Source organism: Centrocercus urophasianus, unplaced genomic scaffold, assembly GCF_019232065.1.
Source record: "Centrocercus urophasianus isolate 14NV4802_14NV808 unplaced genomic scaffold, USGS_Curo_1.0 seq_14, whole genome shotgun sequence".
Lineage (NCBI taxonomy): Eukaryota > Metazoa > Chordata > Aves > Galliformes > Phasianidae > Centrocercus > Centrocercus urophasianus.
In genome coordinates, this window is record NW_024884586.1 from 42502614 (window position 1) to 42628759 (window position 126146).

General features: G+C 38.1%; 2 protein-coding genes across 4 annotated transcripts in view; both read left to right on the plus strand.

The window, feature by feature from the left end:
* Nucleotides 1-46483: 46483 nt before the first annotated feature.
* PPP2R5C (protein phosphatase 2 regulatory subunit B'gamma) lies at nt 46484-120364 on the plus strand. Of its 3 annotated transcripts, XM_042813337.1 has the most exons (16): nt 46484-46565; nt 47934-47999; nt 61044-61203; nt 91557-91756; nt 100104-100214; nt 100595-100687; nt 100787-100917; nt 103494-103553; nt 104419-104527; nt 106940-106993; nt 107726-107896; nt 108421-108548; nt 110072-110173; nt 112131-112203; nt 114442-114558; nt 117403-120364. In XM_042813337.1, the coding sequence occupies exons 1-16, from the start codon at nt 46539-46541 to the stop codon at nt 117532-117534; spliced, it is 1734 nt and encodes a 577-aa protein (XP_042669271.1). In that variant the 5' UTR covers nt 46484-46538; the 3' UTR covers nt 117535-120364. The 3 variants fall into 3 exon arrangements, with proteins under 3 accessions (XP_042669271.1, XP_042669273.1, XP_042669272.1); XM_042813339.1 differs by lacking the exons at nt 46484-46565; nt 47934-47999 and adding an exon at nt 73374-73497 and having other exon boundaries at nt 61121-61203; XM_042813338.1 differs by lacking the exons at nt 46484-46565; nt 47934-47999; nt 61044-61203 and adding an exon at nt 73283-73497.
* Nucleotides 120365-123951: 3587 nt separating this feature from the next.
* Nucleotides 123952-126146, plus strand: part of DYNC1H1 (dynein cytoplasmic 1 heavy chain 1) — a 42512-nt gene continuing 40317 nt past the window's right edge. Inside the window, exon 1 of the mRNA XM_042813440.1 lies at nt 123952-124243. Coding sequence (XP_042669374.1) covers nt 123952-124243 — 292 coding nt within the window. The remainder of the gene's footprint in view (nt 124244-126146) is intronic.

A 126146-nucleotide genomic window follows, 5' to 3' on the forward strand; every position in this document is an offset into this window, starting at 1 on the left:
TGAGATTTGCTTAAGAAAAGGTGAGAACAGTGGTAAGTGAAAGAGAAAAGAATCCAAATTAAACCGTAGCATTAGCACAGTAAGCCAGCAAGCTGCAAGTGATTAAGGATCTTTAGAGTCAAAGTTAGGTGAAGGGTTTCATATGCACACTCAAACACACACTTATTTGTCAATAAAAAAATGAAGCAGAATCATATTGAAACCGCTGATGTTACATCCAGCTCAAATAGGGCCTATTCATTTCATTGCCTCATATACAAAAATGTGGAAAAGCAGTAAACTCTTGGCCAATTTTTTTCACTTGATTGTCCTGATCCTAAACTTTTGGTGAATGCTGCAACTACAAGGTGAACACGTTTTAAATTACTTTACTCATTGTGATTTTTCAATATGAAACAGAAAAAGATTGATCATAGAAATCATAGAATCACCAAGATTGGAAAAGACCTCTAAGATCACCCAGTCCAACCATCCACCTACCACCAATATTTCCCACTAAACCACATCCCTCAGTGCAACATCTAAACATTTCTTGAACATCTCTGGGGTTGGTGACTCCACCACCTCCCTGGGCAGCCTGTTCCAGTGCCTGACCAACTGTGCTTCCTAACGTGCAACCTAAATCTCCTCTGGCACAACTTCAGGTCATTCCCTCTAGTCCTATTGCTAGTTACATTGGAGAAGAGGCCAACCCCCACCTTACCATGGCCTCCCTTCAGGTAGTTGTAGAGAGCAGTAAGGTCACCCTGAACCTACTCTTCTCCAAACTAACAATCCCAGTTCTCTCAAATGGTCTTCATAAGGCTTTTCTAAGAGACTGGCCAAGTCAGCTAGCATTAAGTTTCTTGATCCATATTTAGTCTCCCTGGTGCTAACTAAGCTGTTATACCTCAGTAACAGACACCCATACATCTTAATGAACATCTTTTGTGTACAACACAGCTAGAACTTAAACTTTTAAATATCTATAATTATCATTATAGGTTCAGGAGCATATTCAAAACAGGTATTCAGTTTGGGACATTTCTCTTAAGACTGTAGTGGTGATAGGCTGAGATCTTTGGTAACTGCTGATGTCGTTGATCTAGAGATTTCAATTCCTACTTCAGTTTCTAGGGATTTCACTTGTTCACTTAAGTTATCTTAACCAGAAGACCACTTCTTTTAGCTCCTTGTGTTTCCTTATTTTATACTACTTCTAAGAAAAAGAGTGTCTCCTCCTGATCTGAAAACCCATAACTGGAATTCAGTACCTTCATCAGCACAGGATGCAACAGGCACTACAGAGAACTTTTGGTGGTGGTGAGGTACTGGCACAGGTTGTACTGGCACAGGTTGCCTGGAGAGGTAGTAGATGTTCCATCCCCGCAGACAGCCAAGGTCAGACTGGATGGGGTCTCTGAGCACCTGATGGAGCTGTGGTCATCCCTGCTCATTGCAGGCAGTTGGACTGAATGGCCTGTGAGTTTCCCTTCCAACACAAACAATTCTATCAGTCTACGGAGAGGGCAGCAGACTTAGCAAAGAGAATGCCATCAGCCAAAAATCAATAGCAAAAAAAAGCTCAGATTACTCTGAATCATTCCCCTGACTGGCCTTTGTACTACCTCTTACTGGTTTTTCAGGAATAATTAAAAACAGGTGGCACTTGCACTATTTCTGTATGTATAAAGCAAGCCAAAATTCAGAACTGAGTTACTACATATTCAACTGCAGAAAATGGTAACTACACCAGCAATTTGCGTGAATTCACGCATACTTTTTCAAGGCTTCACTGGAAGAAAAGGCAATTGACACTACAAGGAAACCCAACAAATACAAGTATGAAGCTATGAAGATGAAGGCTGTTGTGAAATTTAGAAAAGCGACACTGATGTGAATTTGCATGCCTCTAAAGCAGACTCTTCTGTTGTAGATACCAGGATTGCCAGACTAAGCTGAATGAAAGCCAAAGCCTAGATTGATCCACTTTGCCTACATATACATGTGAAAAACAGAACGGAAAGCAATGTTTAAGAGCTCATAAGGAGAATAATATCTAATTAGTTAGCTATAAAGATGTGTGGGTTCAGGAACAGACTTACTTCAAAAGGTTTTCTGGGTGTTTTCTTTTTCTTTCTTGCACAAGATTCACCTCCAGAATTCAGTTTTCTTTCTAAGCATTCTTTAATGAACTCCCTAATGACAATGATTTTGCCATGAAATTATTATTTTGTTCACTCTTTCTCTTTTCTATAAAATGTCTCTTCAATATCATTTCTGAAAAAAAAAAAAAAAAAAAAAGAAAAATAGTATTTAGGGTAATCAAAGGGTAAGCATCCAAAAATTTAAAAGACAAAGACTGCATATTTAACAAGATTATCCATGCACTGCAACATGATGGGAGTTACAGCTGCGACAGAGATTTAACTGGGGGAGAACTGATGCAGATTTGCAGATGGAAGTCACGTCTCAAAAATGCATTAGGCATTTTTAGGAATGTGTGGATAAGATGAGCTGTTTGCTGCGGTGTTAGAATTCTCTACTTGGATGCTTGGGTACACCTGCTAGGATATGCATAGATCAGAGACCCTTAACAGAGTGAAGCTGTCATGGCTCAAGAGGAACAGTGTTCTTTCGCATTATTACCTTGTTCAAAGTTAGGAAAGAAAGGAAGGAGCTGATGATCAATGGTCCACAGGGAGGAGGTTACTGCAAGGTGGTTTCAGTTATCCTTTCTATCTTTTGTTTCATTAAATCATTAAGATACATTTCTTCTAATGAATTTATATCAGTGATTCAGACTATTCCTGATGGTGCTTTTTAATTTCATTCAAAGGTGGTGGCATTTAGACTCTCAAATTATTTTGGATAATTGCATTTGGAAATCAAGTTTTTCTGTCTTTACAGTGTTTTATAAATATAGATTAATTATTTTAACACACCCTGTGGTAAATAAACTGTATAACTCTCCTCTCACATAGAGAAGAGAACTGAGGTGAGTCAGTTAGATGATTAACATAAAGGGCCAAAACTGTCAAGCCATTATACTAGAAACCTGTCATTTGTACTGAACTCCTTCCTAAAAGAAATTACTTTTAATTTAGGCCTTTCTTGACCTAAAATGTGGAAAATACCACTAAAATAAAGATTTATTTCAGTCAGATATTTTTTGAAAGGAAATGTTCAAATTTTCATGTTGCAATATTTTATATTTTAAAAATTACTTTGAGCAGGACATCTCTACCTTAGCCAAACAGTACAATTTAAATAACCCCAAATAATAATAATTTGAAGTTTTTTTTTCCTGAAGATGTTCAAAAATTTGTCTGTTTTCACTTGGGCTGGATGATGTGCTTTTACAAACTTTTATTCATTCCATGACCAGAATGCTGTCACAGGTCAAGTGAGGTGATCCTTCCATTCTACTCAACACTGGTGAGGCTGTATCTGAAGTGCTGGGTCCAGTTCAGGACAAGAGTGAGAGTGCTACTGGAGAGACAACAAAAGGCCATTAAGATCATTAAGAGGCTGGACCATCACACATATGAGGACAGGCACAGAGCTAAGAATATTTAGCAAAAAGACATGGAGGCATATGGCGGTTTCCTTGAAGTTTGAAGTGAAGGCGTAAAGAAGAGAAAGCCAAGTTCTTCTTAGTGGTGTCCAGTGATAGGAAATAGGAAATGGGCACAAACTGAAACACAAGAGGTTACATCTGAAGATCAGAAGATTACAGTGAGGGTGTCCAAGCGCTGGTATGGGCTGTATGGGCTGCCTAGAGAGATTGTGGAGTCTCCATCTTGGAGATATTCAAAAGTCACCTGGACGCTGTCCTGGGCACCCTGCTCTGGGTATTCCTGTACAAGAAGGGGGCTTAGACCAAATGGACCCAGAGATCCTTTCCAGCCTCACCCATTCTGTGATTCTGTGAAATACAACTTACATTTTGACAAAAATTGAAAAAGAAAGTATCAAGAAATCATTTTTTAAAATCAGTCTTTAACAAGAAAGCTAAGGAAAAGATGCCTGAGCAGCTAAAGCAGCAGAATCTTGCTGGTGTTGTTATTTATAACAAGTGCTTAACAAAACAGCTATAAAAAAAATGTAAACCAGTAGGAGGACATATGCATCCTTAGATTGGAAAGGAATCAGTGAGTTAATTTATGATGGAGACAATTATGCTAGGAGAAGCAGATACTGCGAAATGGAAAAATTCAAGAGGGAGGAATACGGTTTAGCACTTTTCCTATGGAAGTCTAATGAATTCTAGCACTTACTTTCCTCCCTTTTACTCTCATAATTGTAATGGAATAGATGCTATCAAACAATATGTATGAACCCAAATATAGACCAAGAGTATACTGGAAAAATCAGCAATAGAATACATAAAAGCAATAAAGACATCATGGGACAAATTAGACTGGAATGTAAAACTGGAGGTAATCTAGTCCAACCTACTGTTCAAAACATTTTCAGCTATGAGATTTGACCAAATCACTCAAAGTTTGACCTTGAAAACCTCTAAAGACTATGCAACTCCTCTGAGCAATCTTCCAAAGGTAGCTTGCCATCCCTTTAGAAATGGTTTTCTTAAATCCAGTCTGAACTTCTCTTGTTTCAACTACTGTTAGTTCTTGTCCTCTCACCACACAATACCACAAAGTGCCTGGCTCTGTCTTCTTGGTCATCTCCAGCTACAAGGTCCCCCATAAGCCCTATGTTCTCCAGGCTGAAAAAGCCTCATAAGGCAAGTCCTTCAGCCCCCCAACCATCTTGGTGACCCTCCACAGGCTGCCATTGTTCAAGAACCCCTCCAATGTACAAGCTAGTACCACAGATCCCATCCTTCAGGAGCACACTACTCCAGCACTGTCTGCACAGGCAGTAGCTCCCTCAGCCTTCCCACCCCACCACAGGCTCCAGCTCCAGCCTGGGTCCTGCTCCTGTGGGGGCTCTCCATGAGCAGAGCCTCCTCCAGGCCACAATTCACTGCTGCACCATGGCTGCACTTGGAAATTTGCTCCACGTGGTGCCAATGGGCTGTGGGGAAACAACTTCCTCCACCATGGACAGCTTCTGTATTCAGAGAGGCCACCTTGATATCTCAGAACTAATTACTTGCCATTTTTGCCTATTTAAGATGCTTTCAGTTATAGTTCTGCTTGTAACTTCCAGATGTACTGCTGATCTATAATAAATATTCATGACCATGGGACTTCTGTAATAAGAGTAACATCCTAGAAGAAGGAGGGCAAGTCCAAAACAGTAACCGATCAGTACAGACTAGGTTGAGACCATGACTAAGCATCCTTGGAAAACCTCTGCCAAACATGTTACAAAGTAAATAGGGGGGCCACACACGCCCTCCCAAAGGATCATCAAAGACCACTAAAGACCTCCAGGCAAGCCCGGAAGACTCAGGTGTTTTTGTTTTTTTTTGTGTAACCTTGCACTGGAGTAATGCTATAAGCATGTAGTAGGTGGGTGCGACATGCATTAGATAAGCAGGTATTACAAATTTTCAAACAGAAATAGGAGATGTGAAGACTTGAGGTGCTTGATTTGTGGAGGTTACCCTCCTTGCAGCCTGCAGAGAAATAAAGAAATGTCTCCTCTCTAAATATTTTTCTTTTCAATGTGTTCTGGGAGGTTTTCAAATCAGAAATGCTTGACAAGTTCCTTGCTACCAAAACCTTGTCATGTAAGGCCAATATAACAGCCTACTTTGCAAAACAGTAGAACTTCATAGAACTTCATAGAACTTTGTAGAACAAAGATATAAGGTACAAAATTTGAAAATATTTCCTTATTTAGGAATAAATTTCTGCTTAGCTTTTACTGAGACCAAAATCCCACTTAGGCAAATACATTACTTGCTTTTCTTAATTGGAATAGACTCAAGCATATGTTAAAGTGCTTTTCTGTATCTGGGCAAAGATATTGTACGTAGCATAAAACCAGAACTGGACTTTGTATCTGATTACAGTGTCTTTCAAAACTTTACCCACAAATGATTCACAGTGGCTCAAACAAAACCTTATGAACTGCAACATAATTAAAATACTGAAACTAAAAGCAATGGAAGAACATATATTAAGTCTGGAAAGAAGCGGTGGCAGAACACAACAGAGTTCACTCAGTATTACTTCAGATTTCCATTAGCTATCCATGGTGACAGATAAACAGCACTTAGATTTGTAAATGATATCGGATCATTACGAATGCTAGTGAAAGGAGTGAAATACAATGCAAAGGAGTCAGAAAATACCAGACTGTGAAGCCCAAGGCTGCTTGCTTTGCTTGTGCACAATTCCTGTTAAAACTGTAAGGTGTGCAGAGTTTGGCTCCTGAAGAGAGAAAACAAAGGAACGAATCCAAAGCCCACTGAAGTCAATAAGAGACATTCTTCTGACCTCAATGGGCTTTGGCTATCACCCAAAATTTGATTCATTCTGGAAAAACGCAAGCTAAAGGGAATAATCATTCAAAAAGTATCTGGGAAAGAGATGTTGGGAAAACCTGGAAATCAAATACCCAGGAGACTTCGTATAACATATGCCACATTACAAGAGTTTATGAACAGTTGCAAGTTTATACCTTCTCTAAAAGCTTACTAATCTAGAAATGAAGATGGAATATACGATTGAGTGGAAGAACACCCATTTCTGCTGTTAGGAAGCAGAAGTCACAGGGATATCACATTACAACGCAGACAGGTTGTATTGTATGGAATTTATGATATGTCAAGCATCAAATATAAACACAACAATAAAGTATTTGTGAGAAACCACTGTTTTCTAAGCTATCCTACTAGATACAAGTCTGGTAGTATTTACAAAGATGAAATACACAAACAGTTTGCATGTAGGAATTTATGGTCAGACTTCAGTGAGATGTTTGTTAATAAGGACCCTTCTCATTTTGCTGATCAAGATCAACAGAACCTCTTATGATTCCATCTTTGCCATGATACATACGTACACTGTGCCAAACCAAGGATATTCTTCTTTCTATGTGGTGGAAGGACGCATGCTTTCATTCTGCTATGTATCTCATTGCTATCAAACGAAGAAAATACATAAGGAAAATTTCTATATGTGCTGATATATAATACCTCAGTAAAATGACCTTATTCTCAGGATCAAACATATTCAGCATGTTCCATAAACTATCAGCAATTCTTTTCCTACATTCTCCTTGCTGAGAGCTGGGTTTCAGGACGTCTGTAAGTACATCCTATGTAACAGAAAAATACCATACAGGCGATTTCTTTCCATTTAGTCTTCTGTCCACTGAAACACCTACCTTGTCACCAATTGTTCAAGTGAAAGAAGATAAAAACTGTTTGCATCGAGAATAACCTGGTTATACTGAAAAGCTATGGCAGCTGTTTGAGAAGCAGTTCAGAACGTCTTAGTCTTTTCTCCACTGTCACTGCCATTGAAGATGAGAAGAAAATTCTTCTCATACAAAGAAATAACAAGCCACATGTGGCCCAATAAACAGGATTCATAGATTCGTCAGTCTTCCTGCCAACAGCCATTTCCTGTTTCATCTGTTCAGGCGATCTCTACTCATTCTTTTGCTTGTAGAAAATATATAGAGAAAAGTAAAGACAATCCATTGTCACTGAAGAAGATATTGGAATATATCACTGTATGGTGATTATAGTAAAGATGATAAAGGTTTGGTTCATCCTAGAATATATTAAAGTTTGAAGGATGTAGGTTACGTGCTATTTAGCACCATTATTTCTGGTTTAAAATCTTTCTATTCTCAGACTTTAAAACAAGATTTTTAATTTTTTTTTCCAGAATTGTGTGTCTCATCCTTCATAGAAAATATTGGAGAACATTTTAATTTGAAATGTTCATGCTTGTGCTTCATATATTTCTGTACCACTTTAAATATAAAGCTTATCTGCTTTTGCTAGAAAACCATAGCTCAACACGACTAACTCAAAGAGGTCCAACGCTGTGAAAGCCAGAGCACTAACTTTATTGATTTATTCTCAGTTTTTCTCTGGATCTGATCATCAGATCACAAAATACTTTAATGGAATAGAGTCTAAATAAAGGATTGGTCCATATGGGTTTTAAAATACAAAACTTGTCTTCTAGAGGAAGACAAAAATTGTGAATAACATGAAACAAATTTTCATGTTATGGTTTCTGAGTAGACCACTTTTTGCAAAATCTTTTCATGATGTTTCACCAGGTTTGTTTAGAAAGTAGTCCTTCTCAATTTTCTAACACTGATACTGGAAAAAGTCAAATATGTTGCCTGAAAGCTCAAGTTTCAATTAATAAGGATGGGTAAGCATTTGGGGTTTTTTTTTCAGATATATGAAAAGAGTGACAGGATTATAGACCACCAAATTGTTGGTATTTTAAGAATCTGACGGGCTCAGCACCATGTGCCATTCTAGCCTCTCTGTGTATCCTTTGTGGTTAAAACTCTTAAGCACTTTAAATTCTTTTGGTCAGTATTTTTTTCCTTTTAGGGCAGACAACTAGAAACACATTCCAAGTAACCATTTATGGCGTGCAGAAAATTATAAGATACTAAAATCACCTCTTTGAAGGTGTTTCCAGGCTTTGCACAGTAAAAAAATATTTTATTTATAAAAAAAAAACAAAGTTGTTGTTTCTGATGTAGAATATAATTATCTATGTTCCAGTTCAAATGAAAGACATTAACAAGAAAGGCAGTTAAAAAACACGTCAAACCATAGAGCCTTTACTTGGACAAATCTCCCATCAAGCTTTGGTGACAGCTTTGTCTAATGAAATATGGCTGAGCCAGGCCTGCAACAGGCAAAAATTTAAGAAGCTGTGCCAGCACAATGAGCCATGAAACAATAAATGAATTTTTTTTGGTCTTTGAAAAATATTGAAAATTTAATGAATTTTCTGTATAAAACTAGACACAAATATATCTCAGAAGTCCATTAAAATGAGAGTTTTAAATCCATTTATCTAGACACGAGAGAGGACCAAAAAGATCTTTGAAGGAACAGATGACTTTCCAGAATATTTGATACAGCCTGAAAGGCATATGCAAACAAATTTTTCACATCATCACACTTCTGCAAACAAAATTGACTGTCTCTTTGCATAATTTAGCTTAGAAAAAGCTCAGTCTTCTCATGTTTCTTCTTTTGTAATGAATAAGACAGAATTGTGGACAGGTCCTGTGCAGGAGACATATCTGCTTGGGAAGAGACCAGCACTGGAAACGGTTTCAAACTAAGAGAGGGAAGATTTAGGTTGCAAAAAAAATGCTTCTTCCTTATATCCAGCTAAGTGGTGAAACACTGGCTCAGGTTGCCCAGAGAAGTGGTGGATTTCCCATCCCTGGAGACACTCAAGGTCAGGCTGGATGGGGCTCCTGAGCATCTGATGGAGCTGGGGGTGTCCCTGTGCATTATAGGGAGTAGGACTGGATGACCTGTAAGGGTCCCTTCCAACTCAAGTGATTCTATGATTGCCGTGCTGCAGCCAGGAAATATGACAGCAAGCCAGAGGTTGCTTGGAGCTCAACATCTCAGCAAGGACAGGTTGACATGTAGCCCAGCAGACTGTTCCATGCAACATACCAGTGCACTGGGAGACAGAAGGCACAAGGAGCTGCCAACCAACTGCAGCTGGTATATCAGGTCACGGAGTAGGAGAAAGATTCTGGCACAGTGCTAGGAAAGTATGTAAGGCATACCCCTGTTTGTGGGGGAGCGTTGATGCAGGAGCCAAATCTATGAGTCTCACACTCAGCGCATGAAACTTAACAGCTCAGATGGATGGGTAAAATCTGTATCTCTGTAGAAACTGCATGGGATGAAAGCTATGCAGTTCTGCGCAGGAATCTGGTTCTGCTCTGTACCATCTGTGCACCAATTGGGTAAATTTTCTGTTGAGATTTGTTTGTTTGCTTCTCATTTGAGAAAGATACAGAAACCAGTAAAAAGAATGCACTGGAGGTCACTTTAATTCTCGAGCTATTGTTTTTGCCCTCATTCAAGTTAATTATAGGTTTGAATTACTTAGAAAAAGTTACAAAGAGGATTCATACCTATTAGGTGACTTCCTCAATTTATTTAATCAAAAAAAAGAAGATCGTTATTGACACAACTTAAATACTAAGTAACCTGGAAATATGCAATAGATAGGATTTGAGATCTGATTTTCAATTTTAGATCCTTACAGTTGACAGCATATATCTATGTGCATAGAATACATGGACTGTCTGTCTGGAACTTAATGACAATGTGTTGGTAAATACCTGGTATTTCCAGACCTTAACGTGGATGCTCCCATCAGGTGCAATCTCCGTAGATTTGTGAGTGTGTATTCTTATGACATCCCTGCAGACTAAACTGAACAGTTCTTAGCAAGAGTAAATGCATTAATATAGTATTAGTATATAATGTATATACATACATTAAGTATTTATCTGGTCACAGACATTCTGCGCATTATCTAATAAACACATTTCAGAAAAAGATTTATAAACTTAATATCCACTGACCATCCTAACATGCTGTGGCACTCAGAGAGGGCATTCTGAGACTACCAAGAACAAATGAGAGTTTTGTTTAATCGGGGCTGTGCAGACTGGTGAAGCCCAGAGGGATACCCTCGAGAATCCTTTGATGAAAATTAGGATTATAATGACATCAAGGTGAAAAGAGGCATTGCTCCTCTCTGCTTCTCCAGAAGCTTCTCTTGACTTGCAGGAAACCCATCATCTTATGCTCCCAAACAACAAAAAGCAACAGTGGAAGAGATAGACTAAGAACTGCATAAACATTGGTAAATGCCTTACAGGAATGTTTCAGAAAATCTTGATGTTCTTTTTCGGTTCTGGGGTTTTGGCAAGAACTCCAGTCTCTAGGCCCATTTCTGTGTACACACTTTAATGATGGGCTTGATTATGAGACAGTAATTCTCTGGACTTTTAGCCAACTTATTTATTGGCACAGACACGAGTACAATGCCAAAATCAAATGGTTATGTCACAGACCAATGGAAAATTACAGACGCAAAAGCATGATGTTTTCTTTATTTCACAGGCTTCATGCATTTCTACAGTTTTCCACAATATTTAAGCTTCATAATGTAACCAATACTCAACCTGGTTTGTAACAGATAACCTTCCACCAAACAACAAGCAGCAGAATAAATGCCATCCTACATCTGCCCATAAGGGAATTACACTGAGGTCCAGTTATATTTGTCCCAGTAACTGCCTGCCAAGTGAGCTTGTTTTCCTCAAATGAGGAAGAACATAGATGTTGGCTCTGGAATGACCTAAGACAAGACTGCTAAGAAAAATTCTAGAAAATTAACTGTAATTCAATTAAATGTACAGTAGCTCAGGACTCAACCTCATACTGCAACACGGCAATAACATTACAAACGTGAACTTGCTGTTCTCTAACAGGATTCCAAATAAACAGATAAGTCAATAGGATACCCAGAGATATAACCTGACATTGTATTTGAAGATTACCCTATCTCAATGAAGTGCAACTTTTTCTGGGATGACATTGTATAACAGAGAAGGAACACAAATTGAAGCTAGACAGCAAAGCATAAAGGAAGCAAGGCAGTATGTTTACTGTTCAACTGTCAGGAATTGGTTTTGATCATAAATTATCTCCTTAAAATATTCAAAGACAAAACATATACCCAGGAGTAGAACCAATGCTCTACTTTTCATAACTGAAAGGCAACATGAAGAAACACATCATGCCACCCACTATATTAAACCAACCATAGAATCACAAAACAGCTTGAGTCAGAAGGGACCCAAAGATCTTTGGTTGGATAACCCCAAGATATCCAAACCCTGTGCCACAGGCAGGGCAATCAACCTACAAACCTGGTACTAGACCAGGTAGCCCAAAGCTCCATCAAACCTGGTCATGAACATCTCCAGGGATAGAGCATCCACAACCTCTCTGGACAGCCTGTTCCACCAACTTACCCCTCTCAAAGAACTCCCCCCTGACATCCAAACTAAACCTTCCCTCCTCAATCTTAAAACCATTCCCCCTTGTCCTATTCTATGATATAACTGAACTTCAGGCTAAATGATCACTTTCTCCTTTCTCCCTCTGACACACGTAAGGAAAATAATCCTCTCTTATGACTCAGATTCCTCAGAAAGCTCAGTCTTCTGAAGCCTTCTCTCTTGAAGGAGGAAGTAGAGATGCTTCACAGTTCCACCATACACATTCTTTTAGTGGAATAAGAAATCTTTCTAGATCAACAACTTAAGAAGACAATGGAGCACCTGTGCAACAACACTGAAGAAGCCTCTTCATCTGGGGGAGTTCCATGCTTTCTAAATGCCTTGTCTTCTTATAAGAAGGCCAAAATCTCACCCAAGAATCTGTTGCAGAAAACTACAAGTTTAGATTGATATTTCAGTTAGTTCTGCTTTTGAATACATCACAGACCCTACATGTACATTATTCTGTGTTTTCATTGTTGCTTTATTCTTTGGTTTGCTTTCCACCTGTTTTTCATTTTATTATAGAATGGTGAATATTTTAATTTTTATATTTAAAAGAAATTTTTGTTCTGATATCGGTATTTTAATGACTTGCCCTTTCACATCTCTTTAAAGGAGAGAAGCTGGTCTTGCAGTGCTTATGGAGGGGAGAGGCTGCTGACAATTTTTTATGTACATGCAATAAGAAAAAACTTCTTACCATCCACCCAGGTATGCAAAAGGCAACACTAGCTGATATTTCTATATACAGTGTTACACTTGATCCAGACAGTTTCTTGCAAAGTCTGTATTTGTTCTGAATTACGTATATATCTTCTGCATATCTACTTCTCACATAATATGCGAATGTAACAAGCATCTATGTACAACAGGGATATACTCCTGATACTACGAGTACATACATAACATTTTCCAATACTGCAGGCAGCACAATAAATTCTTAAATAAGATGGTACCTGCAAACATTCTTGCACAAACAGACTAAAATGTAGTTGCCAATCAGTGAAAAGCATTCATATGGAACATATTTGTGCTTTATTGGATTTTATACTTATTTTTAAAAGATTTCAGGGCTATGTAATAAAATACTTCATAAAGACATAACATTTTCATCAAAACTATCTGTATGATATGTGTTCTTTTGTTGCACTGATACCTAACACTGTGATAATCATAACGAATCAAATAATGATATGAAGCAGGGGCAGAAAGCCCTCAGATCAGTTTCAGTATCAGGGCAAAACACAAAACAGAAATATTAAATCTAAGAAATATAAATTCTGTGCCAGTCGGAACAAGTATAATGCAAAATTCACTGGTCCAGTTTGAAAAAGAGATGAATCTCAACGTATGCAGAAGGTTATCAAACTGAGCATTTAGTACAGCAGAGGAAAAAAGATGAACAAACTGTATTTACTGATGATCAGTGAATCATCAAACAGTATGTTCGATTTTTCTTGGAGACATGTTTGGCTGAAAGGGAAAAGTAGCAAAGACAGGTAATGAAAACGCAGTTAAAGGCACAGTGTGACTTTCTTATAAAAGAGACTGAAATGAATATGTGATAATATGACAGGCATCAGCTAATGAAATGTTGGCAGCTAAGTGCCAAGAACAATTTTGTCTGTAACATCGTTGGATAGGAATTCTTAACAAAGAAACACAAAGAAAGCCCCATGTTTCTGATCACTGCTGTAAAAGGTAATGATGGAAGAAAAGGTGGGGGGTGTTTGGTCAAATGCTTGGCATAATCTGCAGCTTCAGCAGAGTGCCAAATTAAACAGGGAGGAGTTTGGTCTTCAACCAATACAGATGAAATGTAAAATGAAAGTGGGAAAGCTCTGGACATAGCTTCTTCTGGTAGGAAAAGACAGATGCTTCCAATACTTTATTGCTTTAGAACAATACAAAAGCTTGGAGAAAATTGAAGTCATTTGCTTGGAGAAAACTGAAATCTTTCTGAAAAACATTACAAAGTGAGAAAGTGTTAGCTCTTTAGACATGTTTAAATAAGGTAGAGAGAACTTTGGAAAAAGGGAAATTCAAATAGTAAGGTGCTCTTTCTGTTTTCACTGCTGTTTCCTGCTGAAACTGAATTCAACATGGGATAAGCCTTCCAAAGACAGTACTTTTCAAGAAGAAGTTGCTGGAGGTCATTGCCACATTAAAAAGAGACAGAGATGAGAAAAATTTATAGAACTAACTCATTGTATTTCCTCTGCCAACAGCAGGATATAAAATAGCAAAGTAGTAAGTTTTACAAAATATTTTTTAACACATTTAATATGATCTTGCTTCATATTTGCCACAGATGTTTGACAACTGTATTTGCTCTTCCCACTACATCCATCTCAGAGTTTATTCCACTCAATTCTAACGTTAGTCCTCACTCTGTTCCTGCATATACATAAATGATCAGTGTTTCGTCCAGCTTTGGGAGTCTTATCATTACATGCAAATTATACTTCTCCTGGAAATGGAAGTTTGGGCAACCAGCAGTAATTTGATGATAGAAAGTTAGCTTTTCTAAAATAGTCCATCATTTTTTGTCCATTCAGAGGCAAAAGTCAACAGTGCCCTGCTCAACACCAGAGTACACTGTATAGAGTGAGACACACCACCATTTCTGGTTCATCTTGCTGCTGTCTGTGTCTCTCTCTTCCTCTTCTTTCTGCTTGACTTTCTCAAAATAAATATTTAATGATTTATTTATTTATTATTCCTTAATAAGCAAAAGGTGAGAAGGATGCTGTTGGTTCTCAGAAGTATTAAAGATAGCAGCAATCATTTGCCATTGTTTAAGAAAATAATAATGTCCATTGGTAACTGTCTTACTAAATGCTTGATAGTTTGACACTGTGATAGATCATAGATTGCAAATAGTTCCATATTTTTTGTTTCAGTCAAGAATGAAGCTAAGTATGTCAATATTGAAAGGTGGCAAACTAAAAGATGCAAGTGAATGGAAAACTATTGCAAGATTGTCTTACATTCTCCACAATGACTGGTATCACAGCACTTAGAATATGCTCATCGAGATATTTTCTTTGTCTTTTCTCAAACTAGATATATTCTTATGTCCTATGACATGGCCTGTTTTCTTACACTGGCTCATCACACTCAGTAACTGGAGGATTCATTTTCACTGCTTCCCCAGATTTCCTCAGCGTCTTTTCTCCCAGAGAATGGAACTATCTTCACGATTTTTAGTGACATCTGCAGTTCTCTAAGAAAAATGCAGTGAGGATTTTTCTTCCTGCGGTGTAACCCCAGCACAGTGCCCTCTATCTCATTTGTCCCCCACTAATAGGACAGTGGGCAAAATCAAAAGGGTGAGGCGTAAAATGAGTTTTTCCAGCAGCTGTTGAATCTGCCAACTCAGAGCATTCTTACTATCAGAGAACTTCAACAGAACATTCTTCCCTTTCCCTTAGGCAGCTCCACCATTCATCCTGGTTTCAGCTCAACATCTGCCTCTTCATTTACACAATGTTACCTAAGCTTCAGGATTTTTTCCAGTTTGTAATATCAGAGACAGGATCCTCACACTATTTAGCAACTCACTCACACACACATTGTACAACTTCTGACTTCACGTTGTACAGCTCCTTCTCATAGAACTTCATACCATGACACTCACAGACAAATTCTAGAGATTGCTAAACATTATCTAGAGAAGAATTGTGGATCCTTGCAGGAGAGATTGAATGCTTCTTTAAAAAAGGAAATCAACAGGTTTCAGTGGTTGTTGCTGCCTACCATAATTACTACTTTGTTTATTTAGAGGGCTTCTGAGAGACTGAGCAGGCTCATTGCCATTTATCCCAAAGCATGGATGCCAGCCTGCAGCTGGAATGCAAATATATAACATCAACAACAACAACAGCAAAAAAACAACTTCCAGCCAAATTTTAATTGACACTAGATAGCAAATAAGACTTTTTAATTTTTTTTTTTATTTTTTATTCTTTTTTTAAATTTTTTTTTACTCTGGGGAAAAGCTGACTCCAAATGCATAACAGCATTAGTGAATTTTGGATATACTTTTTTTTGTTGTTTTTATATCAAAACTCTAAACAGTAGAAATGATTGATTGAAAAGCATTTAGAAATATTGGGTGAACAAAGAGAAATCAAAACTATCTTCCAGAAAATGGTAGGGCAAATACTCACGTATTTCCCTGTGTGAAGATACTTCATGGTTAGCAATCCCATAAAAGCCTCTCGTGGAAGTGATCACAATAGCTCTTAAAACTGGTAAGTCCTCCCAGAATTTCCCATCCTCAGTCATCAAACATTCACCTTTCACTATCTACACTCTTTCCCTCTTGGAGCAGTGTTTATTTCTAACAGGCAGTGGTCTGATAATTACTCTGCAACTCACTAAACTCTTTATCACTAGGACTCATAGGCTTGTGCAGTGATGAACAGATGCTGCTATTAAGTAATTCGGTAAAAGAAAAATATAATGCATCCAAATACGGAATTGTCTTTTGTTTACAAGGCTCACGTACTACAGCTCCCCTGGAAAAGTAGTCTGGAATCTTTAACTCTTCTGAGGATTACTTATTTAGAAAAGATTTGTGTGGAATCTCCTTCTGTAATTCATATTGACACCTTACTAAACCCTAGCTAAATACTCTGGATCAAGACCACACTTGCAGTTTTTCATTAAAAAGTACTGTTTCAAAAAATAAACCGTTACAATGCTTACATCTCCAAAATAATGCAAAACTAGTTCATGTTTGCATAAATCCAGACATTGTCATCAAATCAAAATGTAATCAGTGGCTGTGCACTAAAGTTGTGGAGGTTTAGATGGGATATATACATGCATGTCTTAGTTAATTCACTACACAGAAATTCTATTATGCTTTAAATAGAAGAGCATCAGCACATGCCTTGCAGAACTGTTTCCAGTGAGCTCACAGTAACACCATCATATAGAATATTAACTTTAGGCACTACCATCTATCTTTTTCAGTAATTAAGTAGGGCTGGTAAGAGACAGTTCATTCTTTCTGAAATACTGGTACACTTCTTCTTGAGTGCTTGAATTGCTAGATATTTCTGAGCCAGAATGCCTAACTCCTCAGTTACTTCAATAATCTCTTTCAGGAGATACTCATCCTAGAAACTGAATGCACAATTTAAAAAAATAGGGACATCCCAGATCTACTGTGTATTTTCTAGCTAGAAGGAAACAAATCACTTAAAATGAATAACACACCAATACTTACACTCTTCAAAGACTATGGAGGACGGACCATCTAACCCTAGTAATAAGTAAAACGTTGCTCTTTTTGCTACAGAAGTCTCCCAGCAAATGGAACTAATGGTCTAAGAAAGGGGGATAGAGTATAATTTTGGAAATGAAATTGTAGGAATGATGAGACAGCTAATTCTCAAAGACTGCAGCATGTCGTGAAGGAGCACTCTGTGGTGGTGAAAAATACCACTGTTGAACAGACAGTGCAGTGCAAGAGAATGGGAAATTTTCTGCCATATTAAGAACAATCTGGAGTGATGTGATGTGTGAAAAACCATCTGGCCTCCATTAAAAGAGGAAAGAAATTCTTAGAAGTCAAGAACACAGAGGTGAAATCTGTCAAGCAGTTTGAATCTGCATTGAGAAAAAGCGAAACAGTTCAGCAGACAGTGCTGGAATGGTGCTGTGAAATAAGTATGTCTTCTCAGACTGATGAGAAAGGAGCCTGTTCTACCTTAGCGAGTTCAAGAAGCAAACACCCTTGGAGTGAAACAACTACCAAGTCATTTCTTGGCTACTGAAGTTTAGACTCATCAACATAAGCTATTTTTAATGATGAGATGAAGGTATATTTCATCACCATTCCTCCTAGCAGAGCACCAGAAAAACCAACGCTCCTGTTTCTAGGGATAGCTGATGTTAAACACCAAGGAGATTTCATGAAGTAGAACCACACAAGGAAAATAAGGTAAACACTGCTGACAGCTGTTACTGTAATCTTAACAATCTCAAGGATGCCTACCTACATGGGCCTATTTTGCAAATAAATAAATATTTAGGGCAAGTGCCAGGCTTAGAAGGGAGAACAGAAAATTGGAGACTCTTCTTCAAAGAGATTATTGGATAACAGGAAATAAGAGGAGAAAAGTCTAAGTAACCGCAGCTGATTCCTTCTCCCCATAAGGTAACTGCAAGTCTGCTCTTTCTATAAGCCCCAGTCAGTATTAAATTGTTCAAATGAATAATGATATGCCTTCATTTCTAGTTGCAAATAACACAATCTTTGAAAATGCACAACACGGATTAGGAATTCAGCACTTCAGCAAACAGCACTGAAAACATCAGGAGTGCTAGAGTTTGGGTTTCTCTGCTTAATCACACAAAAAAACACACCAAGTAATTTTCTGTATTGCACAGCATCCAGCTACCCAGTGGTGTGCTATGTTCTGCTACTGGTAAGCAAGGTCAAAACAGCAGCTTTCCTTAATTTCAATAATGTGGGTTCTAATCCTGTATTTAACTCTAGGCAGGAGACACACATTTTCAGGCAGTTCTTCAGTCAAAGATCATTTTCCTAAGGACAGTACTTCTGCAAAAATCCTACGTGAATATAATAAAGGATTAAGTAGAAAGGCTGAAAATTAAAGCACTTACCAGTTCTCCCCGCTTTTACCCCTATTCACATCTCAAAAAATCATGAATTACTTAAACTGTTGCAGCTGGGATAGAATGCATTTGGAATAACCATGAATTTCTGCAGCTTTGTCAGCAGCATGCTTTGGCTTAAAAAAGTTAAAGGACGGCTCAGATTTCATTCATCTCTTCCTCAAATAAAAGCTCAGTATCTTGCATGAAAAAATTATTGACATGTCAAAGGAGAAAATTAAACAGTTTTGGATTTTAAAAAACAACTGGAAAAAGCATAAACTGCATTTGATCTAACAAAAAAAAAAAAAAAAAAAAAAAAAAAAAAAAAAGGAGTGATCAATTAACTGAGTGCATACTTTAACTTAAGTGTTTGTGAATACTGACTGGCATAATTATTTTCAGTCAAGACCAACAGCATATGGATAAAATAGGAGAAAATATTATTCATGATAAAAATTAGTCAGGACACTCAAATCTAAAACTCTGCTAGCATTTGCAGAAGAATCATACCACGCTGAGCAACAGGAAATAAAATTCATTAACTACAAAGACAGTATCTCTAACTCTGGAATTTCCTGAGCTACAAAATGCTGGAGCTGGGGAGGATATTCTGACAAAGTAACAATACATGATTCCCCTGTTCTAGCGCTGCTGCTTTTCCCCTCAGTGCATTTCATCTTTGCCAGTGTTGTTTCAGGAAACTGGACAAAGAGTTGACCTTTGGTCTATCCAAGACCACCATTCCAGCACTTTCTAAGTGGATAATGGATGAATAAAATTAATTAAGGCTGTGCAGTATGCAAGAGCAGTGCATGTAAAAAGATGATCACTATTAGCATACTGGAAGATTGTCTTGGAGTCATTATAGGTGATATTTTGAAAACAGCAGTTAAAAGGGTTCAAAAATGTAAACAAGATAAACAATTAGCAAAATGATAGAAAATAATTCTGAGACATAGACCTACCATGTTCCCAAATCTACCAAGTATGCAATTCTAACATCCCAGCTCAGAAAGTATAAAAATAACCTTTCAATTTTAGTTTCTAAAATAAACTATGGAATCCTATATAAAAGGTGACAAAAATAAAAGTGTGGAGCAACTTCCACAAAAGAGAAACGAACACACTAAAATGCTTCACTGCAAAATAGATCAGATGGAAAATAAGAGATGATTGATGTCAGTGCTGCAATTACAAATATCACTAATGATTTTAAGAAGGTCAATAGAAAATGTCATCTGTTACCTTGCAAATAATAGGGTCACCAAACAAAACTCTCCCACGGGATGTGAGAAGCAGTAATAAGCTAGATAGAGCTTTGGTGTCATTTCGTGTGGCTGACCTTATACACCAAATGACGTGAAGTAAACGAGGTTCCAAACTTATATGCAAATATTCATATGGACAGTAAATACAGTGAATGCTCGCAATCATTATAAATTAGTTATATCCATAATGTGGAAAGAGCTAGTAAAACTTGAACCAGTCTAACAATTAGAGATCAGGAAAAGACCAAGGCCAGACCACAGCAGTTTCCTGAAAAATTCTTCACCTTCTTTTGAAGGCACAAAAATAGCAGCAATCTCCAGAATCAGGGTATGGGACCAGATGGAATTCTTACACTCACATGAATGTAAAGCGTGAAGCTTTGCAATTCCCAATTTCAGAATAATTTTCAGTGGATAGAGCCAGACATCATTTCCAGGCAATGGATTTATGAGATCTAGTTTACTGTACTATATTGACAATGTTTCTCAAGCCTTTCTCCCAGGAGTATTTCTTTAAGAATGCACTACTTGTCATATCCCAGTGCCCAAGCACATCCATGTGTTTTGTTGTTTTTAAATTCCAAAAAGACTTAGGCACACTGAGTAAACAGATTTAATAAGCTGAACTCAATCGTGACTTCTCCAGTTACATTTTCTGGCAGAAAATGCATTTCTGAGTTTCTATTTCAGCAAGATTCACTTAATACAACTAAAGCTGGGTATGCTTTGATCCACAATTACAAAGCTAAAATATATAGAGAAAGAATATGCTGGGAAAATGCTCTCTTGGCAAATAAAAGCTGAAGCAAATTAATCCTACCATTTCCCACCTTTAATGAGTTCAGATCTTGCCATTATTAATAATACTGAAATATTTAGTAAACTTTATATAAATATAATTAGGGCAGGTCTTTGGACCTGCTAGAAGGACTGTAAGCCACTGGAACTTTTATCACATGAGCAAGATCAAAACCAAAGCAGCTATATTCCTTTTTTTCTTCTGCGTTAAGCACCTTTCATACCCCAAAGCATCTGACTGTTGTCTTGACTTAAAGCACTTGGCTATTACCCAGAGATAGGTTAAATAAGGTTCTTTGATTCCACACACATGCACATACACACATTCTTTTAATTTACCCTGTTTGCATGCAGAGTAGGAGTCAACAGGAGTTAATGGCAGTAAACACCTCAAAACATGTTCAGCACTCTGCAGTACAGGGCCTTTATCCTCATTTGCCCCCTTGTCCTGCTTAGTTCTCTTTGCTAGTTCTACTATTAACGTTCTTCTGCAGCAAAAAAAGAAAAACACTGTAAAAAGGAAAGCACAATCAGCTCAGCATTAACACTGAACTCCTGAAAACATACACTCAGACTGGATTGAAAGAGATCTGAAGATGCTAAAGCTCAATGGATTACTTAAAAACTGCACAATATTCACCTGACAAGTATATGTTGTAGCCTACTGTCATCTTTCCTTGAAACACTTCACAATTTACATCCATACCTATCACTAGTCTCAAAATTCTAAATCATCAACCTGAAAAACAAAGATAATTCAAAAAAAAAAAAAAAAAAAAAAAAAAGCATTTTTAGTTATAAAATCTTCATCAGAATTTTCAAGTTTGGAAAATATATCAGTAAGTGTTACGTCTTTTTTTCCCGAGATATTAATCTGCCTTGATCTGTAGGGAGGTCTGTAGTTTAAAACTTGGAAGGACTGAATTGTCTTGGCTTGTGATGCAGAAAAGGGGGCTACAGTGTACCCTGCAATCCTACTCCCCGACAGCTCAGGTTGGAAAACAGTCTGAATTGAAAGCTTCCTGCTCGTGTACTGGAGCTTCCTTCCAATGCAAATGAGATGGGTGGGATACAGGGACGATATACGTATCCATCTGGTTCTATCTGTCACATACCATCCAGCAGCTCACTGATACCATAGCAGAATGCAATACTTGATGTAAGGAATTTCTATAAACTTATTGGAGGTGAGGACTTCAAGAATTTAAGAGCCACTTCTAGACTTCATTTACAGATGAAGTGAACTATTAAAACTCACTGCAGATCATCCGCAAGTGCCTGAAAGTTACATTTCTAATTACATTTTGAGATTCCAAAACAAAAGCAACTTGAATTTTTTTGGAAGATAGTCACCAATTTGATTTACAAACTTATAAATGAGTTAGGAAACACTGTTTAGCATCTAATATTCACTATCAGTTTAAATGTGTTGGCCGTCACTACTGGAAACTGCACTACATATAATTACATAAATATTTTGATATCATTTCTTAAAAATTCCTGTTAAGAAATTGTTAATGTATTTCCCACAGGATTTCACAGCAGTTCAGATGGAAGATTATCACAGAATCAGAGAATCATTAATGTTGGAAAAGAAAAGACCACTAAGATCATTTGGTTCAACCAGCAACCCATCAGATGTAACCTAATTGAATCTGAAACACTTAAATCTGGAACAAAAAATATGAAGTGTTAAACAAGTTATAGGTGCATATTTCTAGACCTTAAATATTGTTAGAAGAAATATGTATTTTAATGCTTTAAACATTTTAAATCTTTATAAATCTTTGATCTATAGTTTCCATCAGCCTTCCAGTACCTTAAAGTACCTTCCAGTCCACAGAAAAGCCAGAGAGGGACTTTCTGTAAGTGCATGTAGCAACAGAACAAAGAGGAAATGGCTTTAAACTGAAAAAGGTGAGACTTAGGAAGAAATTCTTTACTGTGAGAGTGGTGAGAGGCTGGAACACGTTGTCCAGAGAGGCTGTGGATGCTCCCACACTTGAGGCTGGATGGGACCTGGAGCAATCTGATCTACTGAGAGGTGTCCCTGCCTATAGCAGAGGGGTGGGAACCAGATGATCTTAAAAGTGTCTTCCAACCCAAAGCATTCTATCATTCTATCACTCAGTTTACAGAACTCTTGTAACACAAAATAAACTTTTACATTCCACTGAAATCAGTAAAGAACTTAAGCAGCAAAGATACAAGCGAAGAAAAGCACTTCATTTACATAATCTTCAAATGATATTAAACATTAGAACAAATAAAAATTTTGAGCACTCAAAAAAACATTGAGGGCTGGATATAAGAGAATGTTATTTCTGTTAGTCAGGGTAATATGCCTATTAGAAAGGGACTGGCAAAGGTTGCCAAGAGAGATGGTAAATCCTCCATCCCTGGGGACAGCCAAGGTCAAGCTGGACGACAGGGCTCTGTGCACCTGATGGAGCTGTGGGTGACCCTGTTCAGTGCAGGGGGTTGGACTTGTAACACTGAGTGCTGATGTAACACTGCACTTATAACCTGAAACTTCTCAGCATCTCCCTGCAGGGCGTTTGCCAAGAAAACCCATTCAGTATCGTTAAGTGTTATGAAATATTGTTTTAGTGGCTTTATCATATAATTCTTACACAAGCAGTGATTACAAATAAATTATGTTATTTACAGCTATAAAGCCCAGATGCTCCAAATCCCCCCTTGGTCCCTACTCGAACATCCCTATTGTAAAACACTCTGCTGATTCAAGATTGCAAGCTTTATTTTTTCAGGAGATTCTTTTTTTTTTTTTTTTTTTTAAACACACAACTCTCACATGCATTAATAAAAAAAAGAACTGATGCTGTGTCTATAAGTAAGAGTAGCACTGTTCTACGAAACTCAATCATTTCACAGAACAATTTTCTACATGTATTAATGCCAGTAAGATTTCTGCTCGTGCAAGGACCACTACATGAGGGACTGGTCAGGAGCAGAGTAAAAGCAGAACACTGTGACTAATATTGTTAATGCCTCTTTACATGAGATTAGAGAGTCACATTCTCAAAACCTAAGGGGAACTGGCTTAGTAGCTCACCCTCTTTAATGCTTTTAAAGAACAGAACGCAAGGTGCTAAACAGCATTGATTTGGCAGGAAAATGAGACGCTTCTTGAGGGTAAAAGTCACTATGCATGGGTCCAGGCATAAGAAACAGCTCGAGATGTAACAGAGAAACTGAAGAATGTTGTGACAGACAAATTACAGTCATGTTTTTTGTTCTCCAAAAGAAATATGATTTATAACACACTGCATTCCATGCTTCTCAAACTACATACTTAAAACATCTTTTGAGTAGTAAATTATTGAAAATAGTGATATTAGAAACAATAACCATTTAACTGCTAGAACTGCTAGACACGAGAATCCTGTGATTGTTTGTCTTTTAATCTAGACAAAAATATTAGGAGCAATGAATTTGCTTCAGAACCAAATTAAACAAGTGAACACAAAAACTGTATAATAAGATTAGTGATTAGCAAAATATTTTTGAAAGCATAACATTTGACTAATGTTGCTTAATCCTCTATATACATGACTAACCTCAAACTATAAAAAAGAAGGTGGAATTTAATGATCGACATACAAAAATCTCTAAAAACCAATGAAGAATACACATTCAGTCCTGAAGAAAACAGAGACAGGCATAATTATTCAGGAGACTTAAGAATTAACATTATTTTAGACTATTACAAAACTGTACCACTATTTTATTTAGTTAAATTGCTCATTACCCTTGAAGCAATTGGACCTGTAGCACTGTTTCCCAGTAGAGAGCTGCTCTAATACAAAAAATGACACTTCCTGGAAAAGCACTTTGGCTCTCCTATCTGCTAATTCTTTGGTTACAGGATATTTTGACCAAAACATTTATGACTCTTTCTTTATTCAGGACTTTTTATTATTATTTCACATCTGTTTGATTTGGGAACTTATTAAAATAGAAAAACAGAATGCCAAACCAATGCCATGCCAAACCAATCCACTGGATGCTTCAGCACTATGTCCTTCCAAGCATACCTGGCAACTGATTTCTCAGAGAAGGCCAATAAAGAAATATGCACCCAGAAATTGTGTCATTCACAAGCTGAACAATTCCCTTCTTGCTTCTAGAAGATCTCACTTTAAAACATGAGGCTTGAAATTTAATAGTAAATGGCTCCCAGAGCCAGATTATGAATTTTTTTAATTTTTTTTTTTTTAAGTGTTGAGCACTTAATCCTATACATAAACCTAATTCAGAGAATAGGGTACTGACTTTTTTTATGGGAGCAAGCAGTCATGTTCTGGTATTCAGGTCTACCTAGTAATAAACTAGTAGCTTTCTCATTTTATACTATTGATAATATGCAACTTTGTTTAAAAAAAAAAAAAAAAAAAAAAAAAAAAAAGAGACATAGCTTGCTTTTCAGCCTCACAGCTCAAAAATTTTCTTTTCTTAATTTAAGATTTGGAACCTCTTCATTAGGATATAATCAGTTTGTAACTTATGTCTGTGTTGAATTCAAGAGGAACTACTGCATCCACAATGCAATTTCTTATTTATTTTCTATCTAGGATCATTGCTTTAAGAATGCAAAATAAAAGAATGGTGTGGGACTTTTTCCTCACAAATCTCATTAAATAGTACATTGAAAACAATTTCATTTTTAAAAACGAATTAGTATGAAAAATATAGCATCAAATATGGTATTTAACTATCAACTCTTTGGTCTCTAGTTTTCTTCTGTTTATATTGGGGAAGTCACATGGCACTTTTATTCAGTCAACTAGAACTTCAACTTGGCAGAGGATTCTGCTTTCTGTCACATTACCTGACAAAGAATGTACTTTATATTTACACTTTATTCAGCCTGGAAAAGTTTAGGGCTCTCATGCACCTGCTTCTATTCAAACCAACTCCTGGCTAGTTTGTATGGAGTCTATTTGATTTTTATTGAAAAGTAATTCTTAATACTTTCCAGGTATTTAGCTCAGGCAGTAACACACATAAGAGTGAATTGGTACTGAAAATTTGTATCAGAGTTAATACAACAATACGAAATCGGTGAAGACGAGCTTGCGGATTTGTTGTCACAGCTCTGCCTCATACCGTCAGTCTGCTTTCTCTAACTGGAGATGTCAGGGCCTTTTCTTAAGGCCAATTGCTTCCAGATGTACAGGGTAGTATCAGCAAAGAGAGAGGAAGAACAACTGGCATAACTGAAATTCAGTGAAAAAGCAGCCTCCACAAATTCAAATCAATCTCCCCAGTGTATTTATTTCTTCTTTTCACTGTCACACACTGAATGTCTCTTTTTTTCTGGTTGCTGACAGACAAAAAAAAAAAAACAAAAAACAAAACAACATTTTGCCTGTGCAGTTTCTTACCAACACAATAAGACTTTTTTTTTTTTTTTTTTTTTCCTTTATCCAGGGCAAATGTTGTCCTAATTCATCCTGAAGAGCACCTGACCTAACGAACTGAATTCAGTGAAGCCAATTGTGAAGTGACATATTCACCATATGAAAGATCTAACGTACCAATCACTGCACATAACCTGCAGTTGCACCACCAGTAGCAGGGGCTGGTTTGTCTGTTTATTACTGGAAATAGGGGATGCCTCTGCTAGGCTCTAAGTTCCCATTCTCCAGGCCATTAGCACGCAACAACTATCCGCTCACGGCATAGCTCTTCAGTGATCTGTGCAAACTATGTGTGAGGATTTTATTTCCTGTAATCCTTTAGAGCGTGCTGCCATTACTGTACTCTTCTTGCACATCTCAGCAGATAGCCCAAATATTAAATGAGTATATAAATTAACTGTGTTGTAAGTCAGCAAAGAAAGACACTATCAAAGGAGCTGTACTTCTACTAATTCGGCGCTGCAGAGCTAACAGTCATGCCTCAATTTAAAATGTGATAATAGATGAGAAAGTCCACATTTATTATAGAGTTCTTCTAATACCTATTCTATACTTCAAAGATACACAGAAAAAGATACACTAGAATCCTAAATACTAAGCCATTATTACACTACAATGCTTCACGGACAAATACAATGTTTTCAAATGTTTCAAAATCCTGTGTTTGTATTTAAAGTACTGTGACAGTGTGCTCCCCTGCATTTCCCTCCCCTTCCCTTAACTCCCTCCTTTGCCCTGGTCTTGCACAGGAGGACAACAAGCAACAGTACTGATAACACCCTTACTAAGACAGATTAATGACTGCAAATCTGTCTCAAACTGGGGGGCTGGAAGAGCTGATAACAGACACCTGGTTCAACAGCTGAGAGCCAATTGAGCATGCACTTAAAAAGCAACCAATTACTACAAGTCAATCATCTAACCCTGTAAATACTAAGCTGCTGGGTGGTGGCCCTGCCCACAGCAGGAAGTTGGAACTTCAAGATCCCTTCCAACCCAATCCATGCAATGATTCTATGATTCTATGGAGCAGGAGCAAGAGACGGATTCACCTGGTGGTACTGATTTGTTGAAGAGAACAGGGAGTTAAGATTCAAGTTTCTTCTCTCTACAACATAGGCCTACTTGCACATAGTATAAGGAAAAAAGAACATTATTTAATCACCTATTATGTTGAGCCCACCTTCAGTGAAGCAGACTGCAGCCTGTCACTAACATACATCTAAGTATATACTTGGTGCCTAAGTATTTCCCCCAGAAGAGTTCATTTTTCTAAGATGCACGTAAGCATTTCTGACAGGGCATGTAGTTGCTATCCTTCCTTTGTTGCATTTCTCATTGCTTAGTTTATCCATAGAACACAAAGCATAGGTAGCGATTCTGAGTTATTCATCTATTTCTCACTGACAGTGCCCAGCTTTCTGAGAACAACTTGTAGAAGAAAAAGGATAAGACAGTCTTTATTGGCCATTGGCACTGGTAACAAACAAAATTACTGGTCAGTGCTTTCCATCATTAGCTACGTTTTGAGGGGACAGAATGCATACAGTTAATTCGTTACAGTTCTGTGATCTGCCTGCACCCGGTCACAAGCAATGTGAACCAAAAGAAAACCAGTGAATCAGAAGCAACAAACTTCGTAACTCGCTGCAAGCCACTGAATAGCATCTTTCACATCTAGCAACATCTGATCTCTTCACAGGACATTTTTAAATTAACACTGCTCATTGAATGGTTACATCTAACCCTTAGTGGGGCACTACTTATATTACTAGGAGTTTCACTGACAATTGAAAAATAGCTGTTGTCTCATCAGAAAGGATCATTTGTCAGTTGAAATTTGCAACAACATAAATGTAGCTACAGAGCAATAATCAAGTTTTTCACACTGGAAACCACAGTAGTTAATACCATTGTAGCAAACAGTGCTTGAGGGGATTGTAAAACAAAGACGACAGGACAATGACTCGACTGTGCAGCTCAAGTATCTCCTTTGCTCAGAGTGCAGACCTCAGGGTAAGAAAAGCAAACATTTGGCAATATAAATTGAATGCTAAGAAAATAAATACTGCATTTCTAAGTTTTTACTTTTCCTTTCGGTTTTTAAATACCAATCACATGAAAAGTAAAATAAATATTTACTTCAAGTGATTTTGAACAGACACTAACAGAAAAACAACTTGACACAACAGGAGCAGATCCACTTGTGGATTAAATGCATTTATAAAATACAAGCAGTTTGTAGAAATTCGTATCAAAGTCAGTATAGCCAATCTCTAGTAACCAATGGTTATATTTTATGGTGTATTAAGCAGTAGCACTTAAAATGTATGAACCCATATACTAAAATGTTTGATAACTGTCTAGCTAAAGAGAAGAGAAATGAAAATGCTGCTAAGCAAACCATGCTGTCCTCTAATTGGAGTTACTACACAAGGGAGCTGGCTGTAAGCCCAATGGTCTTTGAAAGAAAAATCACAATAGTAAAAACATCAAGATGTTAATTCCCATTTGTTCTGATTGTTGTTTCCAGGGACCACTCTGTATGAAAAGGTAGAGTTGTGTCTACTAAAAAGGTCTCTTCTTTCTCCTGCTTCGCCTTGCTTTTACATAGGGCATACATGAGTAAGGAGTATCATAACCTCTTCATTTCCCAAATACATTGTGAAATATTTAGATGAATTCTCTGATGTGTCAAATATTTTTTAAAAAGTCTCTGAATCATAGGAATTTAACATAGATAGCCCTCCAAACTTCCAGAGGATGTGCAAAAGTTGTGGGGTTTTTTGTAACCTTTACCTTTGCAAAAATTAAATAGCTTTCACTCTAGACTGCTCCTTTTGAAAAAGAAACAATGCTTTGAACTCTGAGTTTATTCTTACACAGTGTTTGCCTTGCCTTCCCTTAAGATATACACAAGTTGTATAAATATCAAACTTAAAAATCGTAATGCTTTATGTGGTTGTGCAAACTGGATCTAAGCATGCCCACCATGAGAGTTAGATTTTAATGCAGACTTTAGTAGATTTATCGTAGGCTAAGAACCTACTGGTAACCTTACGACATGAAAATGATGTAGCTATGAAACAGCTGCCACATCTGAACAGAACCAGAGAGGTTTAACTGTCTGATTACAAGAAATCAGATCTACACCCTGTTTTACAGTCACATGGAAATATACATTGTGTGGCTGATCCCGGTTGCTGATGTATATATTATCTTTGCATTGTACACAGCATTTGGTTATTTATTTCTTGTTATGTTGTGCAAAACTAAATTACGAATGGATAAATGCTGACGTGGGCTACATTCCATCTTCTCAGCACACGTAAACTCACACTGATGCAGACTGAGATGTGTTAACACATACTGCCACTAGAGGATAGTGTTGTCATATTACTGTGCATCCATATTAAATATATGAAATTGCTATAAAGTTCAGATCATTTTGTGGTGTCTTTAGGAAATAAAAAATAATTATATTGCAGTTAAATATATTTTTTTCCTGAAAAAACTTGAACTTTTTTTTTCCAACCAAAAATCAGAAAAATCAAATGCCATAATTACTTACTATTAGTTTGCAACAGTATTTAGTATGCTATTTGTTTTCAGTACGAGAAATGAATTTGCCTCGGGCTGAGTGGAACGGGAATCTCATGGAAGGATATAGCCTCATGCAGTGGTCTGATACATGGCAGAAAAATGAGTTTTATTGCAGTGGTGCCAGGAATGCATGTTCTGCTCTAGGAGTACCTGTGAGACGTGACACAGACCACAGCAGCCTCAGGTGGTCCAACAGCTGCCACATCACCACTCACTCAGCGCTGGTCTTTTCAAATACATGGTTGGGTACATTATCTGCCATTTCTGCTCTCTAAACTGAGTGACCACGATCAAGCATGATCAAGCTCAGTACACAGGAAGTGCAGGAACATTCTGCTCTGGCACACACGGCTGCCTAAAATTAAACTAAACTCTTTTCTGAGTTTAAGTGTAGTTTCTACATTAAAAAAAAAAAAAAAAAAAAAATATAAATAAATACTGCTGCAGTAGTTAATCAGATGAAAGTAATTCATTTTTTATTGAGCTAGAAAATGATTTACAGAAATGTCATCTCTAAATGCAGGTATCATCCCTTCAACGGGTGTCACGTGAAATAACAGATAGGGAAGAAGCCTGCTCAATGCACTTCTTTTTAGAACACTTGCTACTCAATATCTTTGTTTCCATGTCTTTGCTCTCATTACTTTTAGAATGTTCCCATTTCACAATAACATTAAAATAAAATCATTTCCTCGATGAAAAGTGAAGCTATTGGTGAGAGTTACACGTGTCAGACTCAAAACTCTTACCTAAGAGTGACTGTTGGACTGCTGAGGATCAGGAACCAGTTTAAAAACAAGATCAGGTACATTCTCTTGCGGAAACAGGGAATAAGATGCTCACTCCTGTAAGCATACTGGTTCCTTCTTATGCAAAGTACAGAGGAATGAGCTACAGACCTAACTTCAAGTGCACAAACAGAAAAAGACTTGCACAGTCTTCAAGAGTATGCTGTATCAAATACAGTAAATCACACTCTTATCACAGCCTTATTACAATGTGGGCATTTTTTAATTTAATTTAATTTTTTTTTTTTTTTAACAGAAGAGCAGGACATATTTTTGGCACTTGTTTTCAGCAGCTGAACTGCGCAGTGGAGCACAGTCAGTTCATTGAGATCTGTGCCTGATACTGAACACCATGTTCCCTGTTCACTGAACTCTGTTTCTCTGTTCAAAAACAGCATTTTTTTTCTCTACATCTAACATGTGTTCATGATCTTATTTACATTATTAATACTGTAATATTTCAATGTGTGTATTTACTCAGCTATTTTGCATTGTCTGCTTTTACAAAGTCAGCTTAGTGATAGGCAGCAGATATTTACAGAACTCTACCCAGAGAAAAAAGCAAACACTATGAAGTGACTTAGCAAATGAGACCTAAAAGAAGGACCTAGAAGAGTGCAGGACTCTGTAGTCCTCTTGTTACATCACAGTTTTAAGATGATCACGTACTGTTCCACCTATCCACCAGAACAAGGTCTAGAGGAAGCACAGGAAAAATTAAATCTTTCACTGAGAAGAATTAGAATATATGATACGACAAAAAAACAAACTGCAATGGATGTGAAGCCAAGAAGCAGGCCCACTTAAGAAGCTTTTCCAGCCATTCTCCCTCACAATTCTTTAAAGAAATTGTAAACGTGTTTTACTGTCAAAAAAAAAAAAAAAAAAAAAAAAAGAGAGAGAGAAAAAAGCCTGACAGGAGTACAGGAGTACCATTGAATTTGTGAAATAAAATTCATATTGATTTACTAAAATTACACAAACTGATCCAGTTGCATTATTAGTAGTACACCAAATTCAGGAAAAGAGATCTGAACTGGGTTTACAGAAAATGAATTAATAATCCAGAAAATCTGTTATCTTTCTTAAATATTTCTTTTCTTATAAACACACCATGCTCTCTCTATGCTCTCATGGCAGTGTAAATGGTTCTTATCTCTTCCCAGCCTTCATCAACTGCATCACAAAATATTTTGTTTTGGGACCTCAGCTAAAACTTAAAGGCTTTTCTCAGTACAGCAAGAAGTTACTAGAGAAAGCAACTAGAATCCTATAGAAAAAAAATGAAAAGCAAAACCTTCAGTTCTCCCGTTCCCCAGCTGAAGTATTACATCGTAATTCAGAGTAGTTCACATTCAGTCAGGATTACAATTTCTGTTGAATTTCATGAGGTCATTTTAATTTTAAATAAATACAAAATTCTTGGTTTAAAATGAAACATGCTGGAGTAATTTTAAATCCAGCAGACCCCCAAAACAATTTACAAGAGATTTTTTCTTGCAAACTGCTTCTTCGTGCCTTGTACTTACAGAGAAAAAATCACTTACTATGGTTGTTCTGTAAATGTATTTTACTTGCATTTTAATAGATTTCCATAGCAACATAAAACAGCAAGCTAGCATGAAGTTTACCAGTTGCTGCTGCTATTTAAGCAGCAAAGTTCACGTGACCTTCAAACACTAACAAATACATTCAGTCTATCAGATCTCCTATACTATGCATTGTTTTATTCAGATCAGTTTTTTCTCTCCCTTCGACTGCTAAAATTAACTTTAAGCTTAGTTCTGATTTTCTCATTAGTGAATTTCATTTTCTATGAAACTTTTGTATGTAAATAAATAGCTATCATGCCAGAACACATGTCTGTGATTACCCAAGTTATTACTATTACTACATAGTGTCTGTACTAACTGGACACTTGGCTGAATGCATCAGTGTGCAGGCCCATTTAGTTTCATTTTTGAAAGAACATTAGCAACAGAGAACAGATAACTGCTGGCAGATGATCCTTACAGAAATGACCAAAAGCCCATGTGAAAAGAAACCAAGTACAGTGTCAGAGATACTAAAGTCTGATCTATGAAACATTCTCAAACACCATTAAGTATTTTTAGTTTTTGTTTGGGTAAGGAAAAGAGAATTTCAGGTTCTGGAGCATATCAGTGGGCTGAGCTGGCTTTTTCTTACAACAGAACCAGCAAAGTTGGTAAGAAAAGCAAGAACCCAAGTTATGATTTTTCTGTATTTCATCCTTCAATCTCCTGGCTTCTGGAAGAGCACTATAATGTACAAACTCCAATTGACAGTGACTACGGAAGACTTTAATTTTTAGAGTCAGAGCTGCAATTGCTTTCCTAGTTCAGATATTCACTTTATATTCCACTTTATTCCACATCTTATCTTTAGCTAAAAAAAAAAAAAAAAAAGGGGGAAAAAAAACAAACACACAACAACCAAACTCAGAAGTTGAATTTGATTTCAGGATTGACTACATCACTGAATCAGTGACGGCTGATGAAATAAAAAAAAAAGTATCTGTCTGAATAAGACAGCTGTATTAACAGTGTACTACAGAACGTGTAATTATGCTGGAAGAACGAGACCTGGTTTGTTTCACCTGCAGAATTCAAGTGAGCAATAACTAAAAGAAAAAAAACCGTAACAGTTTAACATCCAAGCACAACTAGCTTACAAACTGCTCAAGCTTTCTTACAGAAGGATGACATTAGAACACAGAAGCCTTGATCTCAGATGTTCTGCTCATAAAAATAAAGTAAAATAACTTCTGACGCGTTCTTGGTGATACCAAGCAAAGCTCTCACAGGTAAACCAACACTTATACACAATAAGAAAAATATAACTCACCCAAACGATGAAAAGAATCTTTAACTATGCTGCAGCACCCCCACAGAGAAAATACCCTCGGTCCAACAGATGCAATTCCCTTCAGTGGCTGGCCCGCCTGAGAGCCCAGGGTGGCTCCACCCCTTCAGATGGCACAGGGAAAATACATGCAAACAATTTGCCTGTGCACTCTGGGCCCACTGCACCCCTTCACCAGGTGCTCAATCACCAGCATAAGCCAAGACCTAACAGTTCCCTTACTCTCCACCCCTTCACAGCAGAGCAGTGATTGGGCACATTTGGAGATGAACTTAAACATTTCAGTTACTATACATATAATCAACACTTTCTATATTGAATACACGGAAGTCCATAGATCAGTTCACTGTGTATGCAGGCTTTGTAGCTGTTGCAGAATTAGATCTCTCATCCCAGCTGTAAATTTACCTAGGGTAGGACTTCCAAAGTCCTCCTCATAAATGGCCCCATTCATTCCTAATTTCTTTATATATGTTTGTAAGTCTTCCATATTATCCCACATTCCAATGGGTGGGCACATTGCTTTCATTTGGTCATGTAAGTTTACACACAGCAACCAGCCATTGTAATAGCAAGTGGTTCTCATTGCCAAGTATAAAAGTGTAATCTTTGTTGCATGGCAAGATGGGACATGATGGAAGCTACCTTAGGCATCCTAGACCTGTTAACCATAATATAACTCTGCCTCCATGCCCCATATTCTTAATAACCATGCAGCAACACTCTCTCAGTTTTTCTTTAAATCTTTGTATTAGGTCCATTAATTTGACTATGGTATGTTGGCCATGGTACGCATCATTATTTCAGCAGGAAAAGGAAGATTAAACTTGGGAAAATAGCATATTATTTTCCTTCCTTAATGCTTCTTCAGTGGATTTGGTGCAATTCAGTGCTATTAATAGTAGCCACACCACAGCTGATGCAGCAAGCTATTCTTCCCAGGCAGGAAAAAATATGATTTCCCACATCTTCAAGAAATTCAGCTGTACAAGATGCCACCTTGGGGATGCCCTCATAACTCCTAAGAAGTCCTCATTCTTCTACTACCTCTGCAGAATGCTAGGGAAATACTGGAAACCCTGCAATGGGTCCAGATAATTCCTTTCCAAGGAAGTTTGATTTCTCCCATCCAAATCCCTGTGAGATATTCTCCAAGAACACCATTTCTATCTTTAAATTCTGGATACTCTCACTGTTATCCTGCTGACTACATCAAACACTCTGCTCATGAAAAAGCAAAATTGCTTCTGACAGATTCATCACCACATCAGGGAAAGTAATCACAGATACGCCAGTCGTCACACAGGAAGAAAAACTGAACTCATCCAGCCTATGAAGAACATCCCTAGCTACAGAGCACTCCTTCATGGGAAGCAGCCATCAGTGGCTGGTCCTTATACGATCCCAGGGTGGTTCCACCCTTGGTCCACTCCCCCCCTTCTGATCATGTGGGGAGTAGCACAGGTGCAAGCAATTTGCCTGTGTTCCCTGGGCCTGCCACATCCTTTTGCCAGGTGCTCAATCACCAGTTCAAGCCCTGACCCAGCAGTTCCCTAAGCCAGTGCTGAGCAGTCAGAGCAGCAAGGAGACCAATCTGCAGCAACCTGCTGCAGTTCCTGTTGTCAGTATCTTGCAGACACTGGTTTCCTAGCTCCAGTTCCTTTATCCCCACATTCTGTGAATGCGGTGTCTTGAAGCCACAAAGGTATGAAAACCACTGAGATGATCAACAGAGATAAATAGCCAAGCCCTGGAGTATTTTGGCCAGTGATAACATCTGATATTCCCAAAATAAAAAATCAGAGATTAAAAAGAATTTTTATTTTGCAAATATCTTGGAGCGAGGACTACATTTGCGTGCTATTTTCTCCCAGGCAGCCAACTAATTTCCTTGCACATACAAACTATCTCTTTTAAGGAAGAAGAAAGATCAATACTTCAAAAGAGCATGACTTTCAGACAATTAAATCCTGACAGCCAATATTGTCTTGTTTTGGCTGCAGGCTTTAATCCTGATATACTTTCTAATCACATTGTTAAGCAATTTGAAAACAAAAAAAAACAACTACCCAAAACAAGGCTATAAATTATGTGTGAGTAACTTAGACTCCAATGCAGTAATTCAACTGTTCCTGGAGGAGCTACTAATTAAAAATATTAAAATACTGTCCAAAATAATGTCCAGATTTTTTTGGCAATTATTCTGTCACTGACATTTCTATTCACCTCCATGGAGCTACAACAATTTTGTCAGCTCCTTAAGTTCAGAACATTACATTACTCAATTTATGGCATTAAAAGATTTGTATGATTAAGAACTAGGTAGTGTTAGTTGCAATAATCTATACGTCACTTTTTTTTTTGCTCAAATTCCCCCGTTTATACAGTATTTACAGCAGTGCTAAAACATACTAATGTAGTATGGAGTCTTACTAAAAAAGTGAACAATTTAATAATTACGGATCCATTTTAATCCCGCATCATATGTTTTAATTCCTTTTATCCTCTGAAATAGAAAATACTAAGTAGCTTGCCATAGCTTGTAACATCTTAGAGCTAGGAAGCTAAATAATACTGAGATAGCTCATGCTGGAAGAATTAATAGCAACATAAAAGCCAGAGCACAAGCTGTGAATACATTATTAATGATGTTTTCTTCTCAAATGGGCAGACGGACACTGAGTAGCTCAAGGGACTCGTAATGGGATACATAGCTTTTCATCTCAGAGTAACTACTTCAGATCCACCTCATGTTGTTCTTAACTGAAAGTTGCTATTCAATAGGTATTCAGCAGCCAATATGTAATAGTTGGTCTAAGCCCAGTTTTCCTGTAAGGTCTGGTTAACTAAGCTGGCACGTTGTTTTCAAAGTAAAGGCTGAGCAGGCTGGAAGGCTCAACTACCCTTTAGCCTTTAAAGGTTCAGCCCTGAAAAGTAAGTTTCAGACCCAAATGGAGTTGGGACAAATGAACTTAGTTCACGTTACTCTTCTTCAGTGTTCCATCAGTCTCTATATCTGCGGGGTTTTTTTTCCCCAACAACTAAATTAAATTTTTAATTTAAAAAAAAAAAAAAAAAAAAAAAAAAAAAAAAAAAAAAAAAAAGCAGAAAAATCAACCTCAGGAAAACTGAAGTAAAAATATTTTGACAAGATTGACTTTGTTTTAACAAAATTTGCTAAGAGGGACATGGAGTGTTCTTCCTTTGTGCATTCAAGGCAGACGAATTTTCAGCATGATGCAATGGATGCAATATATCTATGTTGTCAAAAAAGCATTAATAAATTGTTAAACATCAAATGATTCTCACTTCCTTTTTCTAGGTCAATGCAGAGAGCTAATAGCTACAGTTCTCAATAAAAGAGTACATGTTCAGTGGTCTCCATGAGATTTTAATTGACTACACATTGTTTTTCCCTGCTCACTGCACTTACATTTTCATGGAATCCAACTAAAATTGGTAGGGCCTTAAGCCTGACACAAAGACTGCCTATATCACTTGGCACCTCGCGCCTAATACAACAGAACTGGTGATAATTTAGAAGCCAGTTTTCTTTTCAAAAAAAAAATACCATCAAGGTATGTTTGAAGTAAGGATAGCAGTAGCTACCTGAGGAATATTTAGTGAGTTGTATTCAAAACAGAAGTAGGGTCAGTATCATACAAAAATATTTTTAATGAGAATATTTTTAAAACTGTATCAGGCATGAAAGAGAACTGAATGTGTAAAAAACCTTCAAGGTTAAACATGTCTGAACATGCATTTTAATCTGTATCATTGCACACCTATACAAAACCCATTCAAATAATATTTCAATACAATGTCTGAAAAGTACTTGGTGTTTAATATTATTTGCTATCACTCATTAGAATCACAGTCAAGATTGCTTCTCTCCTTAATCTAAGACAAATAGAGACAAATTGCAGTAAAGACAAAGACAGTTAAAAGGTGTGAAAAAGAAACACAGAGAGATTAATTTGTCAAAAATCATACTGCAAATCAATGGCCAAAATAAAATAGAATCCAAGTCTCCCATACCCTAGATCTTTTCTGAGCTCACAAGCTTTTTCTAAGACATTTTTGTTAGTCATCAAAGTGCTTACCAGTAGCAATTAATGTTAGATCATAAAAAGAGTTTTTGAACACAAAGCATCTGAACTTAACACCTCTCAAAAATCCACTTCCTCTGTTACATTTACAGAATAATCAAAAAGTTGGGTATGAGGTTCTTGCCATACACATTCAAGGCTCACTCAAGCCTGCAACAGTTGGGCTAGCTAGTTTCTTCAGCCAACAATATACAAAGGAGAGAAACCGTCAACACCATAACCGAACAACTTCATCTCTTCTCAGTGAATGATTCAGGACCTGTGTACAGCTGAATGGACTGGAAATACAGCAGTGATTGAGGCTCTGCCTCCACGCCACTGCATAAGCACTGCAGACGTAGTAATTTCTTTGGAAGTGTACAGCTTTTGACCATTTTCATCCTAGCTTCAAGCACACAAAGACATATGCATATAGTTAATTTAGACTTCAGTTGAGTACCACTATAAATGAACAGTATCTTTAGGGAAATACATATATCACAGCAAAATCAAACTTTTTTTGTGAAAAGAATATTGACTTACTAACTGAGCCTGAATCTTCAAATACAAGCGAGCATTCTTTCTCTGTTTGTTTCATTCCATTTCACCACAATATTCTTTCCAACTGTAACAAACGTCTACTGCCATACCACCACTATCTGCCTCTGATGCTGTGGGCCAACATAATCAAATCAGAGGCATTACTTTCAGAGCAGCTATCATATGTGTAAGGTCCATCCAGGAGATGGGGGCCATGTACAAGACTACCTACAATGCATGGCTGAGACCCATCATGGAAGCCCAGTCAGGAGGTCATGCTGGAAGGGGGCAGGACAGGGCACAGGTACAGCTATGATAAAGCAGGCTAGATTTGCTAACCCAGTCCAGAATTTAAATGGAGCTCTTGGACCAGCTGGCAATGTTGTCCCTTATGACTGGTAACCAGCCTGGTAACAGATATAGTCAGTAGTAGCTATTGTCTGTATTCATTAACACATTGATTCTGGATTTCTGTTAGGGAGAACTTAATCTTGAAATGAAAAAAAAAAAAAAAAAAAAAAAAGCCAGCAAAAAACAAGCATGGAGAACTCACTTATGCAGAATGCCACTGAGACATCATTGCTGAGATCCAGATGACAAACTATGGAGAAATAAGTATAGAACAAAAGCATCTGTTAACTTCTAAGGATAGTTAAACAAAAAAAATCCTGTTTGTCGCCAGTTTTCAGTATTTATGACAATCATTGGCTACTAAGCATTAAATTGACTTGAATATGGAAAAGTCAGTTGTTGATCACAGTAATAAGCAGTTAAGTGGATGAACAATTTGTCTTAATCAGAATGGCGATTCCCATGAAGAGAGACTTCTCTTGTATGCTAGTACCAGATTCCATAGAGATTGGAACTACAAAAATAGTAACATTAAAACACTTCAGTCAAATCACTGGATGTTCTTCTGCCTCAGTGAAGCAAATAAAAAGATCATAAGAGCAAGACTTTGCTGCATGTCATGCAGTCATATCTTTCCAGAGAAATAAACAAAGATGTGCAACTCTGCTGGTAACATAGATGACATTAGGATGTCTGCTTTCATGTTTCTCCTATTTTTTGTGGTTTTATTTTTAGCATTTATAGTGAATTGGGAGATGTGTTTGTAAATGTAATATGATCTGTTTAAAATATTGGATGATCCTAGCGTTCTGAGGGCATAAAGGATCGATTTATTTTTGATACTTCATCTCATTTTTGTGTCAGAATTCTGTATCATAATGGTGTGCTTTGGTGCAATTTTTAGCAGCGTCTTTGTTGATTCCAGGTCTTTGCTGCATTAAGTGTAATGCTCCCATTCATCTATTACCATTCCCTCTTCCCACATGAGGTCAAAGAAAGATTAATTTTGTATCAGATGAGTGAGACAACTAACATAAGGGTGACTGTATCTAAGACTCCTACGTTTTCATTCTTATCAAGTTTAAGTTGATATTTATGGAATGAATGAGGAGTCCCAATTAATTGCACCTCCTGTTGATGGCATGCAAGACTTTCTCTTTCAATGCTTCATGCTTTTTTCTGCCTTTTTTAGGATTCAGTGTAGCTAATATAGCTATATATTTTTATGTTACTGTGGGAAGAGTTGAAAGACATACTCAGGAGCTATACTAATGACTTAACACTGTAAATTATCCCAGTGTAAAAAAATCCCAATGTAAATACCATAAATTTGTATATGTGTGAGGGTCTGATTCTGAGTATGCTCGGAAGATGCATATGCTGGATTTGTGGTCTGCTTCAGGATCAATCTATGTTTCCTGATGGAAAGTAAGGAGTAGTTTTCATCAATACATCTTTTGGTTTGCTCCATGTAGAGCAGGATGTGTGCATCAACACTGCAGCCTCTGGAAGGGGCATGTAGTATTCTGCTGGCCTTTACACAGCCTTTTTCAAATACAGGGGCACAGAATAAATACCACTTCTCTGCTACGCTTCCATCCTGTGATCATGCCAGTTATTACTGTGTACTTTAATGTGGATAAAGTTTGTTTTCAGGGAGTATTTCCTGGAGCTACATGAAGATCTCTCAGCACCAACCGACCCTTCCATTTCTCTTTTGGCAGCCAGGGTGATTTCTGCAGTCAATATTTCCTTGCTTTCAAGGGCTGTGATAGCCTGGAGTCTTCTGCTACACAGACCCCTTCTTGGCATCTTGAAGCTTATCTTTGCATATGGTACACCTGAACTATTTTTAAGGGTTCTGTAACAATCAATACCCTTTCTTGTTTGTCCAAGAAAATCTTGGAGAAATGCTCCCAGCATACTATGATATTACTACTATAGCACACGTTCAGAGAAGAATAATATGAACGCCTGCCAGGCAAAAGGCTTGCAAGGATGATGTTGGAGGACTGGACCAAGTAGAAAGTGACTTCATAGTCAGACCATTTTCCAGTGATATCTAGCTGCTGGGTGGCCTCTAGGTTTTGTCTGTGAAGAAGCCTTGTAATTTTGCTCCAAAGAGCAGATGCTAACAAAGAGGACTGTGGAACAAAGCTTGTAATGATTCAAGCTTGTAGTGTTAAGTGCACTCAGAATCTCTGAACTTGTTATGTTGGGCTGGAATTCAAGGCTGTAGATTCTTCCTGATGGCAGAAGACTTTCACCCTTCTAGATTCAGTTTTTCAAAATAACAGTCAGAGGAATTTGTCAGTGTTAGCGAACCAGAATTTTTGCTTAGCCACATTTTAGGAGCTGGCAGCTTTGTTTTTCCTGAACTTGTAAAACAAATCAAACATTCTGAAAACAAATCAGACCGAGCAACTAAACACTGAAAAATGTTTATCAACACTGCAAGCCAGATTCTTCAGAATAGAAATATTAGGCAAACTTAATACAGATTTCTCTTCCATCTGTATTTATATCATGCTGTGTTCTGCCTGCCTGGCCTGCCTGTGCAGTCTTTGCCCCAAAGTTAGCTTTGTTTTCATCTTGTGTTCAGTATTTATCTTAAAAATTCTATATAGATAGGAGTTGTATTTACATTTACGTCATCATCTCTTATGCATATTAGGATTTCTTTTGAACACCAGACAGGTGAATGAAAGTACTGGGAGACAATAATGTTGATTACTAAGAAGTGATTAAACAAGGCGTTTGACACAGACTTTTTTTTCCTTCAAAGCAGACACATAATATTTATACTCGATACATTCTCTTTGCAAAGAGGTCCACTTTTCTTTTAACTCCTTTTGTTCTGTCTGCAGTTTTTTCTTATCCCTGAAGATGGCCTCTATTGGTGTAATCAGATCTGATTATTGCAACTGTTATTAGAGATGATGATTTCCATAAAACAGCTCATGTCTCCAGCATGCTGTATGTATCTGTTTACGGATGTGATCCATATACATGTAACACTGATTCAGAAATCAATGCTGTGATCTGTTTTTCCATTCCTTTCACCAGGGCTGTCAAGATAGAAGGCAGGTGAATATTAATATCCTTATGGGCAGCCATTTGCCGATCTTGTATTTTTTAATTTATGGAATAGTTGCACTTACTTCATGGGCTGCTTCATTTTTGTCTCAGAAGAACTAGCAGATATTTGAGCTAAAGTTCACTGCTTTTCAACAAGAATCAAACAGGAAAATCCATGCTATTAGTATGTATGAGAAGCTGACAGGTAATTGTCCTTAATTCCCACAGCAGTTGAAATTTAACATTTCTATGTGAAGAAGGTAAAGCAGGTAAAGAAAATGAAGTGAGTAAATAAATATAAGACAAATAAAGAGACTTTTATTGACACTTATGTGTAAATCCTACTGCTTACCCTAAGTTAATTGGATTTTTGCAAATTACTTGATTAAGTTGTCTATGAATTTTAGTCCTGCTAAATATCCTAATATGTAACAGAAAGTAATTTTTTTAGATTTTTTTTTAAGATTTATTTGTATAGTGGAACCAATCACACCTTGTACCTAAAGGTTGAAGTATCTGGAGAAGGGATCTCCAGAAAGAGATCCTTCCCCTGTGGAAGTCAGCCCTTAAATGGGTCTAGGTCACAGGCTATGCTCCCATGGCTGACCTAGTCTTTTCCTCAGGTAATCCATCAGTGGTTCAGGCTGTGACTCAACAGTTCCCATATAAGGCTGAACTTTCCCACCAGTATTCCATTACATTTTGCTACCACATGACAGATGGCAACAGATGGACAGTCTGACAAAACGGCATCTGGCATGAAAGTGTTTATCAAGCAAAGGTGTGTCACTAAATTTCTCCATGAAAAAAAAAATAGCACCCATTGTCATTTATTAATGTTTACTGAATGTTGATGGAGACCACATAGTATATGTGAGCACAGTGAGGTGGTGGATAGTGCATTTTGGCAGTGCTGACAGCAACAGGAAAGACAAATCACATTTTAGATGGTCATACAGATTTTGACGAGCATAGTATGCAGGTTCTCGCTCATTGCTGGTGAAAATGCATAGCTAACAGTGGTGTCTAAGTTAAAAAAATAGTGTTTTGTAGCTGTGAATTTGCTCTATCAAGTAGTATTACTATGCTCTTTGCATCTGTTGTAGTTTCCATAGAAATAAATAGGAGGCATTACTTTCAGAGCAAGCTATGTATTTCAGTGCAGATATAATTACATATAGCCACTGAAAATTCTTAAAGCTGTGATCCACATGGTATAATCAACCATACAAGTACTTTTTTTCATTTTTGACCAGTCCAAGTTTTACAAAAGTATCCAGCTACCTTAGCAACGTTACAGCTAGAAGGCATCTAATACTGACACTACTATACGATTATATACTATATGATTATATCAATTCATTATGGTTCTTAATGTTTTGAATGTGCAATTCTGGTTCTGTGCAAGCGATGCCAATAATCGTCATTTGTATCTACGTGGTCACAGGCAATGCTGAAATATTATCTTGTAATATGTGAAAAGTTCTGAAATTTGATCTGCTACTCATCAGCTCAGGAGTCTGAGCTCTATACAGCCTTGATTAAATAATTTTGTAACTTTTACAACAGGGCAGAATGTGACAGCTATGCATCTAAAACTAACAGACAGTAACAGAACTGCAAAGAACTAAAATTCAGCCCTTTAGCTTGAGAACAGCCCAAGTGCTATTTTATGTAATTGAGGTTAAGCAGAATACATCTATCAGTGTGTGAATACACCTACTAGTGAAGGTTTCTGAAAGACACTTCAGCTTTTCCTTGAAGTGGAATATAGCGGCTTTGCAGCTTTTGATGCTAGATTGTGTAGAAGCAGAGTCTCCTGCAGGTGCTCAAGGTTGATGAAGTAGTTCATTCCCCCAGATCAACATGGCAGTTTCACTACTCCTCAGAGGCAAGTTACCAGATCTAGTAGTTTAGCCTGAACACAAGATTAGAAAAACTGTTTAATTTCAATCCATCCAGTCCAGCTTCTTCACTGCAACTGGTGCTTGAGTTTTCATTTCTCCATTTGAACGTGCCAGAAGAGGTGCCAGAAAACAGACGAGATCTGCTACAGTCAATAAAGAAGCATTTTGAGAAACAGTCTGTCAGTGTTTGACGATTATGTGTAATGATGACAGTTCACTGGCTTCTCAAACCTTGTCCACAAGTGTGGTTGCATAGTTTCAGCTGAGTCAAATTAACTGCTCACTGCTCGGTTAGTATCCTGCCATTTTAGCAAGCTGAATTTGCATACATCCAGTTAAACAAGAGATGGTGCTTGGAAAGCAGTCACACTATACATCTGGGAATGGAAGGTGTTGTCCCAGTCACAGTGATTGTGATCTGTTCAGTAAACTCATGACAGAGCACAAATGCTTAACCTTTAAAAAGGAATTTATAAAAAAAGAAGAAACTTAAAAAGAATATCCAGCACAATTGGAAAGGATTAACCATGTAAATATTACCCCTTTGTTGATGTGCTGGATACACGGCCCAATTTCAGGTTATGAAATGTTATGCAGCTGCTTTATACAATACATTATTCTGTGTTTTAACTTTTGTGTGTTTAAACAATTCTGTCAATACAGTAAAAATAAAAAATAAAAATTGATAGCTCTGCTGCATGCATTCACTTTTACTGATTTAATTACAGAGATAGCCTAATGAGTCTGAGTCTGTTCTTGTTTTTGAAAACATCTAGTTTGCATGAAGCACGTACAGAAGTGAATATAAATATTAATAAAGTCATATTCACACTCGTATTACATCACTTTCTTTTCATGTTTAATACCATTCAGTAACAGAATAATGAGGCCTACAGTGATGTAACACCATAGTAAAAACAAGATTTCATCTCAGTACTGCAGGAAAATGTACGTCACTCCTCTTATTCTCAGATTTTGCAAAGACATTAGAGCATACAGATGGAACTATTCCTCTTGTAAACCAGCTCCGCCCACTGATTATTTCATACAATAAAGTCAGCTTTGAAAAATACAATTGCTTTCTGTTACTGGTGAATGAGACTCCTTCCCTAGCAAGTGAGGTGAGGGGGAGTCAAGTTTTCATAAGAGTTTCTACATCTGTGGTCACAAAGAAAACTTCCCAAATGTTAACTGAGTCAGTGCCATCTCTTGAATCTGTATTCAGCCTGATGTATCGATTCAAGTTCTTCCCAACTAACAGCAAAATAAGCAGACAATTTTTGCTCCTGCTATTCACGAGTAGGTGGGTAATGATACTGACAGAGTTTTTTCCATTATTTGGAAAAAACTATGAGCACTAGCAAGCACAAAGGAGGCCAAGAGCCAATGAGAAACTCATTAAGCTGCTTAAACTGATCTAAATCTAGGCTGTTGAGGTCACATCCCGCCCCCGCCACATATTTCCACCCCCTTCCTTCGGCCAGCACTGGTGTTTACAGAAACAGGTGGTGGTGTGCTTGTTCAAGAGAAGAAAAAACAACAACCAACCACCCCATAGCATTTTAGCATACAGACCAGTTTAAGGGGCTGCACAGTACTAGCATCAGTGCAATGGAGTGAGGCAGGAACACCACAGCTGGAAATTAAGAGTAGTTTAATCTTCTATGAAACTGGAATTGAACAAACCACTGGAATCTTTGGAGTTTATCCTCAGCCATACAAATCTGATCAATGTATGGAGATACATTGATCGGCTTCCAAATTACAGATGGAGGTAGATTTGTTTCTCTTACCGTCTCTTACTATGTTCAAAATCTATGTTCTCCTCTTGTATTTACTTACTATTTAGTAGTAGTAACTCATTTGTGACTGGTTCTTAGCAGTGATAAAGGCACCTTAATTCTAAACCCTCAAACCAGAGAAGATTAAGGAAAGGATAAGAGGCAGACATAATTTGTTTCCTACCACTTAAGAAGCGCAGAGAGGAAGGGAACTGAAGCAATAGGACACAGCTCTCCCTAGTCAGTAGAATTCTTCGCAGTGCCTGGAAAAGAGAAAAGTTCTTCGTTCTTTGCAGCAAAAGCAATGTGTTCAAATACGATGAATATAAATGAATCGATGATCCTTCTCCATCCCTTCCAACTTAGGACAGCTGATAGATGGTCTTGGCTAGTGCTGGCTTTGATATTCATGGGCTGAATAAGAAATGAGATGGATTTCTCATTTTTGCTGCTGTTTGTAAAGTTGCAATTTTTCAGTCCTTTAGTAGCACAGCACAGTTAGCACTTAATAGCACATCCAATGTAAATCTTAAATGTTTCGTGTCTTGGCGTTTTTAGGAGGATTAATAACCACCATGGTCTTCCCTCAGCTGACGGTAATTTGGGGCTTAGCGAGGCCACATGGTAACTACAATTTGTAACAACTTCTTTTCTCTGAGGTCGTTCTGATTTTTCCATTCCAACTTTTGAGAGATTTAAGAGTTGCTTTTGGAAAAATATCTCTGGTACAGATGAACATCATTAAAAAACACACACATACCTCAGCACCTAAAAACAAAGAAGGGAAAAGACTAATGCAACACAGGCCGTGTAGTGCAAGCATACAGGGAAGTCCTCAAACTGATGACGAGTAAGTGAATTTGCACTAAGGACCAGCATGCTTCAGATGTGTAAACTTCTTAAAAAGTATTTATTTCCCCTTTTACACGCTGGCTTCCCCCTAGGCTGCCCCTCAGCAAAGAGGGGAGCTCCGGAGGGCCCCAATGAGCCACGAGCTGAGGCAAGGTCCTCGGGTCGCTTCCCTCAGGGAAACGGCAGGAACGGCACGCGGATAGCTCAAGCTCTGCCAGTCCGCCCCCAGGCCGCAGCCCAGACAACCGCCGCTCCGCACCGTGACGAGAGGCGGGAGGACACCGCACGCCCCGCCTACCAGGTGACGCTACGGAGCAGCCGCTCACGTGACGCAGGCAGCCAATGAGCGGGCGGGCTGCCCTCTCTCCGCGGGCGGCGGCGGAGGAAGGGGGCGGGCGGAAGGCTGAGGCCGCCGTCGCCGCCGCCGCCGGAGCCGGGGGGGGGCAGCGGCAGCGCGGGGCGGGCGCAGCGCCGAGCGGGGCCGCCGGGGGTTGCGCGTGTCTGGCCGCGGCGCCCGAAGAGCCATGCCGAATAAAAACAAGAAGGAGAAAGTGAGGCGGGGAGAAGCGGGGAGGGAAGGGGGGAGGTCGAGCTCCACGGGGAGGTTGTGGGGGTGTAGAGGCCCCGCGGGGAGGAGCGGCCCGAGGCAAGGCGAGGGGTGGCGGGGAGCTCCGTGCCGCTGGGGGGAACGCGGCTTTCCCGCACGCCGCTGTTTGCGGCCGCGCTGCCCGCCGCCGGGCGCTGGGGAGGGGGCGGTCCCCCCGCTGGGCCTAGCCCGGGGCTGTGGCGGGGGGGTCCCGGCCTCGTCTCGCCCCGGGGGTCCCGGTGTGCGGGGCTCGGGGGCGGCCGGGGGAAGGGGAGAAGCCGTGGGTTTGGCGTGCGGAGGAGTGAGGAGGGAGGGGATGGAAGCGTGCGCTGAGCAGAGCTGGCGGAAGAGTGAGCGGGGAGAGGCGGCTCCGGGTGTGCGGGGGGGCCGTCCCGGGCCGGCTGTAAGCTGAATTTGTGCCCGGGGGAATCGGTACGAGAGCTCAGCGGGGCCTTCCCGTTCCCTCCGCCCCGGTGACCGGGAGCGGTTGTTTTGTCAGTCCCGGAAGGGGCTCGTGCAAGTACGAGGAAAGTTGTAAATCCGACATGAAGTTAACTGGGTTGCGCTCTGTGGTAGGTGATGAGCCGTCGTGGGAAGGAGGGAAGAGCAAGAGCAGTGATGTATAGAGACTGTCTCATCCAGCTGCTGTCCCACTGAACCCTTTTTGTTTGCCTTCTGCCTGTTTTTTAGCTTTTTGGTAATGTTTTGAAGTTAGATGGGTATTGTGACTCACGTTGCTTTTGGGCTTTAACTTTTTTCCCCCGATATCCTTGCCGCTGGTCATACTGAATGCATTCAAACTTTGGTTTTCTTAGAAAAGCAAGTCTCACAAAGAGGCTGTGGATTGATTAAAGCTGCAGGTACAGTGCAGGGAGTAGAGAATCTGAGCATTGGTTCTGCTTTAAAACTACGTGCATAGACCATCTAGAACAGGCACTGTAATGAAGTATAAAATGTGTGTTCCAAGAACTTCTTTTTCAAGGCAGAACTAAATGTAAATACTCCTGAGGCTAAAGCCCAAAGACAGCAAGGTGAAATTTTTAGACGTGATTCTAATCAATTGCATTCTTTGTCCATTATAAGCTAAATAATAAAAGCCTATATCTAATCACCTTATTGGTCAATTTTGAGGCATAAATATAACTCTAAAACCTTCCTGAAGATGGAGAATCTTTAAAGCAGCTTTGTAGAGAATGATAGTTCAGTGTTAAGGTCTTCCAGTAAAACAACATCCTTGCTGGTCCTATCAGTTTTAATACACCCAATTGAATAAAAAGCAAACATCTCAACTTTAAAATCTACCTAACATAACTGAGACTGAAATTTTTCTCAGGAACCTGCAAAATCGGGCAAAAGTGGAAAAAGTGGCAAAGATGGACAAGAAAACCAAGAACATGAAGTAAGTATTACTAAAGCGTGTAATCTTTCCAGGCAAATTTCAGAAGAATTCTGAAAAACATTTGGAATTTTTCTAGATGGTTGTAGTTTTGTTTTGATGGGTGACTGTGAGAAAAGTGGTTCTGGGAACTACTGACCTGGTCTTTGATTAAAAAGTGCTCTAAGAGAAGATGCTTTTGAGGAAGTTAATTTTATGTCACAGGCTGAGAGACTGTGTGCTTGCTATGGTCTTAATCACTCATCTGTTTCCTCTTTGGTTGTGAGGTGTACATCTTTCTTATTTTCTAGTCTTGTTGTGAGGTTTGGGACTTGTCTTCTAGCAGCTCATTGTGGTTTTTATCATTCTCTGTGATTTCTGGAGCTCTTTTCTCAAAAGCTCTTGATATTTACTGTGCCAGTTGTCAGTAACCTGTTATGTTGTCGGGAGGCCTTATGCTTCATCAAAGGCTGCCAGGTTGTTTTTTTTTTTTTTTTTTTTTTAATCTAATTTCTGTATATATCTATACAGTGGAGTATTGCTTTTTTTTTAATTGATTTTTCAGTTGTTGCTGCAGTATTTTTTCTTTCTGCATTGCTGTTTGTTTTGCCCACCAGCAAGGTGCAGTTATTTGAAAGGACTCAGTTAACTCATGACACGCTCCCATTCTCTCGCATTAATCTGAAAACCCAGAATTATTAGATTTCCTTCATTAGAAAATCCAGCGTTTATTTACTTTACAGTTAATACCAGCCTGAGTGTAAAATGCCATGCTGAGAAGTTTGTATATTTCATCCTCTAAACTGCATGTCCTGCTGCTCATCCAGCTTTACCATTTTTTCCATTCCCCACGTGATTACTGGTGTATGGGGGTGGGGGATGGACAGGAGGGGAGGGAAGTGTTTGGCTTGCAGAAGTCTGTTCCTTCTGATGCAAGCGAGTTTTCATTTATTGTGCAGAAAGATATATGCTACTGACATCAGATGATATAACCATTAAAACTTATAAACTTTCTTTTAACTTGCAAAAAAAATTATGACTGAATTTCTGTGGAAAGAGCTGATTTCTTGGCTACTAGGAGAAAAAACTCTTGGAATGAGATCAGGATAGTAGCAGGATGTAAATGTTCATAACAGTGCAAATGAACATGATGTGTTTTGTAGTTATGGTATATTGCTATGGCATTAAAAAGAAGAGTATTACTTCTTGACTTGAATCTTGGTTCCTGTGCAATTGTAAGGATTGTGATTACTGGTACCTTTGCTATATATTGGTTGATAACTCATTTTCTTGTGTTTCTGAATGACATGCTGCTGAGACCAGAACTGATTTTCTTGGTCCTTCAAGGACAGTGTGTAAAGCTGCCACTGGAGCTAGTAGTGTGATTTAAATGTTAACTGAAAATGCCCATCTAGATTCCTTTCCTTCTATATTTGCAGATAAAGCTTTTCCATATTTTGAATATTAAAAAAGAAAGAGATTAAACTCAACAGAATATGTTCATGCATTTTTCTGTTTCAGTTGGCCTTCCCAATGTGGAAGTACAGTTAGCTTAAGTCTGTGATGATGCTTTGTTATTGTGTGAGTGGGGGCAGAGTGGGAAAGGGACCTGTGTGCTGCTGAGATTGTGACTGGTGCATATACTGTGATTGTCATTCCCAGTGGGCATTGTTTAGCCTCCAGACAGTTTTGAGCACCTCAGTGCCTCACTCATTAACTTAATTAATAGGGTAATTGCACCCAAGTAGTAATATGAAGTTTGCATTCTAATGTGGCTGGCTGTAACCAAAGTGTATGTTAGCTGACACTTAGATGTGCAGAAGGGAAACTATTCCTTAGCATAAGGAAGTATAGAACAGCAAATATAGCAATGCTCTGGAATATACTATTGATATGGGCTTTTTTTAAGATTTTTTTTCTGTAACAAAGGTTGTCCTTTTGTTTCCTTGTACCAGTGTTTTAACATGGCTCTTTAAAGAAACTGCTGTGGACTCTAGGTTTAGAAATACAAAGGTTTGTGTCATATTTTTTCAGCAAAATTATATTTAATGGGTATGAATTTAATGCAGATGAATGTAATGCAAATGGCAGATAGTAAAGACTAGAAACTGTCTGTTGTACAAAGAACAGGGGACAGCACAAGCAGCAGCATCCCACAAATACTTTATTTATAAACACCTAACTAAATTTATAACACTCAGCTAAATTCATTATGCCTTGGACTTCTGTAGATGAAGATATAAATGGATCTCAACAGTTCACAGGAATAAACGAGTGCTTTTTCTGTCTTGTGGTCAGGGAGATGAGATTTTGGTTGAGTGGAGCTACCCAGCAAGTCTGAGAAGTGTTTTGAAATCATACCAGGCTTTACTGGTAGGCATGCAGTTGCTGAAGAGCGATAGAAAGGACTTAAGCTGGTACTTGTGTACTTCTGCTGAATTTTACAAAGAGACACAAGTATGTATAGAAGCTCCACAGTAGCTGCAGTGTGCAAGTGACCTACTGAAATAAATACTTTTTTGTTTACGTATCAAAGGATTTCATTGTCATTGTATTTGAAAACAAGATTCATTTTGCCCATTTATTTGTTTCCTGTGTTCCCCCCAAACAGAGATTTAAGGAAAAAAAACAGAAGTTGATTCTTCTCCTATTACCTGTGCCTTGGTTACTTGCTGTAATACAAAAAGCCATGCTAGATAAGACCACAGATCTACATTGCTTGGTATTCTGTGTGGTTAGTAGCTGCTAGAAAATAGTTTCAGTTATAGAGGAGATGTGTGGTTTTTTCATCCTTACTTTAAGCCAGTATGTAGCTTAGAACATTGCCTAACTGGATGTTGTATAAAATTGTTTTCATGTTAACATGATTTAACTGACTTTTTAAATATTATCTGAATTTGTGTCATTTTTTTTTTCCCAAGCCCTGTTTAAACTCACCTGGGTGGGAGGACTTCTGTATTTTAAATTATCCTTCTGTTCTGTAATACTGGAGCTACCAGAGCTGTGCAGTACATGTAGAGGTGGAGGGGGTACCATGTCTGTTTGTAACCAAATGTAGTGAGTCCAGTTCCCAGCCTTACATATTGTTCACTTCTTGAACATTTGAGAGAAAAGCTAATATGATTAAGTTTGTGTCTGACTTCAGCTTTTTGCCTGTTAGTAAATATGGATTAGGGTAAATCATTGCCAGAACTGTTGAATCTATTCCATTTGGAGTAACTTTATACTTCAGTAATTAGTCCAGAGTATTTCAGGTTGGGAACAACAACAATCTGTTATGTATGGTTGCACTCTGAAGGGATGGAGACTTACTCTGGTAAAATGCTCCGGGATTTGTTTACCTATGACCAAAGGCTGTAGTCAGAACACACAATGAAGAGAAACGTCCAGGTGTGGGTAGTGATTATCCCAGCACTGAGTAACTTGTGGATGTATTCCCTGTGAGGACGCTGGCTTTTACAGATGCTTCTTTCCTTGGGAATAAGCTTTTTTTCCAGAGCTCTGTTACACACAGTTGTGTGGAGGTTGCTGTTAAAGAGCAGTAGTGCAGGGTCAGCTGCATTTGAGTGCAGAGAAACAGGTCTTCCCTCTGTTGTTTCACTATCATGGTAGTTCTGGTTCTGTGTCAGCCTGTAGCTGGGTTGTTAGAAATCTTCCAAGTTGGCCTCTTGTTACTTTCAGTGTGAGTTTCTCTAGAAGGAGTAGTAAGTGATTGTCAGATGTTATCATTGCCTCTGTGTAGCAAAAGCCTTTTTTTTTTTTTTTTTTTTTTAATTTTAAAAAAACTAAAATTTTTTTTAAAAAAGTATATAAATTTTTGATGTAAAAACCACAGGAAAGAAAGTTAAGATCTGAACCACATAGACTCTTATTTCTGTATTTGGCCTGTGGGAATGTATGTGCTAAAACTTGCACTTCTTACTGATGCTATCTGCTGCTACAGGGAACACAGGTTGGTTGACATTGGTGTTGGCTGTAGCTGCAAAATCGCAAGCACCGAGAGTGATTCTAATACTTAACGTGCCTGAGCTGGAGTGCATTTAAGCTGCAGATGGATCACTGTCTGGATCATAGTTTTGCTCTCTGCTTGGTATTGCAATTGAACTGATTGCACTGGAATGGTCTGGGAGCACTGGGACGACAGATGGCTGGGGTTCACCTGGGAGATGGGAGGTTCAGGAGTAGCTGGTGACCCTTTGTACAGCACAGTAACAGGTGACAATGAGAGCTTCTAGATCTAATGTACTCGCTTGAGAAGGCATGAAACCTTCTGAACTCATAGTTCCGTTCATTTCTTTATCTGGATACTCATAGTTTGTAGCAGGGAAAAGCTACTTTTGGTTAACAGAATATTGGCTTGGTGACTTTGAACAATGAAGAACAGAAATCCTAATTCTGTCTTCAAGTTCTTCTGCTGGTGAACAGAAAGCTAATGTGGTTTGAGTAATGCATGTGTGTGTGTTACCATTATCACTGTTTTGATTTGCTGTCCTGCTTGGTTTCACAAAGGTTTTTTCTATTTTTTTCATACACAATGTATTAAAATATATACTGTTAGCCAGTTCCCTTTCCATGCAAGAAATGGCTTGATTTATTGACAGTGTGCTGTAAATGTTACGTGATAACCACTGTAGAAACCAATTTTGAGATTGAAAAAAAAAAAACAACAAAAAATCACCTTGTTAAGTACTGATCCATGCCTCTGCCCTACCACCAACTCTCAGCAACCACTTTTCAGTTAGTTTACTAATTTCCCTAAAAATAATATGTAGAAAAGGGGAAAAGTAGAAGTGACGTTAGTTATGTAGTGTAGATACCTTAGCAGAGGTGATATGAAGAAGTGTCCTAATGTTAAAACCTGGGAAGATGCACTGTCTGTTACTGTTAAAGCAGCCTTGCAATTTTTAAAAAAATTTTCTCAGTTCCTGTTTCCAAATGTATTGATATCTTAGTGAAGTTTCAGTATGAGTTTGTGGGCTGAAAAATTATTTATAACTGGATTCAAGAACACAAGATTACAGACGCCACTGGGAAAGCAAAATATATATATGTATATACAGTAGCTTTAGCTCATCAGCAGCTTTACTTAGAATTTACTGCAGACTATAGGAGGTTTGGGTCTTAATGCAGATGGATTTGTGTGATTTTGTGTGTGTGTGTGTGTGTGTGTGTGTATATGTAGTGTGAATGTTTGTGGGGAGAGAGCCTTCAGGTTTGAAGGAAAACAAATAAAGGTAGGTTGTTTCTTTAGATATTTTTTTTTTTTCAAAGTCGGAAGTCATTGAAAGAGAAATTAAGATTTGAAAATGAGAATTAATGTAATTTAAACCAGGCCATCATTTATTCAGATTCTTCATCTCTATATTTTTTTATAAATGTTCTGAAATAATACTTAGGGCCTTATCTGTTTTTAATTAAATTATCTGATGGTTGCAGATAACAAGATTGACTTTTCTGGGCCATTTGTTTCTTTGAAGTTTCATTATAGAGAATGTGTTAAGAAACAAATATTTCCTCGTTGCTTATGCTTGCAAAGCACCAAGTGCTCGCTGGTGGTGGTTCAGCAGACACAAGCCAGCATGAGTAAGCCTGGTCTGAGCTGATGGGCACCCCTTTGCTATTGCCAGAGTTGAGTTCCTCTGCAACCTCAGATTGCAGGTCTGATCACTGACCAAAAACAAAGGCAGTTTGAGTAAGTTAGCTTAAAAAATCAGTTTTAGAAGGAGGGAATAGAAACAAATGCATGCTACTGATACTTAGCTATGGATGTCAAGTTAGAATGCAAGAATCTGAAGGTTGCAGTTCAGTGAGCAAAGACACCTTTTGCAATTGTCAGCATTGGTTTGATGTGTTGCAAGGCAAGCATATTGCAACAAAACTAGGATGATACAAGTCCTTAGAAGATCAAATTTGAGCTGCATGTAAGCATCTAGCAGGAAGCAAGACTTTCTGTTTTGAAAAATGTGTGCAAGAAAGGCAAGGAAGTTTCAGCAATGTGGATCGTTCCTTTAAAATGATTTGTGTATAAAACCTGCTGCAGTACACTGTTTGAGTGTGAAGACTCACTGTTTGTGGGGAACTTCCCAGTCACAGAGGCCAGTCAACAAACTTCATGTTAGGTCTGACGAAGCACTAGTGGCACTCCAGGGTTATTCACAAAGAGCAGTTAGCAGTAATGCTGCACTGTATACATGCAGAATCACCTACGTGGGCACCTCAGTGTTAACTCAGTGAATGCTTATTGCTGTGCTGAAATGTATAAACTTTGTCACTACCCAGTTGAAAAGCTAATCTTTCCATTTATCAATGCGATACCGTGGATCCTCAAAGCTTGATGGTGCAGCTCTTGCCATGTTAGCAAGTAAAAACAAGCTGATAAAATCACTGCACTATCCTGTACGTCCTGACTACTGAGAGATTTTTTTTAGGAGTAATGAGCATGCTTGCTGGAAGGGCAGCTGCAAGGATTGTTTTAGCAGGGCTGTCCAAGCATCATTCTGGTAATAATCCTTTTAAGGAAAAACAGAAGTCACTATGCAGTCTGTTAGAGACCAACCAAAGCCACCAGCACCAAAAGCACGGTCTTCAGAGGCTCCTCTGACATTGCCTGTCCAAATGTTCTTGAGCTGATGAAACTAGTGAACAATAACAACACAGCGGTGCAAATCTTCAATTAAATCAAAACTTCAGAACTGTTTGCCATTAAAAATGGTGCCCTGAAGTGTGTTGTTTCCTTGCTTCTCTTTAACTGCTTTGTTGAAGGAGCAATGTCCCTTTTTATTTGTCTAGGTGATTAAGAACAGATGTTGAGATTCATGTGGTTTGCAGCGAGTCTCTGCAGTTTGGAGATGCTGAAGTTTAAGGTCATACCTAGTTGCTCCACAACAAATGCCTTGCCAGCTGTGGGCATGAATTTTAATTATTGCAGACTCTCTTAGTAGATCTGAGCGCTGCCTTTATTAGTATGACAAGTTTCTTCTAATGTCTTGTTGGAAAGCATGTTGATCTTCAACTTGAGAAAAATCTCAAGATAATCATGAAGTGTTTCAGGATGTGCCACATGGAAATGCATAGTTGTGGTGGTGGACTGTCATTCACTGCAGTCTCAGAATATGTACTGATGCCCAAGAGAAGACTACCTCTTAATTAAAAGGCTCTAAAAAAAAAATGTAGGTTTAGTCAAAAGTAGGCAGGGAACCAATAGTTTTTTTCCTCAGTGGACAATGATAGAGTACCCTGAGGATTTGCAGAAGCTAGCCTGAAGGAATGAGGACAGCACACCTTACGCACACTAATGATAGTGGGAGTATTAGGTAGAACTGTTCACTGCAGGTATTTACCCATGTGCTTTAGCTTCAAAGTAGCGTACTGATGACTGTATATCTGAAAGTGTGACAGCAGTAAGGGGCAGTGTATCCTGCTTTCAGAGGAAGGAGCCCAATTGTAATGTGTGGAGTTTAGGGTGAGAACTGTTGCTATTGCCAAGCAGTTACTGTTAAAAAATAGAACTCAACATTCTCAGTTTCAGTGTATCCGTTCAGTGTTTTTTGATTAATGCTGGTGAATTGATACACAGAAATTGCTTGATCTGAGAGACCTACGAGACTCTAGGATGGTACAACATCTGGAATTTTGACTGCAGTCAAATTTCTAGGAAAACTTTGATACTCTTTCCTCAATGCCAGCTGCTAATCTTATGCCACTGGCCTGACTCTTGCAGGTATGTTGTGGGTATAATTATTGGGTTGTTTGCTGCTGGGCCTGTGTCAGATGTGGCCTGACCTTGTTTGCAGCCTCAACATAGAGTAGTAAATGAAGACCTGCAAAGGAGAGAGCTCTGAGGCAGTTTGAGATGCTTGGAATGTTTAGAGATTTTCGTGCTGCTTTGAAGTTATTCAGAGGGGAATATCTGAATGGCATTTAGATTTCAGCTACTCTCCACCCATTTTGACTTCTTGATCTTTGATTTTAGTTCTCATCTCGAGACTACATTAAGTTTAAACTCAGCTTAATTACACTGATCATCTACTTGGCATCTGCCTCTTAGCCTGATTGTTTTAATTACAAATTGGACGCTCACAGATTTTTGAAAATGAAGTTGTAAATGTCTTTCATGTTTTTTGCAGTTCTTTGCTTAGTTTCAGTAAACTGTATTTCAGATTCAATGTAAGTTTATTTCATCTGTAATCCAGAGAGCTTTTAAAGCCCCTTTCGAGGCTTGCTTGGCAAGAAATGGGTTCTTCTGGGTGCTGGCCTCTGTTTATCCTAATGAAGGGTAAATCCATAGGGGCTACTTATTGTACCAAAATGAAAAAGAAAAGGATTAAATCTGCATTAGTAGAAGCATTTTCCTTCTATCTCAGGTTCAAGATCTTGATTCTTACCAAGAGCGTTCTGCTTTTTACCTTGTGTACCTGCGTTTCACAGGAAGTTTTAATCATTTGATAACTGGTTCAGAAGTTTCAGTAGGTAAACCTTGCACTCTAGGCTTCTCATAAAGGTTCTTAGTGGTGTAGAGCATTCTGTTTTTATGCTGGGTTGGTACATGTGCCTTTTTAAACTTGAATTCAATTATGTACTCAATAGAGGGGATACACTTGCAGGCTAATGCTAACCAGATATGTATCAAGAAACACCATACAGGATGTTGCCTAGTTCTGTGTTCAGGCAGGGAGACAGAATATTTCTTGCCCTGTGCTTAGTCATTCAGTTGTTTAAATCTTGATTGGCAGATGTATCCATTGCCATCTTCAAATTCTTCCCCTTCTCTGACCACTTTATCTCAAAACCAAGTATGAAAGCTTGCTGTTTTCTTCTAGGTTTGCCTTGGAAACCCTTAGGGTTTTGTGGAGCCACGAGGCTTTGTATGACCTGGTCTAATTTGACTATTAGTGCTATTAGTGACTGTTCTTTGAAAAGTGAGGTTGACCAAATTTTTCTGGTTGCCTATTTGGTAAAGTAGCTTGAGTATTGGTGGTTTGAGGGACTGTCAGTGAGGGAAGATGTCTTGAGTCTTCCGGAGAGACTTGTTGAAATGGGACACGGGTGCACCCTTGTTTCTGCTCCCAGTTCTCTCCAGCTCTCTTCTCTTAGGTGACTGTCTGAAGTTACCATGTGGGCTGGTGGGTGATGATCAATTAATTTAAAAACAGGCTGTAACTGGAGATGTGCTTTGTCCTTTTCATCTGGTCACAAATGTAGTGTTTTGCTTTGGTCAGTATGCACCTGCGTCAGGTGCTCAAGGAATCAAACTGTGTTCAAAGCAGTGTCGTTAAAACACTAATGTACTTCATTCTTCATACATGAGGACTTCTGCCTGACAGTTGTTCAATATCTTTGGGAAGGCTGAGAGTGCTGGGATTGCTCAGTCTGGAGAAGAGAAGGCTGGGGAGGTGGGGTCTCATAAATGTATTTTAAAACATGGACAAGACTGGTGCGAAGAGGACAGTCCCAGGCTCTTTTCTGTGTTGCCTGGTGCCAAGGTAAGAGGAGTGTGCACAAACTGAGCCACAGGAGGACCCATCTGACCATCAGGCAGCACTTCTGTGCTGTGTGGATAATGAGGTACTGGCACAGGCTGCCAGAGAGGCTGTGGAATCTCTTGGAGATCTTCAAGAGCTGCCTGGATGTGTCTGTGTACCCTGCTCTGGGTGTCCCTGCTTGAGCAGGAGCTGGAGTAGGTGGACCCCAGGGACCCTGCTGACCTTAGCTGTTTTGTGACACAAGGGAGGGAGGGATGCAAGGACTACATCTTGAGCTCTTGTTGCTGACAAGTAACTTCTTCCTTTCTTGAATTCGTGTCAAGCCTATTCATGGGAACCGAGGAGCATAAGCTCTGTTTTCTCAATTACTAAAAGCAGGAGTTAGAAGTCAGAATTACAGTTGTCATGATAGTCTTAATATTCGTCAAAATAAGTGAAGCTCCAGCTTTAAAAGTGAAGATGATCAGAAAATCTGGAGGTTGTTTTTAAATTATGATCTACATAAACACTTTCTCAGTATGATGATTTTTCAGAGTAATTTGTACACATTTTTAGGTTTATCAGCCACTTTGAGTTGAGTATGACTATATAAACACTTGGGTAGGAAGGAGCGGTTTTTCAGAACGAGGGTAAGAACAGGTATTTCCCATTCTAATTACTGAAAGTATTGATAAAAGTGTATCTGTAATTTGACTGTTCTACTATCAAATAATTGTTCTTTGTAGCCAAATGTCTGTCAGCTTTCCTCAGGAATTGTGGTTTTCTGAAATAGTTTGGTTACTGGGGGAGGAAGCTGAGCACGGGTCTTCATTCAGAACTAAGGAGCAGTGTATCTTTTTAAAAATTGAAGTAGTCTAAGTTCTTATTAGGCTTGCAGCTGCCTAATGCAGAAAATAAAAGGTGGGATGACTGAGATGTGCTGCCTAAAATGACATAATTTCTTCAGATGCCCTTCAGTGCAAAGGCTGGTTATGTGCCAGTTTTGGAGGTGAGCACAGTCTTTAGAGAGCTGTAGTGCCACTTGCAGAAGTTGTCAGTCATTGCTGCATAGCATAGCTTTCACATAACCAAGAGCTGTAAGCTGCTCTGGCAGTTCTCTGATGTGTGATGGCTGATCGGTTGGAACACAGCTGAAATTCAGGGATAGTTGGGGCTGATGGTGGAAAGAAGGGCTGGTGATTCACGGCTGGAATTACGTGGAACCATCACTGCAAGACTGGAAGTTGCCATAGGAACAAAAAATGCTTTCTTTCAACGCCTCTATTTAGAAATGTTGCCCATCCTTTTGAATAACTACTTTTGGCTAATTTTAGAATTTATCTGCAATTCAGAATACATGGCTTCCTGGTGAGTGAGTTACCTTAATTTACCATAGTGTGTGTGTGTGTGTGTGTGTGTGTGTGTGTGTGTGTGTGTGTGTGTGTGTAAAGGCACAAGTGAGTACTTGTTAATTCACAGTTAAGAATTTGCTTGGGAATAGAGGAAGCAGGAAAGCGACTTTTCCTGTTTTAAGTAATGAACAAAAAAACAGGTGGTAATGGAAGATAGCCTGTTCAGAAAACAGCATTAAGATCAAGCATAACATTAAAAGTGTAGAATCTTGTATAGTAATATTGCTTATAATAGGTTGAAAGTATGATTAGCTTTAATTGCATAATGCATGGCAAATCATCGCTTCCTAATTTTTAGTGCTACTTTTCCATCTGCTTTGTCACTTGATAATTTAGAACACTTTTTTCTTAATTTGAGTTAAGGGGTAGAATTTACCTCGCGGATCATTTGTATTTCAGCAAAAAAGATTTTTCAGCAGTTAGTGTTTTAGAGAAATAGTGAAAAAAATATATATAATGCAGGGAAATGTCATTTGTATGTAAATGCCTTTAACTTACAAACTTGCACCATTTTTACTGGAAGTCTAGAATGTATTTTTGATAACGTGTGGTTATCAATGTACTGCCTCTTTTCCCTTATTTGTTCTGTATTTTTGGTTTTTTAATTTTAAAAACTTGCAGAATGGGTATCTTAGTTCTCATTAAACATCTAAATGTTGCTTTCAGTCATTTCCAACCCGTGAACAGTTCTGTTACGTACAGTACTGTATTGTTGAAATACAGACGTTTCTCTGCCGGTTACAGAGTATTTGCTTCCAGATAAAGGTTTGCATAAAACGACAGTCTTCAATTTGTCTACCTTTAGACTCTGTGAATGGTGATGTATGGTAAGGTAACATTTCTACATGCACTGAACATGTTCACTCACAAGCTGTATGGAAATGGCTAATGAATAAGCTGTTCTGGAAATCCTCTTCAGAATATGAGATTTGTTGTTTTAGATACATCTCTATGAAAGTGTCTGGTAACTGAAACACAGCTTTTGTATCTGTTATATTTAAATCCATTGAAATGCTTAAGTAGCAGCATTATGACCTGATTTCCACCCTGAATCCCATTCCTGTCCAATTTTTTTCCTTTTAGTTATCATATAGGCATTTATTGAAAAGGAGACTGTGTTCTCCTCCTGTAAGAGAGAGTGTCTTTTCAGTAAGCTGAGGTGTCTTTTCAGTAGTTTGCTGCAATGTAAAATAGCTTGCAAATTTGAAAAGTTTCTACATCAATTTAAGATCCTGTTTTTTTCTAAACAGCAAAACTAAAAACCACCGAACTACAGTACCTGCAGTAAGGTTTCTCACTTAGTTGTTGTTACATTCCTGTTGTAGGCTGTTTCTAGATGTACTGTGTATCTAGATGTATTATTGTCCTTGTGAAGTGCCTTGTGAAGTTTTTCATGTTTAGAAACAGTCAACTATTGCCTACTTTAAACCTGCTTTTCCTACTAAAAAAAAAAAAGGTAATGTTGCTTTTCTCATTTCAAGTTCTGGCAGGCTTTTGTTAGTGATGCATTTTATTTAGTTTGAGTGAGAGCACTATCAAATATGTTCTGGGAAATGGAGCAAAAAGGTCCATTCTTCTCATTCTGTTATTTAATTCATACAGAGGTACAGTGACAATATGGTAAAGAATATTACAGTAAAAGCCACTTGCTCTGAATAGGCAGCAAACTGCTATATGTATGTTTTAGAAGCTGCTGAAGTTTCCTAACTCTATTTGCTACAATAATAAGATTCATCCTTTTTATTTTCTAAACTTTTGTCAAAGTCTGAATACCCTGGCCAATGTATGACTCTGACTGCAAGGCACAATACAAATAGGCAGAGTGAAGTTCAGCTGATGTAAATAGACAGGGTCCTGATTCTTTTGAAGCTCAAGTCAGATAGCCAAGTACCTCGAAGACCTGGACTTCTCACGCACACGGTGGGAGCAGCTGAGGAGCTATGTTATAACATATTTTTTTGGTTGGCAGGTAACTGAAGAAATGGGTGGATGCATGTAACAGTGATTAATTTCCATCTATGTGAATGTTATGGTATAAAAATAATACACATAGGGAACAAAGTAATTGTGCGCACAGGGGATGACAAAATAACCTTTTAGTCAAAACATTCTATTTATGTTATTTCTGCAAAGACAACATAAAAGATGCTCCAAGTTGCTCCAACAGTTAACTGTTTTCATTTCTTTTTAAACAGGTGTCAAACAAAAAATCAAACAGCGCTCCTCCCCCAGCACAGTTATCTAAAATCAAAGTACCAGCACCCCAGACAGTACTGAAAAAGGAAAAGCGTCAGAGTTCATCAAGGTTTAATGTCAGCAATAACAGGGAGCTTCAAAAACTGCCAGCTTTAAAAGGTATGTCTTTCTAAACCGAAGTGACTCTTGTGAGGGATTGAGTGTGAGATTGAAGCATTTTTACTCTGACACTTTAACTGAAAAACATATTATCTATTAAATATTAGCATATGCAAACTTGCACATACTTGCATATGCAAACAGGTTTCCAGGCTGTTGCCATCTTGGCAGTCACTTTAGAAAATACCTGAGCCTTTTCAGCCCAAAAGGGTTTATGTGAAAGTGAATTCACTCATCTTGCATAAAAGAAAAATATGTGGTCTTTTTTTTTTTTTTTTTTTTTTTTGGTAAAACATCAATTTTGTGTCCTCAATGAGACGTGCTCAAACTCTACTTTGTGCAAACAAAGATCTTGGCACTGAGAGAAGGCCAGGTCTATCCCTGCTGGTTGGTCGGATTTCCTGAGCATGAACTAGACAGAGTTGTGTCTTTCTGGTGAAATCATTTTTTTCTTTTGTCAATTTTAGGGCTTTGTGATCATACAGAATTATATTTACTCCTGCCTGTGATGGAAAAACAATAATAATTGATGCATCTTCTCTCACTAATGTGGTATTTATTGTTTTAGCTACTGTCTGTGCTGCTAGCATGTCAGTGTGTTGTGCTTATGGTACCTTGTGGAATTAAGGGGTGGTTTTCCAGATGTGCTCGGATGCACTGATCTGTAGGTTACAAGAAACTGATCTGCTCTAAAGGTTTATTTCAAAAAAGGCATTTTTGGAATGCAGTGCATTCTACTTTCCTGTCTTCAAAGTTGGCAGTGAAACGCCAATACATCACTGGAATGTTAGGCAGACCAGTGGTAGATAATGTGAAAATGTCAGGGGATAAGACTTTTTTTTTCCTTAGTAATTTTCCTCTTGATATATGCATTAGTGCTCCTTGACAATAAGGAACCCAGTTTCCCCGCTTACATGAACTGTACTGCTCTTCATGTAGATAAAATTAGGCTGCAGCATTCTTCTTATCCCATGGATACTGCTTTTATGAAAAGAATACGAAATACTGTTCATCTTGCTAGCGTGAAAATCTGTATAAAAGGCTTCAAGATTTAAATGCAGTTTAATCCGGAAATTTCAATCTCTTTTATTGAATGTCTAAATAAGAATATGTAACACCACAGATTACTGAAAGGTATGTTGTATGTCTTAAACTGACAGGGCAAGTTCACGCACATACAGTTAGCCATCACATCTGGGGTGAGGCATAAGCAAATTACACCAAATAAAAGCAGCGTTTTTTGAAAAAGGTTTGATCACAACCTTGTTGACAGGCGTTCTCCTTTGTTCAGAGAATCACTTGCAGAGGAAAATACTCATGACTTGTTCTTAGAACCTCCATTCTGTCCAGTTGTAAATAGTGTGTTTCTGGTAGTGTCTGGGGCTGTCAGGTCAGTGAGACTGGACTGAGTATTCAACTGGAAGCAGAATGGATATTGAGATGGAATGAGAAAAGTGAGTGTGGATGAGAGGGGGGGAAAGGTAGTCAGTCCCCAGAGGATGGGGTGAATGTGCAGAAATTTTTTGAAAGATATTGGAGTTGAAATAGACCAACGAGTGGCAGAAGAGAGCCTGACTGGAATACAAGAATTAAAAAAAATAAAATCTTTATCTGTGTAAGATGTGTTAATGCTTTTGAAGCAATGTATCTACATGTCAATAGCAATGTATTGTGCACATGCTTTGTCTTTCAAGCTGTGATTCCTTTCACCTACTTTCAGGTGACAGGAAATAAAAGATGCTGAACTTAGCTCTGGAGGATGTCTCATGGTGCTGTATGTGTGTCCCCAGGCTGTTGAAAGTCAAACTTTGTTATGAAACACTAGTACCATTGGTGATCTAGTGATGGGTAATAATTACTGCGTTTCTAGTAAGGCTATGTCCAGTCTCATGGATAGTAGCCAGATACCTGTGTAATTGCTGCTCCCAGTACATGTGCCTGCTTGTGGCTATTGGACTTCCTAAACTTTCTTGTTCTGTGTTTGAGTTTTTTGCATGTGTTTCCTGCCTGGACAGCAGTGAAAGCCTACTGGCCAGGCTGTAATTTAAAAAGGCCAAGAGGATTAAGGCAAGTTTGACTTGAGTAAAGGATTGGAATGAACACAGTATTGCTTTGGGTTCGTTGTTTTGGAAGCTGGTTAAAACTCTTAAGGGAGTTGTATTTCTGTAGCCACAGTGCTGGGAAACCTTCCTTCTACATGTAGTAGGCCAAGAGATGTGTGTTCCATTCGTAAATACTGGGTAGGATGTCGTGTGAGGTACTTCATATAAGGTCGTATTAAAAACACAACTTACAGAATGGAACTGACTCTGTGTGTGCAAAATTGTGTTAGCTCTGTGGGAGCTTGTGGCTGGTAGGCTCTCAGTGGCCTGCAGTAATGCTGAAGTATGGCTGCTTTCTTCTGTGCTGTAGGACTCGAGCTGGGGTCAGCGGATCTCTTGAACTAATGAGAAGGGAGAGGGGAAACTGCCTAAGTGGTTTTTGGTCTGTGTTTCTTACATGGGAAATATTTTGCCTTTTAACCTAAACTAGCCTCAACTTTTAGCCTTCAGGTATGCTGCTAACTTTCCGTTAGATATTGCATGAAATTGTTTCTGGAAATGCCAGTGTGTTTGCCCTGATAACTGCTATTAGTGCAATATGATTTGTATTCATTGGAGCACGTTATGCTTAACATTGTAAACCCTCAGTTTATTCAGGAAATGGAGGAGCTGCATAGCTTAGCAGAAAGAAAAGGAAATAAATTATGAGTTAAGATGCTCTAAGAATAAACACAGAATTTCTGAGAAGTGTGGGGTGGTGTTGCTTTGCAGAGACATGCGTGTGTTAGCAAAACTGCAAGCCAGCAAAGATCCCTGTACAGCACAGTGAAGTGCCGCCTGACTTAGTGCAGGTAGAACAGGCAGTGTCTGCCTGCACATAACCCAGGAGCATCCCAGAAGGGCTGCTTCCAGGACTGTAATCTAAGGTCAGATGGTGTGAAAAGATCTTGCTAATTTCTCACTGAAACAAAAAAATTCTGTGCCTACAAGTTTGTGTTGTGTTAACTTCAGCTTATCTGCTTTACCATGTTTGCTGAGATTTGTAGTATGGGTACTTATTACAGAAAGTTGGTTTTGTTTTTAGCTGTTGTCTGGGAAAAGTTACTTGTTGGGGCCTAATCAAGTGTTTTGTGGTTTTTTTGTGGTGTTTGAAAACTTCCTGATTAATGCTTTGGTTATAGCTAGTATAAATAATTAAGGGTGATTTAGCTTTCAGAAGCTTATCATTATTTTAGCACTGTTAAGAAAATGGCTTGTAATTCAGGATGTATTTAAACTGATGAATTCAGAATGTTTTCTGAGACACAAACAGCACAAATGTTCAGTATGGACAAATATTTATTGTATGTATCTGACCGCTGTTACACTGAAGTTTGTGTTCTTTGCAACTCTCCACTTGAAATACAGAATCTTCTTTAAAGTTTATTTTTGCACTATGGAGAGAGAGATATATATATATATATATATATATATTTTTTTTTTTTTTTACAGTTAAATTAGCAAATAACTCCAGAGTGTCTGTGATTTGCTTTGCCCTGTGCTGGCAGTTACTGTGCTAATTGCTAGTGTTGTGAATTTTACTTAAATTCTTTAATCTAGGTAAACTATATGAACTTCTGACACCTGAATACATTACATACTGGAAAAAGCTCTAGAACTTGCATGAGCAGCTCCACCCCCTGCATGGACTGCCTGCCCCCCACCAGCTCAGGCTGCCCAGGGCCCATCTAGCCTGGCTTTGGGCACCTCTGGGGATGGGGCACCCACAGCTTTCTGAGCAGCAGTGCCAGTGCCTCACTGCCCTCTGAGTAAAGAATTTTCCCCTGACTGAGATGATTTCATCTCCTTTCTTTTTGTTTACAACTGTTCCCTCTTGCCCTCTTACTGTGAGGTCATGTAAAAAGTCAGTCTCCATCTATTTCAGATCGTACAGATCTAAGTTTAATACTGAGGAAAGGTAAGGATGACATTTCTTCCTTTTGGCATGGACTAATCATGTTTACTTCCAAATCTAGCTTTTTTTTTCCTTAGACACTTTCTTTAAGAAGAGAATTTCATGCAGTCATTTGTGAATTCTATGTGTAGTTTACTATCTAAATCATTAGGGCTTAATATTTTTTGCAAACATGTTTAAAATACTACTTTGACTTTATGGGGATCGTAGTGGCCCCTTTTAAGTGAGAACAGTGTGCCAACACTGGCATCCAAAGGGTTGAATTGTTGAGGTGTTGCTCTGGATTTCTGAGTTACTGATAAAGGATAGAAAGGAATGAAAAAGCAGCCGAAACTGTTTATACTGTTTCATAAACAGTGAACTGGCCACCTTTATTACTGTATTTTCTCTGCTGTAAGATCTGATACCGAAAAGTAAAATTTAAGGTTAGTGATTCAGTAAGTATGTATTCTAAAATACGGAATTTTAAAAATACTTGCATTACAGGTGGATGCTTTTTCCCATGCTAATTGTGAATTTCTAAGATAGTTCTTTGTCCATTATGTACTTTTAGTTGATAAGCTACAAGGTATTTTTTTTTACAGTGGAGACAGGTGAGCGTAGTTGTATTTGTTGATGTTATTTTGCAAGAATGTGCTGATTTTTAATAAATGTGTAAATGTGTTGAGAGAGGTGTTGTACAAAATGGTGATGTTTTCTACTGATGTGATCTGAGTCAAAACAAATACAAATACAAAACAATGTTGCCGTGAGGATTCTTGAGTACAGTGCTAAGGTGCCTTGAGTGGAATAAAACACTTCAGATGTGGTCGAATACTGTTGTGTCACAAATCTAGCTTAAATCTGCAAGTAATATTCATTGAATGATAATATTCTGTCAGTCCTAGAATAATTATCTTAGAATGCGATGCTCCATAATATTCTGAAGTGTTAAATGATATGCTTATGAACAAGTGTTAGTCATGCATATGTAAATTTGGATGTAACTCAAAAAAGCTATTTTTATAGCATGTCTGTTTTTTAAAGCTGGGTGGAAATAGGTTTTATAGCCTCGTGGTGAACTCCTGTGATGCCACTGTCATGGCTTTGTGTTTTGTGTTGCTATTTTCTTTTTATATAAAGGTGAACATAGTTTTTCCATAGTCTTAAATTTGACAATTGAGTTCAGCTTTTGTTTTCAAAATCAATCCCTAATTTGTTTATGGAGTTGTTTCTTTCCCCTAGTGGCTGGGTTTTTTGCTGTCTTGGGAAATGCCTTACACACGCATTCCCCTTCATGCATGTGTGTACATATATATCTCAGTGTAGGAAGAAATAGCTCTGTTGACTTAATAGTTTTAGTAATGAAGTTGGGCTATCAATGACAAAAAACAATAACAAATATCCATTTGAAAGAAAAAAAATGACAGGTCATAAGGATGCCATTTTCTAAATGCGTGTCATGTGGAGTGTATGGTAGATTTTTTTTCTCCAAGAAGAGACTTAGTAGGTGTGCCAAATTCTGTTTTGTGCAAAAGGAGGGCTAGTGTCCCAACTTGTCTGCCTTTGATATAGGATTCTGATAGGGAGGCAAGTGTTGTAAAAGCTTTCCTAGTGCTTTTAAATTGTAAGTGGCTGTATAAGGGAGTTCTGTTTTCTTTCTCTGTGCAGTATTGAAATCTGACGAATGAAGATTGCAGAAGAGGTGATTCTACCCTAAGATTCTGATGCACTTTAAAAAAAAAAAAAGTGGATGGAGGGAGAAATATTAATTTCTTAAACAATGAGGAATGGGAAAAGTGGCAGTTTCTGAAGAGATCAAGAATAGAAAACTATTGCATGTTTCTCTCAACCCAGGGAACAGATACCTAAGCAAAATTGAGATCAAGGTAAATTGATCAAAGTGTTAATTTTTCATTCAACTACCATCTATTTTCTTGATGTAGAAGAGGTGGGGTATCTGTAATATTCTTGGATTTATGGGAATCTAGAAGGTAAGGGACTTTCTGGAGGTTTTAAGGAGCATTATCCTTACAAGCTGTCGAGACAAAATCTGAATGTTTAATGTCACTTCCATCACAGAAGGTGCAGTACTTCAGCCATTCCACTTGAATTGTGCTTTTTATCTGCGTGCACAGCAAATAAAGAATTTTGTCCAGCTGCAAGGGGGTAACACCACAGTTTTATGCAAAGTAAGGTAGTAGATTAAACAAGATTATGCTGCTCCAAAAGATAATTTGCCCTGAGATGTAATGCATTTAATAGGCAGAACACTGAGGCAAAACAAATTCATTGTCATGCAAAGCATCACTGAATGCAGTGCTGTCAAACAGATGATGTTTTCTCCATTTTACACGAACTACAGTGGACTGACTTAGTATGCTAAGTGTTGTTGTTCTGATCCTGGCTGCGTTCATGCTGCTATAGTATATTTAGCAGCCTAATTTTGTGTTGAATTTATTGAAATAAAAAGCCTGTAGATGAAAATATTGCAGAAGGTCCCGTATCAGTCTGCTTTGTTGTCACTGAATGTACTTATTGTAACCTATGAAAGAAGCCTGGAGGTTTTCTTTGCCATGTTAATTTAGTAACTTTTTGTGTCTGGAAGAGCTCTTGAATCAAATTTGAGTGATTAAAATTTTTGCAATGTTGGTATACACAGAAATGGTAGAAATCCCATGGAAAAAAATGGTAGGTATTTAATGTTGGTACAGGAAAATACACAATCAAATGAGTAAATAATCATTATGAAAGTGTTAGATTATTTAGCGGCTCTCCAGTCTGAGTGACTTTGTAACATTCTAAAGATTAAAAAAAAAAAAAACAACCCTTTGTGAGTGAATAATAACTGAACAAAAAAAAGGTTATAAAGAGAAATACTTTGCCTGAGAGTGATTATTTTTCTTTAGTTAGCTTTACATGGAATCATAGGCTAGGATTAATGAGCCATTTTTCATTTCAACTGCCCTCTCCACCTACTCATTAGTCAGGAGCTGGAAGTGTTAGAAGAATGCTTTACATCTGTCACTGGCAGCATTTCCTACCAAACTTGTTTCCACTCAAGCCCAGATAGAACCCATTAAAGTAGAAAATAAGACAATACCATGTTTTAAATTGTATATTCTAATCTCTCTATTCAGAGTTTAAATCACTTGAATTATCTTTTAGTATGCTCACATTTATAAAGAGAGCATTCTGTCCATTGCACAGGTCCTCATTGACCTAAACTTTTTTGTCACACTAAATAGCTTTCATAAGACATCTACTAATCAAACGTATTTAATATGTATACACTCAAATGGATGAGTGTTTGCTGGATAACTGTCATGCTTTCAAGATTTTACTCTTAAATGTGATTTTAAGCTTCATTTCCAGAAAATGACTTGTGATCTGTGTTATACATCAATATTACTCCTGTATGTGGTTTTGTGTTGGCTTCTATACAAGGTTTAGTTGAAATAGGTTGTCAGTACTTGAAAAAGAGTCTCTGCTATCTGCCCAGGGAAGTATGTTTTTGCACCAAAATATGTTTTTAAAAGACAGTTCTTTTTAATGATTTTTTTTTTTAAATTTTGTTGTGTGGATTTCTGAGCTTACTATGTGTTCCTTTTTTCTGCTTAAAACATGTTCTGAGTATATGGTGTTGGCTGAAGAAGAACTTGGTCTCGTTGAGTCTGTGTGTCTGCGTTGCTTCAGTGACTATGCAAATATAATGGGATGCAGATAGAGACAAATTTAGTCTAGGTAAATGCTTGTCAATTTCAATTTTAATTAATTTTTTCCTGTGTACTAGTAAGTGAATGTTACTGATTTTTTTTGACTCTGAATGTAGAATGCCATCTTTTCTCTATGATTTAGTGTTTGGAATTTTTTAGGGAAGCTAAGTGGTAGTTCAGATCTGTTTTATTTACCCAAGTTATGTTTTTTTCTTATTTATTTTCTTATTTAGAATATTTAGTGCTTACTGTCTCTATTTGCTTGAAGAACATTTTTTTCATTCTCTGTCCTTTGGAATTGAGCTAGACTGTTGTATGAGGGAGTCCATATCTTTCCCATTGCTGCAGCTTCTTTTCTAGACTGTATAGCACTTCTTTCTTTTCTTCTCCTAAGACAGTTGTCCTCAAGTAACTTTCTGAACTCAGTGTTCAGGGCTGGGAGGAGACCCTTTTCTATAGCATTACATCATTTGCAAGAGTGATAAATTTTGCCTAAAGGGGAAAAAAAAAAAAAAAGAGTTTCTTGGATGAAACTACTTCTACTCTGCTCTGGTGAGACCTCACCTGAAGTACTGTGTCCTGATATGGGGCCCTCAGTAAAGGAACCTTTTAGACCTTTTAGAGTGCATCCAGAGAGCCACAACACCTTCCCTGCGAGGACAGACTGAGAGAGCTGAGGCTGCGTGGCCCAGAGAAGAGAAGGCTCTGGAGAGACCTGAGAGCGGCCTCTCAGTATCTAAAGGGAGGGCTGTAAGAAAGAAGGGGACAAGCTCTTTAGTGGGGTCTGTTGTGGTAGGACAAGGATAATGATTTGAAAATAAAAGAGGGGAGATTGAGGCCAGATAAAAGGAAAAAGTTGTGGTGTTTTTTTTTGTTTTTTTTTTTTTTGTTTTTTTTTTTTTGTTTTTTTTTTTTTACAGTGAGAGTCATGAGACACTGGTGTGGGTTGCCCAAAGAGGTGGTAGAAGCCCCAGCCCTGGAGACTTACCCAAGGTCAGGCTGGATGGGACTCTATGCAGCCTGATTGAGCAGTAGGTGACCTTTAAGGGTCTCTTTCAACTCAAAGATTCTGTGATTCTGTAGAGGAAAGAAAAAAAAAATCAATGCTACAGTAAAATCTAGTCCCATTTATTCCCATTCCTTTTCTGCATGGCTGTTTGGCGAACCAGGTTATGGAAATGATTTGACTCATCCCAACTCGTTTCCTTCTGTGGTTGGAAAACCATGGAAGCAAATGGGAATGCAGGAAGAGAACTGAAAGCAATCTGCAACTGAACTAACTTAGGTTGCTGAGGAATAGTGCTTCCAGTAGTCACAGAATTATGCCTTTAGTATCTTTAGAATTCAGCCTAAATAACATTTTCCCTGCCCCCCTCCTTTCCCAGTCCGGAAGTCCCAACTTCTTATTTGGTGAGAGGTAACCATTTAAGGTGTCTTCATGGAAATCACATGAGGTCCAGAACAGAAGCAAAGGCAGGCTTTGTCCAGGTGAATTTGTTGTTTGGGAGGAGGGCTGTTGGTGGCTTTCTGTTTTGTGGGGTTTTTTTGTTGTTTGTTTTTTTACTTGACAACTCAAATGGAGCATTTGTTTTGAAGGAAGTACTAGATATGCTGAAGGGCTAAAGAGAATTCACCAGCTACAGTGCTAGCTCCTAAATATATACGTTTAAATATATCCTGAGATCTTGATGGGATTTTCTGTCATTCCTCTTGTCAGGAAGTTTGATGTGAGGAGCAGGCTTCAGAGGAGACCTGTGATAGCTACAGTTTTGCTATATTGTCAATTCATGTTTGCTGTTTATTTGTTAACTTCTGCTACCCATTTTTAGAATTAATGTTTTTTTTTATTCTGTTGCAAGAAAATTGTCTTCACAAATTTGTTTAAATAACCTCTTCTTCCTCTCACTGATATTCTTTAGTACTATTCCATTTGCCCTAATATTCTTCCCCTTCTCATTAGCAAATCAATTCCTAATTCAGTTTTCTTTTGGTGGCAAATAAAATGCCTTAAGGCATAGAGCAGCTATATGACCCTCCTTAGCAGGATGTACCACTTACCTCTAGCTTTTCAAGCCATGCTTATGAATGAAGGTGAAAATCACACTGTAACTGAGGTAACATTACTTCTTTGCTTTGTTGTTACAGTACAGTGGTTGTGTGCCCTCATACCTACTCCCTTCAGTCTTTGCAGGGAGGTCCTGACAAACAGAAGCAGCATTTGACCACTACTGCAAGGATGCAAATAGAGAGGAGGAACGGCAGCTGCCTTATAAAGATGAGGTTACCAGATGAACTGCAATTTTAAACATAGTTTTTGCTTCATCATACTAAGACTTGTCACTATAGAACAGTCTGATTTCACTTGAGATATGAAAACGAAACAGAATTTAATTATAAAATTCTACATATGAAAATATTGCAGAAACATTTAGCTGTTCTTTCCTCCTTCATCTACTAAGATCTTGCAGAGCACTTTCTGGTTGGGTTCAATCTTGGTTTTGGTTTTAAATCTAGTCTTGTTACAAGGCTCTCTTTTGTAGCCTTTCTTTTAGAAGACTGAAGTTTGAAATCTAAGGTATACCCAAAGAATATATGAATATAGAAACTGACACTCTTGTGATTATATCTACTGTCTAGACTGGGAGAATGTATGATCTGAATCTCTGCAGTCTTGGAGAAGAGGCTTAAAAGTGCATCAGAAGTTTGTGTTCCACAAATGGCACCTAGAAGCAAGATCAGCTACATTTATATCACTTGTTATGTTTGGCTATTTTTAATTTGGAGAAAGTTTGCAGTCTTAGTTTGCTTCATTTTTTTTATTGTGAAAGGATTTTGTTTAGTATTTAAGTTAATCCTCCTTGATGGACTGTCTTTACTGTCTTCAGTGAATGGGGAACTAGTTCTCTCCAATTCTGTAATTACTTTCTAAAACACTTGGATACAGTCTAGTTATTTTTACTCCCCTACTCCCCCTGCAAAAAACTCTATACAACAGCCACCCACTCTCTCTCACCCTCTTATTAAAAATATATATATATGAAAAACACAACACAAAAAACACCCACTTGATATTTTAGTAAGTAATATTTCTAGACTATTTCTGGACTGTTTTCACTTAAGCTTTTGCATGGATTTTGCATCTTTCTTGAACATCCATGATGTACTACTTTAAATCAGGCCCGGTCAACAGTAACTCTAATTGATTTCTTCATGTATCACAAGTAAAATACTCCTCTCTTACCTATCCCAATTAGTCTTTTCCCTTCATCCAATTCAGTAATATTCAGTAGAGCTCTAACTTACATTTGGCAGTGCATTATTTTTTCCAGCCAGCTGTGTGTATGCCTGATGATTTTTCTTCAAAAACTTCATTAGCAAATTATGTAACTGAAAAGCATCTTTTTGTTTTTGGATGTACTCCTCTATCATAAGGTAGGAAAATGTTGTAGATCAAATAATTTGAATACCAGAAAAGGTGACATGCTGGTTTAGAGTTTGGGGAGCTGTGCAGCTTTGGGGTTAGTACAGATGCGTTGTCTGTCTCTGGATGTCACTCCCAGATGTGTGGTATCCAGGAGACAAAATGGGCCTTCAAGTAACTCTCTGTAAAAACACATCTTCAGATCTCCTGTGATAAAGAAAAGGTTTCTTACAGTCTTGTTACAAATACCCGAAGTAATGTAGGTCAAAAAGTGTAAAAATAATTATGCTACTTTTTTTTTGGATTTCTGGCTTTGTGCAGCAAAATTTTTCTGTGACTGTGTCCTGGTTCTTACTGCTGCAACACTTCTATTGAGCTTGCTGAAAATAAAAACCTGAGTTCTGCTACATCCAAGTTAAGCTGCAGTGTAGGTTTGTTTCTGTGGAAGAAACACTCACGTGAGCTTGGAGTGTGCATTCTTCAGTTCCCAAATGCCATGTGTATGGCTTTGTCCTGACAGACCCCTGCCAGTAAGCAGCCATAAAGCACTTCGTTGGAGCGTGAGTAGGGCTTTCTATTTACAAACTGCTGCTAAGATCCATCTCACTGGGAGCAGCTTTTCGTATGGCTTTCGAAATGTAAAGATGTAGAAGTGCTCTCAGTGCTGCGTGGCAATTCTTGGCAGCCTTGTTGAAAGAAACGTTAAACTTTTTCTTTTTTATTATCATTATACAGCAAGTAAGGCGTGCGCTCCTTTAACAGACGCTAGTGAACGTGAGCAGCGGGCCATAGCCGCATGTGACGCCGGGCCCCGGCGCAGCCCTTTGCCCCTGGCCGCCCGCCCTGCTCCCTGAGCCCGGCCGCTGGGGGGCGCGCCGCCTGCCGCCCGGCCGCCTCCCATTCGCGGCTCGCCCGGTGTCATTTTAAGTTGCGGCCCTCAGCCAATGGGGCTCCTCCAGCCCGCTGACATCACCCAGCAGCCAGTTCCCTCCAGCTGCAGAGCGCTTCAGTTTCTGTCTTTTTTTAAACTAAAATGGAGGCCGGTTTCTTGCCTTAAGGAATACGCTGCCTTGCCCGGCGGAGCCTAGATGTTGACATGTAACAGAGCCGGCAGCAGGATGGTGGTTGACGCAGCCAATTCCAACGGGCCCTTCCAGCCCGTGGCCCTTTTGCACATCAGAGGTGAGTCGTGGCGGATCGCGACCCCCCGGCCGGCTCCGGGGCGGTGCGGCTCCTTGTGGGAGCCCTTTGTAGCCGGGCAGCCGGCTCCGAGCTCCGCGCGGAGGCTGAGCGTGCACGCAGGCATCGCACGCATTGCTAAAAGCAGGTTTTGCTGCTTTCTGCTGCAACTCTCCCATCCCCCTTTCAGCAAGCGCTGATGTCAAAGGATGTGAAGTCACTACCCCAGAAAGGTAGCGGGGGAGGGGGAGGGAAGAGCCAAGTTATCCATATACAGTTCTTACAGAAAAGGGACAAACGGTGGGTGTGCTTCAGGGCTGCTGTGTGTGCATTGCTGGGTTGGAATGCTTTTCAAATGCACTGCAGCATGTGGAAGAATTGGTCTTGTTGGGGGGCAGGGAGAGAGATGTGACATACATTAGGAAAATATCCTTTATGCATTCATAAAGCATTTCCTAGAAGAGAGGCAGCTCAGCCCTAACAAGCGAGCACTTATGTGCCCGTTGGCTCATGGTGCTGGATGTTAAATCGCTGCGCAGGATACGTCTTCCTGGGTTTATGAAATTACTGCATTGAAAATGGACGTGTTGTGTAGCTCCTAAAGAAAATGTATTTTGATAGGAAGCTTCTACATAATATTTTGTCTTTTCTATTTTTGCAGTTAGCGAAATTTTGTATTGCTGTGATTCTGTGACTTCTTTCTGCTTTTTAAGTGGTATAAACAAGCTTCTTAACCAATCAAAGCATTTATTTTTTAACATCTTCCTCAAGTTGGCTTTGTTTTTAGAACTTTTTATGAAAACAGAACATCTTTTAGATGAGATCAGTGCACACTGAACAATGGCACTTATCTGGAAGAAACACAGCTGATGCTGCTTGTGATTACCTTTAGCTTCTCAGCTTACTCAGGCACAGGCTAGCTATTGGTACTGAAAATAATTAGTTTTTTATGAGTATTCCATATGCTGAAAATATTTTGCTTTGGGAGGTTAATTTTTAAACAAACAACGTTCAGAAGCCTGCTCCTCTAAACAGTAGTAGCTGTCAGCATATGTGGGGAAAAATCATGATTTCTTTTTACCCGTGAAAGACCCTTATCCTCTGTCTGAAGTGAGACTGAGTGTATTCTAGAAGGCTCTAATTTTGGTCTGTGAGTGGGGGGAAATGTGGTAAAATTCCTTTGAGTTAGAATAAGGGCTTTGCTTGTTGTCAAGGGAATATAACTGACTGCCTGAGCTGTAGCTTTTCCTTCTGCCCAAATCACCTTAATTTAATGATACCTTTTGGAAGGGTAGAAGCTCCATCTTTTAAAGGTGCAAATCTGTTTTAGAAAAAAAAAAAAAGTGTGAAGCTGAACTATGTAATATTATAATGCTGAACCTTAGCAATCCTTTGTCTTGGTATGAAAAAAGGTTCGCACTGGTGAATCTGTTATCCCTTTGGTTGCTCAGATCAAATATGTAACTGTGAAAGCGTATTTTAAGAAGCTTCTGAAATATCCTAAATGCAATATTTTTGGTATGCATGATAATACACTCGTAAGGTTGAGGTTAAGGATTATTATGCTTGTGTTTTTTTTGTTGTTGGTTTTGTTTTATTTAATGAGTGAAGAGTCAACTTTATTATAAGCAATTAAGAAAGTAGTATGAGATAATTTAGCGTTTTTCAGAAGGCAAGAAATTAGGTGAGTGTCTGCTGTTATAGCCCAGAGGAATTTCTTTAGAGATCACCTCCTCCATCTATACACATTACTTCATTCTTTTGTGAGCCTCATATTACTAGCTGCTCTGATGCAAGCAATACTGATTTGCCTCCCAAATGAACCCTACCAGAACAGTACTATGTATAATTAGTAATTAAAATGAACTGATAACTCTGACATCTAATGACAAAGATTTACTGTTTCCCCCAATCCATGCTGTTGTTGTCCTTTTACATCACCTGTTGCAGTATAGGATTGATTTCCTATTAGGATTACTTCCTTTTGCAGTGTAAAGGTCAGGCCTAGTCCTTCATTCTGGAGCTGTTGTTAAGGTCAGGCCCTTGGCCTTGCCGTTGCCTCATCCGGGTTGCAGCTTTATCTTTGGTGTGTACCTCGTCTCTCTGGATCCTGATATGTTGACTACCTGGCTTGAAGTCACTGTGGACTTGTTTGGCAAGCACTGACCTGTTGGCTGACCCTTATGGCTGTCATAAAAATGTGTTCTCCTTTCCTGGTTTGGTAGCATGAGGCTCTGCCCTTCGTCACAGTCAGACTGCTGGCAGTTGCCTGAGACCAGTGTGTGGAAATCAGGCCTGCAGAATATGACTTTGGACCTATTGTGGAAAACACCAAACACCAGGAGAGTACAGCCACAGAGTGAATGCACGTGGCACACGGCCCTTGGTCTCTTATTTGCTTATGCTGAAAGCCCTGGCTCAGGAGGGGTGTTTGGCCTGCTGGGGTGGTAAGCCCTTTGGTCATTCCACCTGCAGCAGGCTTTCCAGGAGATCTCAGTTGCACTGTTGCTGCATTGATTATTCTAGAGTACAAAGATAGCACATGATGGACAGCTGAACTGCTCGTTATTGGTGCTCATGATGAGCTTAGCTCCTCTTGGAACAAGCTAAAGCTAAGAAAATCACGATTTTATATAGACCAGTTGTCATGAGTATGGAGTAACTGCTGTGTTTCATGATCCTGGGTAGAGACTTGTGTGCATAGAAGAACAAGTAAAAATGGAGTAGATAAAGCAGCTGGTATGTGTATGTTTTGCCAGGAGATGACGTAAGGACAGCAGAGAAAAGGTGCAAGAGGAAAGCAAAGCAGGGTGGTATTTTCAAGGTGCTGCTTTCTCCTTATGGAGACCTTCTGGCAGCTAAAGCCCTAGGGTGATGGGAGTGGACTCAGAGCCTTGTTCCAGGTAATTGAGATGAGGCTTGGGGCAAGGAATTGGGCCTTCATCTCTGTACTTTAAGCAAAGAAAGCAGCTGTGAAGGCAGTATAGATTAAAGCGAGCAGTTAACATTTGTCACTAGACTTCAGAGTTACCAGTTCATATTTACTGTGGAGCAGTCTTACTGAAAGCTGTAGGTTACAATGTACAGATTGCACTCAGTAAATAAGGGATCTTGGTTCTTTCTGTAGGCAGATCATAGATGTTTATTCATTTGAGAGGGGCACGTTTTTTTTCATTACAAATACAGTTGACTGCTGAAAAAAAAAAAAAAAAAAAAAAAAAGATAGAGGAAGCCACTGCTTTTACAACTCAAGATGTGGACAGATATTTGAATAAAATATTGGTAAAAAATCTGATCTCTACTGGCAGAATTATTAGCAGAGTGTAGCAATTGCTTTAGTGGCCTAGTTGCTGACTGCTGCAGTTGGTAATGTTGTCTATTCATGCTTTTTCAAAATGATTTTCAAGATATTTTGCAAGACATGATGAAAGTTGTGTGGGAAGGAGGATGTGTACGCCCTGATCCTGTCAGCTCTCACTGAGCCTTCCTGTAGGCCATCGCCTGTTTCAGATATCTTGTCATCCATTCCCCTCTGCTTTCCCAGGGAGCAAAAAAAATTGAATTTTTGATGGGCTCAGATTTATTTAATTTCATTCAGATTTTGTAAACGAAGACTACTGGTTCAGTTTGGTATTAACACAGTGTCAAGCACCTGTCGGTGCTTTCCCTAAGTTTGGACCACCTTAGGGCAACCAAGAGCACCCTATCTATTGATAGGTGCATTTCTATTTTGTATTTTAGTACTTCAATATAGAAGGTCAAGTTCCTTTGACAAGGAGATGAAACACCTCCTAAGTGAGCTGCATAATGCATTTGAACCTGTGATATGCATTTTTTCTTAAAGGAGAACAGCACATTTATTTCATTAAGGAAAAAAAAAAAGGTTGTGTCTCTTTTTCCTGAAAATATAATTGGCCTGTAGATATTTGTCTATCAATACTTCCTGAAATATTGTGAGGGCTTTTACTTCTCAGGAGTTGTTTCTGAGCCTAAAAAAAAAAAAAATCAATTTAGTAATGAATTAAATGGAAGTAGAGGCCAAAGCTCACACTTCAGCAGTAATGCAGGGTAAATTCAGCATGAAGAGCAGTGGCCATTAATCTCTCAATGTACAAAAGGAGGCTGAGAGAACTGGGTTTGCTGGCCTGAGGAAGGAAGGGCTGAGTAGTGATATTTTCTTCATCTGTCAGGAGGAGAGGGGATGGGGAAGCAGAGCCAAGCACTTCTCAGGGATGCACAGTGCTTGAGGAGAGGTGACAAATGCAAGCTGCAACATGAGAGATGGCCGTTGAACACAAAGAGAGAACTTTTTCACCATGAAGGCATTTAAACTTGAGAACAAGACTGCAGAAGGGAGTGTGGAATCTCTGCTTAAAACAGGACCAGACAATGTGAGCAGTTCCATCTGTGTTTCAGTGCTTTGAGGGGAGATATTAGCCAAGTGGGAGTGAGGCTGCTACTTCTGTTGAAAATCATGTGATGCTGTAATTCTTTGTTGCACGTAGCACAAAAAATGATTGGCCGTACTGTCACTTTAAAATTGATTTTATATCTAAGTATACATATGTACATTTTCAAATTCAAAGAGCAGTATTTCCCTTCAGTTATTAAAGCAGACTCCTTAATGTGTTTGATGCCATGTACCTTTTGGTAGTTTTACATCTGTAGTAACTCTGAATTTTGTGTGCTGCTTTCATGAAAACTATTATGATGTTTTATGATTCTCACTGTTTCTGCAAAGTACTAAAGATAGGAGCTGGAACTACTTGCATGATTAAAAATAGCACACAAAACCACTGCTTTGTTTGTTTCTTAATGCTCTGTTAGCTGCTCGGCAGTAGTCTAAAAGCTATGTGGCAGGTATGTGTTTTTAGAGAACATGGATAACTAAAATATCTTTTGAGTAAGCTGGAACTCATAAACATAATGTACGCAGTCAGCTTTAACTGGTTTGAGTTATGTTTATTTAAATATTAATACCCTTAATCCTTCAACACATTTGTATTTAGTACACATTTAGGGTACAATGAGTCTTTGTCGTCAGAGTAAAATCTTAGGAAGGAAGGTGCATAGATGAGTGCCTCTTAATCACTTTTGACAGAGATGCTTCCATCACACAAATGAACCATTGTGATTATTTTAGAGAATTTAAAATGTACTGACAACTACTTCTGAAACTACAGGTATGTTTTTAGTTAGTGGAAATATTTGAAGGCCTTTCATACAGCAATCTTTCTTTCCTCACCTGCTAATCCAGTTAATGGTACTTCCCATGGTTGGCACTCACTTTCTGTCATTTTCATGGGTCGTAAATATTTTTGGCTTTGGATCTTAGCCGAGGGAGCCAACTACAGTTGAATAATCTCAAGGTTTGAGCATGGGCGACTTGTTTTGGCTGATAGCCACTCCTTCTCACTGAGCCACCCGTGCTCTGATGTTGAGCCTCACTCCCGGAGTTCATAGTCATCCTTCTTGCTAAAAGTTTCTTGTATGCTCATAGTGTGTTTTTTGGCCAGTGCTGCTCCCTAGCATTGTGTAACCAGTGGTACGCTGAAACCACCTACCATTCTTTTTGAAAAGTGTTGCTTTGGAAGGGAACAAGTAGCAGTTCTGTTCTTAACAAACCTAGATCTCGCATCTGTGAGATATTGAGATGCATACTGCATTGGTTAGTATTAGGTAATTATCCAAGGACTGGTATTTCATATGACTGTTAGTGTTTTGCCTCTTATGATGGTTTTAGGAAAACATCCAGACATAGCCATTGTGCATAGCAGACATAGGCTGATGTGGTGGTTTTTCAAACTGCTGTTTCCTGAAGGAACTCATGGGAATCATTTTTGATACTTGACCAAGAGCAGATCTAAAGGAGATTTGTTATTTATCATTCCTGCTGGGTTTAGCATGATGACATGCTTATTAACTCTTCAATTTGCACCCGTGGATATATTTTATCTTGTTGTTGCTCTTTCTCTGTATATTCTGTATTTCTGTCATTGCTGCTGCACTTATTTTCTTTTCTTCGTCTAAATCTTTGTGTATGAAGTGTGCATGTATAAATTAAGCTGCTGGAAACAATGAGAATGTCAAGTGTTCATGCTGCATTTAAAACCTCTCAGGGTACAATTGTATATGGAAAAAAAAGCCTTTAGAGGGGACTCTGTACTAAAAATTCCATTAAATTAGAGGAAGAGTCATCTGATATTTTGGTTGCATTTATTGAGTCACGGTGTAATTTGTACTCCCTTCAAAGGAAGCAAAATTATATCAGCGTAAGTACATACTGTCTGCACTTTTTATTCAGCCATCAAAATTCTTGCTTGGTGATTTTCATTTTAACATGAAAATTCAGTGCAATCATTTCTGAAAAAAATGTCCCTATTTCTGTTCAAAGCTTTTAATAATAATTTTAACTTCCGTTGAGTCAGCTAAATCCCTGTAACTACTGCTAGTTACTGAAACAGTATTGGAAACCATGTAGGTCTAGTGGGCACCAGCAATGTTTAAGATACAGGAATACTTATATCTGTGCAGATAAGATGGTCCTCTCATGGTAGTGGCTTTTGCATTGAACCTTTATGCCTGACCAACACAACGTATAATGGTGCAAGTAGAATGTTGTCTGTGCTTGGCCTCAGCCCACATGCTGGGCTTTGAAGGCCACACAGTGGAGTTAAAGGCTGTCCTGAATGTGTGGTGCTTTAAAGCCAAATCTGCCTCTGTGCATACAGGTTGTGCAACAGCATTTTTACTGTCTGTCAATTAAGATTTCTTTTTTTTTTAATGCAGTTAAAAATAGGGGTGGGGGCTGACTGAACCATTATCAAAGATGGAAGTGACAATTTTGTCAGGCTTCAGTGCTTTGATTTTCATAATCGCTCTTGTTCCTGATAGGTGTCTGAATCTTACGAAGTAAATATTTTCAATGTAAGTTAAAGATGAATTGTGAAGCCTAGAAGATGCTAAAAGCTAGCTGAAAAATTGCTTGTTTTTCACTTTTTTTAGTTGATTGTAGCAGTCTACTCAGCAACACTTTCTATTTTGAGTAATTTTATGGAAGTTCTTTAACTTATTTTTAAACTCAAGCCACCAAATATGTATTTTCACACAGGTTCTAGAAACAAATTTCTCCTTTTCTATTTAAAGTGAAGGCATGTCAATGTCAGTGCTGTTTCAGAGGTTTCCTATGTTCATTCACATACTGGAATGAAAATGGGCAAAATGATCAGAGCTTGAACTTCCATAAATAGATTAAGGAAAGATGTGTTATCTCCACTTTGAGTGAAATAGGTTTTCCTTCAAAGACGTACTCCAGAGGAACTGTAGTTTTAGCCTTTAGATTAATCTTTAGACCAAACCAACTTCTTCCTAGATCACTTCCTTTTGCTTCCACTTGCGTGTGATCTTCTATAGAAACTATCTGAAAATCCAAAATCTGACACAAGGGATCTTTTCTATTATTTTGTTGGTTTTTCTGGGGAGGCAGGGGGGAGGGGAGATTTGTGTGCTGTTATTTATGTGCATGATATAAATATTTTGGTTTTGTTCCTTTCCCAGTAGGAAACTAAGGTCTTGCTGACCTTTCAATCAGAGTAAACAAGAGGCTGAAGGCATCTTTTTGGAATGAATGTATTTGTCAATGTGAGGAAATGATGCCATATTATATAGTAGTGATTGTTTTGAATTGAGTTAAATGGAAACTTCTTAAGCACCCATTACTAACAAAATGTGCAGGTGTATTATGTCTTCAATATCTGCCTGTCTTGAAACATGGTAATGTTGAAATCATGTATTTCGGTACATTTTCAGGTGGACATAATTGGCTTTCTCTTACATGAATCAAAACTTCTTTTTCTAAAACATGAATTTTAGTTCCCAGCAGGGATCTGCTAGTAGTTGTTGTTAGTATTTGAAGTAATTGTCGTTGGCTGTTGACATGGCAAGGAGTGGCTGCTAAGCAGGTTACTGACCTAGTTAGTCCTAAGGTTACTTTCCAAAACATTGCTGCTGTCACGCTTGGCTGTTTTTTTTTTTTACCTGAGATGCATCTCACAAGGTTCCTAAATTTCACAGGCATATGAAGCTAACAAAGTGTTGCTTATAGCAATAACAGGAAAGCTATTGAGTTGAACAGCAGAATTTTTAAGGAGTGCACTCAGTGGGACTTAGTATCTGTTGAAAGGTCCTTCAGAATCTTGTTTGCATGCAGATTCAGTTACCTTCACTGTTACAGCCCTTCCTATGGATAGACTTTTCAAAAAGACCTGCATTTTCCACGTCCTATTTCTAATTTTGAAAATAGTGGAGCATTTGGAAAGCTCATTTAGATGTTTTACCAAGGAAGTTATGGGTGTGTTTGATTAATGTAAAAATAAACGTCAGCTTACGACAAAGTGGCGAATGCATGCAGCTGTGTTTATGTTACAACTTACTAAACTTCTTACATGAAGTTACATTGCTTCGGAATGTGGAACTCTTTAAGTTTGGCTGTATAGAAAAACAGACCTTGGTCATGCTTTCTTACCTATTATGTCATCTCTTTCTAAGCCAAAATGTAACCCAGCACTCTTCAGTAAATCTTATTCTATCTGCTAGTACTTATTCTGAATTCCATCATTAAATTTATAGATTTTATCATTTAGAAGATTTTATATATGATATAAAATATATGATATATATATGATAGATTTTATCATTTATTTACTGCCTAATAGAAGACAAGCAGTAATCCAGGGTTTAGCAAGTGGAACACTGAGAAGAAGCAGCAGGCTGATAGGCTGTTTAGAAAGTAGCCTAGGTATTTTGTATTTTGGTGGTTGGTTGTGTATTGTGTTATATTAATGTAACTTAAATCTGGTTTCACCAATGTCCTTGACAGTAACTCTTCATTTTTTCAGAGAGTTCTCATATATAAAAACTCTTATCTTTAATTAAATGCAGTTGTTGCATAATAAGCCTGTTTCTGCAGAACTTCAGGTTATTATACTACAGAAGGTGGACACAAGATTAGTTGCATCTTGTGAACTACACGTAAGAGCTAGGAAATAGAGGATTTTCCCATATGTTACTAGTAAGGGCTTTGTGCTTAAAATGGGTGTTGCTGTCATATTAACTGTGTGAGTGCCCCAAAGCTCTGACAGCTCTTTATCTCTTTGGTTTCCTTCTTCCCTTGTTAAGATGAAGATTTTTTCTTTTTTTCTTTTTCCCTTCCACTGTCTGTTTGATTTTACTTGCTGTCATTTTTCTCCCTAATTTTCAGGTGGATTTTTTATTTCATTAGTTCAAGCCCATTTCTGCTTGTTACACTTGTCATTTCCTGTATAAGCATTCCTGTGTTTTTTCTCTTCATGGTACGTTGCCTTTCAAGTATTTATGCACTTGTGATTTCTTCTCTATAATTTTTACTATGTTCTAATCTAGGCTAAAAAGGCTAATTTCAGTTAGATTTGAAGTACTTGTCTGTTCTCAAAGTGCTTTTATGTTTTTTAATTTTGTGAGATTTCAAAGAAAATGGTGGATTTGAGATAACGTTCTTTTTCAAGCAGGACTTTAGAAGCAGGGTGATTTTGTTCTACTTCTGAAAAGTCATTGCATAATGAGGTGTGGAGCTTACTTGCTTTTTATCCAGTTTTCTCATTGATAGTTATTATGTGCACCTGTAAAAGGTGTTGCTGGAAGTCATTTCAGAGTCCCAGATTGTTTAATATTTAAAATTGTGCCAAACAGCATAGAATGATAGCAAGCTTTTTTTCTACTTGATTACAAGTTGAAATCCTTAATGTCCCATTTGCCATTATGTAAAGTTTCTCCATCATCCAAACCACAGTTCAGTCTCACTGTTACTGCTGCCACCAGCAACCTCCTTCAGCTCTGGCTCTCCAAAGACTGCAGCTTTCACAGTGCATGAGTGCTGTGAAGCACCTGTTCTGAGCTTTGCTGACAATGCTTGCACTTCTCAGGACTTTCTGTCTCTCTTAAGCTTATTAAGCCATGATCGTTTCTTGTGGTTTTTTGTTGGTTTTTTTTTTGGTAGGGTAGGGGGGGAGGAAGGATTTGCTGTTAGTAGTCTGATAGCTTGTTTAATTCTAGCAGTCCTTAGTGCGTTTTCTTCCCACTAAATAGGAAGCTGTATTCTTTCGAAAAAAGGAAAATCACACAATCCAGTGAGAAGCCTTTCATTTGAGTAAAGAGATTTCTTTATTTAGAAACACAAAACTTAAAATACTGTTAATGACTTCAGGCATCTTTCTCCTCCTACCTCCTCCATCCAATGTCTGTTCTATAAGATTAAGACTAGTTTCAGACACAAATATCAGAGATGGAATCACTTGAAATAAAAAGTGGACTGTTTTTAATCCAGATAGCAGATCAGCATAGAAGCAAAGCCAGTGCTATTGCTTTACTGGAAAAATAAAGCTGGATTTTCTCAGATTTTAACAAAACTAAAATAAAAATACATTTGAACATCCAGAAGTTTGAACTGTTTGAAAATGAAGCGCAACTCGCTTTTGAATTGTAGCTAGAAGATGTGCCACATGTATGTTATTTCAAGCATTGTTTTAAACTTCATACATCGAAAAATACTTATATTTTGGGTGCCAATTTTGTTCAATTGCATTATGGAATGTGGAACAGCAGTAGTAAGGAGCAGTGCAGTTCCAAAGACGGAAACCAGTTACACATTTCTGTTACCTGGAGAACAGCCAGAAGGTATTGATGGCAGCGGCTCAGTTCCTTGAAGGCAGAGAGGAGTGGAAATACCCGCTGCTTACAGCTCCTCATTTCTCTCCTGGAATGCTCCTGAGAACCATGATGCTGCATAAAGGCAGCTGACCCACAGTAGGTCTTGCTTGTGAAGTTTCAGGCTGCTGCACGAGCATCAGTTCAGATGGAATGCATCCATGTTTTGGTCTCAGCTCACCTTCTTATTGACCTAGAACAAAACAACTATATTAGCTATTCAGACTATCAAAGCGGTTTATTGTTTGCCTTGCAGAAGCTCCTGTAATTTTAATTATTGAGCAGGAGTTGCTGGAGAGTGATGGGCTTTGTTGTTCTGGGTCAGGCTGAATGTTCATCCAACCTTCAGCATCCTGTTTCTGACAGGGAATGTGTTCTTGAAAAAGAAAGGAAAAAAACTTGAGAACTCAGTAGGAATGTACACAAGTATAATGCATGGTAATTGCAGTAGGACCTCAAACTTGACAGAAGGAGTTGTAGTAAGACTCAACTGCAGTTCTTTTATGACACTGAATGTACCTTCTATGTTCAGCAGTGAGATAGAAGTTTGTTTTCTGTGCCTCTTACTATTTTTCTCTGTATGTCATGCTCTCTTGAATTTAATACAAGTACTGTGTTTTTCCTCGAGTGTTCCTGTGGCTTTGATCACTGTGGTCATTTTTATTATATGAGATGTCTCTATTGTCCTCTCTCAAAACAAACAAACAGGAAAAAAAAACCCAACACTTCTATAGGATCAGTAGAGTTCCACATAAAGCATTTCGATGTTGATATTTTGTGTTTTTTCAATCCTCTGTATGCATCATAATATCTTGCTTGTTTTCAAGTAATCTGCAGCAGAACTCCCACTCCCAAGGCTGCTAGTTAATGTATGAAACATATTGCATATTCTATGTAATTATAGCAATTTCGTGCATTCCTTAAGTGTATTTTGAAGGGCTGCTAGAAGTAATAGCATTAATTAAACTTTCCATGCATGAACTGGAAAATTTCCTCCCAAACCCCTTATTTCTATTATCACCTATTAAGGTAAAACATTGTTATCTGGGGGAGTTACATCTCTTAGTGTTAATTAGTTCTATCATGTTTTCAGTAAAATCTGCTGAAGAAAATCAAAGAGAACTGTAATGAGTATGACAAGTAATAGAAATGCAGAGAAAGTTGTGTAATCTGAAGAAGTATTTCTTGATTGAGACTTGAACAGTAATTTAATCATTTCAAAATCAGGTAGATACTTTAAATTGAACTTGATCAAATGTTAGACAGGCTTTTGTTATCTTGCCATTTTTCTGTGATTCTTTTTCAAGATTTGATCACTAGTTCTGGAAAAAAATGATAATTTTATTAAAGCTGTATTCATTTTCTCATGTTCTGCAATCCCTCTGCCGGCATGTCTAGCTACTTCCATTTCCTTTACTCTGCATGTTGAACGCTGCTTATTCTTTGAGCAAAGTGCTGTCATGGTAATATTAGCTGAAATGGCTGTGGAAAAAATGGTTGTGGGAAGATAGCAAACTCCTCACATTAAAGCACAGCAGTGCAGATTGCAAAGCTATACTAACACTGCTAATGCTGCTTGCTTTTCTAATGACATCCAATTTAAATGATGCTAATAATTGCTTTTGATTGCTGGAAGGGGCTGTATCGTGTTAACAGTATGCTTTGTGGTATATGCTAGGAGCACCCTAATTTACAGTTAAATGTCATTTCTCCGTGTCATTTGAAAGCTGTAGCCCTTCAGTAGATGTGAAGGCACGTTTGATAAGATTTCCCATCTACCAGCAAGCAGGAGTTGGCGAGAACTTCTGCTCTACACATTTGTCCTAAGGAAACAGTTACTCTCAGCAGGTTTGCTTTGAACAGTCCATTCTCTGCTGTCTTGCAGTTCATAAATGTCATGCAATATTGCATGCATGTCTGGGCTCTTAGAAACCTAACTTCAGTATTAGTTTTCATTTTTCTAATTCTCTTTTAACACAGGTAGAGTTTGTTGTTTTATGAAATTGAGAAAATCGGGACTTGTTAGCAAACAGTGATGTTTTAGTTCTTGGAGGGAGCTGTGCTACCTCTTAAGAAGTCGCCTCTTCTGATAGTTGTAACTTATAGCCCCTGGTTGCAGAATGGTGTCGCAGACCAGCTGAGGAGCAGTCAGGAACCAGGGGAGGACAGTTACCAGTGGGAGCACTTGACATGAATTCAGTTACTGTTGTTTTGCAGTAATTGTTGCTGAAGAAATATCTGGAGCTTCCAAGCAGTTTGTTTTCATTCGTAGAACTCCGTTTAAATTTTGGCTTTCACAGTTGATTGTCTGTGCTCTGCCAAGACTCTTGGTAACTGTCCTGGCAGCTGAGCACCTTGCCTCTGAGTGTGATCCTGGTGTATTCAGTCTGATATGTAAAAGCCAATGCCAGTTGTACAGTGAAAGGAAGATATTTTATACTCATCAGTGAGTTTGTCTGGCAAGGCCACAGTCTGAGGTGGTGTTGAGCATTTTAAATGGAGTAGATAATTCAGAATCAATACCATTAAATATAAGGAGGCAAAGCCTGCCTGTCTGTATGCTGGGTAAGTCAATGCAGCAATTACCCAGGGACTGAAATGAGGGAAGAGGTGAAATACCTGAAAAGGAAAGAAGGCTGATCCTTAGGAATCTGAGGCTTATCTTGCGATCGTAATACTGATTTCTGGGGATACCTTTTGTGAAGTGTTAGAAGTTGTTTCACAAGAAGAGTAATGGGATAAATAATGCTGATTTTGGCATAAAATCTGCCATTACAGTATTTGTTTGTGTAAATCTGGTGTCAGGAATTGCTGGAAATCAAGATCATTCTTATGATTTGCTTTGTGATTCTGAAAAACTATGTTCCCATTATATTAGCAGACCAGAAACAGTATTTAATAAAATACAGTTACTGGTAAGGGTGGATGATATCAGTGTTATAACTAGAAACAAAATTTGTAGATATTGAACAAAAGTGATACAAACTGCAAGTGTGGAGTGGCTCAGTGAATAGCACAAAATGTCAATTTTGGCATAATCATAAGGAATGGCTTTTGAATAGCCACAGCCTTCCCAGTCTTTGAGGAGTGCTCAAAGAGCTGCTTGGTTCTAAAAATAAAATAAAATTAATATTAAAATTACCTAATAACACTCCCTTCAGATGTCTGTTAACCTGAACAGCTAAAATTTGGAGGTTATCAACTAAATGAAGTGGAAGCTGATGGACAAGTCACCAGGCAGTGAACTGAAAGCACATGTCCCTGGCTGGCACAGGGCTTCAGATTAAAGACTTCTTCAGGATTCTTCTGCTGCTACATGTGCATTCTCTACACAAAAATCATGGTCTAATCATGATGGTTTCTTGGTCACCTTCGGTAATCATTGTTATACTGAAATCATTATTTCAAACCTTAAAAGTAGGGATGGTCTCAACTTGACAGCAAATACTCCAGATGAGCACCATGAGAGATTTGAGGTCAAGACGTTTAAAGCTATGGTAGAGCACATGTGAGGGTAGAGTAAACAACTGTTTATAAGTATAACTGAAATACTTAAAATATTTTAGCCAATTCAAAGTAAGTGGTGAGATAGGTGGCTTGCCTTCTGGGAGTATTTCTTGACCCACTTAGTTGTCAGTCTTTTGTCTCAGAGATGAGTGGTAATTATAGCTTTAATGCTTCCTCTCCTTTCAGGTGATTGTAATTGTGTGTCTGTTCCTTCTAAGATTGTGGTCTCTGGTTAGGCTCTGGATTTTGTGTAGTACAGCATAGTATCCCTAAGTGAGATCATGTTTCTATGCTTCAGGCCAAATCACTTTCCATTTTACAGTTAATTTGGAAAAGGTAACCTCTCTAACCACTCTGTGTCTTGTTTGCAAATTCAAGTCATACAGGCTATTCTATTAAATATTCTTCCCAGGAGGAAATATTCATTAGTGTAGTTTTTAATCTAAATAGACTAAAACACATGTATTAAGATGCAGTTTGTGTGGCTTCAAGTACCTTAAAGTCACTTGCTACGCTTTACAGAGCTTCTATTTTATTTGTTAGAAAGTTGATGACCTCTTATCACCTCCATTCTAATTCTTGAACTCTTCGCTATCTGACGCTGAAGTCTGTAACCAGTAATGGTGTATGTACCCTGACTTTTTGTTATTGTTCTGTATGCTCTTTGGTGCTGTTTCCCTACAGATTTTCTCATCTGGTTGGAGTTTCTTTGGAGCACTTCAGAGCAATTTAGTGTATGTAGCTAAGAGAGAAAAGCCATTTTAGACCAGTACATCATAAAGGCTTATTATAGCAAAAGTACTTTTGAAAGCAACTTCTTTTTGAGAAGGAAGAGGCCACTCTAGCTTGCTGTCTTAAGGATAAGTTTGTCAAGTGTTTAAAGCAGAGCTACTCATTGTAGTACCTGACCAACTGGACTGCAGGCGTTGATCAAACGGTCAGACGTTCAGTTCATTAGTTTGCTTGTGCGTGTGGTAGGTGTGTGTTTATGTTCAGTAGTACCACTTGAAATCCATTGTTTGACAAAGGCTCATTTCACTTGTGTTTAAGGAAGTCTTTGCATTCTGCACTTAGGGAAAATAAAGGCCATCAGCTGGAATAAGCAGAAGTAGGCAATCTAGTTTTATTTTGCCTTTTGTCATGCTATTTATGACTCAGCGGTTCATATCCAACAATAATTAAAATCAAGAAGTTGTGATGCAAAAACAAAATGTTATGCTGCTAATTTAAGAAGGATTTCTGTCTTAAACTTGTTGCTGTGGTTATTAGACCATTTTAATTGGATCTGCATTTTTGCTGCTGTCAAAATATGGTACTGTTTTCTTTACATCTCACCAATTACTTAAGTGTTTGTTAATTATTGAAGGCTAATGTCCAGATTGCCCAAAGCGTTTGCTGGATGTACTGAACCATAATGTCACACATTGATCATTTTAATTACTCGTGGGATTACTTAGGCAAACAGGCACATGCAGAATTTTGTAGCATGTGGTAAAAATTGGTAGGTAAAAACTTGAGAGAATAAAGGTGTCCTTGTCAAATAGTAAAAATACACTGCACAAAGCACTGTGTTAAGGCAATCTTTGTCTCAAAAGGTTAAAAGTAAAGTAGTATAAGAGTGTTACAGATAGGGAAACGGAGTTACCAAAAGATACAAATATTCTCATTGTCTGGGTTGGTTAGTTGGTTTGTTTCAGGATATCTTGAGGCCAGTCTCAGTTGCATTCAGTATCTATGAAGTATATTGAATAGGTATTAAAGAAAAGAGGAATTTAATAAAGTAGATCTGCGCACACCTGAGAAGAGGCAGTTTAAATGTGAGGAGCAGTAAAATAAAACAACTGCAGAAGTGTTCAGAAATGTAAATACATGGACTGGCTTCACAGGTCAAAGATACTCCAGAAAAGAAGAAGGCGGAGGGTGAGCGGGAGGGTGGGGGTGGGGAGAGAGGAAGGGACGAGGGGAGGAAGTTGGACAGAAAGAAGTAAATACTTTCAAGACTGGAGTCTTGAAAGGAAAACGGAGGAGTAGAAATGTTACTGGTCCTATTAGTTAATTCATTTCATTAACTGCACCTGAATCATGATAAATTAAACAGTGTCAAACCAACTGGTTACTCACTTTGATTGGCTTGTTATTTTTTTTGTATTTTATATTCAACTTGGTAAGAACTGATGATGTTATTTCCTCAAATGTTTTTTGAGTATATCAACTCCTGGCTTACGTTTGGTGATTGTTATCTTAGAAGACCGGTGTTCAATTGTATAATCATTAATGGTAGAAAAGACCACATCTAATTAGAACATCCAACTGTCCACTTATCACCCATATTACTCACTAAACCATGTCTCTCAATACAACATCTAAATGTTTCTTGAACACCCTCCAGGATGGTGACTCCATCACTTCCCTGGGTGGCCCATTTGAGTCCCTGACCACTCTTTTGGAGAAGCAGTTTTTCCTAATGTTTGATCTGAACCTCTCCTGGTACAACTTGAGGCTATTCTCTCTAGTCCTATTGCTAGTTACACAGGAGAAGAGGCCAACCCCTATGTCACCATAACCTTTTTTTGGGTAGTTTTAGAAGGCAGTAAGGTCTCCCCAGACCTTCTTTCCTCAAGACTAAGCAATTCCAGTTCCATCAGCTGCGCCTCATAAGGCCTACGCTCCAGACCCCTCACGGCTTCATTGCCCTTCTCTGGATCTGCTCTAGAGCCTCAATATCTTTCTTGTGGTGAGGAGCCCAAAAGTGAACACAGCACTCAAAGTGCAGCCTCACCGGTGCAAAGTACAGAGGGACAATCACCTCCCTGTTCCTTCTGGCTGCACTGTTTCTAATTCAAGTCAGGAAGCTGTTGTCCTTGGATCATGTTCAGTCAAGCATCAACCAATGCCCCCAGTCCTTTTCAGTTTTCTGGCCACTCTGCCTGAGGCTTGTAGCATTGCCTGCGGTTGTGGCCAAAGTGCAGGACTTGGTGTTTGGTCCTGTTAAACTTCATCCCATATACCTCGTCCCACCTATCCAGCCTGTCCCTCTCTGTGTAGGGCCTTCCTGAGCTCAGACAAATGGACTTTTCCTTCCATCTTGGTGTCATCTGCAGATTTAGAGACAGTGCACCATGTTGCAGAGCTGGCTACAGTTACTTAAATGAACTCCTGTAAATGCTTCAAAAGGTTGCTAATGCAAGTCTTTCTCTTGCACATGTAGAACATTCAAATTAGTGTTACAAATTGGCAAAATAGATGCACTTAGCATCTTCAGCTACTCCAATTTCTTTAAAAGTTTTTTTTTTCTGCTTTGAAGTTTAAATAGTTGGTTTATGCTTATTATGTGTTTATTGCGGTCTCATGTTGTAGGAATGCTTGGTGGAGAAATGGAATTTGTTAGATGATGAGTCTGAAGTTGAAAAGGTGACTCATTGGTTTCATCTGTTAATAACTGAAAATCCACCAATGCATCTCTTAATACTCAAAGTTTTTCTGCAGATGCAACCTAATATTTTGTACACAAATAGAGCTCTTTGGGAAATTCCCTGAGGCTTTTTTTTTTTCTAAGTGTGTGCTTTTTTTTTTTTTTCCTATGCAGTACATATTCCTAGCAAAGGCAAGCATGCATCACTTTGCAATTTTAATCATTCTCTACTGTGCTGTATTTTATCGAGTTAATATTCTGGACTGCTGTATTTCTGAAATTTGCTTGAAGATTCAAGAAGTTCGCTTATAAAGACCACAATGCCTGTGTCTCAGGGAAATAAAAATGAGTAGAGTGAAGTCTGCTGCAATGTAACTTATAACCAATTATTTTCACTTTTCAGATGTTCCTCCTGCTGATCAAGAAAAGCTTTTTATCCAGAAGTTACGACAATGTTGTGTACTTTTTGACTTTGTTTCTGATCCACTAAGTGACCTAAAGTGGAAGGAAGTAAAGCGAGCAGCTTTAAGTGAAATGGTAGAATATATCACACACAATCGCAATGTGATTACAGAACCTATTTACCCTGAAGTAGTACATATGGTAAGTGACGGGAACCAGTCTGATTATTTTTTTTTTAACTCATACTTGTTTCTTTAGCTACATCAATCTATTTTAAAAAACCTTACTGAAATATTCAGAGATCAACTGCCCTCTGTACATCAGCAAAATGGTAACATAACTGGGTTTTTAAAAACCTTTTTGCCATTGTTGGCTCATCTTCTTTGTATGGTAGAACTTGGGTATTGTTGTGGTTTAACCTGGCAGCAGCTCAGCACCATACGGCTTCTGTTCATTCCCTGCTCCTCGTGGTAAGGAGAGGATTGGCGAGGGAAAAAGAAAGTGGAACTCATAGGGTGAGATAAAAACTATTTACTAAGACAAAAAAGGAAGGACAAAATAATATTAATGGTGGTAATAATGAAGATAATACTAATGATAGGTATGTACATATAAATATGAATGTGTTTGTATATGATATATAAGCCAAGTGGTGTACAGTGCAGTTGCTCACCACCAGCTGACCAGTGCCCAAGCAGCTACTGCCCCTGGCCAACTTCCCCCAGTTTTTATAGTTCCACATAATACTGTATGGTGAGGAGTATCCTTTGGCCGGTTTAGTTCAGTTGTTCTGGTTCTGTCTCTTCCCAGCTCTGTGCACCTCCAGAAAACTCTCCTTTTTTCCCCATAGATTTCTTCTGGAATAGGTATTTCTAAAAACTGGGGAAGTTAAATATGTCTAGTTTTTGAAAGAATGTAGATTGCGAAACTGAAAAATTGAGAATATTTTTGCAAGGTGAGAATTAAGTTCACTTGTGGAAGCTTGGCACTTGATATCACATAACTACATTCAGTACCGTTGGTTGAAATTGATTATTTTTTTTTTTCCTGCATTCAGAGCTGAGAATGAGAGTTGGACCTTATATTGTACACAGATGAGAATTCTGCTGGAACAAGCTATATGAACTCCTTAGACCTGTGTTGTTTCTTCCCTTTACTATTCAGTCCCAAGCCTATTAGACCTGCTTTACTTTTGTGTCGTATTTAAGTACGCTCCAGAGAAGTCAACTATGAAACTACAAGAGAATCTTTCTGCCCTCGTTGTGGTGGCTGGACATCAGTTGCTTGGAGTAGCAATTGGGCTGGGAACAATGATATCTTTTCAAGTCACTAACTGCAGAGTTTGCAAACTGCTCTTGATTGTATGTTACACGAATGTGTTTTCCTGTGATCTGTAATAGCTTGGGGTGAGTTTTCAGGGTGATGAGAAAACAATATATGTTTAACCTAAATATAATATAAACTCAGTAAGATTGTGAGGTCATGCTCCAAATCAGAATCTTATAGGTTCTTCAGAGTACATTCTAAGAAATTTTACTGTTAACTTAAAAAAATTACTTGTTACCTGAGTCCACCATAAATGCTTACTGATAGATGCCACTTTCATGAGAACTTGTCTGTGTGAGAATTCCTAATAACACTGTATGTCAAAAATACAGGAAGCACAGACAATGGTTAATGACCAAATGTGGGTTTGTGTCTGGATAACCTACTTCTATTTTTGCTAATTGATTGTTTGACACCACTGAAAAGGGAATTATTAGACAATAAGCTTGCAAAGATTTTGCTTAGATAAAACTGAATTCATGATGGAAGGCTTGAAAATCTTGACTGTGGGTTGGAGTCTTAGCTGTCCATGGATTGACTGTGTGAGGAGTCTTAGCTGTCCATAAATTCATAACTTCCATGTTATGATTCTTCCTCTGTCCAAAAACTGACAATAATACATTTGCCCAAGAAGATATATGCTGCTTTTGCTTTTACATGCAACTAGTGGTAGCAGTGTGTATTTCTGTCAGTCTAATACATTTTAGTGTAGGATTTGATACCTTAATCACTAGTATTCTGCTATGAGCTCACAGAATCTTTCAGTGAACTTAAAATGCTTTCCACACGTTAGATTCTAAAGGGTGTGGACTTCCTTCCATGGAATTTAGACAGCATTGTGATACACACTGTCGGTTATTGGACCTGGACTAATACTTAGAGGTTAAATTCAGATGGCAAAATGAAGTCCTCAATATGAATGTGCGTGCCAGAAAGAAAGAGAATTACAGTACTACTGCAGGAGGAATATGGTTGTTTCAGGACAGATAATTGAGAGAAAACTGTTCATAAAAGCAGCCTTTAAAAATTGCTGAGTTCTAGCAGTGGCTTCATGAATTAATTACGTGGTTTTTAAGGTAAAAGAAATCTAATGACTTCTGTGTGCTTTAAGGGACCTGTCTACATCTATCTGTGTTAAGACTCATTGCACCAAATTTGGCATAATCCATCAAGTTCAGCATCCTGGTATTGCCAGTGATGAGTGTAGAAGGTACTCTAAAAGGTGAAGTCTTTTTTCTTTTTCTTTTAATCTGTGGATGGCTGTGCCATTCTGTTCACCTTCATGTTTGCCAGTTACTCATCTGTTTATGAGTTTTTATTTATGTGCATGGTTTTGTAAGTGTGTATATGAGATTTTCTTGTTTTTTTTTTCGATTAACATACTGCCATACATTAGGCCAAGTACTTAGGGCAATGATTTCTACAAGTTGTTTATTTAATGGTAATAAGAAATTTTTTTAAATAAAAAAGTTTTCCTTTTTTTGTTTTCATCTTTTATTTTTTATTTGCTCTGATAAGAGCACTCTTTAAAATTCTAGTGATCATGTCATGTTCAATTCCCCTTCTGTCCCCTGTCTCTATTCTTGCTTCAGGTATCTTTGGCAAATGTGTGGTTAGGTCTTCTCTTTAAACAATATATTCATCTGGTGGATGAATTCAGTTATTTAACCTTAATAACAAATTTCCTTTTCAAAAGATAGAGTTTCTGAAATGGGTTTAATGTTATTTTCCAGAGTGGATGCAAGAATTTCTTTCCCTTCTTCCTCAAGGAACTGGCTGGCAGGTCTTTCAGATTCTCCTTTTGTTTGTAAGCAAATATATGGTGGGAAATGAAATGTTTCTATTAAACCCTTTACAAGTTCCATTTCTCATATATGTTATAGTGAAGTTGGACATCCTGTCCTCAGAGCAGGAGCTTGTATCTTAGAACTGGAAGACGTGGACAAATGCCTAAGTACATTCAGTAAATGTAAATAGTAAATTCAGTAATTTTGGTGAAAAGCATGTGTCACAGATTCTCTTGTTTAGTAAAGGGATGTATGATTGAATTTAGCTTGGATTTTGAAGAAAACAGGGCTTTGTGAGCTAGTTCTGGTACACGCTAATCTGTCAGAAGCATAGACATTTCCCTAAATGAGTTCAGTAGAAGTCTTGTGAGAATTGTTAACTTTGTAGAATACTGACCATGCGATTGCTGCTTTCCATCTCAGGAAAGGATGGGCAGCATCTGTATTGTGTCTATAAAAGTGAGCATATACAGATGTTTGCCAGCTGACCAGTCAGGGGTTATTGAAGAGATCTCAGGCGAGGCCAAGGAAATGCTGAATCTGTAGTGTTGTGAGAAATAAGAAAATTCAAAGCTTGGATAAATGAGACTTGTCTCTGTAGCTTCCAGAATACTTTCCCTGATGATGATGGAGTACTTGTGGATGATATAGTTTTTGTGGTTGTTTTTTTTTTTTGTTTTGTTTTTTGTTTTTTTTTTGTGAAACATGTAGGCCAATTTTAAGTTTAAAATTGCTAATATATAGGAAATAAGTTTTGTGTTTTATAACCAGATCATTTCAGTAGTTAAAGCAGTTTTTCACTGTACTTTTCACTTATGAAGATGAAGTGACAAACTCAGTTACATGCACAAGGAATTTCTGAGTGTTATTTCTGATTATGTGGGTAGGGGTTTTTTGTTTAATTTGATACTCAGTATGGAATGAGAGATTTTACTGGGAGTAGAAGTGTAGTATTTGTGGTTCAGCTTAGCTATTAGGATGGCTTTATTTGTTAAAATACAGAGGAGGCAGGCTGTCAGGTTACAGAGTTTGTCATTCAGAGCTGCTCATGTCAAGCTTCACTTGGACTGCTCAGCAAAAGGGAAGAGAGAATGTGTGTCATGTTCTCTCTGTAATGCCTACTCACTTGAAACTTTTCTCTAGCATTGCACGAAATGGGCCGCCAGAAAAACAGAGAATATAACCATGGCAGCAGAACGTATCTGTGAAGCTGCAAAAATGCAGCATATTTGCCTTTTTTTTTTTTTTTGGTTCTCCTTTCCTCCGAAGTTACATCCTTCACAGTCAAGGATGTCAGCGCTAAAAGCTCAGAGGGAATTTTGGCACACTAGCCCATGTTTCATAAAGACTCAAATCTGATAAATTTTGAGGAGATTGTGAGGTTCTGTTGTTATCAAGGGGATGTAAATTAATCCTTTATGGTATGTTTGCTTAAGTACATCTGTGGGAAGTTGACTTTCGAGGAAATTGGGCTTTGCAACTTATATCACACATGTTAGGTAAAAAGGCAGATGTTAGAGGAGGCCATTTGACCAAAAGGTAAAGGACACAATGATACCAATTCATTGTAAATTTTCCTAAATTTCAGTGGCATAGACAGGAGAATTTCAGGTCTGTTCCTTCACTGAGAAATGCCGTACCTTGATTTGAGCACTGAGTTTCCATGTTCTTTTGGTCAAAGTTTTGAAATACAAAAGAGATTGATTTCTTATGGAACAAATTTATTGTGTTTTTGAGTTTAACTCATTCCACTTGATGTTCTCAAAAATAAAAAATAAAAAAATAAAAAAAAAAGGAGGGGTTGAGGTGGGGGAAGGGGAGAAAGTAGGAGTCAATACTAAGACCTTACACAACCCAGCTTTTCTTTCTTTATAGCAAGAGTCTGAGACTCTCCCATCTAGAAAAGGCTGACATTTCTTCTGTTAACAGTCTCAGGAAGTGAGAATTCCAAGTCTCATCATCCCTAGTTTTTCTTGGAAGTCAGTTGACTATTGCTAGTTTTCACCTTTTTCAAAGGCAGGTTGGAGGTTGCTAGTTGATTGATGTCTATACTTTTAGAGTATCTTTATACAGCCTATCTCAGTTTTCCTTTTCATTCTGTGAAAGAGTAATTAATATGCTATTCATAGTCAAAATCAAACCTGCATCCCTGATGTGAAGGAATACTCTGAGGAAAATAGAGCATGAGGATGACATTTCCCTCATGGGAATATGATGTAATTCTTGCAGATTTAGTTGATGCAGTTTGATACTGCCTCCCACTGTCTGCTCTGCCATCTGTCAGATGTGAGAAGGCAGGACAGCACTTACGTATGCTCCTAAGCCTGCCAGCTAGTAGGTAATGTTACAGCATTATTTTAAACTGTGAATGGAGCTGATAAATGATAAACAGTCACAATGGGAACAGGGAAGCATGCCTGCATGCTGCTTTTCCCAGAGTCCCACCACAGATGGAGGGAGTGGATTCCTCTGCAAAACAACATATTGAAACAAATCTAGCTTGATCTGTCAGAGCTTCTGGGTCATCTTGAAATGATGGTTAAATAAACTTGGATATTATTTAAAAGCAAAAGAACAATTAAAGAAAACCACCTTATAACACACTGAGAAGGGGATAAAGATGTGCATTTGGCTCCCGTATCATCTGAAAATTTGATAATTAGAGACTGACAGTATGCTATGAAGAATAGAATTTAAGTGTAGTTCTTGGGTAGACTTGTAGTTAGATTGCAAATAAACTCAAACTTGCAGAATTTAGGAACTGCATTAGACACCTGTTGAAAGTATAGGAACAACTCAGCTGATGAAGTAGATTATTTTGCATCCTCAGGACTTTCAGTTCAGTGCAATATCCAGTGGAGCAATCTTTCTTCTCTCTGGTTGTGGAAATACTTTACTGGCATGTTTGCTGAACCAAGTATTAGTGTTCTTGAAAAGGCTTGTAAATGTTTCTGCTGTTCTTGATGTTGTAGCCTTTTGCAAATAATTCTTTTCTTGAGAGATCTGTTGTGTCTTCTGTGGTCAGACTTAAGAAATATATTCTCAGATTTCCTGTTAATACTTGCAAAAGGCCTCCTCCAATCTGTTGCAACCATCAGGTATCAGTAATAGTATATAAGTAACCTCTTCCAGTATTTGTGGTACACACTTAGAATGGAGTGTATGTATGCCTTGTGATGTTCCATGCAGCCAGCTGCAGCTGATCTGGTAAATCGTTTTGTGTATGTCATAGTCCTCCATTCAGCATAGCAAACATTCTCACTGTGAGCAAGCGTCTACCCAAATTTATTTTAGAATATCTTAGTATTTTTACAATGAACAAAATGATTTAATTTGTGCGTTTTAAAGCAGAGCTCTGTGCAGCATTAAAAAGTTTCTGAATGCAGCCTAATACACTCAATCATTATGAAAGGGAAGAATAGTATGCCACTGTTTTTTATTTTGGCAATCTTGTCATTTCTGCAGTGTATTCAAGCTGCTGAGAATACTGAGGCATTTGTATCAAAGAATCAGCCTGAAGCAGTAGAGGTTGTTTAGGACCATAATTTGAATTGATCTATATATTCAAAAATTAGTTGAGAGTGCTGCTGTTTTGATACCAAATAAGCAAGCAACAAAACAGAATAAAGAAAGACTCTCTTGGATTCACTTACTAATAGACTGCTAAATAGATTGTTTTTCTGTTTGCTCATCAGTTTAGTTGTTTCTTACAACATCTGCCCTACCTAATAATCTGGATTATAAGAGGAATTGAGGAATTAGTCTCTTTCAGTACTGACAGCCATAGCTGTCTTTATATTTACAGATGAAGGCTCTTTCTGGTTTTCTTATTGGCATGCGCAGAAACCTGTTCCCTCCAACTTGCTCAGTAAAAGTTAGGATCAGTAATTCCTCAGAGGTGTAAGAATAGCCATTGAATCACAAGCTAGTTAGTCCTTTCCTGTCCACAAAGAAACTGGCTGTCATTTTAGGAGAACTGAGAGTAGTGCAGACTTGTTAAATCTGTACTAAACTATTGTAACCTAAAGAGAGCCTACAAAGAGGAGGGGAATCAACTCTTTGAAAGGGTTGACAACTGCAGGACAAGGGGAAATGGTTTTAAGTTGAGGGAGGGCAGATTTAGGTTGGATGTCAGGGAAATTCTTTACAGAGAGAATGGTGAGGTGCTGGAACAGGCTGCCCAGAGAGGCTGTGGATGCCCCATCCATCGCTGGAGGCCTACAAGGCCAGGTTGGATGGGGCCCTGGGCAGCCTGGTCTAGCATATAATGGGGAGGTTGGTGGCCCTGCATGTGGCAGGGGGTTGGAGATTCATGATCCTTGAGGTCCCCTCCAACCCTGGCCATTCTGTGATTCTGTAAGAAAGATCACTCTTGAGAATGTGCGCTAAAAATCACATGAGGCTTTTTTTGCCAACAAATGTGCTTTACTTTCATTTGTGATTGTGTATTTCATATATTAATGTAATTGTGATTATATCTGATTATGTTCGTTTTACTATGTAACAAAAAAATTCAACATGCACTCAGTGGTGAGGTATAGTACCTAGAAGAGGACATCATAAAGAAATACTACCTGTCATAATTTAAATTATTATTGCGAAATTATTAATCTAGTTACTTCCAGTTTATTAATGCACAATTGACACAAGCACAGTCAGCACCCACCTTCGCTCTGGAATGTTTCTGACCTTGAGATGTAAGAGGTTCTCTAAAATTTACCCTTTGGCTTTTTTTCCCTTCTAAGACTTCTAAGGGTTTTTTCTTTGTACTGGGACTTTAAAATCCTGTTCATTTTTAAGGGTCTTGTGGCCCCTGCTGTGGTTCGTGCATGTGTGCATCTAGGCAAGCACTTGGAGGCACAGAAATGATTTATATGTGTTTACACACACCTTGAGAGATCCTTCCTTGAGGATGCTGAACTGCATGGTTAGATGGGCATGGCTTAAGAGAAGTGCCTCTAAGAGAGGAAGGTTGGAACTTGGTTTTGAGATATTTCCACATCCGTATGCCTATGGTGTGAAGTGAAACTGGTAATAATTTACACAACAATATCAGGTAATCTTTGTTTTGTGTCTCTGGCTCTGACTTTTACTTTTGGAGGTTGCAAATTCTTTGCAGGTGTGTATATAAATATTTTATAAATGTTTGCTTGAGTGTTTAAAGTGTGTGGTGTGTGTGTGTGTGTGTGTGAAGAGACAAAATAAGACATCCTGCCAATATGTTTGTACTTTAAAGAGTACCACATGGAAAACTGTACTCCAAGTTTAAAATCTTAAGAATAAATGTATTTCATTTTTCTCTAAATTACTGAGTTTTCTAGTTTGCATTTCTCTCCAGATATTAACTAAGTAGGTTGTGCTAAGACTTTTCAGTCAAAATTGTCTTTGGAATCATTCATTTTCTTCAAAGTTCTTAAAGGAATGTGTGATTTCAGTTTGCAGTTAATATGTTTCGAACATTACCACCATCTTCCAATCCAACTGGAGCAGAGTTTGATCCAGAGGAAGATGAACCAACTTTAGAAGCTGCATGGCCTCATCTGCAGGTACCTTATGAAGCACAGGATGTCATCATCTAACAGAATTTTGACATTAAATTCATTCTTATTGATTCAAAATCATACAGGTTCTGTCTGTCTCCCTAGATCAGTTAATCCCTCTATGATGTTAAAATATGTCTTGAATTTACACTGATCTTTTCAATGAATGTCAGTGTATTGGAGGCTGAAGGTTTGAATAAAAACATACTTCATGGAGAGGCCAGAAGCAAAGCTTTCATTGTGTGTTATGTAAATAAACATGTGTTGTACAAATATAAACAGTGCAATTTTGGGCAACTAATTAGTAATTTTGGTAATATGCTGGTCATAAAATGCTTTTTTTGTTTATAAGACTAATGGTATTTTTCCGTTGGACTCTTTTTCAGCTTGTTTATGAATTTTTCTTAAGGTTTTTAGAATCTCCAGATTTCCAACCTAATATAGCTAAGAAATATATTGATCAGAAGTTTGTATTACAGGTAAGGTAACAATAACTTTTGGCTTCAAGCTCTATATTCACGTTCTCTTGCGGAGCATTACATTCAATAAAGTATATCTTTTCTTTTCCCTCTTTGCAGCTTTTAGAGCTCTTTGACAGTGAAGATCCCCGTGAAAGAGATTTTCTTAAAACAACTCTTCACAGAATATATGGGAAATTCTTAGGCCTGAGAGCTTACATCCGAAAACAAATTAATAATATATTTTATAGGTATGTGAGTGTCTTTGTCTTATGAGGCATTTGGTCAGATAAACAGCTAAATATACTTCAAGATACTGTTAGCAGTCTTCAAATCTTAGTAACTTCATATCTAATACTACTACATCTAACAGTATTTGATGCTAACCTGAGAGATTTAAATTTGGGGGAGCCTTGCATGCAGCATGTATTTGGCAGCCAATATTTGAATTATGTTACTTGATTGGGTGGTTTGGTATCTTTATCTGACACCTTTCTCTTGTTGTGTAGTAGTATTCATACTGTAATAGCAGTTGATTTCTTTGTAATGCAGAAGTTGCAACCCTAATGGAGTGACAGAGAATTTGATTGGAGGAGCATATTTGCTGGCTCTTCTTTGCTCAGACATAAGATGTTCTGTTTGGGGTTGGTGGGAACTTTAGTTATTGTAGAATACGCTGTGGTTTTTATACCCAGTCACCCAATCAAAAGATTGACACAAAGAAAATTTAATTTGCAGTCTTTCCAAAGGGGTTTAGAAGTCTGTTTTAATTGCCTGTCATCAGGTGTGAAAGCAAGATTATGGTGCCTTTTTTGATCTTCTAGATTTTGTACACTTCTTTTCTACAAGTCATTATAATACTGTGTATCAGTTTTTACACATTTTCCAATGTTTCCATTTTTTTCATCACAATTTTCAAATCAAAATGAATTTCTTTAACAAAGTAGCAAAAAACTTCTGCATACTGGCTACTATTTTATGAATGGCACCCAGAAGTACCAGCTGTAGAGGGAGTTTCGCTTCTCAGTTTGTGGTAGCAAGTGAGCCTTTAGAAGACATGCAGAGGAGCTACTTTTAAAGCTAGTAAGCCTTCACTCTCCTGCAGACAACAGTTCTTGACTGGCTAGAGCCAGTATCTCCCAAGGAAAAAATACGTGTGTGTCCTTCAAATAAACTGGTAAACTTATTTCTATGTGCATAGGTTGTGTTAGTTTTTACAGAAATGCATGGCTTTGTATAATATCTGAACCAAGGAGTACAACAGTATCACAGCCTATTATAATTTATTTCTCAACTGTGTTTTTACTTTCTGCTTCATGTTCTTTACTTTCAGCAGTAGTGGAAGTCTTTACTTCCACTGCTATTCTGGTGGGTGGCTTTTAAAATACTGAGAAACGTTCTAGTTGCTATGTTGACTTTGTAATAGTTTCACAATCTTGGTGATAGTTCTCCATAGTTTTTTTTCAATCTGAAATTTATGTGACAGATGCACTGTAGAAGTGACCTTTCTCTACCAAATTTTAGGTTGGAAAGTTTAAGGAGAAGAGTGAACAAAATGCCTCACTCATAGTTCCTAAGTATTGCAGAAATAAGTAGAAATTTTTGGCTTTCAGAAGTAAACTTTTATGAATATGAGTACCAGGGAGGAAGGTTATTTAAACTTCTGTATTGAATTAGTGCATTGTGCATGACAAATTCTTAAAGAATGTGTAGAATTTTTCAAAATGTTTCCTTTCCATATACTTTTTTCCTCTAAATCTTACTACTTAATCTTAATAAGATGCAGGAAATATCTGATCTTTATTTATCCTGTAGTCACTGTCCAGAATTATATAAATTCTGTCCCCGTGGTATGTTGATCTTTTTTTCTTAAGTGAAATATGTATATGTACGTATACAAATTAAGTTAGTATGTTCCTGCTTATGTTGGTGTGGTTTTTTAAGAATTTTGTATCATTGCATTTAATTTTGCTTGAAATTGTTGTCCTAAATTATATCAAGTGTATCTTTAAGGAGAAAAGAACAGTCATGTCTAACGTTCTGGGTTAAAAGCACCTGTAATATGTTGGTCTATCAGAAGTTTTCAAATAGAAAATAATTTTCTACTAAATGAAATTAATAATACTTTCTAGTAAGTGAAAAAAAAAAATCATTATTTTCAAAGTACCTGAATTTGTGCATGGAACTTTCTTGACAAATTTATGCTTAAGCAATTGAGAAGACCATAAGAAAGATGATTGCCTGGTAAATTACAGTGTTCTTTCAGAAGAAAATGCACGAAAATGTGATTACTTCTGTTCATTGCTGAGCCTTTTGTGTGTACAGGAGTCTAATACCAAATAGCTTTTTAGCTCCATGAGTAGTAACTGCTCGAACACTTTGTGCTTGCATGTGCTGTAGAAGGTTGAGTCATGGCATTTGATTGTGCCAGATGTTCTGTTATTTTAATATTTAAAGCGCTGTTTGCTGTGTTTTGCATTATTGAAATGACACAGAGTAGGATTGTTAAAGCTGAAGTGCATGCACTGTTGTTAAATGGGAGTGAAAAGAGCAAGCGTGAAGGTTGAAGGCAGCTTAATGTGCTTGTGGAGTGTGCGGATCTTCTGGAGAGCAGGGCCTTCAAGAACACAGTGTGCCATTATGTTTAGAAAAGTTTCCAAGGCTGCTTGACTGTTTCCATAGGCTCCACAAAGTTTGTTTTCTGCTGTGCGATTCAAACCTGAGAGGTCAAGGCTATCTGCAATGTTAGATGGTCATCTCAGTGGTAGATGTATTTCTCTGTTCAGCAGAAACTGAGTAAAACTTCTTTTTTTTTTTTTTTTTTCAGGTTTATTTATGAAACAGAACATCACAATGGCATAGCAGAATTACTGGAAATATTGGGAAGGTAAGTTGTAGGTTTTGTCCAATTAAACTGTCTTGATCTTCAAAGGAGACTTTAAATATTCAGCTGGGGATTGCCAACGGTTATGAGACAAGATGAAAATAGCATGTGGAGAAGTTTAACTTTGAATTTTGTGTAAGAGTGCAGAAACAGAGCAAAAACTTCAACTGCACAGCAGCATTTTTGGGATGTGATAAATTTTTTTATCATTTTAAGTTTCATTTTCTACATTATTATCCTTGTAATAAAGATAAGCTGCAAGGTAGCTGTAATTAAATGTAACTAGTGGTAATTTGTTTAAGAATTCCTCTAACTTCACTAAATGTATAGCAAGTAAGCATGGAAAGAATGGGTTATAAATCCTCAGAAATCATCTGTTAATCTCCTTAAAGTGAACTTCAGTGATGTGTCTGACAGCCCTTGAATCTAAGTTGCACGACGTGAAGCTGCTAACTCAGTCAAAACTGGGGTCGTTATCAGTTGACTTCTCATCCAAAGATGCAAGCTCTTTAAAAAATATGTGTGTAAATACACCTTAAAAGCATTATTAGTTTTACTTTACACAGTTTTTATATAATAAATTATAAGTTTCATGGCACTTAATTTTAGAATTAGAAGGCTATCTGCAATGTTAGATGGTCATCTTAGTGGAAGATTGCTGATTTGTCTGTTCTGTTAAGTTGTATTCTTTTAAGAGCTTGATCAAAAACTCTGGTATGTGTTGAATCTATTTTTTTTTCTGCTGCATTGTGTTTTCCAAGAGAAAAAAAAAAAAGAAAAAAGCTATGAAATCAAGGATTTTTGTATGTGCTGTGCAGTAGTGACTATTGGAATATTCTGAATAATTGCTTTTTTTTCTCCCTGGCAGCATAATTAATGGATTTGCCTTACCATTAAAAGAAGAGCACAAAATATTCCTATTGAAGGTTTTGTTACCACTGCACAAAGTGAAATCACTCAGTGTTTACCATCCACAGGTAAGATTTGTTTGGTGGTTTTTTTTAGATGACAAGAAGTGCAGAGGTCTGCTATGATGACCACCTTCTCTTCTCTCTTCTACTCTACCTGACTGAGATGATCTGATCTTTATCTATTTCCCTTACTTCACAAGTAATAATTCTAAATCTTTGGATGACTTGCATTCCCATCAACAAAAGGCGTAGGCATGCCCATCTTTTATGACATGTCCTACTGAATGAAATGAGAAGGCACTTGGAATGGAAATTCTTGTTAGCAATCATCAAAAACAAGAAAGGAAATGGCCTGATCAACTGAACTTCCATGCATGAACAAACATTAGAAAACAGCGCCTAGACCGAACTTCAGACGTACAGCGAGTCTCACGTTCACAATTTCTGCTTCAGTCGGACTGCTGGCACTTAGGGTGAAAAAGATGTAGTAGTTGACTGTCTAGGCACAGATGCAAAGTAATAATTCTCAGAAGTGAAGTTGATAAATATTGTAATCTAGTCAGATCTTTGTATCTGCTTGAAACTGGTGCTCATAGTTTATTTTTTCCTATACAGAAAATCCTAAGTCTCGAAACTGTTCAGTGTATTTTTTTTACTAACTTTGGTGATGAGGTTGAAAATGTTTTTAAATCAGTGTGGGATGGTGTTAGTAAGTAGAAAATAATTTAGAAAACAGAATTATGACTTCCAATTTTATGTTTGAAAAGAGGAACCAAGTTGAAGTATTAACTTTTCAGCCTGTAGAATCCTCTAGGGAGACCTGAAGGGATGCTGTGGGAAAGAAGAGGACAGACTCTTCAGCAGGATCTGTTGTGATAAGACATGGGGAAGTGGTTTCAAACTAAAATGGGAGATTGAGACTGGATATAAACCCAGTTTTTTTTTTATAATAAGGGTAATGAAGCACGGAAATGGGTTGCCCAGAGATGTGGTGTATGCCTTCTCCCAGGTGACATTCAGGGTCAGGCTGGATGGGGCTTTTGAGTGCTTTTGTGTGTGTGTGTGTGTGTGTGTGTGTGTGTGTGTGTGTGTGTGTGTGTGTGTGTGTGTGTGGTCTGTGTAAAGGGAGAGAGAGAAGGCGTTCAGGTCTTGCTAAGTTAGCAGCTTCTAGGCATGGACATTCTCAGTGAAGACACTTCAGATCGTTTGTCGCTATGTCAGCTAGAAATGATTTTTTAGGTTTTCACCTGTAGCCTAGATAGAGCCCACTGAGAAACAAACTTTGCTATTCTCCCAGTGGACTTTGTGAAGATAGATGTGCTTCATACATAGTGCTTTCTTCGTATTCATTATTTCCAAGGTATCCACAAGGTTTTTTCTTCATAACGAAGAGCTGAAATAAAGCAATAATTTGCAGATCATTTGATCACCAATAATAGGTGTAAATTCCTTCTTACCATGCAAGAACCTTATTTAGAAAAGATTCTAGCCGTTTCCTTATGGGTAAGAGAGGAGAGTTAAACTTCGTTTGTAAAGCAAATGATACAATTGTGCAGGTTATTCCTTTTCCAGCAGGAGCTGATTCAACCTTTGCAGTGTTGGCTTCTGAGTGGGCATTTGCTTCAGTGAAACTATGAAGTTTATTTTATTAAAGTGAGCAATTATTTTTGTATAAAGGTGAGATTCTAGGTTGTTTCTTTAATTAAAAATAATAAAGGAAAAACTATGTACAAACAAGCAGAGCATTTGAGCAAAGATGTAATAGATGTGATTGATATTGCACTACTTTGTGGAAGAAGTCTAATTTCACGTTGAATATTTCCTAGAGTATTAATAGTGTAAGTTCTTCCTAATTCTGTAGATTGGATCTTCCTAGAAAGTGAAAGCAGCATGCAAGTATTGTTTCAGGTGATAACTTTATGCAAACCTTCCATAACGTGAGGTAATTGTTACACTTGTGCATATCTCTGTTAGAGAATAACAGTGGGAAATATCTGCAAATTTAAGTGTTTTTTCTTCCTCATTATTGGTATCTTTGTACACTGGAATCACGCAGATCTCCTAATATATGCTAGAAAAAATCAGGTTGATTAAACTTATATTTTTTTTCTTATTTTCTGATAAAAATGTATCAGTTGTATTTAGTGATCTACTGAGTGATGGGAGAAGAATAAATCATAATGGGGGGAGGAACTTTTGTTCAGCCATTCTTCCTTTTTTGTTCTTTCTTGAGAGATTTTATTGAAAGTTCCTTCATATTATAAATAGGAGAGAAGATGAGAATAGAATTGAGAAGTTTGAGAAAAAAGGTTAGAGCGTATTTGCTCTTCTGTTGTTTAAATTGTCTTCCAAATCTTTGTAAAATTTCAGAAGTACTGTTGTTTTATCTGAATTCAGTAACATTCCCTGGTTAAGCTGCTGATTTCAGTGTGTTCCATTTCACAAGAAGTGTTAACAAAATATTTTCTTTGATTGTAGCTGGCATACTGTGTAGTTCAGTTTTTAGAGAAGGACAGCACGCTTACAGAACCAGTAAGTTTATTTTGCCTTTATTATATATTTTGGGGAGACTGATGTCCTTTTTATCAGTGAACTGTTTAAGGACACTTGGAGAATAAAGTATTGATAGGTAATTATTTTTGTTAGGAAGAATCAGGTATATAACCATTTGACATATCAGATGGGTATCTTTCTCTACAATGTTGAAAATTATTTAATAGTTTCCAAGGTGTATTTTTTAGGAGCAAAATTGAGTGTACTCTGCTTATTTTGTTCTGGCTGACTCTGCATGAAACAGCTGATCCAAAAGCAATTTAGTCAGATATTTACTTGCCTGAACTGTGCTCTGTTGTGAGGCTGATACTGTGCTGGCACACAGATTTCTGGCACACGTAGCTACATACTGATGCAAGACTTGAGTCAGATCCTGTTCTCCTTTAGAATCAGATACTAACTTTGGAACATAAACAAAAACAGACTTTTGTCTGGCTGCACATAGCTGCATACCTAGACGAATATTTTTAATTATCTGAAATTGTGTATAATGTTTTGTATCATTAGTCCAACACATTTAATTGCAAAGTGGTGATCAGTGAATGGGTGCTTCTGCACTGAACCATATCTGATCATTGTTGTTATATGGGACAAATATTTGAGGGTTTTTTTCTGTTCAACTGTTTTTTCCGTTCATCAGACATGTTAATGAGATGTAATTACTTTGTCATGTACTAACTTACAAAAATTTTGTTCATTTTGCTTCTACAGGTTGTAATGGCACTGCTGAAATACTGGCCAAAGACTCACAGTCCAAAAGAAGTCATGTTTTTAAATGAATTAGAAGAAATTTTAGATGTTATTGAGCCATCTGAATTTGTAAAAGTTATGGAGCCTCTTTTCAGACAGCTAGCCAAATGTGTGTCCAGTCCACACTTTCAGGTCTGTACTTAAAAATGTGCAATGCAGTGAGGATTTTTACAAAGCAAATTTGCTGTTATTCACCATACTTAGCTTCAGTTGTTACAGAAAGTCTTAACATCTATGGCAAAATTGGGAGATCCAAAAGTTAGCCTTATTGTCTCTTTTTGAGTGTGCAGTACTAGAGTTTATTTTTGATGATTCACTTAAATATTATTCTTAGCAGCTTACAATTGTTGTGTACACAGAAGTACCTGAAACTTAGCAGTATGTAATGCTTGCATTTCTCTTCTTGAAATTGAATTCTACAGATACATTTTCTTGCAGAAGAGCATTTCTTGGGCTGTTTGAATGGTTTGAATCGTGTCCTTGTTAAGGAAAAAGCAGTTTTCCTTTCTCCATCAGTTCCATGAGTAGCTTCTAGTTCATGCTACAAAATTCCAAATCTCATTTACAGCTTTTCTTACCTGTCACATGTTTTTGCCAAATATTTGCTTTTTAAAAGATTGTTTGAAGAAGTGTTTCTTTTTTCTGTGTCGTCTTAGGTTGCAGAGCGTGCATTATACTACTGGAATAATGAGTATATTATGAGCTTAATTAGTGATAATGCAGCAAAGATTTTACCCATCATGTTTCCATCTCTATACCGGAATTCAAAGACACATTGGAACAAGTAAGAAACATTTGTACAAATAAAATTTTGTGCTTTTTTTTTTTTGTCTAGTTTAGCCTTGAAAATAGCTCAAATCCTGTCTTTGGGAAGTTTTAAATGTGTTGAGGTTTTTATTATATGTCATTGGGGTTGCAGAGTAAAAAGATTACTGTTGTCAAAATGTTGATTTTGAACATTATAAGCAATATAAGCAAAAATTCTAAGCAAGTCTTCCTTCCATTACATAAAAACAATGTTTTAGTACATGTTAATCCATGGCATTTTTATTAATGTGAGGAAAATTTGTTGTTAATCTCTAATCTGGATATTTCTGAAGACTAACTGATTTCTTTGATCTCTAACTTTGCTCATTTGCATTTCTTCTGAATTCTAGTGCAGTATGTTTTAGACTGGATCATTTTATTTCCTTTCCTTTTCTTGTTTTTTCCCCCTTTGTGTTTTGTTTTCTTTCTCCATTGACTGTTTTCACTTTTTCCCCCCACAATAACATAGTACTTGCACATGAAAACAGTCCTGGTCAGCTCCTTTCTGCAGCTGTTCCATTGTAAAGGGCCTCTTTGTTTCTGCTGTGGTGCAACTGCTGGAATGATGAAAGCATCCACAGTCTAGTGCTGGCCATGAACTGAGGTCTGGTTAGCCAAGCACGCATACTGCATCTACCTCTAAACACAGAAAAAAAAAAAAGGAAGATAAAGTGATGTTAGCGGTTGATAATTATTGCTGGATGTAAGCAGTAACAAATAATGTGCTTACAAATGAGATTTTGGTTCAGTGATGCAACTGCATATAGTAAACATGGATTGTTGTCAGTTATTTTTCTGGCTTTCAAGAACATGCATTCATTTTGATTTGAGCAGAAGTGGTGCTACCCAGTACAGCTGCTCTCCCACTTGCAACTCACTTGTGTTACAAAGTAATCACTTAACCGATTGCTTGCTGTGTGGTTTTGATGATCAGCAGATTATGCACCAGAATTTGTAAAATACTCTGTAAAAATAAGTGCTTCATAAGGCAGATATTTGTCATTGTTGTTTTCCACATCACTTTTCTAACGCTTTTCCAAAGAGTCCTGGCATAATTGTGTTGAACTAAGTGCTGTTGCTGTGTGGCAGTTGCCAAAATGAATAATGTCTTCTCTGGGCTCCTTATAATCACTCTGTCAGTTGCCAGTAAGTTACTTATTTCAAAAACTGTAACGCTATCTTGCATTTTCTTTAACAACTGATCTTGATTAAGGTCAGTCATTTCAAACCCAGTCCTCTTGGTATACACAGTATTGAAAAATGAAGTTCATGAAAAATATAGGTGACAAGTAGTACTATAGAGTAAGTGGAATGGTAACTTTAGTACTTGTGTTGGCCCTTTGGAGGGTAAACTGAAACTTCCGTTAACTAGTGTTGTTTCCATTTGTTCTGAAATGATGTGATTTTCCAGTTATGTAGGCTATTGGCTTCTGTTCACCAGAAAAAATAGATTTCAAAGTTTAAAGTACTCTGAGTTTCAACCAGAAGTTTTGCTTATAGGACAATACATGGCTTGATATACAATGCTCTGAAACTCTTCATGGAGATGAACCAAAAACTGTTCGATGACTGCACACAGCAATTTAAAGCAGAAAAACTGAAGTAAGTTTTCATGTCAGTGTCTGTCTGTTCTTGAATAATTTGTTCAGAGTGCTTTCGCTCTGAAAAACTATGTCTCTACTGGGAAGTTGTACCCACTTGATTACAGTACAACAGTCTCAAAATTTGCTTGGTAAAAGTTCTCATTACATGTGAACTGTAGAATCTTCAGAATGGGGTACTTCCTGTAGTCTTTGGCCCAATGCTGCTGCATATCACCTTTCTTAAAACTAGTTTTTGGAAAAGGACACTGCTAATCATGGAGGCCCACTGTTAATGATCTGCTGAAGAGCTTGGTTGACATCCTCTGTTTATTTTTTGCATGCTGTATTTACCCTGTGTTATTTTCTCATGTTATCACTCAGTCCTTCCCAAAACACTTTTCCAGTATTTTTGACATTGCATTGTATGCGCATGTGTGCCTGTTGTTCTGGAAATAATCCAAGATAAAGTTGTCACTGTTATAATGCACTGTTTGCCAGAAGAATCCTGATGACTTACTGTAGTCCTGCACAGGCCACTGAAAGTGAGCAGGAAATTAGAAGCTAGAATTTTTTCTGCTAAATGCCCAAAAATGAAGCTAAATTTTGTGCTCATGAATTTACTTTTCATAAACCTGCTATTCCTCTGGACCTCAAAATTATTTAATAGATTGGAAATAGAAGTCAAATGTGTGAATCATTCAGTGCTTACCTTAGAAACTGGGAGCATGATTAAAAAGCAGGTATTAAAAATATCTGGATTTCAATTTGATTTTTACTTTCTAAGTGACCAAGAATTCCCTCAGACAATGTTTCAAATTCTGAACCTGAATTAAAACAATATTTTGGAAGTAATGTAAATTTCTAATGTAGATAATCTTACTTAAATTTTGAAGCTGCTTGTTATAATTCAAATAGAAATTAACTTGTAGTATTGCATATATTTTCTTATATGGACAAAAAGTGAATATTTATTTTTTTGAAAGAGCAGACTGTGTGAATCTCTTCTATCAAATGAGTAGAAGTCGTTTTATTAAATCTGAAATCAATCATTCCTCCTTTTTCCTGTTTGTTTAGTTTGCTGTTTTTGGTTGTGGTTGTTTCGTGACGTTTTATTTGAATGTGAACTGAGGCAGACAGTGCTAAGGGTGACATCACAGCAAAACGAAATTCTTTACCACAATAGAGCTTAGATGGAGAGGGAATTCTACCGACTCTAAGATTAACTTAATGAAGTGCTGCAGGCAAGTTGTGTGTAGGCTTGAATTATAATTGCTGAGTTTTAAGCCAGGATCAGCTACTCCATGTGTTGAAGCCTGAAAGTTGTTTTTTTTTTTTTTTTTTTAAGTACTGTTGATCTAAAAGCCCTTTCACAACTCTGCCACCTTTCAAAGAGTTTGTTCAAGCCTATACATGAGGCAGTTTATTAGGGTAGGAAAAGCCAATAACTTAAATTTGAAAAAAATCAGGTATACAGAAAGAAACCTTACTTCTGAAGTATCATTTCTTGTGACTCCATTGAATGATTTATTGTGTTTTTTGATTGTTATGTTTTGTTTTGTTTCATGTCTCTATTTGTGTACAATTCAAAATATCTCTGGTTTTTTTCTCTTGTTTAAACTGTCACCCAAGCCACTGAGATGACAGTAAGAATCCATGTAACAGTTCAATTTTTTTTTCCCTTTGAGTTACAATAATTTTAAGTGTACAATTAGCAAAGATTAGTTTGTGATAGCTGGTTGCTTCATGAGAGGATTGGGTTTGGTTTTTTTCTTTTTAATGCTGCTTTGGGATCATGACATTGATACAGATTGTAATGCCAACATGAAATGGGTTTTTTGGGCGCTAAACTGAAATGGGCGTTGCCAAACAATTTATTCTTCTAGTGATGTTTCTTTTAATGTTAAAGAAAATACACAAGTTGTGATACAGGATTCACCAAGCTTCTTTTGCCATTTTTGCTTTGAAATTTTTTTCAGAGAGAAGCTAAAATTGAAGGAACGGGAAGAAGCATGGGTTAAAATAGAAAATCTAGCCAAATCAAATCCCCAGGTATTTAGAAAAGATTAACATAAGATGTTCATGTTTTAATACTTTAGTTTTGTTAAATATCAGTGGGGGAAACAGGTCTGACTGGTCATGGAAATAAAACAATTTCATTAATTGTATTATGAAAGATATACAATAAAAGTACTTTAAAATTTGTAACCTTTCTCTTGTGCAAGTAGTTCTTTAATAAGAAAAAAGGTTTCTGAAAAATATGATGTGAAGTACTTTTTCCTTTTCTTATAATAGGAGATTTACTGTATTGCGGTTTGAAAAGTTATTGTGCAAAATAGTGGAAAACGTAGAGATGCCATAATTGGTTTCTCTTTGAAAGCTGTTTTGCACACAATATATTACAAAAGAGATCTTTCTGCAAACTGTGAGTTATGACTGCTCAGTTTTCCTCTGTGTCAAATGAATTAAACTAAAATTGTACATTCTTGTCTACTGCATTTGTTCTCATATTTGCTATGGGTTAGTCACTTGGTGAATGTGCACATCAGATTCTCACTGAAAAGGAAATGTCCTGTCAAGTATCTGTGATCTGACATGATTAAAATATTGATAAAGAAAATTTCCTTTAGAGTGCTTATCTTGACATCATGGGAGAAGGTGATGATTCAGCCTGAATTCCCCTCACCCACTCTCATTTCTTGGAGAATGCCACTTCTCTTTTTATTCATTCATTTTCTGAAAGAGTCTTTTTCCTTATCGCAGTCACTGATTTGCTGTTGTAGGCAAAAAAACAAAAACCCATTTCTGTTACTTCTCAGCAAGTAGATTATTGCAGCAAGCAACTTACTGTGCTGCGTCTTTGCAGCAGCTTAGCTTGAGTGGTAGAAGAGGAAGCAGGGCACTTTATGATCTCATTGGTGTTCTAAAACCAAGTATGGGGTCATATTTTTCCTAAAGAGAAGGTATTTCATAAATGTTTTTTTCCCCTTAGAGCATTTCTACCAGGGAACAGTTACTAAACTGCTCAAATAAAAAATGTTAAAAATCAGAGTATGCCTAACAATAGAAGAGTCAAATGAGTTTTAGAAAAGCCATGTGCTTGAAAATAGTGGTTGTCTTTCACTGACACAACGTTCTCTAATGTCATACAAAAGACTTGGTTCAAGAGTGCTTGATAGAGATGGTCATTTGCTGTCACAAATGGTGAGCTGTGCCTGTCTAAATAAATGAATAGACTCGTAGTAAAATCCACAGTTCTGAAGTATAAAATTGCTAGTTTTTGCAATTAACTTCTTGTCATTTAGTGTGCTTTCTGAAGCTGGGTAGCACAGCCTGTATACCATATATTCTGCATAGCCTGCTTGAAGAGAGGTGATAATGACAAGTGATTTAAAATGATTAATTTGAACACTGCAGTCTATATAATGGATTTTAGCAATTCCCCCTTCCACCCTGAATTTATTAACACTCCCTTAATTTTTAATTACTAACAGTTCTTGTTGTTCAGAGCTATTCCTGACTTTGCATAACAGAATACACTTTAAAATTTTAGATCTTGATATTACAACCCCTGCTGATTAGATTTTTTTATTATCTTATGTATATGATGTTGCTGGCACAGACACTAAAATATCTATGAAGACAAATAGATGAGAAAGTGTGCTTATGAATGAGTTTTTATTCAAAGACCACTTAAGCCTCACTGGAGTTAAATCGAACTTAACCTATTGATAAACTATTGAGATTATTGAACAGCAAGTTTCAGATACTATGAGTGTTTTCACATAATCTTTTTAATTCCCAAAGCACTTGTATGGCTGCTTTATTAAAATTTTCTGTCCTATGTAAGTATTTAACTTTAAAGGTTTTTGTCTATAGTAACTTAATCTTTTAAACTGTGTATTTTCTTTTATAAATACAAAATTGCACCAGCAATAAAAATCATTGTGCTGTCACACTGTTCTTAAATCACTAGACAGAAATCACTAGACAGTGTATTAGGGAGTCTTCAGCTGCCAAAAATTGGCAAAATATGAATATGCTTTAAAATTAAGTCTGAGATAAAGTGTAATTTTTCAATGGGACATGTATGCCAGAATGGAAACACTGGAGTTCCATTTTTCTCCATCTTTTATGTACACTTAGGAAAAAAATTATTCCTTGGTACCTGGAAGCATAAGATGTTGAAGCTAATCTCCAGTAATTGCAGCGTTAAGGTGCTCTAAATCACTCTTAGTATTTAGTTACTGCTATTCAGAATGATTATTTTAACACTTTGCATTTTATTAGTACCCAACGTATAGTGACACGAGCTTGCTGAACAGTCCAGTTGCAATGGAAACAGATGGGCCTTTAATTGAAGATTTGCAGATGCTGAAAAAGACAGTGAAAGAAGAGGCTTGTCAGGTAAGGTTATGTGAAGATAATAAAGTACCCTTTACAAATTGTATTAACAAATGATAAATCTGGCAGTTACTCTTAATTCTGGATTTTTTTGGTTAATTCCAGAGATAAACTAGCTATATTTTCATCTCTAACTTTTGTGTCTTGCAATAAGAAACTTCATTAGAGCTGCTACTTTAAAGTGCTAATAGAGCAGCAAGGAATATGGTGTTACATTTCTCATGTCTAGGGATCTGATGAAAACCTCTTGAGATATTCTACAAAAGGTTTCATTTCCTTTCAACTTAGAAATTAGCTGAGTCATAGCAGAAGCAACGCTTTTCCCCTAAGCAGAATTAAAAATGTATAAATCTCTTAACTACATAACAGTTTTGTCTTTAGTAAGGAGAACCTATAAAATAGTGAGATACTAGGGATTACATTTCTTTTATCTGTTATTCACAATTTTGGCTAAAGCCTACAGTGTTTTGACAAAACTTGTGAAGTGTCCACCATGTAAATTTCCTTGCCTACACACGTAGGCTGTCTTTCCCAATTCACGGTCTGGTAACGTTCCATTACCTACAAAAAGACAAGGAGACTCAAGGCCATTCTAGTCTTCTGTCTTTAGCTAACTATTAGTGATCTCCGAGTGTTTTTTTAATTAACATAAGTGGAAGCAGAGTCCCAGCATTAGAACTAGAGCTTTGGAGAACTATTTGAACTGGGAACTAATGGAAGGTGATGGGGTGACAGGGAGCAAGCAGTACAGTATTACTCAGATATCTGGTAAAATATCAATAGTCTGAGTACCTCTATATACAGCAAAGTTTAAGATCAGAGCAGTGATGTCAAGGTGAGGGATTGAGATCAGAGATAAAGTCTTAATTTGAATGAAAATATCAAACAAGGAACTTAATTACAATAAACATAACGTGGACTTTACCTCTTTCATTACTTAAAATTCCATTAATTAAACAACTAAAATTATTCTGTAATACTGTATTTCATCTATTCTAAGAAATATGTGATTTTGAATTCAGTAGGTTGAAGTTAATAATAATAAACTTCTAAGTTATACTCTGTGATGGCTACCTTTTAAACACTCATTTCTGAAGCAGTTTGCAGTAAAAGCTAATGGAAAAGAGAAAAGTGGTAAAATTAAGTTTTGGAGTTGTTGAGAACAGTTTAAGTGTTCTTTAACCATCTCCCCAGGTGCATGCTTTCCTGCATTTCTCCATTAGAGAAGGGTGCAAGAAGTAAATGAAATGATTAAGAGCTCTAAACCCATTTCTCAAAGATAAAGATCCTGTCTTAACTGGGTGAACAGGACAGTTTGAAACTGGAGTTGAAAAAAAAAAAACAAAAAAAACAAAACAAAACAAAACAACAAAAAAAAAAAAAAAAAAACACAAAACCATAAACTTACAGAAATCTTTAAGTATGAAGCCTGCAAGGAGATTGATCATTGGCTCATGTGATAAGAAAAGGACTGAGGGGCTGTGGGGTACTGTGGACAGCAGGCTAGGTATGCAGTGGCATTTGTGATTGCAGACTGGAGAGAGACTTACTTATCCCTTGCTCAAGTACCAAAGGAAACTGCTGCTAAAACAAGCTAAACTGGCTTCCCAGGAAAAAAAAGTCAGCATGAAGGGTTTGTGGTTTTTTTTGTTTGTTTGTTTTTAAGTCAAAAATAAAAGATCAGAAGTGAGGCACAGTGTAAAGATCTATACAGTGTCATTGAAAGTAAGGCTTTACGCAGAGTATCGATATTGAAGTGATGGGATGGCTGAGGAAGGTCCACCAGCAGCTGTTTTTCTTGCCCAGATTGCGTGCGTAGTGAATAGTCTGGTATGATACAACTTGATCAGTGCTTTAATAACTTAATGAAGATGCTTGTGGAAAAAAAAAAAGGCAAAGTAAAAGCTGCTTGGTTTTTATAAGGGCCATAAATTATTTTTAAGTGTAGAATTCCTTTTATAAGGCTGTTTAGGGAACAAAGGTGGGGGGAAAAATAAAAATTATTTTTCCCAATGAGAAGAATGAAAGCAGCATGTCACATTGATCAGGAAAGAATTATAGCATTCACTACAGGTGAGGAATGTGAATCTGAAATGATGCCATTTGCAGATTGCAGCTGTGTGGCTTAACAGAAATTGTAAGGAGTGAAAAATTTCAGTGCAGATCTAATGAGCTCAAATGTATGTGAAGTGTAACAGCTTGAGAAGAGGAGTTGGGGAAAGAGGGGTGAAAAGAATATTTGCAGAAAGGAATTACTGACCTTGTGCTCCTTCATAGACTGAGTATAATTTAAAGAAAAAGAATAAATATTGATTAACAACCAAATTGGGGTAGATTAGAAGGACGTAGAGACTGCAAGAAAATACCCCTATGTAGTTGAAAAATATACTGTCAATACTATCTGGTTTTGATACAGCATTAGTAAAATAATGTGGGAGAATCCTATGAATTCAGGTGTGTGAATGGTGCAAGTAAACAAGCATGGGAAAAGTTAGGATTGTTTGTCTTGGATGTAAAGATACACAAAATGAAAAATTGTAAGGCAAGAGAGGTCAGAATTTTACTTTAAGAGCAGTTATAATCAAGTGACTGTCACAGTAGTAATGCTGTGATTGCTGGTAGCTCTAGTTTCTTAGGGTTTCTCAGTTTTTTGGGTTTTTTGTGGAGGAAAAAAATAATGAAAATAAAAAATAAAAAAAAAGTGTCAAGACTTAAAACTAGACAGGTGATGGCATAAAAAGGAGGTGGTAAGAATTTCATTCCAGAAAGTAAAGATGGATGTGCAAGGAATATTTTAATGTTCAGGAAGTAACATTTTTTGTCAAGTTTGTTCTACTTTGGTTTCAGGCACAGAAAGATCAGAAAAAAGATCGTCCTCTCGTGCGACGCAAGTCAGAACTGCCTCAGGATATCTATACCATGAAAGCCTTGGAATCACATTGCAGAGCTGATGAATTAATATCACATGATGGGCATTAAGCTATTACAGTGAAATATTATTTTGGAGGAACAGTTTTTTTTTTTCTGGACTCAGTTCTACAGTAGAACTTAATTTTTTGTGCCATACCTATTGGTTACACACAAAGTCAAAGTTTTCTTCAACCCAGTTCTGTAGGCAATAACTTAAGAGTATGCAGCTCAAGATTAGTAGTTCAAACAATGGTAAACGACCCAGTTCTGTATGCAGAATATTGGGTTGACAATAATCAAGTGGACACAATTTCCTGGAGGTGTTATCGTAGTACCAACTGGCTGATAACATGCAGTTTTTATAATCACGTTTGAGAAGAGCATTCTGTAAACTAATTGCATCTAAATAAATGAATGACCAATAGTTGGTACTAATGATAAATGTGCATTTTCAAAAGTAAAATTATATCAAATTTGAGTATTAAACCTTTTGTAGGATTTGTCAACTTTATAGTTGTTTCCACATTGCTATCTTGTAATATACCAGCAGATCTGAAAGTACGTGATTATTCTTTCGTACTATAAAACATGGCTTACAAACTGGTACCTGTCATGACAATCTTTGATCATGATTCCTTTTAAGGGTTCTGTAAATTCATTTCTCCTTTACTTAGGATAAAGATATATATATAAGTATATATATATTCCATGTCCTAATACTTTATGTATATTTAAAGCCATATTTTCCAGTCTTCAGTATATTATATGGCACCAGTATTCCAGAAGTGAACTGGTAGAATAATTTTTCCTAAAAAAAAAAAAAACAAACAAGTGTTTACTATGACTGGGAACAGATTGAATATAAAATTTCATTTTGGTTTTTTTTCCAAGTCAATAAAATACTCTTTCACTGTTTTCTCCCTTATCTGAGCTTTTAATACTCAGCATTTTTCTTGGGCTCTAAGAGTTCAGTATTCCATGGCAGATATTTTGTGTCATTTCAGCTGCATCAGTTTTTATCTGAAAGATCAGGAAACAAAACTTCACAAGCTTAGGACAAAGTAAAAGGAGAAAAAGAACAGACAGTTGAATTCCATTTTGCTTCTTTTTTTGAGTCTAAGAGCTGGGGAGATCGTGACCATAACTTTATTGTGAAAATATTTTTGTTGTTGTAAAGAGCACATGTGCTGCAAATACACCTCACAAGTGAACTGAAAACGCATCTGAATTGCTGATGATCTTCAAATGCTGCTATATATTCCACAAGATTACTTGCATGTATTGAGCTTTTTGTTGTAGATGGAAAAGCACGGGAGGAAAATCTTTTTTAAAATATAGTTCTTTGTCTTCAATATTTGATTTCTCTCAGGGTGGCCAGTATTTTGACTTACTTATCCTGCTTACAAGCTGTTTGAAATGTGTTCTGCTATTCTAAATGGGTGATTAGTTTCCTTTGTCTCTGGCAGTAACATGATATAACTTAATGTTTAATGTCTTGATGCATAAAGAGATAAAAATGTGGCTTCTTTAAAAATAGTTTTGTTTCATTTTTTAAGGAAGTATAATGTCTCCTGCATCCATAAAGATATTGCACAAAGCAGACATTCGTAGTAACCTTGTGCAGATGCTGTGCCTGCTGTTTGTTGGTTGCATTTAACATACAATTTCCAATATTTGTGGTCTATTGGAAGAAAATTGTCAGCAGTAGATATTGGCTTACAAGAACTAAATTTAAAGACCAACCCAACCTATAAGTGGAATGTCCACTGCGTCTGAAACATTTCCTGTAAAACTTGAAAAAGATTATGCTTTACCATAAGGATAAACTCTATTAGAACAGTTTAAAGATGCCTTCTCCTTTTGAGGGAAAAAGGGTGCTTTTTTAATTGTGTAAAGCAGTGTCTATGTATTTTGATATACCATTGTTTGAACTTCCATCTTTAGCTGGTAGATTATCAGTTACCTTTGATTTTGGGTGTTCAGTATGTTTGTGCAAGAGGTTGCTGAAAGGAATTATGTTACCCAAGGAGGGGAAGGAAAAAAAAAAATGTATATCAATGTTTGATCGACTGTGTGATGCTCAACGTATAAGAACATTTTCCACTGTCTAAACTTAATTTCTGTTCTTTATTGAAGATAAACATTCACCAAAAAGAAATAGAAATATGCTATTTCTAGACACTTAAATTTCATATAGATTCATATTTTAAGTTTGGGGCCACTTGTCATTTTATTAGGCAGTATTCCAAAATCTGTCACCACTAATTGTTTAGCATGTTTATTATCAATAATTATATATTTATAATCCTTTACTGAACCATTCTTAAAAAACAAAACAAAAAAAAAAAAATCAGAAAAACAAAGCCAACAACAACAAAAAGGAAGGAAAATTAAAGTAGAATTTTGGTGACTGTGGTTCTTCATAAAGTTCTGTGTTTGACACCTTTCCCTGTTCTCCAAAATTATACCTGTACATCAGGAATGTCAAAAGTAATATTACAAGTGTCTTTTTAGTGTGGCTTCAGTATGGCTTCATTTTAATATTGTACATACATTGTACTTTGTTTTATGGTAATAAGTAATAAAAATGTAGACTTCATATTTTGTACAGAATCGTCCTATGTACAGAATAAAAACTTCCTAGAAACAGCAAAAATAGGTAAGTGGCACAATTATTTTTCATTAGACAATATCTGTAACATTATGCAGTAGTGGAATGTTAAGTTCAAATGTACCAACATATTTTTTAACATTTTGTAATTCAGTTTTTTTGTTCTGGCATTGTTTCAGAAGGACTTCATACACCTGCCATTTAATTTTGCTTTTATCTAATTTAAAAAGAAAAAAAAAAAAAATTAATGGTGTGTTATATGGACAAATAAAGAACATGTGAATTTTACTTTGCTCATCATGAAAATATATCCAGCACAGGGCCTTTGGGGGGGGAGGGGGACGTTCAGATTATCATAATTTGAAGAATAGCCTGTGGGAATTAAAGAATTGTGTAAGTTTCACAAAAAAGTGGGAGTGCTACTAATGTTGGTAGTATTAACAAAATAACAGGGAGAAATGGTTATTCTGTAGAAAAAAGCAAGCAACTTTAAGAACAGTTATCAGTACTGAAAAGAACTTGATAAATCTCCGGACTACAGATACAGAAGATCCTCTGTTCTGTATTTTCCCTTGTAACATTTATGTTGACAGGCTTCGAATGAAGTAGCCAAAAAATTAAGGAGATTATAGGGTGGTAGGTAAGTGGCCGGGTGGCAGGAATATCAGAAAAGTTCTGACTTTGAAACAAAAAGATGGTTATTGGTTTATGTATTATATTTTATCCCCAAACAGAAGGCCATAACAAAGTATATGTATATCAGTTTGGTTGGTTGGTTTGGGATCTCCCTGGATTTAGACTTCTTTGAAAAGATGAGACTTGGCTTATGCTGTCTTTACCTTATGAGGTAAAACTTTGATCTAGTTAAATACTATGTATGAAAAAAATTCCCAAGGGGGAATTTACTGTACAGCTATGGAAGTTAATAATACATCATTCCTTTCTCACATAATTGAAGAGCAGCATGATTGAAGCTTCCTTTCTCTGAACCCCTTCATCCTGGGACTACATTCACTCCTGCATGAGTGGAGGGCTGCACAGACAAAGTGTGAAGCTACGTAAGCATCCAGCCTAAGGGTTTCAAGGGAAGAGCTTCCAATGTTTTGATACAAAGGAGGAGGGAGCATTCACATACTTTGCTTCAAGCTATGTTAGGCATTCTTGTGGTCCAGAAGACCACACTAAGAGGAGTCACCCTGGTGTGAAGGTCTTGCTGTACTAATGAGTATGCTTTTATGGAGTACGCTGGCTCCATAAGAGCCAGAGATGGGGGTAACAAGTGCTTGTTTTTTGTTTTTTGTGGGTTTTTTGGTGGATTATTTTGTTGGTTTTGCTTTATTTTGGTCTGAAATACTACCCAATTACCACCAAATGCAGGGAAATTAACAACTTTTATCGTTTGCTGAAATTGGTCTCCATGATGATGAAGTTGCAGAAGAGAAATGGGCTGGTTTGGCACGGCTCCACTCAGAAATTGAAATGAATTGGCAGATGTCAGTCAGTTGGGATACAGGCAGACTGCACCTAGGTGGGAAGAGTTGAGACTAGGAAGAAATGCAAATATGAAGCAGAAAGGTTGGTTGGTTGTTTCTCATTTGTTTAAACTTACAAGATAAGCGTGGCGCATTTCACTTCAATGTGTAATATGAGTTGATGAATAACTTCTACCTGTGGCGACAAGCTCCTTTTTTCTCCTTTTCAATCCCCACTTCACTTGTTTTGTCCATCAGATCTTAGTTCAGTACCCTGTCTCCCTATTTCAGACATTGCTTAATTGAGATGTTATATTTCAACTAATCCCCAGCAATTATTGCGCAGTGATTTACAGTGTTCCAAACGCTGCTTATCACTTGCCATTTAATATGAAAGTAGGGACTTGGCTTAAATTTACTGAATACTATTATTCTCCTCTTATAAATAACATCTGTGAATTATTTTCCACTGTTCACTCAATGACGTAAAGGTGAGTGAGAGCATTACAGTATTGAATTTAAAAAAATCTCAAAAGTACGTCGCAAATATGAGAAGATACAGAGTTGAAAGATTGGTGAAATCACTGAAGGAAAATGTTAGCATCAGAACGGAGGGTGGTGGAACATCTGATTTTCTGTAACTCAGGCAACTGGCCTTCAAAAATGTACCAAATCATGACAAATAAAATCTCCTAATTTTTTTTTTTCTTTTGTGCCTGTGGGAAGCTTCTGTAGACCTCTGGAATTCTGAGGCTTTCTTTGTGTTACGTTACTAAAATGACTGGTATCTACTGGAGGTAGATCGAGGCGAACTGTTGTTCACCTTGATTGAGCAAACTAAGGCCTGTTCTTTGCATGCTTTAATGCTGCCTGAGAACTTGTGCAGGGGAAAAAAAAAAAGAAACAACCAAAAAAAACTAGTTTATCTCGTCTTTTATTTTGGATTCCTTTAACTCAAAGCACTTCTCAGCCCCTTTACCCTCCCTTCACACAGTAGATGAAGGGGAGGTGATTAAAGAAATAGCGTCTAATCTAAACTGCTTTTTAGTTGGAAGTAGTCTGGCACTTAACGTAGCAGAATCCTAGTCTTGTTCTTTACTATATGGCCTTGTGAAGTATTTAATTTGTCCTTAAATGTAAGACTTGCTGGTTTTTAGGCTTTTTCTTAATACTGCTTTTTTTTGGGGGGGGAAGGGGGGGTGCATTTTGGCAGTAATTGATATAAATAATTACTGCAATTCTTATTTCCTGTCTCTGTCCTGCTTTCTCCTCCGTACTTCCTTACTTCACCTTCCTTATTTCTTCCCAGCAGCACTTCTAGATTAATGATATTGTATCTTCCTTTGTAAGCCTCAAAGGTGGTGACATTTTGGTGCAGCAGATGACAGCTGTTTAGAAGAGTGAGCATGCTGCCTAGCTTCAGCTACCTTCTTTGAGATTCCAGGTTATGCTTGAGCCAAGGTGTTCATTTAACTTGTGTTTTTTTGGATCCTTGCCTGATCTGATGTTTACTGTGTGGATATGATAGATAGGTGGTTATTTCCCCCGGTGGGAAGCAGCAAGGCAGGGCCTAGCTATGGATCTTCAGTAGAATTCAGCCTTGACACAGCTTTTTTTCTTTATTTAGTCTAATCTTAAAAGCATAACTTATGCATAGAAGAAAGTGTGTGTGAACAGGCTGGCCTTCAGATGGAAAACGGGAGTGTTGTACCAAACACTTGAAGAACACAGTTAATGGCATGTTAAATAGAACACTCAGCTGACTTGGCTACCTACTGCTCAGGGGAGAAGGCTCTGAGGCTCCAGGGAGACTAAGTAAAAGGGGCTTAAGAAGGGAGGAGGGGGGAAGAGATGTGATAAGGATTTAAACTAGAGGGTAGATTTAGATGAGGTGGCAGGAAGGAATTCTTCACGCTGAGGACTGAGGCCCTGGCCCAGCTGTAGCTGCCCCATCCCTGGACGTGTTCCAAGGCCTGCAGCAAGGGGTGGAACTGCACGATGGGTAAGGTCCCTTCCCCCAGAAGCCATTCGGTGATTTATTAGGCTGCAAATAAGCTGACGCACGAGCTGGATCCATAAAGCGACCAAGGTGAAAAGCCGCAGCCAAGCGTCATCTACGAAAGTGCCTGGCCCCAGCGCCTGCGGACGAGGGCTTTCCGCCTTCGCTCTTCCAGAAGGAAGCAGTCAAATAAAACAACACTGCTTCTTGTTTAAGAAACGAGGAAAGTGCGCGGCCCCGGGCGCAGCGCTCCGTGCCGCAACGCCTCACGCGGGCCCAACGCCAGGCAGTGCGGCCCGGCCCCGGGGCGGAGCGCCCTGCCCCTCTCAGGCTCCCCCCCGCTGCTGGGCGTCGCTTATAAGGCGGCGGGCGGTGCCGATGCGGGCGGCGCCTCCTGTCTCGGCATGTCCGACTCCGGCAGCGGCGCGGGCGGCGGCCCCGGCGGCGGCGGCGGCGGCGGTGGCGGTGAGGAGGGCAGCATGGAGGTGTCGGGCTCGGCCGTGCAGAACGTGGCCGACGTGTCGGTGCTGCAGAAGCACCTGCGCAAGCTGGTGCCGCTGCTGCTGGAGGATGGCGGCGAAGCCACCGCGGTGCTGGAGGCGGCCCTGGAGGAGAAGGGTGCCGTGGAACATATGCGCAAGTTCCTCTCCGACCCGCAGGTGCACACGGTGCTGGTGGAGCGCTCCACCCTTAAAGGTGAGGCGAGGGCCCGCTCCCGCCGCCATCACAGCGTCACAAAATGGCGGCTCTGGGAGAGAGCGAGGGATGGAGGGCGGGTGCGGCGCTTGCGGGGCTCCGCCGCCGTTCTGCTCGGGGCCGAAGGGCCGGGCGGTGGCTGCTTCCGCCGCGGCCGGAGTCCGCTGCGCTTTGTTTGCTACGGCGGGCGCCGGAGAGGCGCCGGCGGCGCTGCAGGTGGTGCCCGTCTGCCTGCCGCCTGCCCGCCCGGAACGGCGGGACGAGAAGGGCCGGAGCTGGAGCTGCCCGCGCGGGGCTGCGCCGTGCTGAGTCGGAGCGCCCCGGGTTCCTCAGTCCGGGCGCGGTGTCTTTGTTTAAGAAACGCCGCCGGGTGCTGCGCTGCGTACCGCAGCCAGGCTGGCTGACAGAGGGGCGTTCCTGCGGTTTATGTGCTCCGTTCGTTTGAGAAGGGGCTTTTTATTAAGGCAGTCAGCAGTCGTTGACTGTCAGCAGTCCCTAAATAGGCCCTTCTGGTCACAGGATCTAGCGTGACGGATGCTAAAAAATACGAGTAAGGCCCCTTTGTTACACGAAAGTTTGCCATTAAACAGTGCCTGCTGTCTGCGGCTGTGTGAACGCCCTGCGCTGAGCGGCGTCGCGTCCCGCATCCGGGCTTTGCTGGGGCCGTTCCCCCCAAGATCCTCCTCCTCCTTCCCGGCTCAGCAGGGATGACGGCAGAATTTTCTAGACGAAAGACCAACCTGTATGCCGTTAAGGAGGTTCACAGGAGTCTGCACGGCGTTAGCAGGCAGCACGGGTGATCTCTGCAGTCCTCTCATGAGGCCGGTTGTGCTCCGTTGGGAATAAAGCAGTCAAGCACTAGAGATCAGGGAGCGCCGGGCATGTTTTCACGCACTGAAAGAGGCATTCAAGGCCAGGCTGGATGTGGCTCTGGGCAGCCTGGTCTGGTGGTTGGTGACCCTGCACATAGCAGGGGGGTTGAAACTAGATGATGGTCGTGGTTCTTTTCAACCCAGGCTGTTCTATGATTCTGTGATACTTACTGTGTGTGGCAGAAGCTGAATGCTGGTGTATTGTGCATAAAAGCTGCTTGCATCAGTATGTTTGGAGTTAGCAGCTGTTTGGGGAAGGCGGATTTCCTGACCCAGCCCACCTTGCGTCCAATCTAGCAGCATACAGAGATGTTTTTTCTGATGCAGTTAAAAGCAGTATTTTTGTTGAAATCTGGGCATGGCATAGATAGTATAAAAGAAGCTGCTGGTTACAAATACAGCTGAACAGAGGCTGTGTTTCTAAGTAGTGGAACGTTATGCGGTATCACTTGCTATGCAGCCTGCCAGCAGCTTTCACATGGGTTCCTGTGGTGTCTGATGTGGTATTGTTGTCTGGCCAGGCTCCTGGTGCTCAAGGTTGCAGCCTGAGAGTGTGCCTCCTATGCAGGGCCAGATGAAATGGGAGAAGAGTGCAATGCATCTGGTCAGGGTGTGTCCCCCATCAGGGAGTAGCCTGCACAGAAACCTCTGCATTGCAGCACGGCTCCACATCCCCAGGAATTACATCATCTGATAAGGGCTGCACTACTGCCTGATCGCCCCTGGGGGCTGTGATGCGTGGGTTCCTCTTTTTGTTCTGACTTGATTTCTAAATCACTTTTCAAAGAAAAAAGTCTGAAAATACAAAGCAGCATATAAGGAAAAAAGTAACTGTTTAGTGTTCTTTCTGAAATGTAGCTGTCCTGGAGCATATTCCTGCAAAAAAATGCATTAAATTTCCTGCACTCCAGAAGATTTCATTCAGTTTCATAAGCAGAAAGTGGGTGACAGTGTGGTTGTTGTAATGTCCATTGTTTTGAGGGTTGGAGGGTTTTTTTGGTGGTTCTTTTTGTTGGTTTTTTTTTGTTGTT

Excerpts from the sequence above, each read along its gene's own strand:
- PPP2R5C (XM_042813337.1), top strand. The coding sequence starts at position 46,539 with ATGCCGAATAAAAACAAGAAGGAGAAA. Across the intron at positions 100,215-100,594 it reads CTGCATGGCCTCATCTGCAG|CTTGTTTATGAATTTTTCTT; the intron begins GTACCTTATGAA and ends ACTCTTTTTCAG. Across the intron at positions 103,554-104,418 it reads TTACTGGAAATATTGGGAAG|CATAATTAATGGATTTGCCT; the intron begins GTAAGTTGTAGG and ends TCTCCCTGGCAG.